General features: G+C 39.0%; 1 protein-coding gene across 1 annotated transcript; it reads left to right on the top strand.

Annotated features, from left to right (window-relative positions):
- Positions 1-4743: 4743 nt before the first annotated feature.
- TET2 (tet methylcytosine dioxygenase 2) lies at positions 4744-120760 on the top strand (the record flags this gene model as incomplete). Its single annotated transcript, XM_081098883.1, has 11 exons — positions 4744-5043; positions 42240-42385; positions 84170-87612; positions 89276-89366; positions 90719-90812; positions 91432-91640; positions 104043-104193; positions 107613-107702; positions 114911-115048; positions 116506-116860; positions 119244-120760. Exons 3-11 carry the CDS (start codon positions 84216-84218, stop codon positions 120758-120760), a joined length of 6042 nt encoding a protein of 2013 aa, XP_080955009.1. The 5' UTR covers positions 4744-5043; positions 42240-42385; positions 84170-84215.
- Between the last annotated feature and the right edge of the window lie 23419 nt (positions 120761-144179).

Below are 144179 nucleotides of genomic sequence, written 5' to 3' on the forward strand. Positions count from 1 at the left end.
AGATTAGCTTAGGAGTACTAAGTACTAAAAATAAGGAAATCTAAAAAAATAAAAACAAATGAAAATAAGGAAATCTAAGTGCTGAGTTGCTGGATTTTTGTTTTGTTGTTTTTGTAACAAAGAATAATGGAAAATTATTCTGAGTGTTGAAGGGAAGATTTCTGTATCAGTCAGAACTAACAGTAGGGAGAAAACCTTAGAGGAAGATGAGCAGGAAAAGGTATGAGGTTTGTTTTGTTAGAGTGAAAAAGGTCTGATCTTGAACTTACAAAACGTGGGTTTGAGAGGTGTGTCTCTATTTATAGGTTGTATGACCTTGAGAAAGTCACTTAACTTCACTTTTCATTTGCATAAGATAGGAATTAAAACAAATGCCATCTTGAATATGTATATGATTTTGAATATTAAACATAATGCTGTACATTTTACCATAAAAACAATAATGTACAAAAATGTTACAGAAACTATAAAACCCTAAATAAATGTAAAATGGTACTGAGGTAACTGCTAACAGTTAAAACTTATTCTTTACTGAAGTTCATTATTAAAGTTGAAAAATTATTCTCTCAAAAGAAAGTGGATATTAAGTGAGTTACCAAATTTGGATGAGAATAAGAAAAGTAGTTACTGGATTGTGAAGTCAGGATTTATGAGAGGAAAAGAAATTGATATTGGCAACATGTTTCCAACACATCATTTATTTCCATGATGTTTTTCCCACAAATGATCCTAATATTCTTCTTATAATGGACTTTGCCACTATTTTGACAGCATTAGACATTTGGGTTTCATCGGACATTTCATTTTGTCCCTATTAAACCAGCACACACGTTAAGTAACTCTTGATTTGAATAACTTAGAATTATGTCATTTATACCTGTTTCTTTAAAATTTCCAAATTACAGAACGAAAAATTAACAATTTGAAAAAAGGTCTGAGAAAAAGTAAGTAAAAATCATATTAATAAAAGAGAAGCTATCAAAACCTTCCTAATATTATGACCCCTGGCTCTAGATTAAAAAGTTTTTTTTTAAAAAAAAATTAATTAATAATAATTTGTAACAATAAGTTAAAATGTTACATCTAAATATTCCATCTATTAGAGGTTTTTAAAATTAGCCTTCTGCCTACATTAAACATGTCCCTCTGCGTGGTGTGCAGTAATGTCACCGGACAAAGGAAACAGGAAAACTCCTCACGGCAATGACTGCTGTGCTTTTGAAGGTCAATTGTCCCTTCGGCATGCAGGGGTCTGTGTCATGTCATACTTCAGAAATACGTTTTCAGAGCTGGGACACAACAGGCCAGGATTTAATGCTTTTGTTAAGGCACTAGAATCCTTTCAAAGCAGTAGGTATCACCACCAGTTCTCCTGGTTAAAGAGAACATCCACTCCTCAAAGAAAACTTCCTCTTCTGCTTGTGGGGAGGAAATGAAGACTCACCTATTGTTTTTGTTGTTTTTGTTGTTGTTAGTACAATATAAGAAATCTGCATTGTAAAGCAAGCTGCTGCTGGTCAGTTCTTTAGTGGACAGTTCTTTAGAGACGGGAAGCTGCCTCTCCCCTAAGAGGCTTAGAGACTGAGCAACTGAGTTAGGCAAGCAGGTGCCCGGGCCAGTCAAGTCCATTTTCTAACACAGACTAGCATGTCCTGGAACCAGTCCTGTTCATTTTTTTCCTCTGTGAAAGAAGCAATGATTTCTCTAGGTGGGAGCAGGGATGCTATTTCTATTCTGAGGGGAAAATGTGAAGGAATTTCATAACAATTGACTGTTGTTAAAACAGCAAATTATCTTTTTAAAATAGATGATCTACACTTAAAGGGGGGAATCTCAAGAAGCACACAATGAAGAAAAGCTGGCTCTGAATTACCCATACATGTGTGCATTAATGTCCAGCAAATAACTGATTATATGCACAATGTCTTTTCTTTCCCAGAAATAGCAACTAAGAAACAGGTGATTTTTAAAAATCAACAATACAAAAATCTCACTAAAATATTTTACACTTGGAGACCTTCAGAATTTTACTTCCTTTTTGCTGTTAAAAGTCACAATAGCCTAGAGAAGTAATGTATTTTCTTTTAAATTAAAAAAAAAGTGCCATGTGTTTTAAGGTGGGGTGGGGGTGCAGAGAAAGAGGTTGGGAAGAAAATGTTTAGGGCCTCTTGCAAAACCAACTGCAAGCCAAGTATGATTCCAGATAGGCCAGAACCACCTGTTACAATGCAGAGAGAGAGATTCAAAAGATGAAATGAGAAGGAGGTGACCTTAAGGATCATTTTCCAATCAGCATATAAGTAACTAAGGGAATGTACAGATGTTTATATGAGACCCATGTGAATACAATACTTGCCACGTTATTCAATGTAAGAAGACATTATACAGGGTGTCCCCCCCAAAAAAAAATGTATGCACAATTTTACAGCTGATTGCTCAATTTTGAAAATGAAATGTATTTTAATAAACATTGCCTTCATAATTATTCAAAGTGTGTGTGTAAATTTTTTTGGAAAACCCTATATATTTTTAGTCAATCAAGAAAAACTCCGAGAAGTAGATGGCTTATGATTGCTAATAGGAATAACTACCTAGGCACTTAAGATTTAAGTTTATTTTTTAATCTTTATTGTTGAAAGTATTACAGATGTACCCCTTTTTCCCCTATTGACCCCTTCTAGCCCACACCCGCCCCAGGCCTTCACCATGCTATTGTCTGTGTCCATGGGTTATGCAAATATGCATACAAATTCTTTGGTTAATCTCTTCCCACCCTAGTGTTTTATTTAATCCTCACAACAACCTTGTTGTTTTAGAGGGTGTGTAGCAGGTGAGAAAACTGATACACAGAGAGTTATGGAAAGTACCATGCTCAAGGTCACACATTTAGTAAGCGATAGAGGCAAGATTCACTAGATCTACTGAGCTCCCAAACCCACACTTTTTTTTTTTTTTTTTTAACAATTCTGTACTGTATACGGCATACATGTATATCATAATCTTTGGGAAATTCTACTCTTTGGACTTGAAAAACAAATCCAAGAAATCTCCCAAACAGCTTACAGCCCATTAGCAATTGCCAAGACTTCGATGGCACATTAGTGTACAGTTAGAAAAGACGGAAATTCATTTTCACAGAATGAAATGCTTCGGAGAATATGAACGATTTTGCTGCGTCTATGCAAAATCAGAAATCTAAGTCAACTTTTGTCTCAAAATGGAATAAACAATGTTTCACTACAACACACTTTACACATTCTTCTTAGTAACAACGTGACACATAGAAAAGAGTTCCCTTTTTAAACTTTTTTTTCCATAAGATATTCCGATTTCATAAAATTAGCAAAAGACTACTACCTGTAAAGAAATTTCACACACACACACACACACACACACACACACACACACACACGGGATACGCGAAATAACCTGTGCTGATTTAAGAGGGTCACAATGTAACCATCCTATAAATGATGTGCCCAAAATATGTATTGAAAACTTGAATGTCAGAAACGCGAGAATTTCTGTAAGACAGAGGGCAAATCTCAAAAACTCTTCGATATCCTTCATATGGGCTTTGTTCTTTATCTCCTTTTTAAGTAAAAATTATGATTAGAAAAAGGAACATGAAAAAGAGAAGTAAAACTACTTGGCAACGGAAAAGAAAAACTTTCAATGGACCGGCGCAGTTATCCAGTCCGGAGCGTCAGGGAAAATCGAGCGCCCGTCATTCGGAAGTTTGTCCTTTATGGGTCGATTTCTTGTTACTTAACTATACGGATGGAAATTTTGTTGTTGTTTTTTTACAATAGAGGCTTTTATGGGAGAAAACGTAAGCATTCGAAGGTACAGTCTTATTTCTTACGACTGAATCTAGCGAGAAGTAGAGTCACTGAGAAATTCCTCTTGGATCTGGGAGAATCCCGGTCCTTCCCAGCCCACGTGGCAAAGTAAACAGAAGGTGGGCCGGGCGGGGAGTAGCGGGGCTCCGCCAGTTTCCCAGTTTGTCGAGTCTTTAGACCTGCAGGCCCCGAGTGCGAGAAGGGCATGGCCTCGGCGACACTGGGGAGGGGTTCTGCTGGGCGAGATTCAAGTGACAGCGGAGAGAGGATGCCCAAACCAGGGAGAGGCGGTGGCCCCAGCACCCACCAGGGGACGGGGGTGCGGGCCTTGGCGGGATGAGGTGGGCGAGCGCGGAGCGTGTGCTCTGATGCCCGCAAGGAGGTGAGCGCCGGGGACGGAGCGGGGGTGCGAGGCGGAGGTGGGCGCGCGTGGGGCCGTGGGGGGCACAGACGCCTCTCAGGGGGTGGTGGAGCGAGGTAACAACCAAAAGTTTAAAAGGTTAACCTGAGGTCTCGCATCCTCGGGCCAGGCACCCACGCCGCCTCCCCCTGCGCGCCGGCCCCGCGCCTGCACTCGGGGTGGAGACGCGTCCCCGGGTCCCTGGGTGCCCCGGGTCTGGCCTCGGCTCCCGGGGGCTGGACCTTCCCCCGCGCCCTGCTCCCCCCGCTCCGCTCCCTGCACCGCGCGAGGGTCACCCGGCCAGGACCGCGCGCCCCAGTGTCCAGCCCCGGGTGCCGCGGCCTCGGTGCGTGCGCCCCGGCTGGCTTGGGGGTGACTGCTTGGGAGCGGGGGCAGCGGGCCCCAGGGCGGCGGCGGAGGCCGGGCCGAGGAGGCGGAATCCGGGCAGGGGGGGAGGGGGAGGAGACGCCGGTGGAGGAGGAGGAGGAGGGGGCCGGCGGCGGTGCTGGAGCGGCGGCGGAGGAGGAGAGCTGGGCGGCCGCCGCCTCCCCGCGAGCGCCGCGCGCCCAGGCCCGGCTGGCATGCGAGTCACGTCCGCCCCCTCGGCGCGGCCGCCCCGAGACGCCAGCCCCGCCGAGTGATGAGAACAGACGTCAAACTGCCTTATGAATATTGATGCGGAGGCTAGGCTGCTTTCGTAGTGGAGCAGAAGGAAGCAAGATGGCTGCCCTTTAGGATTTGTTAGAAAGGAGACCCGACCGCGACTGCTGCCTGGCTCCGGGGCTGCGCGACGAGAACGAGGTCAGAGCGCTTGCCTTTTGCCGCGAACCCCCCCTGCCCTCCCCCCTTCGCTTTCCCTCGGGCTCCCGGGGCCGGGGGCGCCAGCCCCGCAGTGTCACCCGCAAATACCAAGAGGGAAGAGGGAAGCTTCACAAATTACTGGAGCCTCTTCAACATGGCTGACAAATATAGTTTTAATTCCCCTCCAGCCCCTTTAAACCTATAGTTCTGTGTCCTCGCCTCTCTCCTGCCCTGGCTGGGCCGCTCGGGACCCGGAAAAGTTACCTTTGTGACTCCGAGCAGCCGCTTCCCCGGCCTTTTAGCCCCGGGAAAGTGCTTTTTCTTGGCTTTCCTTTCTCAAAGAGTTCAGCTTTGGGGGCCACTACCTTTCCTTCTAGTCCTCCCACCCCCCTTCCTGCGGGTGAGTCCGAGGAGCCTCCGGTCTATCCCGACCCACCCCGGGAAGAACACGGACCGCGGTTTTCGACCCTTTTATCGGCTGTCGCTCCGGGTCCGGGTCCGGGTCTGGGTTTGCATTCGCCTCTTCCACCCCGTGTCCCCTTTTGGGTGGGGGGGCGTACGGGCGAATGTCACAGGGAGTGAAACTGGAGTGCGCTAAGCGGGGTGTTGTTTTCCCCCCTGAAGTCCGCGCGATCTGTGAGTGGCGCCGAGTGAGAGAGGAGAGAATAGTTTCTGTGGTCCCCCCAGCAAGACCAGGACCCACTTTCTCCGGGCACACCAGCCCCGCGAGGGGCTGTGCCCTGCAGCCCGGGGCATGTGTGTAAGAGAATTCGTGTGCGGCTCTGTGCCCTGGCTTTGTGCTCCTCCCGACTCCGCTGCGCCGGGCTCCCCGGTAAGTGACAGGCAGACACAAAGGCAGGCGCAGGCCCGGGGAGGGGGCGGCCGGGAGGGGGAGCGCAGAGCTGGAGGACGGCAAGGTCAGGGGCGCCTAAAGAAACGAAACCCAATCCCAGCAAAGAAACGGAGAAGTAGAGAGCAGATTTTTTTTTAACAGTCCCGTCCAAATTTCTCTTTTTCTCTGGGCTGCTCTCTGTTCTTGGGTCTTTTATCTCTCTGCCTTTCTATATGGGCTTTTCTCTTCCTCTCCTCCTCCTCCTCCTACACACACACACACACACACACACACACACACACACACACACGAGTCGGATCTTGAATCTTTTCACTGGGGCCGCTTGTCTGGTGTGATGAAGCTAACAGAGTTTCTATGGAGAGTTTTCTACCTATGGCAACATAAAAGGGTGGCCTGGCTAGACTCCCGGCAAGGTTCGTTATTAGCAGGCAGTTGCCGTCATGACAGACTTTTAATTGCATGGAGCTGATTCCCACCCTCTTCATCTAGTGTGCAGGAGCTGAAAGGAGAGTTATTGTTTTGCAGTTGTTGGCTTAAAATTTAGTGACATATTTTTACATTGGTTTGTCTAGGGAGTTGGATACATATATGAATGTAAAATCTCAAATCACATAGTGTAATTTTCCCTCTTCAATCAGGGTTAATGATGCCAGGTCCAAATCCAAAAATAATCATCCACAAATGAGCTATGGTAAGAGTCAGGTTGTACCTTAGGGGAAGTTGAGATGTGTAAGGAAGAAGATATGGATTTTGTTTGGTTTAAGGTTGTGAATATTGTTGCCTGACTAATGAAAACATTATTTGCATTGTAATGGACACTTTGAAATACTGGTGGGGAGTTATAGTCTTTTATTACATGTTTGTATGTGTGTTTCGTAATAGGTTTGAAATAGAATATAAATCTCAACATAGTAAATATTGATCATCTTAGTGTCATTAAGCAGAGAGGTGTTGGTGAAGGATTGGAAAGTCAAGCTTAAGTTTATAAGACATGTATATGATTAAAAGATGGACAGAAGAAAAAGCACAATAGTAATAGACATTACTCCATAAATAAGATTTCTAAAACCATTTGTCCTCAGTAGTTCACTTTATAACTCTTTATATTTTGATCTCTGAAAAAGCAGTTAAGTGTACTTTCATCACTGATACTAGAGGTTATTTCACATGAACAGGGGAGAAGTATTACTCATCTCTGTGGAACAGAAATAGCTCATTCGGCTAGGTATTTCTCATAAGACATTAAAGAAAAAGCACAGGAACTTAGCATAAATGCTTACTGTTTGCTGAGTAAACTATGGTTAATTATTTCAGCAATTCAGAATTAAAAATAAATACAGTGGGGCCTTGACTTACGAGTTTAATTCGTTCCAAGACTGAGCTTGTTAAGGAGCTCGTTAACTCAAATTACTCTATCAATTCAATGCAAAAAAATCGGCCAAGAGACAGCTGGGACACTCGTAAGTCAAGGCCCCACTGTAATTTCCTCTGCTAACAGACTAGCATCTAACTACTTTTGGGGGACTTTTCTTCAAATGTTGTGGTTTATACTGTTTTCAAGCTATTCAAATAATAACAGATATAGTATTTTCCACTCACACTGATAAAAGCACTACCTAATTTTGGTTAATAATTTTGATTATGACCATGAAGGCTTTTTTGTTCTATTATCAAATTTAGACTTTTTTTTTTGTTATTTTATGAATCTTATTTGCATGCTGAAAATAGCTGCTAATTAATGTTTTATTAGAGCTTCAATGATTATAAGGAGATGTGCATATAATTCACAATCTGAACACAAGAACCACCTTTTCATTTATTAAAAAAGACAAATTACTTGAATCAGTATGAAAAATACATAATAAAAAGCATAATCTCAGTTTTTCATTTATCTTGTTTGTGAGAGTTAGTACCACCTGGATCAAACATTTCATAGCTAAAACTGTCTTGGGTAATTGAATTTTAGGGAAGTGATAGCAGACAAGCACAAGATAGATAGTTTTTCTTAAACTACAATATTGCAATAATCCTTTTTACTGAACTCATGGTTAATGATAAAAATTACCTCAGAATGAGGGATGTTCCTTGCTTTGTTTAAATTCACACATTTACCAAACTCAGCGCTTTCATTAGATCTGGCATTGTGCTGATCTGTGCCAGGAGCCAGAGGGATTGCTCTGATTCTGATGCAGTGGCACAAGGGCCGAGCCCTAGACATCGGCAGGTCAACATCACTTCCTGAACAAGTGAAATGCACCTGCCGAGGACTTGTTGTGACAGACTTCCAAAGTCCTGTCTGGGCTCTGGACTTGTATTAGGTAATAAAAACTGGAGTTAATGTTTTGGTTTCACTTGCTGAAGTTAGAATTTCTCTATCAATCTTTCCAAGGCTCCACCCATACACAATGTTGTGAGCCAAATGTCACCATTGAAATGTATTTCCTAACTTGCTGACCTCATTACAAAGCCCTTCTTATGATTCATTCACAGACACACCTTAGGCAGGAACTCTATTTTGCTTCCTGCCCCAAATCCAAATTGGTCAATTCTTATGAGTTCTTATGAAATTACCTTGAAATGAAATGTCTTCAAAAGCTATAGATGTTTGACATTCTAGAATGTCCAATACTTAGAAATATTAGTTCTGCTTTTTTATGCTCTAATTGTTTCTACTACAAGTTCAACTGTTGCTGATTAATAGAATTTAATCGTCTTACCTAGCATCTCAAATTACTAGAGGGAGTTTTCTTTGTTTTATAAACAACCATATAGATGGTTGTACTGTAATTGTTTCCTATCAGGAGGACAGGCTAAACCTCTGGGCAGCAGACAGGGTGGGTTGGTTGGTTGGTTGGCTCATCAAAAAAACATTTTTCTCAACTATTATGCCACCATTGCACATTAGTTCTTAAGAGTAGTAATTGCACCAAAGCCAGTAGCAGGAAACTATCTCACACGCCAACTTTATAATGGGAGTCTTAACTGTGGGAGACTCAGGTTGCCAAGTAGAGCTGGTAGTTATCTTGGAAACTTTCTTGAAGAACACAACCACACATGCTTTTGCCAAATATACAGTATTTCCTTGGTCTATATCTCCCATTTCTATTTTGACTCACTGCAGAAGCTCAGTGAATACTGTGACATAGTTTCAGGAGGTTATCCAGAACCTTTGTTGGTTTGGTGTATTGTAGGAGAGAAGACTTCCAGAAGGGGAGAGGATGAAGTGAGCACTTGAATCATTGTAGCTGCAAGCCAAAAATAATTGTATCTATGTACTTATGTCTAGCATTATTCTGATCCTGCATTGTACATTGCTGAAAATCACTGACTTAAAATAGATATATAATCTTTTCTCATAAACTGAATTTTGGTTGCCTATTCCAAAATAGAAAATTTTATCAGCTTTGATGTATGCTTTTTCATTTTCATGAAATTCAGTTAAATGTGCCAGGCTTTAAGAAGTAGAAATAGATAGTAGAAGGGTTTTCAATATTTTGTTTAAAAATAAATTCAGTGATATCAACTTATCTGCAGTCCTAAGAATTTAGAACTCAGTATTTTGTACTTACTAAGGGTTGTTACTCAAACTGACTTGAAATTAAGCTCAAAATAATCTGAAAATTCAATTAAGAGATGAATAAATTGGGATGAAGTGTTTTTGAAGGACAGGTTAGGAAATGCAGTGAACTGTCTGCTTCACTAAAAATACTATAAGTGTTGCTTTTAAATTAGATTTGTATCTATTGAGATTAAGAGTATTAGATCTGACTTCTGTGTCTTTTTATTTCCTAATAGAACCTAGTGGTATCCTACTCAGTCAAGATTTAATGAATGGGAGGGGAGTGGTATAAAGGTGGTCAAAGAGTACAAACTTCCATTTGTAAGATGAATAGGTTCTGGGATGTAATGTATAGCATGGTCACTATAGTTAACAATACAGTATTGTATATTTAAAACTTGTCAAGAGAGTAGATCTTAAAAAGTTCTCACCATACACATGCACACAAATTGTAACTGTGAGGTGGTGGATACAGTGGGGCCTTGACTTAAGAGTGTCCCGACTAACGAGTTTTTTGAGATACCAGCTGTCTCTCTGCCAATTTTTTGCATTGAGTTGACAGAGTAATTTGAGTTAACGAGCTCCTTAAGGAGCTCGGTCTCAGAATGAATTAAACTCGTAAGTCAAGGCCCCACTGTATATTAACTAACTTTATTGTGGTAATCATTTTCATATATATGTCCTATATAATAAAGAGATAATATGCTAATTAGACCGGTTGGTGGAATGACCTTCTGGAAGGACCTTCTGGAATGACTAGTGGGTGGGGACGCAGGGCCACAGGGCCAAGGGGGTGCTCGGCAGCTGGGCTGCGAGGGCTGAGCCCCTTGCATGAATTTCATGCATCCGGCCTCTAATATATATATCAAATCATTATAGTGTACACCTTAAACTTACACAATGTTATATATCTATTGCATCTCAATAAATACTGGGGGGAAAATTTAATGAATGACATAGAACCAGCAAAAAATAATATTATTTAATTAGAAAATGTGTAATGGTGATAATGGTAGTAATGATGGTGCTTTTTCCCTAACTATAACTTCTAAAGGTTATGGCGATTGTCTCATAAAATTCATCCACTGTCTGCATAGAGTTTAATGACTTTTAGTAAATTAATATTGGGATTACATATTCTTACTTATATTTTTTATTGAAATATTTGTAGACTCATATGGAATTGTATGAAATAATACTAATTGGGCATGTGCTTTCCACTTTAATTTCTCCCAGTGATAACATTTTGCAAAACTGTACTATAATATCACTGCCAGGATACTGACACTGATATAGTCTCCCAGTCTTATTCAGATTTCCCCAGCTTTAACTTGTACATGTGTGTATGTGTATATTATTTCTATACCATTTTACCACATGGTCAGATGTTTTTAAACTTTTTTTCCTGAAACAGGAAAAGTTTAACACAGGTCTGTTCCATCAGTTATGTGATTGTGCTACCATGCCTTATCAAAATGTGCTCAGAATATGTTTGTTTGCTGAAATGATTTTTTTTTGCATAAAATGTCTTTGTGTTCAAAATATTTTAAGTTGTGTTAATGATTTATGATATTATAAGTTATATTATTTGAGTCTCATCACAAATCTAGAGATAGGTGTTAGTATTATCCCCATCCCAGGTGAGAAAACTGAAGCACAATTAGGTTAAATAACTTGCCCAAGTTCTTACAGCCAGTAGATGGCTTAGCTAAGATTTTATTTTAGGCAGCCTGTCTCTAGAACTCAGTTTTTTATTCACTGTGCAATACTACCTCATTATTATTAGTAATAAAAGTGTAGCTATAATGTAGGCTACATAGGGGAAGTCATAAAAGAAGACTTAAAATGCATACAGTTGTCTATGCAAAAACTTCTATTTGAATATTCATAACAGCAATATTAATAATTATCAAAAATTATTGCCCATCAACTCATAAATACTTAAACTCCGGTATATTCACACAATGGGATATTGTTGAGCAATAAAAAGGAATGAACTACTGATATATGCCATAACATAGGTGAACCTTGAAAGAAGTAAGTAAAGGCCACATATAGTATGATTCCATTGATATGAAATATCCAAAATAGACAAATTCAAAGAGAGCAAAGGTAGATTAGTCATTGCTAGGGGCTTGGAATAGGGGAAAGGAGGACTGACTGCTAATTAATAAGGGGTTTCTTTTAGGGGTGATGAAGTGTCTATAACTAGATAGTATTGATTGCACAACTCTAAAAACTGTATTGTCCATTTTAAAAGTGAACTTTATTTTAATGATATCAATAAAGTTATATAAATGCATACCATTGACAAGGTATGTGGCTTTCAGAAAGTATCTCATGTCTCATGCAAAGAAATGTAGGTAGTTTGAATGTAACTCTATGAGGCTAAGCATATTATTCTAGAAATAGGATGCTGGTCAGCTCTAAGTAGTTGCCTTTCTCTGATGAATGAGAAGGATACCTAATTACACAATAGTTTACCATTGTGTTTAGTGGCAAATAGGAGCCTTTAGGATTTCTCTGAGATGATTCATTTGACAGGTGATAGGTTAGGTGACTAGGGGAACAGGGCTTAATATATAATTGCAAGAACCTTTCTCAAATATATTCAATTACTTAGGAATTTTCCAATTAACTCAGGGGATATAATCCAAATGTTGAAAGCAATGTCTATAAAAGTTGCCATTCTTTAAAAAATAAATTTTATATATATATATATATATATATATATATATATTGATTTCTGAGAGGAAGTGAGAGAGAGTGAGAGTTAGAGAAACATCAGTGATGATAGAGAATCATTGATCAGCTGCCTCCTATATGCCCCACACTGGGGATTGAGCCCACAACTTGGGCATGTGCCCTGACCAGGAATCAAACCCGGGACCCTTCAGTCCATAGGCCAACACTCTATCCACTGAGCCAAACCAGCTAGAGCAAAATTGCCATTCTTTATACTGCTGCCAAGTGTGTAGTGTAATCTAGAAATAAGGACAAATCCTAGTTGATTTTTTTGGTTTGTTTTTTAAAAAATATATTTTATTGATTTTTTTACAGAGAGGAAGAGAGAGGGATAGAGAGTCAGAAACATCGATGAGAGAGAAACATCGATCAGCCGCCTCCTGCACACCCCCACTGGGGATGTGCCCGCAACCAAGGTACATGCCCTTGACCAGAACCAAACCTGGGACCTCTCAGTCCACAGGCCGATGCTCTATCCACCGAGCCAAACCAGTTAGGGCGATTGTGGGGCGCGGTTACAGTGTTTTGGCCAGGTTTAAGCCTCGGACTTATGAAAGGACAGGGTCCTCTCATTGCCATGTGCAAGTCCCAGCTGGAGGGCAGGGCCCTCCCAGCACAATGATAGCCAACGGCAGTGGTTGTAAGCTTGAACCTATGGTCCAAACACGTAGCCCCACATGCCTTGTGATAGAGTTTAGGTGCATGTAGTTGAGTAGGGTTGAGACTCACGAGAATGCTGTAAACAACGTGATCACGCCCCTACCTTGCCTCCTGGCATGTGCTATAAAAGAAAGACACGGCTTGTGGGCGCTGTCCATCAGAGGGGCAGCGTCCCACCGAGACCCAGCTTTCGTTCTCATGTCTAACTTTTCTAAGCCTTTCACCACCCCCAACCAGGCTGAGCTGGCATGGCACAGAAGGCGCCTGGGGCTGAGTATGCCATGGCTGTGCTGGCTCCCCACAGGTGGTGATTTTTTTTTTTTTTTTGCATTAACATTTCTTGTCTATGCGAAAACAGAAGGGCACTGGAAGATACATAGAGCTGACTTCTAAATTTTGATCTTAACTGTTTATATCTCCACTTACTATCTCTATCCACTTTTTAAATTAAAATGACAAAATATTTTATTTGGTTTAAGCAAAGAATTTTGTTTCTGTAGTGATACTGTAGTACATTATAGATGTAAAATAGGGTTGAGAAAGAAATTGCTCTGCATCAGTCTTTGTGATGTAAAGACAAAGTAAGAAAAAGTTAGGGTCAGGCCAGCGTCCTGGCTCAGTGATATTAACCAGGAGGTTAAGGTTTGATTTCTGGCCAGGGCACTTGCCTAGATTGCCTACTCGACCCCCAGTAGGGGGCGTGCAGGAGGCAGCCATTCAATGATTCTCTCATTGGTGTTTCTTTCTTTTTTTCTTATTGTCTAAAGTTTTGCATGTCTCCTTTTTCCCCAGTTGACCCCCTCCCCTTAGCCAATCCCCACCCTAGACAAGTCCCCACTGCCCCAGTGTCTGTGTCTATTGGTTATGCTGATGTTTCTATATCTCATTGTTGCTTCTCTCCCTCTTCCTTCCTCTCTGAAATCAATAAAAATATATTTAAAAAAAAGTTAGGGTCAGAATGTTGATGCTCTCCATGGTTTGCTACATGTGGCCATAGTCTTTATAAACACCAACAATTTTTCAGACTTTTTTTTGCAAATTATTTATTATTATTATTATTATTATTATTACAGATTTATTAATGCTAAAATGAGTGCAGATTTTTAGGACTAGTGCCTATGAAATTAGGACACAGGGTGAATTACTCGGGGTTGGTTTTTTGAATTTCTAACTTTATGTAATTCTAGATACCAGACGTTCTTCTTGTTGAGCAATGCTTATCTCCCTTTTTCTGATGAGAATGTTGGATTGCTACCAATTGGGTCCCATAGCTTGGGGCCATGAGTGATAACTGAGGTGGGGGAGATTCAATGATATGGAAGCATCTCACTTTAATAATGCATGCTTGTTATTCTACTCAAGGAAATGTCTTGGCTTCGTACAATTGCTGTGATCATTACTTTTTCAAGGAAGGGCTGTGGAAATGACCCAGAATTTGACTTTTTTAAGAGTATGATTATGACACTTACTTGTAAGTTTGTTATATATTCGTGACAGGCATAGACACTCATGTTAGAACCTCTAACCCATCAAGAAGTTGACATACTGATTATTATGGAAAGCAGTAGGTAGAATATAGGTCTGGTTCTCCTTCTGGGAGAAATGAACAGCTTACTTGTATTTACCCATTCTTGTTTCTTTTAACATTTTGTGAACAACCTCAGCTGGCAATAGGTGTTTTTTTCAAAAAAAACATATTTTTATTTATTTCAGAGAGGAAAGGAGGAGGAGAGAGAAATAGAAACATCAATGATGAGAGAGAATTGAACTGGTGATCTTTGGTCCTTGGGTCATCGCTCAGCCGTGGAGCCACACATAGCTGGGCTGACAATAAGTTTTTATACAAGTATCTCCACAATATTCAGCAAGGAGTTCACTGGCTTTGGGTGTGGTACTTCATCTTGCTTTTTAAATGCACTTCTAAAATTATAATTTTTTAAAACAAATTAGATATATAGAAAATGGGATATTTTGATTTGTTGTGTATATTTCTGGCTTTATTCTTTATAAATAATTACTACAGAATATACAGTTGTTACCAGTGAGAGGAGGAGAACTCGGTTCTTGTCTTCTTGAAGAAAAGATTTCAATCAAGAGACAAAGTGTAAAAAAGCAAGAATTTATTGACCACAGCAAACAATACACTTAGGCTGGGCTGCTTTGGCGCACAGGGAAGTCAGAGAATAGGGGGCCTTGGAGGTAAGTTCAGAGGGTGAGCCCGAGATAAGCTGCTGCTGCCCATTGCTCCCCTGGTTGCAAGTGTCATGGGGTGCCTTAGAGGTTAGGGGACACGTGACTGTGGGGGAAGATGAGGAGGAAGGGAATGGTACAGGCATGTCCCTGGAGGAAGTGTCTATTTGGACCTTCATTTTGGGTGTTTAGGGGAGGTCTTAGGGGCAGATTAATAGAATATTCATCAGCTTTATGCTGATGTACCACGATGATATTTAGTCTTTTTATTTGTCTGTGTTTGGGTATGGTTGTCAAATGGCACTTAATTGTATTTCTGTTATCTGTCTCTCTGAGTACAGAGATTTAAGCTATTTACCCTCTGGTTGGGAAGCAGTGCAAACCATTTACTTGGTAAGGCAGGTTATAGCAACAGCTAATTAGACATGACAACAGTAATTAAAATTATCATTACTTTGCTGCATCCACGAAACTATGACATTCTCTAAGTAATAAAAGTAGCAAATATATATATTGATTTCAGAGAGAAAGGGGGAGAGAGAGATAGAAACACCAATGATGAGAGAGAATCATTGATTGACTGCCTACCAACCGATCGGGGATTAAGCCCGCAACCCAGGCGTGTGCCGCCGACCAGAATCGAACCCTGTACCCTTTAGTCTGCAGGCCGACGCTCTGTCCACTGAGCCAAACCAGCAAGGGTGCAAACCATTTACTCTAGGATTTACTAGGTGGCTGCAAACTGCTGTTTAGCTGTCTTGTCTTAGTTTCCCGATTCCACTTGTTCTGGCTTCTTACGCTTTTATAACACAATATATTCAAAAGAAAACCACATGGCTGTGAATTTTTGCCGGTGGACTGCTCTCATTGGAAAGCAGAATCGTCTGTGATCAGGCACAGACAGAGAGATCTCCCATTCAGGTATGCCATACATAGTATTGATGTTTTTATTTGCTACTTTTATTACTTAGAGAATGTCATAGTTTCGTGGATGCAGCAAAGTAATGATAATTTTAATTACTGTTGTCATGTCTAATTAGCTGTTGCTATAACCTGCCTTACCAAGTCACTTAATTTCTTGATAGAATATTAAATTTAATTTCTATGTCCAGATTATACTATACTTTATATAGTACTTTAATGGGGACTATTCACTCACCTCTCAAGATGGTTTTTTTTTATTATAGTTTCCTCAAATTGGTATATATTTGTTTTTTGTCTTGCAATACAGAAGGAAATGGGCTTAAATAATGACAGTGAGCAGAGCGTACAACATGACCTATCTGTGAGTTATTTTCCTCGTGTTTTTTCCCCTGTCTGAATGAAGAAACGAGGGCGCCCATTAAAATTGCCTTAATTATTAGTTGTGCTGCTTCCACAGTAAAGCACCAGAACCTGAAAATAATGCAATGATATCACACCCTAATAGATAGTCTTGTTCCTATTAATTTACCTTTTAAATCTGTTTGTTCTTTCAGCACTTCTTCCATTTTTGTTTGAAGTCTCTTACTTTGAAGTTTTAGAATTTTTATATTTGCCACTGGCTATAAAATTCAGCAATTTTATAAACTTTCATGATTTTTTGCATGAGAAGGATTGCTTTTAGACACTCCCTAATTGGTTTGGATAATTATCAGCTTTTTGTTTGTTTTACTGTATACTTCATAACAGAACAAGAAATCATTTCTGCAAATAAAGGGTCTGGTAGTTCATAAAATTAGAGTGAGAAATGAGAGGTTTCTCTTTGGAGCTGGTTGATTTTTTTTCTCGCCTTCTGATTACTTGCGGTCAGATCAGCATTGACACGTGGGTGCGCAGAGCATGGCAGCGCTATTTACAAACACCATCCTAGAATTCCAGAGGCTCTTATGTAACAGCTGAGAGAGTACAGGGCTTTGTGTCTCTGTGGGCAGAGGAGTCAAACAGTTTGATTCATAGTCCGGGAGCCCTTGTCTGGCTCTGACAGGGTCATGAACCAAAGATCAAGGTGTCTCGGTCAGGATTCACCCATCCAATAACCAGTTTTTCTACCAAAGCCTCAAAGGCTGATCTTTTATTTATTTATTTTTTTTTAACCTGCTGCAGCCAGCTATGCCAAACTTTTTTGTGATTTTGGAAAATGTGGGCAAATTGTACCTTAGTTCTGGTTGCAATTATGGTGCCTCTGTGACTGTGTGAACTTGCCTGCTGCCCAGTCTCACAAAGCCTTCTCGAAAAAGTGTACTTTCATGTTTATAAGCATCTTCAGATGCAAGAAAATTCATAATCTGACTTGCTGAGCTAGACACTCTGACCACAGAACACGCAAGGAAAGGATCATTTGATCGCCCTCCACCCACCTTCCCACCTCCCTTCCCCTTTTTCAATTCCTCATCACCACATCTCCTCCAAATCCCCTCCATTTTTAATTTCACATCAAGACTAGGAGTTTAAAAAAGATTGATTTATTTATTATTCATTCATTTATTTATTTTTTAGGTATCCATACGTAGGGAATTGTTTTTCCTTTCCTTAGATTGATTTTAGGAGTTTTTCATTTATGTCTATCAATAAAAAGAAAGTCTTGAGTTAAAAAACACCAAGAATTTAAATGTCTAATCTTGTGTGCCTGGTATATGTTTCCTGGTACTTTTCATTGTACATTATAAGGTGACTGGTTGGAATATTTAAAATATGAGAAAATTTTGAGTTCTATTTATATGGCATATTAGATGGGTGTCATAATTGATTATCCACAAATAGAACTCTTCTTGCCTAACAAAAAATTCAAATTAAATCATTGAAAAATAAACTGTAGTTGAGGAAAGAGTTGGCTTAGTTGAACTCTTCTTTCATGACCCTGTCAGAGCCAAGTTTGGCATAGCTGGCTGTAGGAGTTCAAAAAAAAAAAAATCAACTCTATATTAAGGGGCTTTGGTAGAAAAACTGGTTATTGGATGGGCGATTCCCGACCTAGACACCTTTGGTTCATGACCCTGTCAGAATATATACATTTTTAAAATTATACTGCCTTTCTCAAAAGAGGAAAGATCAGAATCTTTGAAAAGTGATACTATAAAGGAAGTGAATTCAACTTTTAAAAATGAAAGTTCTTTTTTTCCAAGAGATAAACCAAGCAACACATTTATTTTGTTTTTTAAGTAGTGTTTGGTATAAGAGAAATTTAGATCTGTAATAATTTAGAGATTATTTGTCCAAATCTATAATTCACATGTGAGGCTTAGAAATCAACTTTAAATATTACATTTCTTTAAATAAATTTAACTATTTAACATCAGAGTGTGTTCTCATTTGAAAGAAATTTCCAAAAGAACCATTTAACTACACAATGAAATCTGAGGACGGACATTTTTTATTTCTGTTGCTGAGTAAAGATTACTTATAGATTTGAAAAAAATATGACTTATTTAGTGTTTATCAGTTATAAGATACTGTATACTTCTGATACATTGAATTAAGATATGTTGGAAATAGATTATAGACTTAAAAAGATTCTTTTCATTGGCTTGTTTTATTTGCTTGCTTTTCATTATTTTGCTTGGAAGATGACATTTATCTTAATCACCGAGGCCCAAATAGTCCAAGTTTGTGTGAGATTTCTTATGAGTAAACTTTTCTACCCTAAGCGAGGCTATGTCTGAACCCTCTTGCTTTCACAAAAATCATCTATCCTATATTGGAACATTAATATTTTTTCTTCTTCTTATACCTTTGTTGGGTAATAAGTTAAATGTGGTTATAAGCCAAAAGTAGTCAGAATTTGACAAAGACGATTAAGTTAACACATTTCTAAGAAATGGTTTTAAATATCACTTTCATTTGACTATAGTTTCACTTGAAGTGGCAAACATGCAGTAAAAATTGATTTATTCAATGGATGGACTATCCTTATAAAGATGAGACTTAGTGGGAATTGTTTCTGTATTATAAAATATCGAGTGTAGAATGAATGCGAAATATACATACAAGATGCAACGTGGATGGTTTAGGTCAGTGGTTCTCAACCTGGGGGTCGCGACCCCTTTGGCGGTCAAACGACCCTTTCACAGAGGTCGCCTAAGACCATCCTGCATATCAGATATTTACATTACAATTCATAACAGTAGCAACAGTATAGTTATGAAATAGCAACGAAAATAATTTTATGGTTGGGTCACAACATGAGGAACTGTATTTAAAGGGCCAGAAGGTTGAGAACCACTGCTTTAGGCTGTTTATCCTTTTTCAATTACTGCTGATTGTGTTTGTATTCTGGACTTTTTTGATACATGAGTTCTTAGTAGAAATAGTTAATTAAATAAGCTGTAGTCAAAGTCTCTGCTAGTGACTATAAAATGAAAAGATACTGATGTCATGCATTTTTTCAAATATCATGAAGTTGTACCAAATCCTTAGGGTTCTTTGTATTGACTGCTTTTATACAGTTCTTTTAGAAGATAGCTGAGGAATTGAATAGGAGCTCAGACATGAAAATAAACAGCTGTCTTGGTGATGTTAAGATTGGCGCCAGGGTGCTCCCTCCCTCTTGCATAGGAGTCCCAGGTCATCCTGACGCCTTCCAATGTGGTCAAGCACATGGCTCTGATGTCCATACACACTGTTCCAGAATTCTGAACAGCAGTGATGTAACAATGGAGGGAGGTGGGGAAGGAGTGGTCTGCAGCTCATAAACTGTTCAAAGGCCTGAATCATGAATACTGATACAGAATAAGGCAGCACCGATTGTAGTGAAACTTGACTGGGGATGGAAGGGAGAAGCATGGGACGTGCTTAAAGGAGGCTTTCCCCCAACATCCCACATTGTTTATTTTAAGCTATCATTACCACCCGAAAGAAGCTTTCTAATTTGAACTTAAAATAGTAGCATTGAACTGGGATGAGTGAGTAAGTGCTTTAGTATCCAAGGGCTGGAGGTGATGAAGCTCTTAAGAGTCTCACCCTCTTTCATAACCGTGCTGACTCAGACTCTTTTAGAAGTTATGGCAGCTTAACCGTCTCTCATAAAGTTACCACATACCTGCATGGAAACACAATTGGGAGTTAAAGCTGCCATTTTCTCTTGTTTTAAAATTGTTTCTCACCCATTAGTTGTTTTGTTTTTGAAAGTGTGGCATTCCTATAGAAATGATTTCCAAAATTACTTAATATTGGTATAGAACTACTTTGCGTATCATTACAATCTGTTTAAGATCTATATCTGCAACAGTATAGGGGGGAACCCCTTATTATCTGGAAGAATCATGATAAAGGGAGAGAAGAGGTAAAAGGAAACTATGTAATAATAAAGTGGTGTTATTCATTTGACTAAATATTAGCAAGTATGTTTAATGGGGAAAAGTTCCTAAGACAGTAACGGGAAAACATGCAAAAAATAAGGAGACTGTAAAGAGTTTTCAGTGAATTCATGTTCCAGTTCTCTTTCCTCTTTGTAACAAATTATCAGAAACTTTTCATTCACCTTCCTTTGAATTTTAACAGCTTAAAAAAAAAACAAAACACAACAACTGTGTGTTTAATTCTGTGTGCCTATATATTTGTGTTTGAATGTATTTTTGAACGTTTTGCTATGTAAAGTAGAGCTGTTTCCAACTACTTATAAGATATTGCTATCTGGATTCCCACTACCTTTACTTCAACATTTCAGTAAATCATTCATCAGAATTGCAAAAATGTAGTACATTTTCAAACATAAAATCATATGTTATCAGATGGAAAGGACTTTAGAGATTCTAACTTATCTGTTTCATTTACAAATGCAAAAGTGGAGGTTTGGGAAGGGAAAGACAATTGCTTCAAATTGCATACTAGGATATTTATCACACTAATAATGGCCAATATTGAATACGTTTTTACATTGTGTTAAGCACCATGGTAGGCACTTTCCAGAAATTATCTTATTTAATTCTCACATCATCTCTATTTTTGTTGGTAGTATTATTATCCCCATATTACTGACAAAGAAATTAGGACATAGGGTTAAATAATTTCCCTATTCATTTTGAATTATCTTTGCCCTCTATTTGCAATATTTTTACTAAATCCTATAAAATATTTTACTGTGTTCATTTGCCTTGCCCCCTTTCATTTCTGCTTCCTTCACCCATTTTTTTTTTTTGCTTCATTTTGTTGTGACTAGTTTCTTCCTCCTCTATGTTCTTACCTGTATGACCTTCCTTTCCCATCCTCTTTTAGGTTATTTCTGCTTTTTGCCATATCCTCCTCCCCGCCAAAGGAATCCATATTGCCTCCTCATTTCTAAAGGCTCAAAATCTACTTCGAGGGAGATCTAGTTTTGAATCCTAACTTTTCTTTGTATAAGTTGTGCATGTTCTTACTCAACATAGTAGCTTTCACCTCTCTGAATCTGCTTCTTCATCTTTAAAATTGGAACAGCTAATAAAACTTATCTCGTGTGCCAGAGCTGGTTTGGCTCAGTGGATAGAGCATCAGCCTGTGGACTGAAGGGTCCTGGGTTTGATTCCAATCAAGGGCACATGCCTGGGGTTGGGAGTTCGATCCCCAGTAGGGGATGTGCAGGAGGCAGCAATGATTCTCTCTCATCATTGATGTTTCTATATCTCTTTCCCTCTCCCTTCCTCTCTGAAATCAATAAAATATACATATATTTTTTAAAAAAACTTATCTCATGTGTTGCTGAGACAGTCACATGAGTTAGCATAAGTCCAATATCCAGTGTATTGGTTGTTAAAGGTGCAGTGATTGGATAAATATTTGTTCATTCCTCCAGCATATGTTGAGCATCAATGTATTAGGAAAGAGGAGAGCCATCATCCTGATCCTTGTGGAGTTTACCATGTTATAGACTCATAGGAAAGAATCACTGCTATGATTTTTCAAAAATCAAATGTGATGGAAGTTGTAGGGCTCACACACTGGTCCAGTGAGGAATTTCCCTGGATGCTTGGCTCAAAGATGTGACTCCTCACATACCTAAATGGCCCTCGGTACTTCAGTTGACATAGTTTTCTCAGCATTGGGGCCGGACAGAGATTACAGAAGTCTAACAGCCTAGTCTCTGAAGAATGCCTCTGAAGAAGAGATGAAAGATTATTTCCATCCCTTGTATTATTTCAATCAGGATAGAAATTATGAGCCCCATAGTTTCATCTGTTCAGTCATCTTTTACTGTCTTCATTAGTTAAACTAAATGACAAGATACACGCTTGTTCATAGAAATCTTGCTTGAAGGCAGAGATAGTCTTGTTGTTTTCCTCCCAGGAGCTTCCTCTGGGAATGAAAATTTCTTACGTGGTGGTGTCATGGGATTTGGGACCCATGTGAAAAATGAAGAATGTTTTGAAGTGTCTTCAAATTAGTTAACAGGTTAAAATATATCAGCTATTTATATGTCAGCCACTGCCTTCTTTCATCAAGACTGAGTTTTGTTGAGAGCCAAGATCACATCTTGTGTGTTTGTTTAATCCCTCACAATAATTAGTATGTAACCAAGTACATAGCAGACCCTCAACCCAAATGCATATATACATGCATTTATACATACTAGTACATACATACATACATACAGATACATTGGTCATCATGTGTAGGTTGGAAATATTCTTAAGTACCATTCTAAGTCTGAACTATCATTTCTGGGAAATAAGGAATACAGAAGGGTACGTGTGTGACTGATTGGTTATTTTCTACATTGACTTTTCAAAAATTATAAGTACATGGTAACAACAAAACCAAACAATTTTAAATAGTACAATCAGAAGTATGTCTTTATTCTCTCCTAGAGTAATACATGTAATTTTCAAAATTACCAATATCAGACCATAACTTTCTGAGTTCCTACCATGTAAGTTAGGAAAAATGGCATTCCTCCTTCCTTTTCCCCTTCCTTCCTTCCTTCCTTCCTTCCTTCCTTCCTTCCTTCCTTCCTTCTTTTCTTTTCTTTTCTTTTCTTTTCTTTTCTTTTCTTTTCTTTCTTTCTTTTTTTTTTTGTTAATCCTTACCCGAGTATATTTTTCCATTGCTTTTTTAAAAAGTATTTTTATTGATTTCAGAGAGGAAGGGAGAGGAAGGGAGAGAGACAGAAACAACAACAATGAGAGAGAATCATTGATTGGCTGCCTCCTGCATGATACTTGAGCTGGCATGTGCCCTGATCAGAATAGAACCCTGATCTCCTGGTTCATAGATCAATGTTCAATCACTGAGCCATGCCAGTTGGGCTCCACTGATAATTTTTTTAGAGTATGCAAGGGAGAAAGAGAGGAAGAAACACACACAGAGAGAGAAACATTGATTGGTTGCCTCCCACATGCACCCTGAACAGGGCTGGGGATTGCATCTGCAACTAAGGTACATGCCCTTGACCAGAATCAAACCCAATACCCTGCTGTTCTTGGGCTGATGCTCTACCCACTGGGAACACTGCCCAGGGCTACAACTGCTCCTTGATAAAGAATGCTGGTCCTTGTTGCCAGTGGTAGTTATGTCTGCCCGTTTACATTGGAAACTACAACGTGGCACCTGGGATCTTGAAAAAGTTAAGGCGGCACTCGGACCTCAGAATAGGCCTATAGCAGTAGACTCCGCTCTTTCCTCCAGGTGGCATTATTCTCATATGCTGTCTGTACCTGTTTTAATATGTTTTCTAATCTTCTTCCAAGGCTTATCATCTCCTTCACATGTCCATAGCATGCACCTCTCAGACAGGCCAAACAGGGTTAGTACGTACTAGGTATTGCAAAAAGGAATTGTTGACTTTAAATGAAATCTTTGACTTTTGATGTGAAGCTAGGCAGGATGCTTACTGCATACTTCCTCATCTAGGAAATGAAGGACTTAGACAAAGTAACATTTCTGAAATTTCTCTGAACTTCAAATCCAGCATAGTTAGGTATATATTATACATGACTACTTGCAGCATATTACAAATGTTAAATAAATATCTGTTTCATTGCATTTTGTAAGTGACCTTTCTATTTCCTTCCAAGGGGGGAAAATAGTATTACATTCAAATGCCTTTATAAACATTTCAGAACTGTGAAGGTTTGATTCAGGCTTTCTTATAGATTATCTTGATACTTTCTGCAGTATTTCTCATAATGTGAGAATATTAGTGTCCTTAAAGGTGAAACTTATTAATTCTTGACCCAACTTAAAAAGAGAATCTTTTGGTGAGGGAAAAGTATCATTAGAAGTGTGGTATTAAATGGTATATTTTGGGTAATGAAACCGATAGGGATAATTAATTCTCTTTCTAGGTTGTCTATGTTACTGTTACCTTGTTATGCAATAATATTGCTTTCATGACAGCACAAAGAGCAAAGTTACTTTGGTCTTATTTCCATAAATCAAACTTTAAATTTTTTTTAAAATTTATTAACAATTGACATACAATATGTTAGTTTCAGCTGTACAACATAGTAATTAGAAATTTATATAATGTTCAAAGTGACCCTCAATAAGTCTACATAGTTATTACAATAATATTGACTACGTTCCCTATGCTCTACTTTATATCCTCATGACTGTTTTACAACTACCGGTCTGTACTTTTTAATCCCTGCCCCTTTTTCACCGCCTCCCAAATCCCCCTCTCATCGGGCAATCATCAGTTTGCTGTATCTATGAGTCTGTTTCTGGGTTGTTTGTTCATTTATTGTGTTTTTTAGATTTCACAAATAAGGTAAAATCATATGGTGTTTGTCTTTCTCTGTCTGATGTATTTCACTTAGCATGATACTCTCTAGGTCCATGTATGGTGTGGCAAAATGGCAAGATTTCTTTTTTTTTTTTTTAATGGATGAGCAATACTCTATTGTACATATGCACCACATCTTCTTTATCCATCCTAACTCATATACTGATGGACACTTAGGTTGCTTCCATTTCTTGGCTATTGTAAATGATGCTGCAGTGAACATAGGGATGCATACATCTTTTCGAAATTAATGTTTTGTATTTCTTTGGATAAATACCCAGAAGTGAAATACCTGGGTCATATGGTAGTTCTATTTTTAATTTTTTGAGGAACCTCCATAGAGTTTTCCATGGTGGCTGCACCAATTTATATTCTACCAACAGTGCATAAGTGTTCCTTTTCTTTATATCCTCACCAATACTTGTTTCTTCAGCCAAACATTTTAAGTTCCTCTTCAGAGAACAGATGATGTGAAAAAGAGCCCTGCTTCTTAGATCCTCCTGAGAGGAAGCTCACTCTTGCATGCCAATGTAAAGGCTAAAAAGTTTACCTGTTTTTAATCCATAAAGGGAAATGTGCATAACATTGCTATTTGCTGTGTACAATTTGCTAAAGTGATAAATTCATGTATTAATCTTTTAAGAAAAATTCAGTCTGTTGAAAAACTTGAAATAACAATGAGTCATTTTGGTAAGTAAAGGAAATAAAGGCTAGTTTTAAAAATGACATATTTGCTTAAAGAATGCAGTTGATGAGACTAGGAAATTCAAAGAAATTTCCTGATGCATTTTCTGTACTACTCAGTTAATGCAAAAGTGCATTTATCCAGATATTAATTACATGGTAAATTAAAATGTTTTTGAACTCAGACTAATAACCTTAGGAGAACTCCTCTTAACACACTGATAGGTACAAACAGGTTTATAATTGAACAGAGATTAATACCGGTTGGGAATAATCTTGAGGATTCTTCAGGACTTCATTTAACAAAATATTGACTGAGGGTAGATGCATACATAGAAATATAAACATATTACTCATGCCTATAAAGGTAGTGTATGTAATTTCATAATAGTAGGTAGCAGTGACTTGAAAAGGCCTTAGATAAAGCATGTCAAACTTACGGCTCACAATGAATATTTTTGCATCCAGCCATATAATGGTATGTAAGAAACGTTTTAATAAAAATTTTGTAACTTAATTTTTACAATATCCTGTTATACATAATTATTAATAACGAATACAACACTCACTAATGACTGATTACTATAATCATGTTGCATTCATTTCCCTTACCCGCCTTTCACACAGGCGCACCATTTCTCTCCACTAATACTAGCAGAGACTATTTTAGCAGCCGATTGCCACGTCATTAGTATTGGACTGACTTGTTTGGTGTGCGCAACAGGAAATATTTTGCTACTGGAGAACAAGAAAAATAGGTTTATTTGCATTATGCTTATTAATTTGTATGATTATTCAGTGTCTGGTAAGTTAATGTTCAAGAAAAAATATTTTTTATTAAAATGTTCTATATTTTATGTTAATGATTACTCATTTATTTCAGCCCTTTATATTCAGCATGTCTCTATCGAAATAAATGTACATTTCTATGAAAATTGAAGCTTTTGTGTGTTTTTTTTGTTTTGTTTTTATATATATATTTTATTGAGTTTTTACAGAGAGGAAGGGAGAGAGATAGAGAGTTAGAAACATCGATGAGAGAGAAACATTGATCAGCTGCCTCCTGCACATCTCCCACTGGGGATGTGCCCGCAACCCAGGTACATGCCCTTGACCGGCATCGAACCTGGGACCTTTCAGTCCGCAGGCCGAAGCTCTATCCACTGAGCCAAACCGGTTTCGGCAGCTTTTGTGTTTTTGTGGTCCACATAAGCTTAAGCCTTGTTTATTTGGCCCAGGTTAGCCTTTGAGTTTGACATGCTTGCCTTAGTTCTTTGTCATAGTTTTTGACTTACAAGACTGTCCAGTTTATAATTATTCTTGATATTTCTCTGCCTATATCATATAAATTGTTTATCAGTAAAACATTTTTATTAAAATGGTGCTGCAGAACTGTTAGGCGATAGTATAAAGGTTTATGTTTGGGTTGGATTTTTTTTTCCTCAAGAGAAAGCTAAACAATTTCAAGTATAATGAATATTATGTTAATAAAGATTGAGATTAAAAACTGTTATTATTATCAATAAATGACAAGTGCTGGCGAGGATGTGGAGGAAAATGAACCTTCATGTGCTGCTGGTAGGAATGCAGACTGGTGCAGACACTGTGGAAAACAGTATGAAGTTGCCTCAAAAAGGTAAAAATGGAACTCCCATTTGACCCAGTAATCCCACTTCTAAGAATATATCCCAAGAAACCAGAAACACCAGTCAGAAAGGATATATGCACCCATATGTTCATAGCAGCACCATTTACCATAGCTAAGATTTGGAAATAGCCTAAGTGCCCATCAGCAGATGAATGGATTGGAAAACTGTGGTACATCTACACAATGGAATACTATGCTGCTGTTAAAAAGAAGGAATTCTTACCATTTGCAACAGCATGGATGGACCTGGAGAGCATTATGCTAAGTGAAATAAGCCAGTCAGAGAAAGATAAATATCACATGATCTCACTCATTTGTGAAATATAATGATCAAAATAAACTGATGAACAAAAGATTCAGAGACAAGGTAGCACTGAACAGACCATCCAACCTTATAGAGAAGGCAGGGATGAGGGGGTTAGAGATCAACCAAAGGACTTGTTATGCATGCATATTAGCATAACCAATGGACACAGACACTGGGGCGGTGGGGGCCTGTCCTTGGGGGTGGGAGTTGCCTGGGGGGGGGAGTGTCAATCAGGGAAAAAGGAGACATATGTAATACTTTAAACAAATAAAAAAAAAACCTGTCATCGTTTAATGCTTCAATTGCTAAAGAATAAATAAATCTGACCAAATGGATGGATGGATATATTTAAAATTTATTATGGAAGAAAATGAATATGATCTTTTAAGATAAAACTAAAGTCTAAAGATTACCAAAAAAAAAGACCACAGATCTTTGTCAACATATAAGTGAGAAAATTATTATAAACATGTACTTAATGTGCTCATTTGAAACAATCCCTTTCAGAGAATAGAAGCAGAGGGAATACTTCCTAACTTATTCTATGAGGTCATTACCTTAATACCAAAACTAGACAAAGACCATATAAGAAAACAGAACTGTAGATTAATATCTCTCATGAACATAGATGTAAAAATCCTCAACAAAATAAGCATGATTTATGTCAGGTATTCAAAGCTGGTTCAACATTCAAAAATCAGTTAATTGATTGATCACATTAATAGGCTAAAGAAAAAAATCGTTATATCAATAGATGCAGAAAAAGCATTTGACAAAATTTAACACTGTGATCAAAACTCTCAGCAAAGTAGGAATAGAGGGGAACTTACGCAGCTTGATAAGGAACAGCTATAAAAAAACTTGCAGTTGCCATCACACTTAATAAGAAACTCAAAAGTTTTTCCACTAAGATTAGGATCAAGACAAGGCTGACCCCTCCCACTATTACTTTTCAGCATATTACTGGAACTCCAAGCTAATGCAATAGAGGAAATATGAGATTGGGAAGACAGAAATAAAATTGTCTTTATTCCCAGATGGCATGATCTATGTAGAAAATCTAAAGTAATCAACAAAAATACTCCAGCAACTAATAAGCAGTTATAGCAAGTTGCAGGGTATAAGGTTAATATATAAAAATCAATTACTTTTCTATGTACCAGCAATGAACAAATAGAATTTGAAATTGAAAACACATTACAATTTACATTAGTATCTCCCAAAATGAGATACGTAGGCATATATCCAAAAAAAAAAAAATAAAGGATAAACTCTATATGAGGGAAATGAAAAACTCTAATGAAAGATATCAAAAAAGAACTAAAGTGGAGTGACAGTCCATGTTCATGGATAGGTGGACTTAGCTTTGTCTCAAGATGTTAGTTCTTCACAACTTCATTTATAGATCCAAACAATTTCAGTCAAAATCCCAGAAAGTTATTTTGTGATGTCAATAAATGAATTCTGAATTTTAAGTGTAGAAGCAGAAAACACAAATATTCAAATACAGTATTGAAAGAGAAGAAGGTGGAGGGCTGGCACAACCTGATTTCAAGTCTTACTATAAAGCTACAACAGTCAATACAGTATGACATTAGTAAAAGGATAGGCAAATCAATGGGAGAGAATAGAGAACCCGGAAGCAGACCCACATAATTTGGTTGACTGAACTTTGTTTGACTAAGGCAGACTAGGAACAAAGACAATCATTTCAACAACTGGTGCTGAAACAATTGGTCATCCACATGCAGTAATATTGAAAATATACAAAGAACTCTTCAAACTCTTAAAACAATAAGATAAATGAATAACCTGATTTTAAACATGAGCAAAAGACTTGAACAGACATCCCACCAAAGGAAATGTACAGATGACAACCAGGCCTATCAAAAGATGCTCAACATCATATGTCATTTGGAAACTGCAAATTAGAACAACAATAAGATTCCATTACACAACAATTAGAATGGTCAAAATCCAAACACTGGGAACACCAAATGATAGTGAGGATTTGGAACAACAAACTCTTCATTGCTTTTCGGGATGGGAAAGTCATACAGCCTCTTTGGAAGAAAGTTTGGCATTTTCTTACAAAATTAAACTTACTCTAACTATGCAATCTAGCCATTATGCTCCTTAGTAGTTACACAAGGGAACTGAAAAGTGATGTCTAGACAAAAACCTGCACATGGATGTGTATGGCAGCTTTCTTTAAAATTGATAAAACTTGGTAACAATCAAGATGCCCTTCAGTTGGTGAATGAGTAAATAAACTGGTATTCAGATAATGGACTATTATTCAGCATTAAAACAAAATAAGCTCCCAAGCCATGAAAATACATGGAGGAACCTTACATGCATATTGCTAAGTGAAATAAGCCATTCTTTAAAAGCCACATACAGCTTGATTCCAATTGCATGACATTCTGGAAAAGGTGAAACTACAGAGACAGCAAAAAGGTTAATGGTTTCCAGGAATTTAAGGGTAGGAAGGGGTGAATAGGAGTACAGGATATTTAGGGCAGTGAAACTCTTTGATAATATACATGCCATTTTACATCTGTCAGAACTCATGTATAGCACCTAAAGCGACCCCTAATGTAGACTTTGGGAGATAATGATGTGTCAGGGTAGGTTCATCAGCTGTAACAAATGCACCACTGTGATCAGGAATGTTGATAGTAGGGGAGGCTGTGCATGTGTGTGGACGGAAGTATATGACTACTCTCTATACTTTGCTAAATTGTACGGTGAACCTAAATTTGTTCTCAAAAACAAAGTTTATTAATTTAAAAAAGTAAAACAACCTGAAAAACCTTAAACTTATTAAAAGAAAATAAGGCTATAAAAGTATGTCTTCTCTTTCTTATGGGTAGCTATAATGTTTCAATTCAAGTTCTCTTTTTACTCTCAGTTTTCCAATCTGAGGTTAAGGAAAATAACCTAATCTCCTTAATTGGTCCATAACTTTATTTGCAATGAACTATCATTCATAGAAAGGCAAGTGGAGGAGGGGATAGGGTATACTCGGAAGAGAGTCAGTGTTAACGAGCACAATTCAGTTGGCTTTATTCAGTGCCTATGGTACTTCAAAGGCTGTAAACCTTTCATCTACCCACAGACACCATGCCTTTTCCCAGAGTGTTGAAGATGAAAGTCTTGTTTGGTTTTATGTGAGGATTTCCCCCTTCATTACTGCTCAAAAAATGGGGACTATATATTCTCTTTATTTAATAAATGACTGCTTTCAGTAGGAACTTATTTTTAACTAGTCATTGCACTTTGATGATTTACATCACCTCTGATATGCTCTCTGATAAAGCAGACGTCATTTGTGGCTCGAGATGACCTGGAGACACTGACCTGGCAGGTACTTGGAGGGGAGATTGGCATCGCACGAGAAGGCTGCCTACAGTGAGGTTCTCTAAAGCAGCTGCATTCCTAGCGGGACCTGATGAAGTTTATCTCACTATTAGGTTCTTTCATTTACTCTTTTTTTTTTTTCTCAGAAGGAAAGAGGTTGTTCTGGCATGCAAAGTACCTGGCTTTTCACGGCTACTGAGCTGAAATAACGTGCATCTATTGATGGTTGATCGTTTGTTTCTGTTCTCTGCTTTTTCTGGTTCAGTGTTGGAGGTTAGAGCAGGTATTCCTTTCTGGTCAGCTGACAATTGATCTTTCTTAGAAATGACACTTTTACATTCTCAAATATAAGGAGTTAGATGTTCCAGTTTCATTTAGCTTCTTACCTATTCCGAGTCCATGAAGGATCAAGATGTTTAACATTGATTTCCGAGGCCTGTGAACCCAAGTGAACCTGGCATAAAGGGCTTTTCCTAGACATCGTTTTCTAAAGGCAGAGCCAGTGGCTCCTTTATTCCCAAACTCCACATTGCTCATTGATGACTTTAAAATTGTGATTTTATTATTTCACTATCTTAAAAACACTGCCCACGTTTCAAAACCCCAGTCATTAGTGCATAGAGGAAAATACCAATTCTCACATGCCTGCTCTTTTCTGCTGTCATATTTGCATACGTATAAGATGTATGCACACATGTTCCATAATGATTGAGCTCTTTTGTATTAAAATATATTGTGTTTTACTAGGGAGCAAAGTTATCGTTATCTCAGAGCTTATTTTTTGCACTCTGAAATATGACACAAAGGAAATTTTCTGAAATACCAATATTCCTTATGTACCACTATCAGAAACTATATTTCGCATTCTGATTGGTATTGTCCTGTTATAATTCTTTATAACTCAAATTTTTATACCCTTGTTTGCCTTGATAAAAGTAAGCTTAAAAATAGAGTCACTGGTTCTATAAATTACTATTATTACTATTATAATGCTCTTTTATATTTTTGTTTAGAATATTTTGAAGACCTTTAAAATGCTTCTATTATCAACCCTCCTCTATATATTCTTTGGTCAAGTCTTTTGTTATTTTCTTTTTTGGAGTGTGTATGTTTCTGTCTGAGTGATTTGTAAACTCTCAATGTGGTTACAATTAATATGCTTATAGAGGCTTTCTTTTTCCTGGGAATTTCTTGATAATTTTTACTTTGTCATGTCATGAAAAATGTGTGTCAAAACACCGTTGCAATAATTGTTTTTTCTACTTGCTTGTACACCTCTATATTAGAGGAACTGGTGGTAGACAACCAACTCTTATTTTGGTTTCTACAACACAGAGGTTGCTAGGTAACTTTAATTCCTTTCAACAAGAGGACAACAACAACAAATTCCTGTCCGCTTTAGATCTGTATATTTCATCTAGAAGATCTAGTAAATAAAAAATGATTTAAAACATTTTTCAAAAATGTGCAGTTCTATATAGACAACCTCTAATGTGGCATCAAGCATTTTTTAATTATGCTGCCATTTCTTCATCCTTATGATATGCTTGTTCATAAGAAATCATTTTTAAGTAGCAATAGTTATAAGCATCTCCAGGAAATTTAATATATGAAAATCCAGTTTAAATGAAAATGATACTTTTATGAAAAATATGCCAACATTTTGCTATTAAAATATTTACATGGATTTCTCATTTATAAGTGTGATTGAATTTACAATTTTTTATACTAAATGTCTTCTTTATTTAGGGAAAAATATATTTCAGTTCTGCCATCCTGGTCATCACTTAAAGGTCTAATCTCATATTTATATTTTTAAATAGTTGTAAAATTGCCATAAAATATTCTATATAATTTTCACAGTTAATTTTGAAAAATTAAAAAAAACTTTCATTTTTAATTTTTCATTCCTTCCATCAAATTTCCCTATGATGTTACTTTCTAGCTATTGCCAACGTTAATAGTTACATTTTCTCCAATAACAAGTGGTAGATTTGCAAAGACTTTTAACATTTGCTTAATGCCTTTTTCTATCCCTTATAAGAATCATATGAACAGCCAGCACTGCTATGCAGCAGGTGTACATGAATGTGGCTGTGCTGAGGGTTACTGAAACATGGCCAAGGTAGCCGGAGAATTTTGCTGTCTAAGCCCCTGTGGCTCTCTCCTCATGACTCCCTGAACCTCCCCACAACTATAATAATCTCGGCTTGTAGGTGGCCTCGAGGACCCTCCTGCAGCACTATCACCCATGTTTTTTACATGCCCAGCTGTTAATATTTTGATTGTCATTCATGTGTATGGAAAGAGAATCAGTATTTGTCTTAACTTGATGTTTAATAAACTTTTTTTTTAATCCTCACTTGAGGACTTGGCTTCATTGATTTTTAGAGAAAGAGGAAGGGGAGGAGAGAGACAGAACATCAATGTGGTAGAGAAACATCAATCGATTGCCTCCCATACATGCCCTGACTGGGGATCGAACCCGTAACCTTTTGGTGTAAGGAATGACACGCCAACCAACTGAGCCACCCAGCCAGGGATAAACTGTTTTTAAGAATATCTTATGATACAAGTAGTTTGTCATTTTAATTTCTTGATTTTGCCAATTGCATAATTTATTTTAACAATCCAGATAATCAACACTGGAGTTTCTTTATGTGTTCTGAAATCTTTTGAATATAATACTCCATTTTAAGGAGCAAGATAAAATTAGAATCTTTGGGGAAATTTGTGGAGTTTTCCTCTCTCCTTTGCCTTTTTATTGGAAATAAGATTTGATGACTTTTCCTTGTTTAAATTTTTAGAGTACAAAATGTTTAGAGTACAGTATTATAACTGAAGTAATGTTGCTTTTTTAAAATAAATATTTTTATTGATTTTCGAGAGGGGGGAAGAGGGAGAGAGAGATAGAAACATCAATGATGAGAGAGAATCATTGATCAGCTGCCTCCTGCACGTCCCACACTGGGGATCAAGCCCTGGGCACAACCTGGGCATGTGCCTTGACCGGGAATTGAACCATGACCTCCTGGTTCAGAGGTTGACACTCAATTACTGAGCCACACCAGTTGGGCAGTAATTTTACTTTTTAAAAATCATCATAAATCAAATGCTGGAAGTTTTATATATAGTCTAAAATGTTCTGTTCTATAATGTTTGCCATCTCATCAAGCTTTAGAATTTTTCTCATTGATCCTTTGATGTTTATATTGATGTTATTAATGTAATGGCTTTATACCTTCACTGATGTAGCTCATGTGACTTTACAGCATCTTTGCATAAAGATAGTCTCTGGGCTAGTGAATAATTTAAAAATGTATCCTTTACTTCCCATCTCTCTTAAAGAAATGAGAAGACAGAATTCAAGAGTAGGGAAAATGAACTAATTTTTAAATATCTCAGTTAATGTTATAGGTTTGAAGCGTTTTTGTTTTTTTTAAAGCAGTTACAGTCTGCCAGGTTATCGACCCCTCAATCTATTACTGTTATAAATGGATGCAATTAGCAATTCAGTCTAAATGAACCATGGTAGTGACCTCATTACTCTGAAAAATCCCATTACATCACTGATAAAATCACTGTATCTAAAAGAGTAGAATATACATTATAAAAATTCTTTGGAATAAATAATGGGCATTGTGACTATCGTTGCAGTTACATACTACAATTTAAGGATAATTCATTATAAAGTTTTAATATTATTTAAGTGTATTTAAATAGGTGTAATTCTACCAATATAATTTTGCTCATGTTTCTATCTTATTCATTTGTGCAATACCTCCTCTTTTACATATGTATTTTTTTCATTTGCATTTAATGAGCTATCTAAGTCATAGAATGATAAAGCCCTAAGTCTGGTTTGGAACAGAGATACTATAATTCAACTCTTTATAGGCATCTGCAGTCTTTAGTTTCCTTAAGTGATTGGCTCAGGTCATGAAGTTATGGAGTATCAGTGTCAGAATTAGAACCTGAGATGGATTTACACTTTTCCTCTTTTGCCTGCCTCCTTCCTTAGTTTGCTTATGAAAGTTATGGGAGAAGTTTCTTCTGAGATTCAGCTAAAAGCTTAGCTCCCAGTAGAATTTGTGTCCTGCAGTCAGCCATATAAATACAATCACCAATACCTAATATTCCTTGTATTGGAGAAATAGGAAATGACAGACAAACCATTAAAATGAATACACACTTTTCCTTATCCCTTTCTTCCTTTATTACATCTAATTTCTAGAGGAGATCCCCAAAATACTTGGGTGTTGGGAATGGCAATTCTGTTTTAGAGGATTGTTTCCTGTTTTAGTTAATGAAAATTAAATCATACCCTGTATTGGCTTTTCAGGTTTAAGATACTGGGCACATCTCCATCTATAATAATAATACTCTAATTAGACCGTATGTCCTTCCGGACAACCTTCCGGATGAAACCGGGGCTGCGAGGGAAGCCCAGGTTCCAGGTGCCAGAGGGAAGCCAGTGCCGGCAGCTGGGGAAAGGAAGGCCTACTCTTGCACGAATTTTGTGCATTGGGCCTCTAGTTGGTTTATAATAGCCAGGTCTCTGACCAAAGAGGTCAAGTATTAGCAAGTGTAAGAGTGTCATAGAAATTTGTGTTCCAGATGCAAGAATTTATATATGCTTTTTCTGCTTGTTTTTTACTCCATGTTTTCATCTAATGTGGGTTTTCCATCTTGGTTTTTTAAAAAATATATGTTTTCTTTTCCCCCCCATCCCCTTTTTTTATTTGTTTCTGGAAGATAGAGAAGTTGATCTGATCATCTATAAACAATGCCAAGTGAATTCATACCTGTACCTCTCCATTTCTGTTTGGTTCTTAAATAATTTCTTTGTGCAATGGAAATACTATATGAAACAGCTTATAACTGCTGCCTAATATTTCAGCTTTGATTGACGATTTTAATTCTATAAAGCAGTGGTTCTCAACCTTCCTAATGCCGCAACCCTTTAATACAGTTCCTCATGTTGTAGTGACCCCCAACCATAAAATTATTTTTGTTGCTACTTCATCACTGTAATTTTGCTACTGTTATGAATCGTAATGTAAATATCTGATATGCAGGATGTATTTAGGCGACCCCTGTGAAAAGGGTCATTCAACCCCCCAAAGGGGTCGCAACCCACAGGTTGAGAACCGCTGCTATAAAGGCTGTTGGTTAGAAACAATCTTGTTTGGTGTATATCTGTTTTTATCTTAGTGCAGTGGTCAGCAAACTCATTAGTCAACAGAGCCAAATATGAACAGTACAGCGATTGAAATTTCTTTTGAGAGCCAAAATTTGTAAACTTAAACTATATAGGTAGGCACATTGTTATTAACTTAATTAGGGTACCCCTAAGGCTTAGGAAGAGCCACACTCAAGGGGCCAAAGAGCCGCATGTGGCTGGCGAGCCGCAGTTTGCTGACCACTGTCTTGGTGGAACTTGTTCTGCAAATGCTTACTGGTGACTCTGAGGAAAAATGTGTTAGCAAGTGTAGGGAGTAAATGTCCAAGAGGGCCTCCTATAGTTTCTTAGAGCTTTGACTACGGGAGGGATTGTTTTCAGAAAGCACTAATAGAACAGCCATTGCTGCCAAGTAACGGACATTCTGAAATAGCACTTCCTATTGGGCACCATACAGGTGGGACCATTTATTTACAGAAAGAGAGTGTGGGTCTGTATGTGTGTGGGTGTGTATAAGAGAGAGTGAGGAGAGAGGGAGAAAGGGGAAGAAAACCATTTTGTGGGCGTATTCCGCTGAGGTCAGTAACCTGCTATTCAGTGAACTCCAGTCTGACCCCACTTGGACCTGGAGGAGGGTCACATTGAACTGGGAAGCAGCCAAGGCAGCATTACAACAGAAAGAAACATCTATTACTTAGAAGTTCTGAAGAGACTGGGGAGCCCTGGCTGGTGCTGCACAGTGGTTAGAGCGTCAGCCTGCGCATCAAAGGGTCTTGGGTTCGATTCCCAGTCGAGGACATGTACCTGGGTTGTGTGTGGGAGGAAACCAATCTACATCTCTCCCTCACATCGATGTTTCTCTCTCCCTCCCTCCCTCCCTGCCTCCCACTCTCTCTTCCTTCCACTTTCTCTAAAAATCAATGGAAAAAATATCCTCTATCCTCGGGTGAGGACTAACAACAGCAAAAGACAGGAAAGGAAGGACTTGATCCCACAGGATAACAGTCCCCTGTTTGTCAGGAAGTTAATGACTTCTGATCATGGATGGATCCAGCTGTTGAAAGGACAATGTATTGAAAGCCCAAAGAAAGATTTCTACACGTGGTGCATAGCTCACATTGATACACACATGCTCACAGGTGGAGCAGCTGGTTTGTAGAGAAAAGTTGTGTTTGCTTTTTGAGAGAAAGTATCCATTTCCAGGGTTTGAAATGTAGGATAACTACCTTTAGCCAAAATGAGATGTTTTCTTCATTGACTCTCAGCGGGTGGCGGCTGTGAGGCATGGTGTGGAGCACAGGCACCAGGGCCTGCCACCTGCAGAGTGTGTGCTGAGGGCCATGACTGATAGAATTTTGAGGATTAAGTGACTAAGACATTCAATAAATCTTAGCTGTTTTTGTTATTGTTCGCCTACATTCTGAAAAATGTTGTAGAAAGTACCTATTACCCTTTTAAAACACAGTGAACAATCGATGAAGATAAAATATACCAGAATAGGTTTCAATGTAGGGGAAACAAAGAAAAATCGGTCTTGGAACCACATACCCTTAGTAAGAGTGCAACTTTGACAATGAGGTTTATTTTGTTTAATTAAAAATGCAGACGTGTGTGGGAGTAAGAACATTTAAATGAACTCATAGGCTTCCATTCTTAGATGTCTCTCAACCTCTCTCGTTCTCTCTCGGGCTCTTGTCTGAACCTGTCTTAGCAACAGTTACCCTCATATTTATTCTGCTTTGCATTCTCAGTGTGTTTGTTTGTTTCTTCTATAATCTCAGTATATTGGGTCCGAGGGAAAACTCAGTGTATAAGCTGACTGCCAGTATTTTGCATCTTTTTTGAGATTATTGACCATAGCCTCATAAATAGTATCACTAAACTTCTCTTTCAAAACAGGTGCCCAAACACACAAGTCATCACTGTATTAATTTCTGAATGTTATCGTATTGGAGCCATTCCACACTTGAACAAAGCCAGATTGTTGACCACTGAGGAACTGTGTTCTCACAAGAGGCCTGTGATCTCTTACAGGTGTACATTCTATTTGTTGAGATGGCCTCTGATTATAAGGGGGTTGTTGGAGGCATAGAAAACTGGAACGTCCCTCCTTGAGAGTTTGCCAGTTTGGTTCCCAGCCAACCCAATAACTGCTTGTAGTGACACTCATTCCTCTAGGACTTCCGATCCGATGCCAGCCCTGAGGACAGTGCCAATCAGCCTACTCACACTGTCCTGACCCAAGGGCACCCCTGTCCTGAATGCCCCAAAGTATCGGTAAAAATCGAATACCAATTCAAGGGACTTATAGCTAAAGTTCCAATAAAACTCTGAGCGTAAAGCATGCTATTGTTACTATTTAAATTTTGTTTTACCATTTTAAACAAAAAAAACCAGGAAGGCAAATGTGTAGTTTTGTTACTCTGCCTTCCTCAATGTTTGGTCCATAAGTTGCTAAACCCAGCCTTAGGATCTCAGCATATACAAGGACCCTTTTCTAGTGTTACCAAGGCTTCTTTGATCCTTCCAAAAAGCAAGACATATTTCCTTGTCTCCAACCCTGACCTTCTGAGCTTCACCTGCCTGATAACTACTTATTTGGATTATATAGCTTCCTCAAATATAGCATGTCAACATGTATTTTGTCATTTCAGATTCCTATCTAGAATTATCTGTTTCTCTGATTAATGCCACCATTCTTTCAAGCTACCAACTCAAAGCTTTATTACTATAATTGAGTCTGTTTTTTCTTCCTACATCTAGAATGTTACTAAAGTCCACTTCTCAACCAGTAATATTTTCCTGCTTGATCATTTTGTTTCATTTCCTCTGGAACCCTCTTGTTCTCTTGCCATTTTACATTTGAACTACTGCAATATGCCAGTAAGTATCATGCTTGTAGTAACTTATAACACCATAATCTTCTGTTACTTCGCTCCCACTATAATAAAGACAATAACAAGTGTTGGTGAGGATGTGGGAAAATTGGAACATTCATACTTGGCTGATGGAATGTAAAATAATACAGCCACTTTTCAAAAACAGTTTGACAGTTCCTCAAAAGGTTAAACATGGAGTTACCATATGACCCAGCAATTCCACTCCTCGAAATTCCACTCCCAAGAGAATTGAAAACATATGTTCACACAAAAACTTATAATAAATAATGAATTCTCATGTTCAAAACAGCATTATTCGCTGTGACTGGTTTGGCTCAGTGGATAGAGCATCAGCCTGCGGACTGAGGGGTCCCAGGTTCGATTCCGGTCAAGGGCATGTACCTTGGTTGCGGGCACATCCCCAGTAGGAGGTTTGCAGGAGGCAGCTGATTGATGTTTCTTTCTCATCAATGTTTCTAGCTCTCTATCCCTCTCCCTTCCTCTCTGTAAAAAATTAATAAAATATATATTTTTAAAAACAGCATTATTCACAATAACTTAAAGGTGGAAGTAACCTAAGTGTCTATCGACAAATGAGTGTTTTAAAAAAATGTAATCTATACCTATAATGGAGTACTATTCAGCCTTTAAAAAGGAAAGAGCTGCCCAGACAGTGTAGCTCAGTGGTTGAGCAGTGACCTATGAACCAAGAGGTCATGGTTCTATTCCTGGCCAGGGCACATGCAGGAAGAGGCCGATCAGTGATCCTCTCATCATCATTGATGTTTCTATTTCTCTCTCCCTCTCCTCCCCTCTCTGAAATCAATAAAAAAATATTTTTTAAAAAGGAAGGAGCTCTTTCCATAAGCAGCCAGAGGTAACTTCTGAAAATGGTTTGCTATTTACTTGACCCAGAAAATCCCACAGAGTCATACAAGTCAAAAGGTTAAAATCTTCATGAACACTTGTGAAACGGCCCAGGCCGTCAAGGGTATGCATATCCGAACAGCCACCAAGTTTCCGAAGGATGTCAGTTTACAGAAGTGAGGTACGCCATCCCGTCGACCAAACAGTGGGGTGGACATTAGGGGCACCGTCGGTGGCCCAAAAAGTGCTCAATTTTTGCTGCACATGCTTAAAAATGCAGAGAGTCATGCTGGACTTAAGGGTTTAGATGTAGACTTTCTGGCCATTGAGCACATCCATGTGAACAAAACGCCTAAGATGTAGCTCAGAGTTTACAGAGCTCACAGGTGGTTTAACCCACACATGAGCTCTCCCTGCCACACTGAGGATCCTTCCTGAAAAAGAGCAGATTGTTCCTATGCCAGAATAGAAGATTACACAGACAAAAACGATATGCTAGACGAAACTGAAGAAACAAAAATGTATGGCCCAGGAGTAATTTAGCATAAAATAAATGGTAAGAAGAAAAAAAAAAGGAAGGAAATTATGACACCTGCTACAACATGAATATTGAAGACATTATGCTAAATAAAATAACCCGTCACATAACGGACAAATATTGTAAGATTCTGCTTATATGATGTGTACATAGTAGAATCATGTTTGTCAGGGGCTTGGGAAAGGGGAAAATGGAAAGTTAGTGTTCAATGGGTACAGAGTTTCAGTTTGAGAAGATGAAAAAGTTCTAGAGATGGATGGTGAATATACTTAATACCATATAACTGTACACTTAAAATGTGGTTAAGATGGTAAATTTTATATTACATACATTTTACCACAATAAAAAATACTTGTAAATGTTCAAAGCAGCATTATTTATAATAGCCAAAAAGTGGAAATAAACATTCATCATGAATAAAGTGTGATATATCTGTACAGTGGAATGTTACCCATAAAAAGAAGTGCAGTAGTAATACACACTAAAATGTAGATGAACCTTGCAAACATTATGCTAAGTACAAGAAACCAAATACAAAGAGCTAACTTTCACATGATTGCATTTATTAGAAATATCCAAAATAGGTAAAGCCATAGAGACCAAAATTCAATTAGCTGGAGGAGGATAGAATGGTTCCTAATGGGTACTGATTTATTTGGGGAAATGATGGAATTGTTTTGGAATTAGTGGCAATAATGGCACAACTCTTTGAATATACTAAAAATACTGCATTGTATATTCTAAAAGGATGCATTTATGGTATGTGAACTAGATCTCAATTTTTAAAAACCTACATGATGCCATATTTGTTAGGAAACAGCATGCCCCAGTCTCTGCGCACCGTTTCCAGCTCCGTGTGAGAAAATCAAGCGACCTCTCTTCTTACTCTGTACGATAGGGGCGATTACTGCTTCACCGGCTGTTTGCGTTAAGTGAGGTAGCATATGTAAGGCATCCAGCACTGGCTGGCACGTACTAAGAACCCAGTAAATTTATTAAGACCTATTGGGACATCAGCCTTCAACAGCTTCTAATACTGTTCCAGATAGTATTTTCAGATATTTGGGAAAATGGCCCAACTCCTTTAACCATTTTAACAATACTCTTCATGTTCTGGCTCAAATCTGCCTCTTCGAATTCTTAGGATGTTCCTTTAAAGAATGGGCTTTTTATTCTCTTTCATTTCGCTGTACAGATTCTCACAGCTCTGAATGCCTGAAAGGTGTTTTCTTCCTGTTCCTCTTTGTCTTTCTCTGAATCCCACCTGCTCTCAGAACTCAAGAAGACTTTCTGAAACCATGCATTCCACTTTCTCCTTTACTTCATGGATGGTAATCTCCGCCTTTTGTAGCACCCAAGATTTTTACTGTATCTTTGACCAGTGCACTTTTGGTTGTATTTTTAAAGAATGTATTTTATTGGGTTATATTTTTAAGGCATGTGTGCTGTTTTGCTTTACCTGCTCCGTAGCACTTAGCACATTGCTTTGATAGTGTTCGGAATAAACATTGGCTACTTATGGGTTAAATTAGTGCTACCTCTCAACAAGTACAAGGGCTTAAAGGAATGAGTCTCAATCCTGGCTGCACCTTAAGATCCCCGGGGGCATAAGGCTTCATTTTAGCCCAACAAATCAGAATCTCTGAGCAGAGGCCTCTGCTTCACACACAGGTGATACTGTTACAACCCAGGCTGAGAGCTATTGGTAAACAGATGAAGGACTAGAAGCCAGTGGGCCCGCAGCCTAATTGATTTTCACAATCAAGATGTGAGGAGCACTAAAGCAGGTGGAGATGCTCTGGGCATTGCAAAGTGCGCTACAAATATTAGACAATGTTATTATGGTGCATTTGGGAGCGTCACTGCTTCGAGAAATATCCCCCAACCTTAATTTTCTTTTTTTTTTAACAGCCAACGGTGTAGTGGAAATATCCAATTATGGGCATCTTAAACCATTTAAACTCTGCGTAATAGCTTTCATACCAGATGTGCATGCCTTGTTCCTTTTTGCTAACTTAAAAATACTCGCTCTGTGTCTTTCCCAGGCTGGCCCACATTCAGCAGCAGACCCTCTCAAGATTGTTTACTTGCCCTTGTTCCTGTTGAGTTACCGCACTTGGAAGCAGGAGATGGGCTCAACAGCAGCCAACAGGCCATGATCCAGGAGGAGCAGTGAGGGACAGAGCTGCTGGTAAGACAGTGGGGACCGTTGGTACTTGGTTTGCCAGAAGCTTATTTCCAATGTAATGGTCAATGTCTCTTCCAACCTCAACCCTCAGTTACTGAGTACTCTCTCAACTACCTTTATTATCTGTGCTTTGGACACATAGCTTAGATTTTTAAGACCTATGAATTCCCTAAAATTATGTGCTGAGTTTTGTGTATATACATTTTGGGGGTTTGTTTCTAGAGAAAAGATTTTTCATCAGATTCTTAATATCTGTGAATTTAAAAAGAGAGGTAAGAACATTCACATACCACGATAAGCATGGAGAAATGTCACACCCAGAACCACTTGTCACAGCATCTCTCCTGTCCATCATTACCTCACTGTGGCCACTTGGTCCCAGGCTTGTTCAGGACCAAAAGAATTCCATCAGTTGTTATTTGCTGGGCTGAAAAGTGAGCACCCACTGAGCCTAGGCAGCTGGGTTTCATGACAATTTGGCTCCACAGAACTAGAGGAGAACTAAAGTATAGAATGATAGAACTCAGGAAAACCTATGTGATACTTCACATGATTTTTATTTTCCACATGATTTTTCTAAAAACCTCAAATAGAGGTGCTGACAGAGAGGAAAACACCAAACACTTTTTATATCATGCTCTTATAGTTGATCCTAATGAAGTTCAATTTGTTCTGAATGCCACTGACTCGCTAATGGATGTCCTGGCCTAAGGGTTATTTATCAGATCATTATCACTTATATGGATGAACAGAAGTAGGGAATTGGTGTATTTCCCCCCTCTCCCCCCCCAAAAAAAAATATTTAAGGTGAAGACTACCATGAATTCTACCATATATAATTTTGTCTTTACTATAAGCCAGTTAAAATCATAGGGGCCTTGAAGGAAAGAACATAGAAGTTAGAGAAAAGGAAGATTGAGGCTTTTCTTTTTCCTTCTGCAACTCCTTTAGGGGGTAGTTCAGCGTGGGTGTCCCTAAGTTTTGTTTATGCATTCACATAACACATCTTCTAAAAAGCCTGTGTGGCTGTAATCTCTGCTCTCACTCCAGACGCGAAGTACGCACTCTGCCACTTGATCCTTCTGAGAGACTGACCTGGTGCTGAAATCCTTTCCAGGGTGTCCTCAGTTGAACTCCCATGATTCCTGGATGTTGCCATTTTCGAGACATGGGGCAAGTGCCTCTGCCTAGATTACCTCTCTGCCCTGGGAATTGAAGTCACTCTGCAAAGGAAAGAGAACTCAGCACCGTAATAACTCTCAGAATGAAAATTTCCCCCTTGCATGTTAATGTTTTTAGAGTCATCATTGTCGCTGAAAATAGACTTCCTCTTTCCCCTCTCATGCTGGAAAATCTTAGGCAATTATGAATACAGTGTTCTGAGCGTTTCCCCTCCTCCCCTACTGGGTGCTTTGCCTCTCTCACTGTGAGGACTGTGACTTCTCACTCTGTACTTGACCTTACATGAGAACTGAAAGAGTTTTTTAAAATGGAATTTCTATCTCTTTAGTGAAGTCATAAGATTGCCACTTCTTGGAGGTGAAGGGTGGGTAAGAAAGTGCAGAAGCTTTGGAAAAAGTGTAAGACAAATTGCTAACAAGATATGAGGTCAGGAAATTAACGATTGGATGTGCGTAAAAAACAAAAAGATTTTATAAGTAAACTCTGAGAGGAGTTCTTCCCTCATGTCCAAAAAACATCTTATTTTGCCTTTATTCTCTTATAGTTGAATAAGCTCAGTCTAGGACCTATTTTTACTGACAAAAAGCCTAGGGCTTATCTTTTAGTAACATTTATTAGCTGTATGTCCTTTGGAAAATTATTTAACCTCTTTAGATCTTGTTTTGCTGGACAAATATGTCATAGTTAATACTAATGGGATCATATAATATTATATGGACAATATGTGGATGGCCTGGCACATAATGAGTTCTTAATTTTATATTATTAACTACTATTATTAATGCTGCTTTCAGTTCTTTAATAGGGAATTTATTTAAAAAGTATTTTTTGAGTATCTATCAAATACCAGGCACTCTTTAGGAACTAAAATGCATTAATAAGCCAAATAGATCAAAGTTTTTCTCCTTGTTTAGCTTAGAATCTAGAGTGCGACTCAGACATAAACAAGATAAATAAATAAAAGTATACAGTATGTTAAACATCAAGAAATGCTAAGCATAAAAATTTATAGTAGAAAAAGAAAATTGGGGTCTTGTTGAGGTAGTAGTTGAAGGTGGAGTCATCAAGAAAGACTGCAGGAGAAGACTATTTTTTTAGTGAAAGTGTGTATAAGGAATACAAACGCAATCATGAAGTTACACGGGAAAAGCACATTGAAGGTAGAAGAGCAAAGCCACCCTGGAACAGTGAGAGATTTTCCAGAGGGAGTCAAACAGAGTCGGGGCAGCTTATGCCACATAATCGTATCCCACCAATAAGAGTCACCCACGTGGTACACATAAGAACTTTGGAAGTTCAAGGAATGGTACGACAGTTTGTCTAGACCAGTGGTCAGCAAACTGCGGCTAGGCAAACCGCAGCTCGCGAGCCACATGCAGCTCTTTGGCCCCTTGAGTGTGGCTCTTCCACAAAATACCGGCTTCTGCTCATGGGCTACGAAGTTTCAATCCCACTGTATGTGCGCGCCCGCACGTGGTATTTTGTGGAAGAGCAACACTCAAGGGGCCAAAGAGCTGCATGTGGCTTGTGAGCCACGGTCTGCAGACCATGGGTCTAGAGCAGCCGTGGGCAAACTATAGCCCATGGGCCGGATCCGGCCCGTTTGAAATGAATAAAACTAAAAAAAAAAAAAGACCATACCCTTTTATGTAATGATGTTTACTTTGAATTTTTATTAGTTCACACAAACACTCCATCCATGCTTTTGTTCCGGCCCTCCGGTCCAGTTTAAGAACCCATTGTGGCCCTCGAGTCAAAAAGTTTGCCCACCCCTGGTCTAGAGACTAAAATGGAGGAGACTTCACACACAAAACATGGCAGGTCATGGCCTTGATCTTGGACAGAAAGAATGTGGATACTTGGCAAAAGGGTAGAAACTTTTAGTTATAAGATGAATAAAGTCTGAGGAGTTAATATATAACCTGGTGACTATAATGACAGTGTCATATAATTGAAATTTGCTAAGAGAGTAGAACTTAAATGTTCTCACCCCAAATAAGAAGAGTTTAAACGTGGGAGGTGATGAGTATTTTTCTTAATAACTTCATGGAGGGATTCTTTCACAATGTACATGTATATCAAATTATTATATTGTACATTATGTATATGTATCTTACAGCTCTGTCATTTTTACCTCAGTATTGCTGAAAAAAGAAACTGCCAAGGAAAAAGTTCTAATTAAAGTTACTTTTTGTAGACATCACAGTCGCATAGCTCTCACACTCTCTGCCATGAAACAACCAGCACACACACACACACACACACACACACACACACACACACACACACAGATGATATGCCAGTAGAGACAGGTGGAGGAGAAACTACATGAGGTGAAGTGAAATTAGGATGTTGGCTTTGAGGGCAGGGGTCTACTAAGCATAGAGAAAGGGGAGGGGCCGAGGCAGGCAATCTTGTGTAGAGTTGGCAAGTAGTGAAAGAAAAGATGGAAGAGCAGGTAAGGCCAAATTTTTTTAAAACCCCAAGGCCAGGCTTAAGATTATTACATACTATGCTACAAATGTTGAGGAATAATTGAAGCAGTAAGTAACAAGGTGGTCCAGGTCTTTAACAATATTATTTTGACAAGTGTGGAAGAGCAGGGGGATGGAGGAAGTGGTTAGAGTGATTTAGGGGGTTGAGAACATGGATTATGATAATAATACTGAAAAAGGAAAATGGTTTTGATATCCTTTAAGGAAAAATCATGAGGATTTAATCACTGATTGTACATGGGAGATATAGGAGAACAGTCAAAGTTTCTCTTCAAGTATTAAAATGACCAATTAAGTGTCAGTGCTAAAAGAAATAGGGAAGTTAGTGTACCCAGAGATGAACCATGACTCCCCTAAGATCGTGCCATTAGCTGTTGGCAACACCTGGGCTGGCCTCGGGTCTCCATGTTGCGAGCCTCTCTCCCACCACTCTCCATGCTGGCTGTAAAAAGGGTTAGTGATTTTTAAAAAAATACATTTTTATTGATTTCAGAGAGAAAGAGAGAGATGGGAGAGAGAGAAACATCAATGATAGGAGAGAATCATTGATCGGCTGCCTCCTGCACGTCCCCCACTGGGGATCAAGCCCATGACCCGGGCATGTGCCCTGACCGGGAATTGAACTGTGACCTCCTGGTTCATAGGTTGATACTCAACCACTGGGCCACACCTGCAGGGAAAAGGGTTAGTGATTTGTATTTCACCAACTTGCTTATGGAGAAGAGAACTGGGAGGTTTGGATGTGCCCATTAGCACTGTGTTTAGCTGTTCTTCTAAAAATGTGGACATTTTTACCCTCTCTCACAAAACAGATCTAACTTGTTTAGAAAGGGTCAAGGAAGTATTGGTAGGACTGGAAGAGGGTCATTACCTGCATACACTTAGATTCTCCTTCCTAGTCATTGTTGAAGTTTCCTGATTCAAAATGTCATCTTTCTATCCCTCCAATAGTTTGGAGATGGATTAGTATTTCTATTATTGTACTTTTTTCTGTTTATCTTTCAGAAGAAAAATGGTTTCTGTTTTCTCAAATTTAAATCACTACCTAGATTTTAAAATTAAGACATCAAATGTTGCTGTCTTTTATTTATTGAATTTATTGGGGTGACATCCTATATAATAAAGAGGTAATATGCAAATTGACCGCCATGCCCTCACAAGATGGCTGCCTATGACCAGGCTGGCAGGGGGGTTAGTGAGGGACAACCAAACGACTGAACAAGCAGGCTGCATGGGGTAACCAGGCTGGCAGGGGGGCCGTGAGGGCTGACCAAGCCAGCAGGGGGGGCAGTTGGGGGCAAGCAGGCTGACAGGAGGGCAGTTAGGGGCAACCAGGCTGGTAGAGGGGGGCAGTTGGGGGTGACCAGGCCAGCAGGTGGGTCAGTAAGAGGTGACCAGGCCAGTGGGTGGGGGGCAGTTAGGGGCGACCGGGCTGGTGTGGAGGTGTAGTCGGGGGTGATTAGGCTGGCAGGGGGGGCAATGAGGGGCAATTAGGCCAGAAAGACGAGGGCAGTTAGGGGAGACCAGGCTAGCAGAGGGGGGCAGTTGGGGGTGACCACACCGGCAGGGGGGCAGGAAAGGGTGACCAGGCCGGCAGGGAGTGGGCAGTTGGGGGTGACCTGGCCAGCAGCAGAGGGCAGTTAGAGGTGACCAGGTTGGCAGGGGGGGGCAGTTAGGGGCGATCAGGCCAGCATGCAGAGGCTATGAGGGGCAATCAGGCCAGCAGGGGAGGGGCAGTTAGGGGCAACCAGGCAGGCACGCAGGTGAGCAATTAGGAGCCAGTGGTCCAGGATTGTGAGAGAGATGTCCCACTGCCGGTTTAGGCCCGATCCCTGGACATCTGTTGAGGGGTCCCATATTGGAGAGGGTGCAGGCTGTGCTGAGGGGACCTCTGCATGAATTTTGTGCACTTGGCCTCTAGTTGGTTAATAAAATTATATAGGTTTTAGGGGTACAATTCTATAATACATCTGTATATTGTATTGTGTGTCCACCACCTGTTGGGGTCCAGCCCCAACAGGTCCAGGGGTTCCCCAAGGTGTGGACGGAGTCAGCGAAGAAGGAATGATATGGAGGCAGCGTTCAGGTGATCATCATAGCCAGGTTCCTCTAGCCAGGATCTCCAGCTAGGAGATCTCTCGATAGGTTCTCCAGTCAGGTTCTGTGTTTTATTGTCTTGTTACATCTGTATTTATACCAGTTAATTTTAATCCTATCAATTTCTATTTCAAAGGTTAGGGCATTTCTTATCCATTCCAGGGAGTAAAGATTATGTAGCTTAATCGTGATTGTTCATAGTTAAAGTGATTAACTACCCTCCTGGCACTTAGTTAAGGGGTTTTATTCCCTCCCTAACTTCAAGGGAAAATCCCTACATGGGGAAACAACCTTTCTCAGAGAGGTGACCTTGGTTAAAACACATAGCGCCAAGAAGGGGAGCAAACATATTAAGAACAGTATGCCATATATGCCAGGTCCCTTGAAACATATGCTGTGCAGATGTTTCTTCCCTGCAGTGACTGTGTTAAGCAGCAAGGATGGACCAGCTTCCGGCAATCACCCAAGTCAAATCTCCTTCCATTGCCATTTATCACCATTATACCTCCTCCCCGCCCACCCCCCCTTCTCCTCTGGTAATCACCATGCTGCTGTCTTCTATTGTCTGTGTCCATGAGGGTTTTTTTTATTTGTTTTTTATTGCTTAATCCCTTCACCTTTTCACCCCTACCCATAAACCCCTCTTCCTCTGACAATTGTCAGTCTGTTCTCTATCTATGAGTCTGTTTTTATTTTGTTTATTAGTTTATTTTGTTTATTAGATTTCACATATGAGCGAAACCATATGGTACTCGCCTTTCTCTGACTGGCTTATTTCACTTGGAATAATGCTCTCCAGGTCCACTCATGCTGTCACAAGGGTTAACGTTTCCTTCCCTTTTACAGCTGAGTAGTATTCCATTGTGTAAATGTATCATAGCTCAACATTAATAATCAGCAGAGAAATGCATATTAAAACGACAATGACATATCACCTCACACTTGTCAGAATTGCTACCATTAATAAATCCACAAACAAAATGTGCTGGTGGGAATGCAGGCTGTGCAATCACTGTGTAAATAGTATGGCGTTTCCTCAAAAAATTAAAAATGAAACTGCCTATGTCCCAGCAATTCCACTTCTGGGAATATATCTGAGGAAAGCTAAAACATTGATTTGAAAGAATATATGTATCCCCATGTTCATGGCAGCATTATTTACAATAGCCAAGAATTGGAAACAGCCCAAGTGTCCATCAGTAGATGAGTGGACAGATGTTGCTTTTTTAAAGATCAATCTTGAAATCAATGGTCATTATTCTAACAAGTCTAATCAATTTTGAGTCATAGGACTTTAAACAAAAATCATCTAATGCAATGCTCTTCAATCTGCACTCTCAAACTGTTCAGCTACCCATCTGCTTGTTAAAAAATGTCTTCTTTTTTTAATAAAATATAATTATCTAGCAAGTGAGGATAAGTGTATTTAAGAGAGAGAAATGTTTGTTTTTCTATTTATAATGCTTTATACATTTCCTTACTTTCTCCATTACATATACCACATTATGATGTAAATCATGACTCAACTGTGTAAAAACAAAACTTTTGTTATATGTGCTGGTGTCCTGTGTATATTTTAAGTCCTAAGTTTTTCTCATAGTCTCTATGTCTCAAGAGGTTGAATTATGGAAAACTGTTGACGCTCTCATAGGATTCTCCTGATAACTCTGGCAGTTCCTAAATTCACTATATAAATAGCACTAGAGCATTTTTGGTATTAATGTCTATCTGCATTTGACGTGTACTCTGAGTTTGGAACAGGTAAGCCGTGCTGAAATAGCACACACCCTGTGAAAGTTATTTTCACATTCTGTGTGTCAGTTTCCCCACTGAAAGGTGAAGTGTCAGTTGCCTCCACTGATCTCATAGGGTATTTCAAACAGAAATGAGAGTCTTGGTGAATACACCTTGTATTCTGAAAGAGAGTTTTCTTTCTTTTTTATTATACTTGTATAAGTTTATTTTTTAGTGTTCTATAATATCTTTGTCATTTTATTTTTTATTGGATATATTTGGATGACAAGGTTTCAGGTGCACAATTCTACAACACATCATCTGCACACTGTATTGTGTGTTCACCACCCAAAGTCAAGTCTCCTTCCATCACCATTTACACCCCCACCCCCATATTCCCTCCTCTAACTCCCCCCCCCCATCCCACCTTCCCCCAGCAGTCACCACGGTATTGTCCATGCCCATGAGTTCTTTGTCTTTCTTTCTTTATTTTTCACAATCCTTCCAACCCCTCCAGTCCCCCAACAGCTCTCGGCCTGCTCTCTATCTATGCGCCTGTCTCTGTTCAGCTTGTTAGTTTATTTTGTTTATTAGATATGAGTGAAATCATATGGTACCTGTCTTTCTTTGACTGGCTTATTTCATTTAGCATAATGTTCTCCAAGTTTCAATGTAAATAAAGGCATAGAAATGTTTACCCTTCTTTACAGATGTTACTCTGACCTATACTTTTCCTAAAAATGTCAAATTAGTGTGCTATCTTGGCTTTTTTATGTTGAGAAGATTAGAAGAACAAGTAATGGATTTCTGGGAGAGTGATCATATAGGTGATATTGCATATGCGTAAAACACTTGTAATTCTCAAACCAAGCCCTTGAATCTTAGTGGGGTCTTGGAGGGAAACTTAAAAAAGACAAAAAAACCTTGGCCATCTTTCCAAGATCTTGACTCTCCCTCCACACTTAACATTCACACATGTGCACACATGCACACACAGCATCTTCCCTTAAACCCTCCCAGCCAGCTGGGTTCCTACTTTGTTGAGAATGTTGAAATTATTGGGCAAGAGCTTTTACCTTTCTTTCTCACCCAAACTTTCATCAGATCCAGCTTATCCGCACTATCCCCCTTTTGGAATTTCCTTTTTCCATGAATTAATCATGTTCTTATTGTTCTACTTCTGTTCTTCCTTTGTTTTTTCCCTGATGATCAATTTAATGTGCCCCAGTGTGCTCATTCTTAATGCAGATCTAACCATGCACACCCCTTCTTAAAGACCCTTGGATAGATTCCCATTGTCAAACTTTGTCAAAGCAGTAGAGGCACCTCCTCCCCACCCTACAGAGTTTTGACAGTGAAAATGGAGTTTATCTGGTCAATGCAAAGATGGTGGGTGCAATTTGGGGGTGTTACCTCCCCCTCTTCAGCCAGTGTGGCCCTGAACAAGTCTGAACCTTTGGTATGTAAAGAACTCAGGTTGAAAAACCACCGGTCCACAGGAAGTAGACCAAACTCTGTGCTTGATATTCCTGTCTGCTTCTAATTACTCTTCATTCTCTTTGTCATTCTGTTGTCCCTCAAATTCTGGGATGTAATAATTCCTACCATAGCTCTTGAACAGAATTTATTTCACTCATCTAAGCCTTTGTATTTGCTGTTCCTCTCCTGGTTAGCTGCTCTTTTTCCTTAAACACCCAGCTCAGGTTTCTCATCAGCGAAGCCTCATATTTGTGGCTCTGTTGTCTCAGCATCACATTTATTGTAGTCATCTGTGTTCGTCTTTTCTAAAAGTCCTGGGACAAGGCTGTGTCTTACCTTCTTGCACCTGACATTGTGCACAGTGTCTGGTTACAGAGTAGGCACTAAGTCACACTCTTCAAAATGATGAAGTCACTTTGTGATCTTTTCTATATCTTTTATTTTTCTGTGTTCCCTCTTGTCCCCTCTTAAAATTGATACAGCACATTGTGTATGTGTGTGTGTGTGTGTGTGTGTGTGTGTGTGTGTGTGTGTGTGTGTGGTGGGGGTGGGGGGATGGACTCTGGAGGGTGGACAGTTGGAACTTTCAGAGCTTGAAACTCAGAGATGCTCGATTGTAACACTTGTGTAAGTAACATTTGTTACTAAGTTGTTTTCCCTAAAGTATCTTACCCAAATTAACTCTCCCACAGTTGGCTGTGTCGGAGACGGTAGGGATGCATCCCATGTTCCAATTCCAGTAGTACTGATGAACATAAACGTTTCACTATAGGAAATGTGAAAGCTGTTGTGGACAGTTGATGTCTATTGGGTAAAAATTTTGATGAAATTCCTCCTACTTACACATCCTTAAAAGGAAGCCCAACATACCTGCTACCATAAAAGTGTGCGGGAATCTTCTTAGATTGTTCAAAACATTCTTTTAGGAGACCATTTGGAACATTATTACTGCAAACATTTTCTATTTGTTGAAAATATTGCTTAAGAGATCAGATCCTGGCATCATCTTCTGCCCCCCAACCCCCTACCACCCACCTGCCACCATATCTCTTCTACTTATCATAGCCTCTAGTCCAGGTGCGAACTTCGGTTTTCTCTGACTTTTTGTGTGCTTCAGCCCACTTAGTTGGGGAGGAGCTCAATCCCATTTGAGGCCCCCCTCCAGCAGTGGACCCGCCCAGCTGAGGAAATGGAACCCTCTCTGAATGACAAGCCAGGTTAGAGAAGGACCCCCACCCTCCAGGTGTTCAGTTTGGAGAAATCATGCAGGTTTTATTTCTCCAGCAGTGCCTCCTTTGGCCGCTTCTGGTTACATAAGAAATATCTGTTTCTCCGAAGGCTTCCTCACCTCTAGCTTTTGCTGTTCTGCATGAGGAGGGCACCTTTTGGTTAGGAAGACAGTTTCCCTTTGTCAGGGTAAGCTGGCCAAAAGAGTAGGTCGCTCAGAGAAGATGCCACAGCACTGTTGGGTTTCTGGTTTCCTCTCAGCTATGGGACAGGGGATGGGGGGCTTCAATTATAAAGTCCCCCTCTCTCCCGTCTGCACTGTCCCCCGCAAGCCATACCTAAAATAAGGGGCATTGGGCAATCACATTGGCATTTCTTATTTTCTGCAGCATTCCACAACTGACTTAGGAATAGGGGCTGTGACTGGACGTTTAGAGATGTCCTTCAATATGGATTCATCTACTTTCTGTCTCTTGGCTGGCACTATTCCCTGGTATGTTTTTCCAATTTTTTAAAATAATCATTATTTCAGTAATTTCTGGATGTCCACTCTTTTTTTAAAAAATTTTGTTTTATTGCTTAAAGCATTACAAAGAGTATTACATATGTCTCCCCCCCCCCCCCCCCCCGCGCCTTGACCTTCCCCTGGCCTCCCCTACCCCCCAGTGTCTTGTGTCCATTGGTTATTCTTATATGCATGCATACAAGTCCTTCGGTTGATCTCTTACCCCCTCCCTCCTGCCCCCCAACTCTCCCCAGGCTTCCCACTGTAGTTTGTGGATGTCCACTCTTATATATTACCACTTCTCTATAAGTCCTCCGGTCTAATTTTGTTCCTGAACATAATGAAAATTAGCTCCTTAAATGGATTTAATAATGGATGACATTTTGAAGGCAATTCAAAATAGAAAGTTAGCTTTCAAGAAAAAAGAATAAACTGTCAGCCAGTCTCACAAAGACAAAAATAAGCCAAACCTTAAAAAACAGGTTTTGGTGTAAACTTCTTTTACAGTTTCAATTCAGGTTGAACTCTTCAAATGAAGTCGAAGAGCTAGAGTCTTTAGCTGACAAGGATTCTAAGCATTAATTTATGGGACTCTATAAGCCCACTGAAAATTTTACACAAATTTTGCTAGGAAGAGGGGACCAGGTAATATCATAAGCTTCTCAATAGGATCTCAAAACTCAGGAACTAACGCTGTGAATGTATAAGAAAATTACAGCAGGAAATTCACCATGAGTTTCTAGGTAGGATAATACACTTAATTCCACAAGTGATTGCTTTTAACACAAACACGAAAACTTCAGGCACGGAAACGCTCATTAAAAGGAGAGTCAAGCCTGAAGCTGGAGGGCAGAAAATGGGATTGAAGAGGATTTGAAGTGTATCCAGAATAACCAACAGATTTTAAGCAAGGTCTTGCTTTGCATAGTCCCTCTGGTATGCTGCCAGAGGAGGAGGAGTTCGTTTTAAAAGACAAGAGGTGAGCACGTTGGGTTGGCTTTGACCATGGCTTTAGTTTTAGTGTCTTGATTAAGGGAACAAGAGAAAACTTAAATGGTTGGTCATGATGGCAGCTCTGTCCTTGTGTGTTCTCAGAAGGGGGAGCCAGCTTTTCCCACCTACCACAACCTTTTCAGCTGTGGGAATCACTGTAAACGCCTTTGTTCCACAGGTAGGCATTAGCAGAATAAATAAAGCTCACTCTTCAGATGGATCGGAACATTTTCATATGTTCTTTTAGTTTGCTGGTAATGGGTTGGGCCATGCTCTACAAAAAATTGAACAGTTTGTGAACAATCCAACTGCCTAGCACTGAGCAGGACTCTCCAACATATTCCTCCTGGTGACATTTTGAGTCCTCTGTAGAATCAGTTTTCCAAATTGGTCAACTCTGGTTTTCTCATTTATTTTTTATCATCTAATTATTTTTTCTTGCCATTAATTGAAGTATAAGGGACACAGACCATTTATTTTTATTTGCAACACGTTTAAAAACCTAATTAGGGCATCTTTATTTTGCCACTTAACCCTTTTACATTTCCTCAAGTTTTTCCAATCATAGAAAAGTTGCTGAGCATGCCCAGCTTTGTTTACTGGCTTATAGGATAAAGAAGAATAAAATAGGAGTGCATAAAGGCACAGTGGTGAGAAGATAGTGTTTCCAATTAATCTCAAAGTTTGGGGTTAATTTAGTATTAATTCTATTCTTTGATGTCTTCCTGTTTTTTTGACATGGTGACCTGCCATAACAAAGAGGAAAACAGCAGGAAACTTGGTACCAATTAAAACCAGTCTTCTTCCACCAAAGAATTAAACTGTCAGCAAATGTAATCTCAAATTCAAATAGTGATAAGTGTTTTAGAAATAAACAGGAATAAAGGGACAAAGCTATTAAATTTCAACATCTGCTGCAAAATGATTAAAATTCATGCCAGTCTCATTAAGCTTGGAATTTGATAAGTGTAACCAGCACGGCAGAAATACAAATAGAGGCCTCATGCCTGCTGTATATGTTTGAGTGGGGGCTGCATCCAACAAAACCAGATACACTGGAATGAATGTGTACGTGAACATCCCTTATACATTCTCCATTGGTGTTCATATTCCAGGTATGAGTTTATTCAACCAGGGCGATTAAGTTCATAACAGTGTGATTCCAGGTTTGCATCTGATTAGCAGTATTTGAAGTTTGAATTGTTCTAGGATGAGCCAAGTGTAATAACAGATTGGTAGATGAAGATGAGTCTTCAACTTCGGTAGGAAATCTCTATTCTTACCCTGAGTGAGATGCTCTGGATGATCCTGCACTCGGAACCCACTGACTTTGGATCAGCTGAATTGACTTCCAGGGTTCGAAGTCTCAATACTCTGTGCCCATTGATTGAAGTCTGTGGCTGAGCTGATGCGCTTCTAACCACTTTCTTTTAACTAAGACTGTACATATATCAGGTTGGTTTGTCACAGTGGGAACAGAACAGAAATCACAATTTTATACAAAAACAGAAAACTTGGAGTTTATTTCTGGTCTTCTGGGAACACCGATGCTAAAAGTTTCCCCCGTGGTTGGCATAAAATACTTAGTTATAGGTATTTTACTGATATTTCAGATTTCTTTGTTTGTTTACAGTGGAGCCTATCAAGAATAATCATCCCTATTCTATTTTATTCCGCCAACAGAAGAATTTTGAGTGCTTGCTGCATACCTGTGCTAGGCATTAAGTTGGAGGGGAAAGGTAGATAAGACATGGAATTTGCCTGTAGGTAGTTCAGAAATAACTGAGCCGAAGGACAAAGGTGATAACAAGGGAATCACTTAGGGAATTTAGGGCTCCAAATTCCTATGTAAGGTCTTTTTTACTTTTATCCAATTTGCTTTAAAAAATAACTGAGTCATTTATATTGTATTCAAAGTAGTTTTTTGAGGATTTATTTTTTGTGTATTGGGACCTAGGTTGAAAATAAACATGTTTGGGAAGAAACTTTAAATTTGTTTTTCTTTAATTGCTAATTCAATTAATTATTTTTGAAGTAATTTTTTTCTGTGTAAACCTTTTTACTCTTTATAAAAATTTTTTTTTTAAATTTTATTTTATTGTTTAAAGTATTACAAATAGTAGTATATATGTCTCCCTTTTTTCCCCCATTGACCTTCCCCCAGACTCCTACCCCCTGGCACATGCCCTCACCCATGTGCCGCCCCCCCACCCCCCCAGTGTCTTGCTTCCATTGGTTATGCTTATATGTACGCATACAAGTCCTTCGGTTGATCTCTTACCTCCCCCCTCCTCCTGCCCCCCAACCCTCCCCAGCCAGTTACTCCCTGTAACTGTGGCTTTCTCTCCAACTGGCTCTGGTCTGCTGACTCCAGACTCTGCCACAGCCAGCAGCCCTGCTGCCTTTCTAGGCTGGATGTTATGTGGGCAGTGGGTCTTGGCTCTGGTGCTCTGGGTTGTGGTGTCCAGCCCGGGTTCTGGGACTCTGTCTTTTGAGGGAACAGACCTGCCATAGCCCAGCGATCCCTCCTCTCTCTGCCTGCCGCCCCTGGGAGCTGGGTCAGCTCCTCTCACAATCTTACCCTTCCTACTGGTCTCTAGTAGGTTATAAGTCTCCTCATCTAGACCTCAGTTGGTAATTCCAGGTGAATGTTATCCAATTTTGTTGTATTTCCTGTCTTGCCCAGTGATGAGGTGCATGCCAGGTCTGCCTATTCAGCTGCTACTTTCCCCTCCCTGTCAATTCTCTCTTCATTAGATTTCTTGTTGGTTTATTTTTTATTTTTAGATTCAACTATTGATAGATATGTATTTATTGCCATTTTATTGTTCATATTTTTTTAATTAAATCTTTATTGTTCAGATTATTACATTTGTTCCTCTTTTTTCCCCCCATAACTCCCCTCCTCCCAGTTCCCGCCCCACCCTCCGCCCTCACTCCCCACCCACTGTCCTCATCCATAGGTGCACAATATTTGTCCAGTCTCTTCCTGCATCTCCCACACCCCTTTCCCCCCCAAGAATAGTCAGTCCATTCCCTTTCTATGTCCCTGAATCTATTATGATCACCAGATTATTTATTCACTTGATTCTTAGATTCACTTGTTGATAGATGCATGTTTGTTGTTCATAATTTGTATCTTTACCTTTTTCTTCTTCTTCCTCTTCTTAAAGGATACCTTTCAGCATTTCATATAATACTGGTTTGGTGGTGATGAACTCCTTTAGCTTTTCCTTATCTGTGAAGCTCTTTATCTGACCTTCAATTCTGAATGATAGCTTTGCTGGATAAAGTAATCTTGGTTGTAGGTTCTTGGTATTCATCACTTTGAATATTTCTTGCCACTCCCTTCTGGCCTGCAAAGTTTCTGTTGAGAAATCAGCTGACAGTCGTATGGGTATTCCCTTGTGGGTAACTGAGTTTCTTTCTCTTGCTGCTTTTAAGATTCTCTCTTTGTCTTTTGCTCTTGGCATTTTAATTATGATGTGTCTTGGTGTGGTCCTCTTTGGATTCCTTTTGTTTGGGGTTCTCTGCGCTTCTTGGACCTGTAAGTCCATTTCTTTCACCAGGAGGGGGAAGTTTCCTGTCATTATTTCTTCAAATAGGTTTTCAATATCTTGCTCTCTCTCATCTTCTGGCACCCCTATAATTCTGATGTTGGTACGCTTGAAGCTGTCCCAGAGGCTCCTTACACTATCTTCATATTTTCGGATTCTTTTTTCATTTTGCTTTTCTGGTTGGGTGTTTTTTGCTTCTTCGCATTTCAAATCTTTGCCTTGATTCTTGCGCTCCTCTGGTCTGCTGTTGGGAGTATAGTTGTATATACAACTATATATATATATATACATATATATATATATAGTTGTATAGTATTCGTTATTTCAGTCCGTGTATGCTTAATTTCTAGTTGGTTCTTTATCATAACATCGAGGGTCTCATTAGATTTCTTGAGGATCTGACTACATTTATCCACAGCTTCTAGACAATTCTTAAGAGACCTTAAAAGTGTGGTTCTGAACTCAATATCCTCCATTGACAGTTTTGTCCTGTTTCTTTGTCTCCGCATTTTTTATGCTTTCTTGGTGCACCCCCTAGTGGTCTTCGTTCGCAGTCTTGTTGTAGTTAAGCCTTGATTGTTGTCGGCAATACCGGGGGTGATTTGACCTCCAGGCTAACTGGCTATGAGAGTCCGCTGTGTCTGCAGTGGGAGAGCTTCTGTGCTGGATCTCTAGGGCGGTGCTAATCTAGCCTTTGCCTGAGGCTATCCGGCAAATGGCTCTGTGCAGGGCTTGGGCGGGGCGGGTCCCCGGGGATCTACAGGGCGGGCTGGAGCGAGCAGTTATGGCTGCTCTCAGTTCCGTCCCTAGGGGCTCTGCCTCACAGAGTCCCAGCAACCGCTGCAAACCTCGGAGAGAAAGCTGCCTTCGAGTTCCGACCGAAGCCAGACAGTCCCGCTTCTCCCGTTTGAGTCTGGGTCCCTAGAGACTCGCCCGGATCTGGAGCTCAGAATCTGAGACTCCCTCCCGATTGAAAACAACAACCGCGCCCTCCGCCTCCAGGCCACTCTGCGTGCACTCCGCACCTTAGTATTTCACTTCAGCACTGTGCCTCCTCTGAGTCTGGGTATGATATTCTCTTTCCTCCTAGTTGTAGAATTTCCACTCAGCCAGCCTTCCTGTGGTTCTGGATGATGTCTGTTCCGTCTTTCAGTTGTTTTTTGAAGTGGTTGTTCGAGACAGCAATCTCCGGCGTTAACCTATGCCGCCATCTTGGTTTCTCTGTTCATATTTTTGATATTTTTTTTCTTCCTCCTCTTCTTGAAGAATTCCCTTCAACATTTCATATAATACTAGTTTGGTGGTGATGAACTCCTTTAGCTTTTTCTTGTCTGTGAAGCTCTTTATCTGACCATCAATTCTAAATGATAGCTTTGCTGGGTAGAGTTATCTTGGTTTTAGGTTCTTGCTGTTCATCACTTTGAGTATTTCTTGCCACTCCCTTCTGACCTACAAAGTTTCTGTTCAGAAATCAGCTGACAGTTGTATGGGCACTCCCTTGTAGGTAACTAACTGCTTTTCTCTTGATGCTTTTAAGATTCTCTATTTGTCTTTAACCCTTTGCATTTTAATTATGATGTGTCTTCGTGTGGGCTTCTTTGGGTTCCTCTTATTTAGAGACTCTCTGTGCTTCTTGGACTGATAAGTCTATTTCTTGAGTCCAGGTAGGAGAAGTTTTCTGTCATTATTTCCTTATTTATTTGTTAATCCTCTTCCAAGGATATTTTTTCATTGATTCTTAGAGACAGTGGAAGGGTGGGGGGGGGGGGGGGGGAGAGAGACATTGATTGATTGCTTCAAGCCTGAAACCAAGGTATGTGCCCTTGACCAAATCAAACCTGGGACCCTTCAGTCCCCAGGCTAATGCTCTATCCACTGAGTCAAACCGGCTAAGGCTGTCATTTCTTCAAATAGGTTTTCAATATCTTTCTCTCTCTCTTCTCCTTCTGACACCCCAATAATGTGAAGGTTGAAACACCTGAAGTTATCCCAGAGACTTCTTACACTTTCTTCATAATTTTGGATTTTGTTGTTGTTGTTGTTGTTCTTCTGATTGGGTGTTTTTTGCTTCATCAATTCCAAATTGTTGATTTGATTCTTAGAATCCTCTATGTTGAATCTCTGAATTATTCTTTATTTCAGTTAGTGTATGCTTAATTCCTGACTGGTCTTTTTTCATGTCTTTGAAATTCTCACTAAGATCCTTAAAAGTCTCACCAAGTTCCCTGAAGCTCTCAGTAAGATCCTTGAGTGACCTTACAACCATTGTTTTGAATTCTATATCCAGTAGTTTGCTTGCTTCCATTTCTTAAATTTGTAACATGTTTCTTTGTCTCCACATTTTGGTTGCTTCTGTATTTGTTTCTATGTATTAGGAAGAGATGCTATGTCTCCTGGAATTGGTAGAGTGAGTGGCCTTGTCAGTGGGGCTTTGGTGCTGACTGAGTCTGCCCCTTGAGTGAGTTGCTTGTGGATGTGTAGAGTTGTAATCTGGTGTGGTCTGCACTGTCCGCTAGGTGCACTGGTTCTGGGACCTCCTGGGAGGTGCAAAGTTAGCCACTGACTGGGACCACCCAGCAGGAGCTACAAAGAGATCTTTAGATGGCTCTTACTTGTATTGGGCTTGGAAGTGCCAGGTGAAGCTCAGCTGTGAAGCAAGGCAGACTGGCGCTAGTGCTAAATCTTGGGCCTTTTATTGATGGGTTTGGGGCATGCTTACACCAGCTGCTGCTTGTTTGAGAGAATTTAGCAAAGTCTGAACCTTGAGTCAGGACAGGCTATTCATATGGAAAAGCTGCTGCATACAGCTTTGTTGGGGCTGCAAACTGGATGGGGCAGGGTCTCAGGGAATCACCAGGGTAGAGCAAACAGTGTGCGCCATGCGGATGGAGACTCAGATATGACTGCCAGTCAGCTCTGCAAGGGGGGAGGTCCCAGCACAGGAACAGTGACCCCTGTGAGTACCTCGGTCTGGGAGAAAGCTGCTCCTGAGTTATTGCCCTGCGATGCCAGACAATCCAGTTCCTCCTTGTATGTCCCTGATTCTCCCAATGCTGCCGCCGAGTGCTCAGAGGGAGTGGGACCGTGTAAGTTCATGCATTTCCCCTTTAAGAGGGACTGCCTGAGCCTCCAGCAGCCTCTGTCACTCTTCCAGAATCCCCACAATCCCTGCAGGTTTTTTCAGTCCAAAGTCACGGGGACTTTTCTTTCCAGCTCTAGAACTCTGGGCTGGGTGTCTGTTGTGGGGCTGGGATCCCTTGTTTCTTATGGAGGCCTCTGTATTGGAGACATTCCTCCCGATTAAAAAAAATGCCACATGTGGGTTTTGGACCAGCCCATTCTGCACTTCAGCCCCTCCTACCAGTCTTGGTGTACTTTCTTCTTTACTTTTCCAGTTGTCAGACTTCCATTCATACAGCTTTCAGGTGGTTCTGAGTGATTATTTTTCTGTATCTTAGTTGTAATTTTGATGTGGTTGTGGGAGGTGGCAGGTACTGGTGTTTACTTAAGCCACCATCTTCTGTATTTTCAAGATTTTCTTGAAGAATTATTATGTATACTAAGTCCTTAATAGAATAAGTAAGAGATAATTTATCCAGAGTGGGAAGGGTAAAGAGGAGAGAAATAGGTAAAATTTAGTACAGTGAGTGGGACCACATGTGTAAAGGCATAGAGCCATGGTCAGCAATCTGCAGCTCGCGAACCACATGCAGCTCTTTGGCCCCTTGAGTGTGGCTCTTCCTAAGCCTTAGGGGTACCCTAATTAAGTTAATAACAATGTACCTACCTATATAGTTTAAGTTTAAAAAATTTGGCTCTCAAAAGAAATTTCAATCATTGTACTGTTGATATTTGGCTCTGTTGACTAATGAGTTTGCCAACCACTGATAGGGGCAAGAGAGAAAGTGGTGTGTTAAAGGAACTATGTATTATAAATAATATCAGTATGAGGCTGGGGAAGATGGACATGAGATTAAAGGTTAGTGAGAAGGTCATAGGGATATGGAAAGCTAAAAGGATCGACTGAAGGTTGCAAAGTAAGTAGAGAAGTTACGGTTTTCAGCACTGGACTTTAGTACAGAGAAGGAGTTAGAAGATGAATAAGACTAGGGATAAGAAGTCTCTTTAGTGGACTGTTGTAGTAATCCAGGAGCAAGATGGTGCCAGCAATTGCTAAAGGGCACTAGGGGCATGGATGTCGATAATTTATAGGTTCCAGAGACCATGAGAAGGTAGAATCAATAACACTGGTATTGGATGGTATTAGTAAGAGAGAAGAAATAATGAAAGATCCAAGGTTTTTTCTTAAGTAACTGGGTAGATTATATTACCATTCACTCTGATAGAAAATAGGCAACAGAGGACAAATCTGGAAAGAAAGATAATGAATTCAGTATGGATGTACAGATGACTGGGAGACAATTATAAATTTAAATGGGAAATTCTGCAGAGGACTAGAAATAGGTATCTATTCTTTTTTAAAATATATTTTTTATTGATTTCAGAGAGGAAGGGAGAGGAAGAGATAGAAACATCAATGATCAGAATTATTGATCAGCTGCCTCCTATATGACCCCTACTGGGGATCGAGCCCAAAACCCGAGCATGTGCCCTGACCAGGAATCTAACTATGATCTCCAGGTTCATAGATCGACACTCAACCACTGAGCCAAGCTGGCTGTGCTAGATATCTATTCTTAGTTCTTTTGAATGATGTAAGATGTGTGTCTACTTCCTCTCTCTGTCTCTCTCTGTCTCTCTCTCTCTCTCTCTCTCTCTCTCTCTCTCTCTCTCTTTTTGCATGTGAATATCTAATTTTCCCAGTACTATTTTGAAGAAAATGTCTTTTCTCCATTGAGTATTCTTGTTTCCCTTGTCAAATATTAGTTCACTGTGTATTGATCACTTTATTTCTGGGTACTTGATTCTGTTCTGTTGGTCTATGCACCAGTCTTGTGCCAGTACAATACTGTTTTGATTAACATAGCTTTATAATATTCTTGAAATCTAGAAGTGTGATGCTTCCCACTTTGTTCTTTTTTTTTCACAGGATTTCCTTTGCTATTCAGGGTCTTTTGTGTTTCTGTATACATTTTAGGGTGTTTTTTTTTATTCTGTAAAAAATGACATTGGAGTCTGGTCAGTGTGGCTCAGTGGTTGAGCATCCACCCATGAACCAGGAGGTCAGGGTTCAAGTCCCAGTCAGGGCACATACCCAGTTGGGACATGTAGGGGCAATCATAGATAGTCAAAATAACACCCTAAGTACTATCACATCAGTACCCTTCTCACTCTAAGGTTTTACTAGTATATATACCTATGCTTGACCAAATGAATTTCTTGTTACTTTAAAATCTGTGTTTTAAGTCTTCTTTCTGTAAGTTTTCTAAAGCATTTCCCTTCATCTAGTTTTCTTGCTTTCCACTGCAACTCAAGAAATCCTAAAATTCTGAAGTCCCTCTACAAAGTCATCTACATTTTGATGGATGTCTTAAAATTCCATACGTGTATGAGCTCGATGGCACTTACCCTCTTATAACTCCATGATCTACCTCTAAATTTTAGTACTAAGCTCCCTTAAAGCACTATGGCCAATCATCATTGTGTTTTTCATGGCACCTAGCACCGTACTCAACTCAAAGGCTCAATAAACAATGAGCTGAACTACAGATTTGAAAATATGTGCCAAATAGTATATCATAAATGTTTGCCATGTATAGTAGTAACGATCATAATGCTTATTCCTACAAAAAATGCCATGAAGCCTTTCAATAAAATCTAATTATCTTTAACTAAATAGCATGAAAACTGAAAAGAAAGGGTGATTTCAGTTTTTCTCTATAGTAACATCTTAGGATCAATTGCCAGAGCATGAAATATATGTTTAAGAAATGAAAGGACTTTTAAAACCTTGTAATTTTTGAGTTATATTTATTACAAAAAGCCTGAATTCTTATTCAACACATTATAATTTTAACTAGAGGCCCAGTGCACAAAATTCGTGCACTGGTAGGGTCCCTAGTGGCTGCCGGCTGCCAGCTGGGTATTCCCTCCCTTCCCTTGGCCGGCCCCACCCTGGTCAAACTCCTGGACAACTCCCAGTCAAGGGGACAATTTGCATACTCTGCTTTTATTATACAGGATTATTTAAAACTTAAAGTAGCTGGGAGTGGTAGTACTTTAAATCTTTAAAAGATTGGTGGGTCTGTAGCAGTCTTCCAATGTTGGAAATGCTTGTGTGGGTTCTGAGGAAAGACTTAGAATTTTTAAAGTATTGTCAACAGAAAGAAATACATTTTCCCAGCATTGCTTCAATAATGCAATTTTAAACATCCTCTCAAAGCATTAGCTGCAGTTAAGATGAGGCAGTTGTGTGTGTGTGTGCATGTGTGTGTATATCTGTGTAAGTGCACAAGCATTTGGCTCCAGTGATTTCACCATCTTTTTTATGCTGCATGTTGCCACACACACACAGAGCGAGAAAGAGAGAGAGAGAGAGAGAGAACACATTGAAACATGGAAACGAGAGAGAGAGAGAGAGAGAGAGAGAACACATTGAAACATGGAAACAAGTTTGCCTTGAATTGTAGGAAACTGAAAGGGGGTCAGAATGCCTACTCGGTTCTGGGATTCTAACCCATAAGCTCTTCCAGCAGAGCAGTGCTGAGTTTTGATGAAATGCCATAAATGAGTGGCCTGGGTAATATTGGAACTGTAAGTCAGGACATTCGAATAGAAACATCTGACAGTTCAGAGTTCTGCTTTCTTCAGATGTGATTAAAGCAATTTTCCCATTAGGACATTAACCACCATTTTCTTCTACCCTTTGTTCTCTTCTCACATGAAATTAATTTAGCTTCAGCGTACTTTATGATCTTAATTGCTAACCGTGGGCTTAGAAGGCAGTGTAAAACATTTCCACACTGTGACTATTCGAGTTAGTGGAGTTGGAATTTGGCTAGAGGCCCTGGGGAAGATGGAAGAGGACAAGCAGAGTAAAAAGGAAGGTTTTTAAAGCCAAAGACTAAAACAAATGAATGTTCAAGTGTGTTTATTTCACTGTAGTTCTTTGAAACAGGTGAGCGGGAGGAAGTTCAAAGGAAATATGGTTTTGAATTTTAACAAAGCCCTTTCAAGGAAATGTTGGTACTTCTGGTTACTACAGCCCTGTAACCTTTAAGAGTTAATCTGAGAGGTTCTTTTTCTTCATCCTAATTCAGTGCTTCCTTTAACTGGTGGATTTATCTTATGGTGCCATACTTATAAGATGGAAATTAAAACCAGAGTTCTTATACCTATGGAAACATGGAAAAGAGAAGGAAAGAAGGGAAAGCTACTTTTAGGGGGTTGGTGACATTTTGAATGCACATTGCTTCAGATTTATAGTGGATATACCATATTCAAATATAATTGAAGTGTAAAAGTGAAGTATTTTGGGATTTTTTGTTTTGTGTTGTTGTTAATCCTCACCCAAGGATATTTTTTCCATCGATTTTTTTTCTTTTTAGAGAGAGTGGAAGGGAAAGGGAGAGGCAGAGAGAAACATTGAAATGAGAATGACACATTGATTGGTTGCCTCCTGCACACACTCCAACCAGGGCCAGGGAATCTGCAACCGAGGTCCATGCCCTTGACCAGAATCAAACCGGGACCCTGCAGTCCATGGGCCGATGCTCTATCCACTGAGTCAAACTGACTATGGCTAAAAGTAATGTTTTGACACAACAAAATTTGTATGATAATTTTAAGCAGAAAATTTATGACATTTTTTATTAGATTTTTTCTCTAGAAAATGATATTGTTCTATGAAAAATGCCATAAACTTGGATCATTCCGTAATCTATTAACTTGAAGCTATTCCAAACAAAAAGCTAATTCATCTTTTAACAGATATAGTTAAAGTCATGATAACAGATGTGTATAGCTATGTGTATTGGGCAAACCATTGGCCAAATTAATTTTAAATGCACCATTTGATTTGACATGTAAATTTGGAACATGTACATTTGTGAGATCTAAATAATGCAGTGGTTATGTGGAAATTATTTTGCAAGTAATTAGGTTTTACTTTGAATTCAAATCGTATTTTTAATGCAGACATATGTGGAAGTATATTTTTAGTTTTTCTCAATGCTTAGATTTAGTGAGTTTACAATCTTTTAAAAATATTATTTTTTCTCTCTCCTTACTGTTCCTGGCAAGTCCTATGAAGATAAACATCAGTGCAATGCTATCTTAAAGGAACAATCACCAGATTACACCCTGAGAGCACACTTTTCTCTTAACTTTAACTCATAACTTAGCCTATTAAAAAATTAATGCTTGCCCTAGCCGGCTTGGCTCAGTGGATGGAGCGTCAGCCTGTGGACAGAAGGGTCCCAGGTTTGATTCTGGCCAAGGGCACATGCCTGGGTTGCGGGCTCGATCCCCAGTAGGGGGTGTGCAGGAGGCAGCTGATCAATGATTCTCTCTCATCATTGATGTTTCTATCTATCTCTTCTTCTTCCTTCCTACCTGAAATCAATAAAGAAATATATATAAAAAATTAATGCTTTTCTATGTATTTTGGGAAAGTAAAGGTTACACAGGATGGTTTAATGTAAATAAAACTTTTGCTGGGAAATTGTTCTAATCAAACTCATAAGAGGTTGATGTTTAAACAGATTTATGCCTTTATCAATTCATAATCAGAAACTCACAATTCCAGGGATCAAACTATGATTTCTGTTCATTGTCCAAAGTACTTGCATTAAGGATACCCAATGTTTCTTGGAGGCAAAGAGTCTTAAATAATATTTTATTATCTAGACCGCAATGAAGAAAGCTCCTTAGTCATCTATTTCACACAGAAGAATTTGCTTGCCTAATAACTGTACTCATATCAGCCAATCCAGAGCTTCCCTTCCCAGGACAGTATGGATAAGGAGTGTCAAATCTACATCTCTGCCCTGAGCGGCCTGACCCCTTCTATTCACACTGTGGCTCAGCAGTGGGACAGCCCTGCATTTCATATCTACCTCTGGCTTGGATCAGCTTGCCAAGCCACTTTACTCCTTTAGCTTCTGCTTACTTATATGTAAATGAGGTGAAAATTATACCTCCCAGACCAAAAGTAGTCTTTATGATGGCATTTCAATGACACCCGGTATATATTTATTCCTGCCAGTGTTAGAGAATTACAGCATTGTAGGACTCATAAAGACCTTTGATGTATTCTTGTTCATTTCCCTCTATGACATTAGAGATTTTTTTTTAAGTTATGATTTGTGGAGGTTGTGACTTGCTCAGAAATTCATATCCAGATCTAGAAATCAGCCTTCTTGTTCTGAATAGCTGTTCTCATAATATATGTATCTTATCTTCTGCGTTAAATAATTAAAAATCCTTGAAGATAGAGACCATATTTACTTCTGGAGCCCATAAATTGTGTTCCCAGAAGAAAAATCTTTCCTGTGCAAAAAAAAAAAAAAAAAAAAAGTATCGTTTTTCTATTTTTCTTTCAATACCATTTAAAATGTGCACTACAGTTTGGGGTGATCTAAGACATTTATCGGATGTTTTAACAGAACACAGAAGATGAAGATGAGAGCAATCTTCATAATGTATGGGAGAACATGTTTCTGATGAATATGTGCTCATATGTAGTTGATGTTTCTTATTTTCCTAATGCTTTAAACACTAGAGAAATTATTTTAGTTTTTTTCCTTCTGGATTGACTAAAGCTATTTCACTTATATTATGAAATAATGGTGGCAGTTTTCTTTCGGACTGGCACATATCTTAAACTGATAGCCCATTGAGGTTTAACAGCATTTTCATCTTTAAGTTGAATATTTATTTTACCCTCAAGACTAACTTTGTAACACCCTACAAAAATTACTGAAACACAGTAATCACTAATTGTTCCAAAATAGGAGGAAGAAAATGACTACATTGTCATGGTAACTAGCAGATAAGGTCTAGATCAGTATGAAGATGGAGCTGTTCAAGGTTGCACTAAACATTTCAGAAACACAGGGGCATGCCTTTTGAGACCATCATAGGAAACAACCACTTTGATAAGGACCAGATTCCATGAATATATTAAGTGCATAATTGCCAAAATGCCTGTGTTGCAAGGATTCCTGGTATAGAATTTCTCAGTAAAATGTCAGATGTGTTATTAGTTTCTTTCATGTTAATACTTTAGATGCCCTTAGATATAAAATAACACACAATGGAATACTACTCGGCCATAAAAAAAATCTTACCTGTTGGACAGTATGATTGTACCTAGAGAATATTAGGCTAAGTGAGATAAGTCTGTCAGAGAAAGACAAATACCATATGATTTCACTTATATGTGGAATCTAATGAGCAAAATGAACTAGCAAACAAAACAGAAATAGACTCATAGGAACAGAGAACAGACTGACAGTTGTCAGAGGTGAGAGGGTAAGGCAGCTGGGTGAAAAAGGTGAAGAGGTTAAAAAAAAATCTCACAGACACAGGTAACAGTATGGTGATTACCAGAAGGTAAAGCAGACTGTGAGAGATAGAAAGGGTAGAAGAGGGGTAAATGGTGATGGGGTGATGAACACACAATACTATATGAAGATGATGTATTATAGAATTGTACCCCTGAAACCTATGTAATTTTATTAACCAATGTCACTCCAATACATTCAGTACAAAAATAAAAATTTAAAACTTAGCTGACACACTACTATAGTTATCTTCTATATTTTGATAGTTTTGTTTCTTTTTCCATTCTTATTTTATGGCTGAAGACATGGGACCATGTATCCAATAACATAAAATTAACATATTGATTAATTAAGATCGTCTTGGTGAACTGGATGTTTATTATATAATTTGGCTCCAAAACTTTGTTCATATCATACTATATCAGTGAGACGTACTCTGATTATAGTACTTAATTCTGCAACCTACAACCCTTCCCTGGTACTCTTGATCCCCCATTACCTGCCCTGTTATTCATTTTCCCCTTAGCACTCAATGTCTTCATACTATACCATACAATTTATTCCTTATTACGTTTATCATTTCTCTCCCCACTAAAATGTCAGGTCCAAGAGGCAGGATTGTTTGTCTCTTTTCTTCAGTGGTATAATGCTGTTGGCTATAATAGTGGCTAGCACATAGCATATATCCAATAATATTTGTTGAATAAAAGAATAAGTACATTGATAGGTTATTTTTATAATTACCACTGTCATTATTTACATGAAGTTCTTATATATTATTTGAAATCATTCTATTGGATTTATTGGGGAAAAAAATACCTCAGCATATAAAAATAAAAGCATCAAATATATTAAGGTAGTCTCCCCCCACCCCATTCTCCCTGTGGTGTCTTCTTGACTAGATTCCATAATTTCTATAGCATCATCTGGTTGTTGGAATGATTTTATTCCAGTCTTTGAAACTCAGTCCTGTTTATCTTAAAACTTACAAGTCAAGCCCGATTCAGTACTCTCTTCCCCCAAACAGGCTTAACCTCTGGCTCCAGTACTTTACTTGGAGAGCAAGAGAGTCTCACTCTAAACATGTGCCCCACCTCACCCTTTCTGTTAAGCACCAGGCACTAGGAGGTCAGGCAGGTCTAAGGAAGAATGAAAAAAGCTTAGGGCCCCGTATTCACCCAAGCAAGGCTGCAGGACATTGGGTGTTTCTGTTTTGTAGCTGACATTGACTAGCATCAGAGGCCCTCTGTGGAGCAGGCCAACAAATACTAGCTCTCCCTTGGCACACATGGGCTCTTCAGAGGGGCCTGCAGCGCTCGCATGCATAGCTCCCTGATATGGGAAGTCTGTTTCCCATTCATCTCTGCTGTCACCACACACACTTCAGCTTTGCCTGCAGGGAGTCCACCTTTCTGCTGGGGTCTGCTTGCCCACTGGACAGATTCTCAGGTAGGGTATCAGTGAGATAAACCCAAACTACTACAGTTTCTGCAGTGCTTTTTTCTTTTTAATTGAAAAATGTTAAACTTTTTATTTTATTTTATTTTATTTTATTTTATTTTATTTTATTTTATTTTATTATTGTTTAAAGTATTGCATATGTTTCCTCTTTCCCCCTTCCCCGGCCACTCCCACCCCCCAGCATATGCCCCCACCTCCTCAGTGTCTGTGTCCATTGATAGAGTGTATGCTGTGCCCTAGAGGGTGTCCGAGTAAGGCCAGCCAGCTCACAATTAGCCATTATAATGATGGCGCCGATTGAAACTGAAAAATTATTCAGATGATTGTTATAATTCTTGAGAAACAAATAATGCCTGTATCAAATCCCATGTCTAATTATGTTTGATGATCTTTTTCCTTGGCACATATTAGTTTGATGAAAGAGACCAAGACTAAACTCAAATTAGAAAAATAATCCCAATAATCCCAGGATTAACAGATATGTTGAGAACTGACAAAAAATCATGCCCATCTTATCGGCTGGGACACTGGCTGACTAGCGCTGCAAACTGTAAGCGGATTTATTTCTAAACTGTCAGTAGTCTCCACATCTTAAACTCAGACTTCTATCTGTAAGCCTCTTCTCTAATCTCCAGGGACATTCCTCCTGACTCCCCTTCCTCAAATAATCTACACATTATTAAATTTTGTCTATACTGTTATTTTAAGATAAGAAACAAATTTTAAAACTTCACACATTGGAACTAAACAGTATCTACTGAGGACTATGAAAAACCTGGCAAGGCCTCCCCGGTAAGCATGTAACACACCGAGGCACTCGCAATGCACACATTTGTCATGTGTGTGTGGCTACTTGTTTAATTAATGCACCTCTGGAAATGCAAGAACGTTGAGATTTTTTTTTTTTTTTTTTTTAGGTTGTAAATGGTTTTTTTTGTTGTTTTTTTTTTATGTTTTTATTTTTATTTTTTTATTTTATTTTATTTTATTATTTTTTTATTATTATTAGTTAAGGAATTACAAATGTGTCCTCATCCCCCCCTTTAACCCCCAACCTCCCCCCCACACACAAACTCATGTTCCCATCCCCCCGTTGTCCATGTCCATTGGTTTGGCTTATATACATGTATACAAGTCCTTCTGTTGATCTCTTCCCCTTACCCCCGCCCTCCCCTACTTTCCTTCTGGGGATTGATAGCCTGATCGCTGTTTCTCAGTCTTTGGGTCTGTCCTTTTTCATCAGTCTATGTTGTTCTCTATAATCCACAAATGAGTGAGATCATGTGGTATTTATCTTTCTCTGACTGGCTTATTTCACTTAGCATAATGCTCTCCAGTTCCATCCATGCTGTTGCAAAAGGCAAGAGTTCCTTTTTTTTTACCGCAGCATAGTATTCCATTGTGTATATGTACCACAGTTTTCTAATCCACTCATCTGCTGATGGGAACTTAGGCTGTTTCCAAATCTTAGCTATGGTGAATTGAGCTGCTATGAACATAGGGGTGCATATATCCTTTCTGATTGGCGTTTCTGGTTTCTTGGGATATATTCCTAGGAGTGGGATCACAGGGTCAAATGGGAGTTCCATTTTTAGTCTTCTGAGGTAGCTCCATACTGTTCTCCACAGTGGCTGCACCAGTCTGCATTCCCACCAGCAGTGCAGAAGGAGAACGTTGAGATTTTGACATGCTTGTATATTCATTGGTTCTTTTTAAAGAGATGTGAAATACATCTTCACAGATTTTTTAATATTGAGGTTGAAATTTCTTATCAGATGAGAAATATGAATGTCAGTCTTGCCAAAAAAAGGTTAATTCATCTCATATGCCCCATACTGAATGCATATATGAAGCATTATATTCCAGACTTAACATGTAGCTTTGATACACTAATTAAGCTGTTGAAAATATATGTTTTGGATCGATGGTTATTTTCCTTTAAAACGTTAGCTTTAACATTAAATTTTAAAAGTTTTTATTTCATAAGTAATGCCCTATAAAAAACCACTTTGCTTACCATCAGAGTGGGACTTCACCACCATACTAACTTGATGTATTAATTAAAAAACAAAGTCAAACTAAATAAAGGGAATTTGATAGATACAGAAGACAGGGATTGAAACCAACATTTTAGAGCAGCCCTGTCTATAGGGACATTTAACAGACAATGCTGAGGCACATCATCCTGCACATACCTTGAAATAAATGTAAAATTGACAAATTATGTCCCATTTTGGTAGGAAGAATCTAAAACAATTTTGGAGAATAGTGCCATCTATTCAGTAGGCATTGTCAAATATATCATCTTTATTTAACATTTCTCACATCAAGAACAAATTAATTCCTAACAGCCGAATTACTGATTGGGGCAATGCCTGTCAGGGGGCATGCCAGAGACAGATACAATAGTTTCCTAAAGAGGCTGCTGGAACACCTGGCCTTTAGGAGGTGCAGTCCCTGCAAATAATGAGTCTTAAGAATTCACCTCCGCCAATAATTTGCATATATCAATAAACAAAACTCATTTGATGATGGCAGAGTATTTTATGTATTTTTAATATTAGAACATGAAGTCAGGTTTATACAGAAAAAAATATACTGCCTTATAGTATGGCCACTATACAGATCTATAAATTGACTCTTTTATCTCCTTGAAAAAAAGCTGACATGAGATTTAAAGGATGTGTGTGTTGTTTCTCTCTTAGAGCAGTAAGAGACACACCACCAATGAAATCAATAAACCAAAAAATAAAAGAAAAAAACAAAAGCTCTCTTCACAAATTTTGAGCATCATCTACAGCTTTATGTGGGGAGAGATACAGCCTCCATTCTTGAGTGATTCAGAGAGAGTCAAATGGTCCTGAGCTAAATTACAACCCTGAATGCATATTGGTGAAATGAGATGCTGATCCATTTGCACACTAATGTGCTATTTTTAAGTCATGCATCATAGCATCTTCAAAGAGGCCTGTCATAATTATGATGGATTAGACTGCAGAGTCAGTCCTAGATGCAGTAATTGTTTCACAGATGCTGCCGATGTGACTCGACTTCATAATAAATTACTTTCAGAGAGGTAGAAGGAGCAAAATCAAATACCAAAGGAAAACTGCTGTGGCTAAAACCTGTTTTAGTCTTAGGAAACTTAAATGTTACCTACTAGTCAAAAGGCCAGTATTTTCCACTTAGATAAACATGCTTCATAAATGTATTCCTCTGACATAGAGGATGAAGGTTGATATACTTGGCATTTTTAAAGTCCTCAATTCCTTTCTCAGTTTCTCTCATACATTATGAAAAATTATTCTGAAGCATTAGCTGAAATCATTGATTGGTCATACTATACTATTGCATAAATGCTATTTAGATTGTACTAGAGACCCGATGCACAAAATTCGTGCAAGGGGCTCTGCCCTCACAGCCCCAGCTTCATCCGGAAGGTCAGCCGGAGGATGTCCAGAAGGTTGTTCAGCTGGCTGGTCTAATTAGCATATTACGCTTTTATTATTATAGCTTTCCTGGTTATAATTTGACCTTTGGAACTTCCAAAATTATTGGTGGTATTTATAACTAATAGAACTACTACTCTTTTTGTTTCCTTAGAAGGCCATACTTTAAGGGGAATATTAGACTTAGAATAAAAGGATAAACATACATGATATGACTAGTAGGCTCTAAATTATAACATTTGAAATTGTGACTTAATTAACATCTGTCATTGTGATAAGTAATTTCTAAAACTGCTTAGTTAGGCTTTAAAAAAAATGCCAAAGCTGGTTTTAGAATTTAAGTGTTACATTTTTTTCACTCTTAAAGTCTCTTTCCTTTTTGGCAAATCTATGAAGAAACCTCATGCTGTACCATGTAATCAAAACCCCTGAGTGTGTGTGTGTGTGTGAGTGTGTGTGTGAGTGTGTGTGTGTGAGTGTGTGTGTGAGTGTGTGTGTGTATGTGTGTGTGCACCATTTATATAATAAGCTACTTACTACATTTTAATTAGCAAAGATAACTGTTAGAGTAAAGCAGGCAAACACATGCCATAATTTTTCCTAGGTTAAGAGTTCCGTAAGTAGCCTTGGCCAGTGTGGTTCAGTTGACTGAGTGTCATTCTGTGCATGGAAAGGTTTTGTTTTCACATCAATGTTTCTCTCTCCTTGTCCTTTCCACCCCTTTCTCAAAATCAGTAAAAATACTGGGGATCAAGCCTACACTCCAGGCATGTGCCCTGGCTGAGAATCAAACCGGGATCTCCTGGTTCAAAGATTGACGCTCAACCACTGAGCCACACCAACAGATTCAACTATTTCTTGACTAATGAACTGTGACTGTGTACTTCACACAAATGAACTGATGTGAGCTCCAATTCTCTCAATGACATTATCAATAGAGACTTATAAATTGTCCTCAAATATTTCATTAATTTAAAATTAATTTTTAAAAAATCTTTACTGTTGAAGGTATTACATGTGTCCCCTTTTTTTCTCCCACTGAACCCTTATTATCCGCCCCTGCCCTTCGCCCAAAGCCTTCACCACCCTATTGTCTGTTTCCCTGGCCTATGCATATATGCATAAAAGTTCTTCGGTGATCTCTTTCTACCCACCCACCCACCCTGCCTTCCCTCTGAATTCTACAGTCTATTCCATGCTTCCATGTCTCTGGATCTGTTTGGTTCAACAGTTTATTTTGATCATTAGATTCCACATATGAATGAGATCATGTCTTTCTCTGACTGGCTTATTTTGCTTCGCATAATACTCTCCAGATCCCTCCATGCTGTCTCAAAGGGTAAGAGATCCTTCTTTTTTTACTGCTGCAGAGTATTCCATGGTATAAATATACCATAGCTTTATTATCCACTCATCTAATGAAGAGCACTTGTGCTGTTTCCAGATCTTAGTTATTGTACATTGTGCTACTGTGAACATAAGGATGGATATTTTATTTATTTATTTATTTATTTCATTTTTTATTAAATTTATTGGGGTGACATTGGTTAATAAGATCATGCATATTATTTCTGATTGGTGTTTTGGGTTTCTCAGGATATATCCCTAGGAGTGGGAGCACTGAGTCAAAGGCAGTTCCATATTTAATATTTTGAGGAAACTCCATACTGTTTTCCGCAGTGGCTGCACCAGTCTGCAGTCCCACCAGCAGTGCACTAGGCTTCCCTTTTCTCCACAGCTTCTCCAGTATTTGTCATTTGTTGATTTGTTGATGGTAGCCATTCTGACAGGTGTAAGGTGATACCTCATTATCGTTTTAATTTGGTGATCAGTGACTTTGAGCATTTTTTCATATACATCTTGGCCTTTGTATGTCCATTTTCAAGAAGTGCCTATTTAGGTCCTTTACCAATTTTTAATTGGATGGTTTGTCTTCCTTTTGTAAAGTTGTATGAGTACCCTACATATTTGGAGATTAACCCCTTATCAGATGTATCATTGCCAAATATGTTCTCCCATAAAGTGGGCTCTCTTTTCATTTTGTTGATGATTTCTTTTGCTGTGCAGAAGCTTTCTATTTTGATGTAGTCCCAATTTTTTATTTTGCCCTTAGTTTCCTTTGCCATTGGAGATGTATCTGCAAACATATTGCTACAAGAGATGTCTAAGATTTTGCTGCCTATGGTTTCATCTAGGATTTTTATGGTTTCATGTTTTACATTTAAGTCTTTTATCCATTTTGACTTTATTCTTATGTTTGATGTAAGCTGGTGGTCTAGTCTCATTTTTTTGCATGTGACCTGTCCGATATTCCCAAAACCATTTATTGAAAAGACTGTCTTGGCTCCATTGTATATTCTTGCCTCCTATGTAAAATATTAATTGAGCATAATGGCTTGGGTTGATTTCTGGGGTCTCTGTTCCATTGATCTATATGTCTATCCTTGTGCCAGTACCAAGCAATTTTGAGAATAGTGGCTTTGTAGTATAAGTTGATACCTGGTATTGTGATCCCTTCAACTTTGTTCTTCTTTGTCAAGATTGCTGCAGCTATTTGAGATCTTTTTTGGTTCCATATAAATTTTTGGAGTATTTGTTCCAGATCAAATATGCCATTGGTAATTTAATAGGGATTGCATTGAATCTATAGATTGCTTTGGGTAGTGTGGACATTTTAGTGATATTAATTCTACCAATCCATGGACATGGTATATTCTTCCACTTGTTTATATCTTCCTCTATCTCTTTTTCAACATCCTATAGTTTTCCAAGTACAAGTCTTTTACCTCCTTGCTTAAGTTTATTCCTAAGTATCTTAAATTTTTTGTTGTAATGGTTAATGGGATTGTTTCTTTAGTTCGTCTTTCTGAGAATTCATTATTGGTGTATAAAAATGCCATCAATTTCTGAGTGTTAATTTTGTATCCTGCTACATTGCTGAATTCGTTTATTAAATCTAGTAGTTTTTTTGGTGGGGTCTTTAGGGTTTTATATGGACAGTATCATGTCATCTGTGAATAATGAGAGTTTTACTTCCTCCTTTCTAATGCAAATGCCTTTTATGTTTTCTTCTTGTCTAATTGCTGTGGCTAGTACTTCCAGTACTATTTTGAATAAGTGTGGTGAAAGTGGACTTCCCTGTCTTGTTCCTGTTCTTAGGGGAAATGGTTTTAGTTTTGCCCATGAGTATGATGTTGGCTGTAGTTTGTCATATATGGCTTTTATTATGTTGAGGTATGATCCCTCTATTCCCACTTTGTTGAGAGATTTTATCAAAAATGGGTGTTGATTTTTCGAATGCTTTTTCTAGGTCTGTTGATATGCTCATGTGATTTTTGTCTTTCAGTTTCTTTATGTGATGTATCATGTTTATTGATTTATGAATATTGTACCAGCCTTGCATTCCTGGAAGAAATCCCACTTGGTCATGTTGTGTGAACTTTTTAATATATTGCTGGACCTGATTTGCTAATATTTTGTTGAGGAGTTTAGCATCTGTGTTCATCAGGGATATTGGCCTATAATTCTCTTTGTAGTGTCGTTATCTGACTTTGGAATTAGGATAACGCCAGCCTTATAAAAAAAAAAAAATCCTTGTAAGTGTTCCTTCCTCTTAAATTTTTTGGAACAGTTTGGAATAGTTAATTCTTCTTTGAATGTTTGGTAAAACTCCCCATGAAGTCGTCCAGATCCGGGCTTTTATTTACTGGGAGTTTTTTTTATTACTGCTTCAATATCCTCAATTATTATTGGCCTATTCAGGTTTTCTGATTCTTCCTGATTCAGTTTTGGAAGATTGTAATTTTCTAAGAATTTGACCATTTCATCCACATTGTCCAGCTTATTGGCATATAGTTGCTCAAAATATTTTCTTACAAACCTTTGTATTATTGTGATGTCAGTTGTTACTTCACCGCATTTGTTTTCTGATTTTAATTACTTGGTTCCTCTCTCTTTGTTTCTTGATGAGTCTGGCTAAAGGTTTGTCAATCTTGTTTATCTTTTCAAAGAACCAGCTCTTGGTTTCAATAATCTTTTGCATTGTTTTTTAGTCTATATGTCATTTATTTCTGACTTAATCTTCATTATTTCCTTCCTTCTACTTACTCTGGTCTTTTCTTATTGTTCTCTTTCTAATTCTTTAAGTTGTAGGATTAAATAGTTTATTATTAATTTTTTTTGTTTTTTGAGGTAGGCCTGTAGTGCTATGAACTTCCCTCTCAGGACTGCTTTTGCTGTGTCCAATATATTTTGGGTTGTTGTGTGTTCATTTTCATTTTTTTCCTGGATTTTTTTTTGTGTGTTTTTTTCTTGATCTCATTATTGATAACCCATTCATTGTTTAATAATGTGCTATTTAGCCTCCATGTGTTTGAATGTTTGAGTATTTTTATTGTAGTTGATTTCTAATTTTATTCCATTGTGATCTGAAAAGTTGCTTGATATGATTTCAAGTCTCTTGAACTTGTAGAGACTTGTTTTGTGTCCTATCATATGATCTATCTTTGAGAATGGTCCATGTGCACTTGAGAAGAATGTATACTCTGCAGCTTTGGGGTGAAATGTTCTATAAATGTCAATTAAATCCATATGATCCAGTGTGACATTTAGAGTCACTGTTCCCTTGTTAATTTTGTCTGGAAGATCTAATCAGTTAGCAGGCTGTTAAAGTCCCCTACTATGACTGTATTGCTATCTATCTCTCCCTTAAAATCCTCCAGAAGTTACATATATATATATATATATATATATATATATATATATATATATTTAGGTACTCCTATATTGGTTGTGTATATGTTTACCAGAGTTATAGTCTCTTGTTGGATCATTCCTTCTAATATTATGTAGTGACCTTTATTGTCTCTTGTGATGGACTTCATTTTGATGTCTATTTTGTCAGATATGAGTATTACTATCCCAGCTTTCTTTTTATTTCCATTTGCATAGAAATGTTTTTCTATCCCTTCACTCTCATCCTATGTGAAGGTGGGTCTCTTGTAATATAGAATATATTTGGGTCATGTTTTCATATCCATTCAGCTACCCTGTCTTTTGATTGGAGCATTTAATCCATTTGTATTTAAGGTTATTATTGATAGGTAATTATTTAGTGCCATTTTCATTCTTTGTACCTATGTTTCTCTCACTACATTTCTTCTTCTCATTACAACAGTTCCTTTAGAATTTCTTGCAGTGATAGTTTGGTGGTGATAAACTTCTTTAGTCATTTTTTTTTTTTTGTCTTGGTCTCTGAGAAGCAAAAGCAATGTCACACAAAAATACGTATCTCTATATCAAAAAGTTACATTCATTAGGAAAACACTTGTTTAACTTTAGAAAAAGTTTTCTTTTCTCCCCCCTAAATTTGTAAAAATAACCTATCAACTCTATTTTCACTTATTAGCAGGTAGATATCTACAATAATTGGAATTTTTTGTCTTATACATAAATTATTCAATATATAAGTTTGAAAAATACTTTGTATAAATAACTAATAATTACAGCATGAAAGCTTTTCTAATATTTCTGCAATGAGCTAAATGAACGGGTATGATTTCTCTTTTTTATTAAAAATAATGCTTGTCAATGTCAGCATGAAAACAATAGGTCATTTAAAGAGTGCTGTGCAAGTGGGTTAGTGGATCATACAATATCCCGGGATATGTATACATACAAAGTGTGGTTTGGGACACATTGAAGTCAAAGAAAATAATTCTCTTTCTCCCTCTAAAAAGGCACTTGATTGGTTTAGAATTCCTGAATCAGATTCATAGGTTAATAACAAATAAGCTTCAAATAAAAAATTATCCTCATCCTAAAATGGAAAGGTTCATAATTTTTCTGCCCTCCCTGAGAAAGCTAAACATTTAACTTTCCATATCTAATAGTTGTGCACACTAAAAGAATTGCTGTCACAGAATAGTTATGATAATTACTTTAAAGTAGTATTTTTAAATGGCTATTGAGTTTAAAACTCCATATTAAAATACATCCCATTGCCCAGCTGCTATGGCTCAGTTGATTGAGCATCATTCCATGCACCAACAGGTTGCCAGGTGGATTTCTGATCAGGGTACATGCCCGGGTTGCAGGCTCCATCACAATAGGGGCTGTGCAGAAGGCAGCTGACTCATCGATTCTTCTATCTCCCTCTTCCTCTCTCTCTCTTAAAAAAAAATAATTTCATTGCAAATCACCTTCATTTCTTCTTAGGAGCTAGTATGCTCATAAAAGATTTGCGAACTCCACCTGTTGTAATTCTGCCTTTGACATTTTAAAGAATGTCCAAATTATGTGGAATGGATCATAATAGAGAATAAAAATGCTTAAAATATTTTATATCTAGAAAAATAGGACAATCTACATCGTTTACAGAGCATGCAAATACCATATAGATCATAACATAAATGTGGGGCGGGCTGGGGGAAGCGGGGAGGCCCCGGCTGGCAGCTGGTGAATTGATTTTGCAGTTGTCAAAAGAAGACGTATTTTATTGTACTATTTGGAAAGCTAATTGATCTGATCTGGGCTTATTTCTATGCCCCTTAATTTTTGAAAGATGGCAGTACCTTGACTTTGGAGAATCCTCTCACATTTAATTTAAAAAATCAATTTTTATGATTCTAGAACAGCCATGGGCAAACTACGGCCCACGGGTTTGAAATGAATAAAACTAAAAAAAAAAAAAGACCGTACCCTTTTATGTAATGATGTTTACTTTGAATTTATATTAGTTCACACAAACATTCCATCCATGCTTTTGTTCCGGCCCTCCGGTCCAGTTTAAGAACCCATTGTGGCCCTCGAGTCAAAAAGTTTGCCCACCCCTGTTCTAGAACCTAGAATATTTTGCTAAGGTTATTGATGATTAAGAGTATTAGTCTAGCTTTGAGCTGTCCAATAAATTGCAGCATAAATCACATGTGGAATTTTAAAATTTTCAGTATGCACACTAAAATAAGTAAAAAGAAACTACTGAAATTAATGATATTTTACTTAATATATCCAAAATAATATACTGTATTTCAACATGTAATGAATAGTTTTTATTTTTATTAAATTTATTGGGGTGACATTGCTTTATAGGATCATATAGGTTTCAGGAGTAGATTCTTTGTTACAAGATCTATATATTTTACCACCCAAAGTCAAATGATAGTTTTAAAAATTGAGTTGTTGTTGTTTGTTTGTTTGTTTTGTTTGGGTTTTTTTTTTTCCACACTAAGGTCTTTAAAATGCAGTGTGCATTTACACTATAGTGCATCTCAGTTTGGACTAACCACATTTCATTTCCTCAATAGTAATATGTGACTAGTGGCTATGCATTTATAGGCCATCTCTTAATTATTTAAAAGCAAGGAGATCTCTTAGAAATGAAGACATCCCTTGGCTCTGTTTTTTCTTTTCTTTTGTCCCGTAGGAATTATGTAATTTTATTTATTAATTAACTAGAGGCCCAGTGCACGAAATTTGTGCACTAGTTGGGTCCCTAGCAGCTGCTGGCTGCCAGCTGCCAGCCGGGGCCTCCCTCCCTTCCCCCAGCCTGCCCCACCCCCCGGTTGAACTCCTGGACGACCTCCCGGTCAAGGGGATAATTTACATACTACGCGTTTATTATATAGGATACACATGAGTAAAAGTTACAGAAACAGCAAACAGTTCAAAGCAATCTTCCTCCCAGTGCTATTCTTCTAGCCTCCCCAGTCCTTTTCCTGGAGGCAAAATATTATTACCAGTTTGTTGTATATTCTCCCAGAGCTGACTTTATTTTTTATTTTTTTTTAATGTACATGTGTGGCATTCTTATACATAATGTTCTGAGCTTGCTTCATTTCATTTAATTAGTTGGAAATATTTCAATCTGAAAATATAGATTGTTTCCTTTTGCTACTGAAAAAGATTGTGCATACATCAGTTAACATATATATGAGCATACTTGCTAGGTAAGTTCTTGAAACTAAAGGGTCAAGAAAAGTTCCTGTGATATTCGGTAGATGTTGCTAAATTGTCTTCCATTGTATTAGTATTAATTTTGACTCCCAAGAACCGTACAAGAGAGTGTCTGTTTCACTACATGCCAGTCAACATAGTGTATTATCAAACTTTTTTATCTTTTCCAATTTTAAAAAAAAAGGAATCTTGTTAGTTTTAATTCGTACTTATTTTTATTAGTGATGCTGCATATCTTCTAAATATTTAAGAGCCATTTCATTTCATTTTCTGTGAACTGTCCACGTCCTTTGTTCATTTTTCTTTTGGATGGTTGGGGCTCTTGTCATTTTCTATGAGTTCTATATATTAAGAAAAGTTTTATGTGACTTTTAACTTTGCTTATGGGCTTATTTTTGCATGCATACATTTTACTGAACTTTCTAGTATGTTATGCCTTTGATATTTTGGGTCACAAATAACTTAGTCATTAGATAATTTTTAGACATTTTTCTTAGTCTGCTTTTAATTTAGGGGGTTCATATTCATATTTTAAATTCATCTAAAATTCATTTTCATATAGGGTATCAGGGATAGATTAAACTTTATCATTTTTTTCAGACGGCTACCCAATTGTTTCAATATATTTATTTGAAATGTCATCATTACCTCAAACCATATTTCTTTTTTATCTATTTCTGGACATTTTATTTCATTGGCCTTAATAGCACTCTATCACCTATCAATGTATAAGTACAAGCTGTTTTAAGTATGATAGCTTTACTTGCTTTTAAATATCTCTTAAAGTGGCTACTGCCCTGTTCAGGCTCTATTATGGCTCTTTTTCAGGTTATTCCTGGTCATTTGATTTGTTTATTCCCCCTCCCCCACTAACTTTAGAATCAGCTTCTTTAATACCTCAAAACCTTCTGCTATCATTTTTATTTAGAGTACATTAAATGAATACTTTAATTTGACAATATAAAAGACCATATACCTTTCTACTTGTTTTAAACTTTTATTCCAATAGATTTTCCATGTTTCTTGTGAAGTATACTTTTGGTGAGATATATATATATATATATATATATATATATATATATATATATACACATATATATATTCTATTACTGTATATTATTCCACTAACATTTCTGACTGGTTGTTGCTTTTATATGTCAAGGCTATTGATTTTTTTTCTTCAGCTACTTTACTGAATTCTGATCAATTCTAATAGTTTTTCAGTTGATTCTCTTGGTAGACCAGTGTACAATCTTATCATCTGCAAATAATGATAACTTTAGTGTTGCTTTCCAGTGTTAATATCTTATTTCTTCTTCTGTTTCATTTGTCTTGGTTAGTAAGCAACATAAGCAATGGGTTTTTTAATAGCCCAGAGGCAAAGTAATTTTGATTTTTTTAAAAAACTTACATTCTTTTTTTTTAAATTTCTTTATTGGTTAAGGTATTACAAATGTGTCCTCATTTCTCATTAACCACCAACCCCCCCCCCACACACACACACACACACACACTCATGCTCTCATCAACATGCTTAAAATATATGTAATGAGAAAAACTGTGGGAAAATAAGGCATAACTATATCATGAACAGGGCAGCATTTACTTTATCTAATGGATTATTTATATATTTTAGTGCCCATTTCTTCCTGTTCTTTCTATTATTTGGACTTTGAAATCTCCATCAGTATTGGTCTAAAAAATGTTTGAATGAATGAATGAATGAATGAATGAATGAAGAAATAATCATAAGATGAGCACATTTGAAACTGATTGAATGCTTACTTTATACTAAGCACAAACATGAACAGAGTAGAGTATTCTTAAGGAGTTTACAGTCCAGTAAGAGAGTAGAATACAATTGAGTATGATATGTTTACTGTAGACCTTATGAAACATAATAGAAACAGTATAGAATTGGGAATGTTTAATCCTCTTGGAAAACCGAAAGAGGATTCCTAGGGAATGTGATATCTGAGATAGTTTTAGAGGAATGTAGAAGAGTCTCTGGGCAAATTGGGGGACTAAGAAGGTATTCTGGGCAGACAACAGTATCATAATATTTATAAGTTGTTGTTATAGTTGGACTATAAATTGTGAGAGGAAGTAGAAGGAGAGGAAAATAGAAACCTGCATATGAACATATATTTATATTAGGCAGGAATTCTCAATAGAAGTGGGCAGCCAGGACTGTAGAAGAAAACATAGATTCACCTAGAAAGGGCATTTTATAAACTACACTTTTCATCCCTGACTTATCTGCTGGGATGTAAACACTAAAGGCAGTGTGCCTTATCTTTCAGGTGTGTTTGAGTAAACGAGTTTGAGAACTACTAATGCAAGTAGTATAAAGCCAGTAAACTATGTTAAGGAGGCTATGACATCAGATTTGCATTTTAGAACCTTCTCTCTGAGAACTATTTGAAGGAGCATTGGGGACTGGTGAGGACAGACTGGGCTAGGAGAGAAACCCTTTAAAAAGCTACTGCAATGGGTAATGAACCAAGATAATGTAAAGCTGGCTACCAAATATCAGTGAAGAAAATTCAAGGAATATATAGAAAATAGAATTGATAGCTTAGCTAGTGATTTGCTATGTAAGGCGCTAGAGAAGACAGAATGGAGGTAGTCTTTCTCCACTGTTCTTAGCATTTTGATACGAAGAATTATTGGGAAAGGAGTGGTTAATGTTTACTAATACAGTATGACCTTCCCACATGAGCTGGTGATTTTGATCATCTTCATTCTCTGTGACCATAACTATGGCAATGGCAATTGCTGGGACGACAAGAGTAATCATTTTATTTTTAAATATATTTTATGATTTCAGAGAAGGAGGGAGAGGGAGAGAGAGAGAGAGATAGAAACATCAATGATGAGAGAGAATCATTGATTGGCTGCCTCATGCATGCCCTCTACCAAGTATCAAGACTGCAACCTGGGCAACCCAGGCATGTGCTCTGACCAGTAATCAAACCCTGACCTTCTGGTTTATAGGTCGATGCTCAATCACTGAGCCATGCTGGCCGGGCAAGAGTAATCAGCTACTGGCCTTCCATGAAAGTGAATATTACAATTTACTATGTCTAAGAATTCCAATACTATTAACGACATGCTAATTCTCTAAGATGCATTACTCAAGTGAGACATGTATTAATGCACCTTCATTTTTGTCTCTGTGCTCTTTAGAATTCACTCTGAGGGCAGCCTTGTGGATGGCCCCGAAGCAAGCCTGATGGAACAGGATAGAACCAACCATGTGGAGGGCAACAGACTAAGTCCATTCTTGACACCATCTCCTTCTCCCATCTGCCAGACAGAACCTCTGGCTATAAAGCTCCAGAATGGAAGCCCATTACCAGAGAGACCTTATCCAGAAGTGAATGGAGACACCAAGTGGCAATCTTTCAAAGGTCATTATGGAACACCCCATATGAAGGGCAGCCAGAATAGTCGTGTCAGCCCAGACTTTATACAAGAAGGCAGAGGGTATTCCCAGTGTTTGCAGAATGGAGGGATAAAACGCACAGTTAGTGAACCTTCTCTCTCTGGGCTCCATCAGAACAAGAAGTTGAAACAAGACCAAAAGGCCAATGGAGAAGGAAAGAACTTCGGGGAAAGACAAGAAAGAAATCCAGGCAAAGGCAGCAGTCAACCAAATGTCTCCGATATGAATGACAAGAGAGAATCTGTGAGCTCTGTGGCCCCAGAAAATGCAGTTAAAGATACCACCAGTTTTTCAACACACAACTCGAGTGGGTCTGAAAATGCAGAGCATCAGATTCTGAATGAGCAGGAGGGCAAAGATGTGAACTACCATGACAAGAACGTTGTATTACTTCTTAAAAACAAGTCAGTGCTAATGCCTAATGGTGCTACAGTTTCTGCCTCTTCCATGGAAAACACACATGGTGAACTCCTGGAAAAAACACTGTCTCAATATTACCCAGATTGTGTTTCCATTGCGGTGCAGAAAACCACATCTCACATACATGCCATTAACAGTCCGGCTATTAATGAGTTGTCCTGTGAGATCACTCACCCGTTGTATACCTCAGGGCAGACCAATTTCCCACAGACCTCGAACTCTGAGCTGCCTCCAGAGCCAGCTGCAGTCATGATTGAGGCCTGTGACGCTGATAATGTCAGTAAACCAGCTGCAATGCTAGGTACCTGTTCCTTTCAGAAACCAGAACAACAAAAACCAGTCTTTGAGATATGCCCATCTCCTGCAGAAAACGGTAACGTCCAAGGAACCACAAAGCTAGTGGCTGGTGAAGAATTCTGTTCAGGTTCCAGCAGCATTTTGCAGGCTCCTGGTGGCAGCTCTGAACGGTATTTCACGCAAAATGAAATGAATGGTGCTTACTTCAAGCAAACCTCAGTGTCCTCTAAGGATTCCTTTTCCGCCACTGTCACACCACCGCCATCACAGTTGCTTTTGTCTCCTCCTCTTCCAGAGGTTCCTCAGCTTCCTTCAGAAGGAAAAAGCACTCTGAGTGATGGTGGTGTGGAAGAACACCATCACTACCCCAACCAAAGTAACACAGCTCTTTTAAGGGAAGTGAAGATAGAGGGTGAACCGGAGGCACCACCGTCCCAGAGTCCTAACCCACCTACACATGTACCCATCCCCTCTCTGGCACTTCCAGAAAGGCTTCAGAATAATTGTGTTAACAAGAATGACACACGGACTCCAGGGACAATGACTCTTCCATTGTGTCCTGAGAAAGCAAGACCAACACCAGAACATCCCAAGCATAACCCACCAACTCTCGGTAGCAGTGGAGGGCCACAGGACCACTGCCAGCAGCTGATGGGGCACAAAGAACAGGAGGTTCTGAAGGGTCAAGATAAGCCACAAACACTCGATCTTGTGCTCCCAACACAGCCCCATCTGAAACCAGGATGGATTGAATTGAAGGCCCCTCAATTTCCTCAAGCAGAATCCCATCTAAAATATAAAGCACCTCTGCGGTCAGTCCTTCAGTATCAGCCCAACTCCTCCAATCAAATGACCTCCAAACAATACACTGGAAATTCCAACATGCCTGGGGGGCTCCCAGGGCAAGCTTGCACCCAGAAAATGATGCAGCCAGAGCAGAGGCCACAAAGGTACCAACTTGAGTTGAATCATGGGCAGTCTCAAGTTACAGGGGACCAGCATCTCCAGCTCCAAAACCCCTCACTCCAGGTGCACTTCTCCAAGACAGACCCTTCCCCTGAAGCTCACACACAGTCACTCTGCACCCCAAGGTTTCATTTTCAACAGAGACCAGACTCCGAGCATAAGAAACTCATGCCCTCGCCATTAAAGCAGCACTTGAATCAACAGGCTTCAGAGACGGAGCCCTTCTCAAACTCACATCTTTTGCAACACAAGTCTCATAATCAGGCAGCACAAACACAGACATCCCAGAATTCACATCTCCCTCAAAACCAGCAGCAACAGCAAAAATTACACATGGAGAATAAAGAACAAATGCCCCATACTTTTTCTCATCCCCAAGGCAACTGTGGTCAGCAAAGGGAAGGATCGTTCTTTAGCCAGATTAAAGTGGAAGAACGCTTTCATGGTGAAAATCAATATTCAAAATCAAGTGAGTTTCAGACTCATAATACCCAAATGGGATTGGAGCACATACAGAATATGAACAGTAGAAATTCCCCTTATGGTCATATCTTGAAGTCAAATGCAAGCAAAGTACAGATTTCTTGTTCAAACAACATTCACCCAGCTTCAAAGAATACAGAACAGACTTTACATCCTGAACATTTTTCTGGAAACAAGACCCCAAACTTGCATCACATGCAATATTTTCCAAATAATGTGACCACAAAACAAGATGGTCTTCACAGGTGCTTTCAAGAACAAGGACAGAAGCCTCCACAGGCTTCCGTTCTCCAGGGATATAAAAGTAAAAACCAAGATTTGTCTGGCCAACAAGCTGCACAACTCACTCAGCAAAGGTACCTGATGCACAACCAAGCAAACGCTTTCACTGTGCCTGAACAAGGAGGAAGTCACATTCAGACCCCTCCCCAGAAGGACATTCAAAAGCACGCTGCTCTGAGATGGCACCTCTTACAGAAGCAAGAGCAGCAGCAAAACCAACAACCCCAAACTGAGTCTTGCCACAATCAGGCACACAGGCCAATTAAGGTTGAACCTGGATCCAAGCCCCATGCCTGTATGCACCCCAAGTCAGCACAGCCAGAAAACAAAATGTGGAAAAAGATAACTAAGCAAGAGATTCCACCCCTGAGCTGTGATAATGTGCAGCAGAGGAGCATTCTCGAGACCATGGAGCAACACCTGAAGCAGTTCCAGGTCAAGTCACTATTTGACCATAAGGCTCTCACTCTCAAATCACAGAAGCAAGTCAAAGTTGAAATGTCAGGGCCAGTCACAGTTTTATCTAGACATACCAGTGCTGCAGAACTCGATAGCCACACCCCAGCTTTAGAGCAGCAGGCAACTCCTTCAGAAAAGACACCAACCAAAAGAACAGCTGGTTCTGTTCTCAATAATTTTTTAGAGTCACCTTCCAAATTACTAGATACGCCTATAAAAAATTTATTGGATACACCTGTCAAGACTCAATATGATTTCCCATCATGCAGATGTGTAGGTAAGTGCCAAAAATGTTCTGAGACATATGGTGTTTATCCAGAATTAGCAAATTCATCTTTAGATATGGGACTTTCTTTCTTTTTCCTTCCTTTTTTTTTTTTTTTTTTTTTTTTTAGTCTGGCAGCAATTTTTAAAGGCTCATAAAAATCTGAAGCTTACATTTCTTGTCTTTGAATTACAAATGCTTGTGCTGTGCAAGAAAGAACTTCACTTACATTCAGTTTTTTTCAAAATATTAAAACAATTGTGCATGCTCATTTTTCTCTGTATTCAAACCCTTTAAAATATAAAGCTATCTGCTATAGAGTAATTAATCTATTTGTCTTTATAAATATTTTTTTTGGAGAGACAGCTAGGCAGTAAAAACATCTATTAAAATGAGAAAAATAACTGTCATATGCAAACTAGTGTAGAAGCTTTTAATATTTTTTAATTTGGGGTTGAAGGTATTAGTTTTACAAGGCTAATTTCTATAAGGGAGAAATTATCTTCAGTCTTGTTGAGTTGGGGGAAATTGTAATGCTTGAAGTTCTGAATATTCATGAAGTTGCCCTTTCTCCATTTATATACTTGAAATATTGTGTGATTTATATTCATTTTGATTCTATTTTCTCTTTAAAGTTTTATCTTTTTTATAAATATATGTAATTTCCTATTTTTGAAACAAACACCTTTTTGTTAAAATTCAAGATACGTGACAGGTCTGTTGGAATAAGGAAACATTTTGCTGATGGATACAGATTTTATACATATATGTGGATATCTTAATAATAGCTATACAGCTTGGGTACAGTAGAAGACATTTGAAAAAACATGTCAAACTAATGTGGCTAGTGGTCCACCCACCCCATGTTATTCCTCTTATGATGGGACACCCTGCATCTTATAGGTGATGAGGGAGGATGCCTACTGTCCCTTTGTGTGTGGTCAGGTTTAGGTTGCCTCACTGGGCTAAGTGCCACACATGTCATAGGTAATATTAGGTAAGTTATAACCACCTTCACTCCCTTCTCCCATCACCCTAACCCTTTTCTCCCCCACATCCCATCTTTGACAGGAGCCTCTTCCTTTTACCTGACCCACTCCAGTATTTTTTCACTTCAAAAATTGTTCTAAAGTATGTACAAATATGGGTCTGGAGTCAATGTTTTTAATTTCAAAACAGAGTGATAAAATGTTGTGGGGAGACAAGAGGAGAAAAAGGTATCTTGACAATAAACTGAGAAATCACCTAGGGGTGAGATAAGATAGGAAATTATATTCTAATCTTTTAACATCCAAGTAGCAGGCAGAATTCCAGTTAGCTATAAAAACTTTTTTTAGTGTACAAAACCAATTGTATTTGATATTACATATAATATATTATAATCCCCACACTTTTTCTTGTTTGGTTCCATGCATTTGGTATAAAATAATTTCTTAGTCCATATCTGAAATATAATTTAATACATTTTTATCCAACAGCCAACATATGCATATACTTAATTATTTCACACATTTTCTAATAAATGACTCCCTTAATTTACTCATTTGGGGGAAAAAAATGTGTAAAGTCACATTTAGGGCCCTTAATGTGCAGTTGGGGGATAAGCTTTGTGGATGTAGCCTTTATATTTAGTATAATTGAGGTCTAAAATAATAATCTTCTATTATCTCAACAGAGCAAATTATTGAAAAAGATGAAGGTCCTTTTTATACCCATCTAGGAGCAGGTCCTAATGTGGCAGCTATTAGAGAAATCATGGAAGAAAGGTAATTAACGCAAAGGCACAGGGCAGAGTAACGTTTATCCTTTTGTATATGTCAGACTTTTCCAGCTTACACACACACAAAGCAGTAAACAATCGTAAATTGAGTAATTACTAATAGGCTTAGCTATTCGAGGGTTGCCAATCCTGCACACTGAGCTATTCACCAGGGAGTCACAATATTTGACAGGACCAAGAGTCTGCGAGCCGGCACAGGCTGCCCACTTTGACATGGGTGCCAGAAAACCCAGGCATGAGCAAGAATCATCCTGCTTGCCAGGCATAAGGGTGCTGGCACAAGCTGCAGTGAGAGGCCCCACTGTGGCTCTCCCACTGGGCGATAAAGTGTCAAAGAGGAAGAGGGGGGACGTGTGGTTTAAGAAAGGAACCCGTTGAGTTAAATTCACCTAGAATTGAAAAGGCGTAGTCCTCTCTAAGGAAGCTGTCCCCAGCCTGAGCAAAGGGCAAGTGTGATATACTGAATAGAAATAGAGACATTCTATTTATAGTTGCATTTTCTTTTTTTACTGTCAGTCACAGGTATGCAAGTACTTACCTGAATCTACAGTTACTCCTGCATGTAGAAGACTCTTAAGAGCGAGATACTCAATGCAGAGAGACATTCATATAGGGATCCACAGCTCTTGAGCTGTCACTATGCTAGGATGCCTTTTCTCTAAGAGGTAGGCAGTGTTATCATTGAAATACATTAGGAGACATGCTGGGCAGCAAGGACATACTTTGCATCATTCTTGCCCCATTTCCAAATTAGCATGTAGAACTTTACTAATCATTTCACGGCCCCCTTTTTATTTATTAACAAGTAGTAAGTAGTACCTTGGTCAGAAGGGAAGATATAATCAATTTCTAGAACTATCCTATATTCTCAGTATTGCTGGATACTAGTTATTTGCCAGCTTCCTTTTTAAAAATGTGAGATTCTTTGAGGAACAGTTATAACTAAAATCTATTATGATTCCCTATGTTTAAAATAGCTAAATTTAATGACAAAAATCAAATAGTATATATCTTAGAAGACTGAATTTAGCAAACTTAAAAAAGTCTTGTGCTTTGTGAAATTATGTATAAAACTAAGTTTTCCCATTATTTTCACCTAACATATAATTTTGAAATAGTTCATTACAATTATCAGTATATTCTTATACTGAGGAAAAACGAGGCTTAAAGTCTATTATCTAGTTTGCTTGGCATAAACTTTAAAAAAATAAATAAACCATTTATTTCTCAGGATGTGGTAATAGAGTAAAATTACACTCAGATGTTCAATATTTTGGGTATCTTTTAGGCCCATTTGCTAATTTTATGTGTGTGTGTGTTTCTGTGGATTTCTTTAAGGTTTGGACAGAAGGGTAAAGCTATTAGGATTGAAAGAGTCATCTATACTGGTAAAGAAGGCAAAAGTTCTCAGGGATGTCCTATTGCCAAATGGGTAAGTGTGACTTGACAGGGCTTTTGGTCTTCAGTTCTGGGCATTTTCATTCATTAAATTTAACCCTGAAAAAATTATGTTAACCCAGATCAAAGAGTTATTTATACCAGCTAAAAGGAATATTGCTTATATTTATTTTATCATGTGTGATCTCTTAAGGAAAAGACAGATTAGTTTTATAATCATATGCTAACCATATTTAATTGAAAGAATTGAATGGTGAGAAGGAGGTCCCTTCAAGCACCTGCTACAAGTATAATTCTTCCTTTAAATACCTTCACGTCATTTATGAAAACCTTGATCTTTATGAAAAAGACCTGCATGTCTTCCCTCTAGCTCTGGCTTTAATTCAGGGAGCGTTGCCCCAACTCTGCTGGGTATACAGTAGTCAGCTAAACATTGAGCAGTTTTTCACCTCTCCCAGTTCTGACCCCAGGGTAAACCCCCACTTTGTACATGGGCTACAAAAGGCAAGTTGTAGGGGGTGGTAAATGTTGCCCTGTGACCCAGACGTGAGAAAATATGCATACATAAATCAATGCTGACATCTGCTGCAAGTGACCCTTGTCTTGTTTTGGTTGGGGTGGGGGGTGTTGGGGTGGAATGGTGACCCGCACAGGTGGTGCGCAGAAGCAGCAGCGAGGAGAAGCTACTGTGTTTGGTGCGGGAGCGAGCTGGCCATACCTGTGAGGCTGCAGTGATTGTGATTCTGATCCTGGTGTGGGAAGGCATCCCCCTGACTCTGGCTGACAAACTCTACTCGGAGCTCACCGAGACGCTGAGGAAGTACGGCACGCTCACCAACCGGCGGTGTGCCCTGAACGAAGAGTAAGTGAAGCCAGGACCTCTTCTCTCTTCCCTCGGATAGCAAAGCCTGATCGTTGGTTGGAGGGAAGAGAGTTGAACCTGCATTTTCACATTTTTAAAATGGGGGTCAAAATGCCCGCTTCACAGTCATGCAATAGGAGGTTGTGTTTGCTAACATGGACAGTGTGAGACAATTTCGTTCATATTGTGTACCTTCAGATAACATAGCCATTAGTTAGGACCAGCTTGCTAAGTGTCTGTACCCGCATGAACCCAATCGCACCATAAACTTGAAAATACTTGTCTATCTACTTGCTGCAAATGACAAGTCGCTTGTGTGCCTGGCCATCACATGAGTAAGTATTGACATCACTTTTAAGTGGCAGTACTTGGAACAAAAGACGTTTGCTGAGAAACTTTGGGCTTCCCAGGTGAAGGACCGTCATTGTATACGTAGCAAACAAAACACAAGGCCTGTAGTAGAAGTTATAGAGAACCAATCCAGTTTTGCTTCCATTTAATCTAGTTCATTATTTCCACAATAGTAATCAAAATTGCTTCCACTTCTACTATGTCTAAATCTTCAAGAATTTTAGTGTTCATAGGATATGCATTTTTTCCAGGAATATATAAATACTTGGAACAGAAGAACAGGGTTTGCACTTAAATATATTTAGCGCATCCAAGTGTTAGTATGGTTTTTTGTTTACATTCCTGTTTGTTTTCAACTCCCTCCACTTGCAGGAGAAATCTTTATTTTTTTAATTATTCCTCTACTATGCCATTCCTGTATAACATTCAAAGACTATAGGATAATTCACTATGCTACACTAACATCCTAGCATACTTAGTTTACTTACAATTGATTCTAAGGTAATTTTGATTTTTCATTTCTTCCTTTAGTCTCCTTTCCTCTGTATCCACCAAACTGCAAAATAGTTTACTGAGCTTATGCAAATACTATATTGCTCATTGCAACAACCCATTGCTAACCAAATTTTTTTTGCTATTAGTCTAACTGGTATGGTTTTACTAATTTTATCTTAAAATAGGTTCTCTCTCTGGGTCATGAGGGAGTGCAAATCAACTATAAATAATCTGCTTAAGAAAGTTATTTTTTTTTGTACATGAAATTGTTGCTTGACTTTCTATGGTAGTTGTAATCCAAAAATGTCATGGTATGCACCTCACTGCCATAAATCTACATGTGGTGGAAGGTCAAAGTTGCTGATTTCAGAACACATGACTCAAACTTACAATGGACTGCTTTAGGTGTAACATACTATTCAGCTTACCCCAACTTCCCTGTTCCTCGTTTAAAAATGTACTTTAGGTGCCTGGAATCAAAAAGGAAATGAAAGTTAAGACACCTTGAGCTAATTGTTGGTGATAGCATTTTTCTCAGAAATTCATTATCATTGCCTTGTATTTTTAAAGCAGACTTCCTCCTAGACTTGATGGCTTGAACTTCTAAACCAGTGAAGAATTTGTTTAAATTTATTGAAGTATCATGCAACTATATTTGTAATTGATTTAAGTTTCATTAATATTATATGTCTCTGGTATTTTTATATATTTAGTGCATCTAAGTGCTGTATATTTTGTTAAGGTTTTTCTTTAATTTCTATAAATTCCATTGCCTGAAGTGGAGTCAGAAATTCTATATGAAGAACTCTCCTAAAATGTATTATTTTGCATTTGGAAACCAGAACAATAATTGGGCGAGGGTCTAAGAAAAGTTATAATTGGTCTTAATAGGAGGTAATTACAAAATTATTAAAACATGTACTTCAAATAGTAAGACATTTTAAAGGCCAATCTGTAAACTTTTGCTTTTCTTTGTTTAGTATTTCAAGGTGAAGATGAGTAACTATTTAGATGAAATTTTCACTTTGGGCTATTCTCCAAATAGTAATTCTCCAAAAAACTGTACTTGAGAAACATGATTAAAATAGACTCTTCACAACAGAGACTTCACTCAGATACACTTTATAAGTTTCTTCTACCCCATAAAATAAATTTTATGTTTGGCAGAAGTTAAAGTTATGATTCTTTGCCGAGAACATAGGATAATATCACATTGGAGCTGCTGACCCAGCTTAATGTTCAAAGCTGTGTGAGCCTCGTTGCTGAGTTCTTACAAATCCCAGTGCCCACAAGCACCGTCACCACCCACCGTGAGTCCAGGAAGGGACTCGGCGCGCTTTCAGTGGGACAGTCAGAAACGGATTTTACATCCTCGGAGCCAAAGCAGCTATTCCTCCTTTAAAGATTCCCCTTTGAGATTTCCATTTTATGACTAAGCCTAACCAATATGCTTTTGGCAAGTTAGTGTTGTGGGAGTGTACCTGTCATCATAAGAAAGTCAAAGCCAGAAATGCTTTCTGCCAGGCCGGGTGATGTTAAACTTGTAAAGAAATTTGCTGTTACAGACTGGCAGCTGTCAGAGGGGCGGGAGTAAGGGGGATGGGTGAAAAAGGCGAAGGGATTCAGAAAACAAAACAAACCTCATAGACAGACAACAGCATGGCAATTATCAGAGGGAAATGGGGGTGGGAGGAGGGAGAAGAGGGTATGGGGGGATAAATGGTGGTGGAAGGAGAGTTGATTTGGGGTGGTGAACACACAATATACGGATGATGAATTATAGAATTATACACCTGAAACCTATATAATTTTATTAACCAGTGTCACCCCAATAAATTCAATTGAAAAAAAAGTAACTGCAATTACAGAAATGTACATTAAATGGAGGCGGCGTGTAGTGTAACAAATCCCTATGGGCCCATCACACAGCTTCAACATTTATCACCATTTTATCAACACCATTTCATATATTTTCACCACACAGCCTACTCCCATCCCCACCCCCCACTAGTGTTTTAATGCAGAACACAGTTACCATATTCTCTCACCTATGTACATTGCAGTATTGCAGTGTGTATATCTAACAGATAACTTATTTTACAAAGCCTAGTCACAGTGTCATATCAATCACCTTAAAATTTATGGTTTAATGTTCAGACCATGTTCAAATTCCTGAATTGGATCCTGTTTCCCCCCAAAAAAAATATTAAAAGTAAAAAGATACTGAGAAAAGATAAGTCCCCACCTTGCATTTGATTGATGCTTTTGAGTAGAGTAGTCCCAGTTCGTGTCTGTTATCTAGCGTAAGTGTTAATAGAACTTTCATTCTCAGAAGTGTCCCATTTTGGAAGATAAGTTGTATGATTCACAAGCCTCTTTTTATTTATAATAGTCTCCCTCTCTTTTTTTTTTATGAACTTATTTGTAATAGAAACTATGTGATTTGCTCTGTAAAATCTCCCATATTCTGGATTTGGCTCATTCGACAGTTGTGTCATTGACTGTGTTCTCTGTCCCTATATCTTCTGTACACTGGTAATTTGACATACATATATGTGTATATTGGAAAAAATGCTTTATAAATGGTAATGAAATAATCTTAGTTTTTCTTATCTACCAGGTGGGACGTACATCTGCTTCGATTCGTTTATAGTATTGTTAGGAGTGTTCAGTTAGTTCAGGATTGTCAGCTTGATTCATCCACCCTGAAGTTTCCCTGAAAACTTTCACCAAATGATTTAATGCATCCATTATCATTTCCTCTTTCCAATTCGAGTTTGAAAATTGATATTTGTCTTATTCTCTGATGTATAAATGTCAGTGTTATATGCATCTAATTTATCTTTGCTAGTTTTTCCATACTTGCATAAGTTTAAATATCCAGATGGTAAATCAAAAGGTTGAGAATGTTTTTAAAAATCCGTTATATAGATGAATTATTTTTATTAGAGTTGCTCTACTGATTTATAATTTAACCATGAGCCAAACACTGTGCAATATTAAAGGGAAGACAGTATGTGTTAATTCTAACAATATTTGAAAGATCCCTATAGAAATAAAAATTCCTTTTAGTAGCCACTTCAAGTAGGAAATCACCTTGAAGCCATTCCAACTCGTTATATAGGGATGTTTTTTGTTTGTTTCTTTGTTTGTTTTTTTATATTGACTTTCTTCTTTTATTCTTTTTGTCAGTTTTTTTTAAGAAAAACAATTTTAAATATAGTAATGGTACATGCAATAAACCTTAATATTTCAAGAAAATCTTAAATATAATAATGTCACATGCAGTAAGCATTAATATCTCAAGAAAAATGATTTTAAATATGATAATGTTACATGCAATAAACACCAACTATTCAATAAAAAGTTCTCACATATAATATTACATGCAATATACATTAATATTTCAAGAATAAAAATATTTTAAGTATAATATTACCAAAACTGTACAAACATAGTATGATATCACAAAAGTTGTAGGAAATACTAAAAATCTGCAAATAACAAGATTACTTCTATTATAGTCTAGAATATTTTTCCCCCTCTGGCTCTATTTTTGTTTATCAGCTTATGTTGCGCATTATATTCCAAAAGTGAGTGAGATCATATGATATTTATCTTTCTCCGACTTGATTATTTCACTTAGCATGATGCTTTTAAAATCTATTTTGTTGGATATGAGTATTGCTACTCCAGCTCTTTTTTTTTTCTTTTTTTTTTTATTATTAGTTAAGGTATTACAAATGTGTCCTCATCCCCCCCAATAACCCCCAACCTCCCCCCGTCCCCTGCCCCGCACACTCATGCTCCCATCCCCCTGTTGTCCATGTCCATTGGTTTGGCTTATATACATGTATACAAGTCCTTGGAAAAAATTTTTCCATCCCTTCACTTTCATTCTGTGTGTGTCTTTTGTTTTGAGGTGGGTCACTTGTAGACAGCATGTAGTTGGGTCATGTTTTTTTATCCATTCAGCTACCCTACCTTTTCATTGGAGCATTTAATCCATTTACATTTAGGGTTATTAATGAGAGGTACTTAATTTTAGCCATTTTAATTCTGAATGGCTAGGTTTCTCTCTCTGTTTCTTCTTTTCAACAATCCCTTATAGCAATTCCTTTAGCTTTTTCTGTAATGCTGGCTTGGTGGTGATGAACTCTTTTAGCCTTTTTTTTGTCTGGGAAGCTCTTTATTTGACCATCTATTTTTAATGATAGCCTTGCTGGATATAGTAATCTTGGTCTCAGATCCTTGCTTTCCATTACCTTGAGTACTTCATGCCATTCCCTTCTGGCCTGTAGAGTTTCTGATGAGAAATCAGGTGTCAGCCTGATGGGAGCTCCTTTGTAGGTAACAGTTTTCTTTTTCTCTTGTTGCTTTTAAGATTCTCTCTTTGTGTTTAATTTTTGGAATTTTAATTATGATGTGTCTGGGTGTGGGTCTGCTTGGGTTCTTCTTATTTGGGATCTCTGTGCCTCCTGAACTTGTGTGACTTTTTCCTTTATCAGGTTAGGGAAGTTTTCTACCATTATTTCTTCAAACACCTTCTCTATTCCTTTCTCCCTTTCTGCCTCTTCTGGCACACCTACTATTCTAATATTGTTACATTTCACATTGTCCCACAGCTCCCTTAAGCTGTCATCCTGTTTTTTAATTGTTTTTTCTTTTTGGTTCTCTAATTGAGTGATACTTTTAACTCTGTCTTCTGATTCACTGATTCAATTCTCAGCTTCCCCTAATCTGCTGTGTATTCCTTCCGATGTGTTCTTTATTTGTGTTATGTCATTCTTAATGTCAGGCTGTTCTTTTTTCATAGTTTCTATATCTTTTTTCATACTGTTGAGCATTTTTTAACATCATTACTCTGAACTCTGTTTCAGATAAATTTCTTATCTCTGCTTCATTTATCTCTTCTAGAGAATTCGCTAGTTCTTTCATTCGGGGTTGTTTCTTTGTTTCCTCATTTTGGTTGTGTTTGGGTTTGTGACTATGTTTTAGGTAGATCCTCTATACCTCTCAATCTCTAGTGCAGGACAGTGTTAAAGGCTGTTTCTGACTTAGATCAGGCAAAGACTCAAAGCCTCCAGAGATCACCTCTGTCTACAGACTAATAGGATTCCAACTTGAATTGCTGCCAGGCAATTGTCCTCAGGTGTGGGGAGAGTTTTTTCAACAGGGTGGGGCAGTTGCTTCTGCCTGGAGGCTAATTGTTACTTTTAATCTCTTACGTTGCCTCAGGGCAAGGTATTTTCCAATAGGGTGTGTCAACTGTCTCCCCCCCCCCCCCCCCCCAACCAAGGCAGATGTCTATGTGGGAAAGATGTCCTCCACTGTGTGAGGGAATGACTCAGCCCAGGAAACTTGGGGTGTCTGCCTTCTGAGCTCTATCCCCCAAGTCCCCAGTCCTGGGTTCTTCTCTCACAGCTCCAGTCCACTTCACCCTCCCTCTGCCAGAGCACAAGGTGGGTGGCTCCCCAGGGAATTTTTGTGCATTGGCCCTTTAAGAGGGTGTTTGAACTTTCAGCTGCCACTCCCTAGCAGACAACACCCCACTGCTTTTCACAGCTAGATGTTATGTGGGTGCCCTTCTCAGTTTGGTGCTCTCTGCTGGGGAGCCCATTTTTTTTTTTTTTGATAAGTTATCAGCTGTTGGTACATCGGCTTATTGAAACTCTCTGTACCTGATGAGTTAACTTTTCTTTCTTACTGCTTTCAAGATTCTTTCTCAATTTGGCTTTTAACAGTTTTATTTCACTTTTAGGTGTGGAGCACTTTGAGTTTGCAATTTGGAGTTGGTTGAGCTTCTTTAATGTGTAGCTTAATGCTGTTCATCAAATTAAGGGATTTTTTTGGCCACTTTTATTCAAACAGTATCTGTGCTAGATACTGTCTTACTCTCCCTTCCACAGGTCTCTTTCATTCTTTTTCTCAGATTGGATCATCTCAATTAACATATCTTTAACTTCTCTCCCCACTACTTTTTCTTCCTGCTGCTCAAGTCTGTTGAACGGCTCTAATGGCTTTCTTATTTGTTATTGTACTTTTCAGTTCCAGAGTCGCCGCTTTTCTCCTTATTGTAGTTTCTCTCTCTTTTATCTCATTTATTTAATAAAGCATTGTTTTTCTACTTTTAGTTTTTTAAGCATGGTTTCCTTCAGATCTTTAAACAGACTTGAATAGTAATTCAAAGTCTGTCCAGTAGTCTTACATCTAGACTTCATCAGTGACAGCTTCTGTTGACTGCTTTTATTCCTCTATATTGATCATACTTTCTTGTTTTTTTGTATGTTTCATAATAGTTTGTTAGAAAAAGACCTTTTTAAGTAATATAACGTAGTAACTTTGGAAATTAGGTTCTCTTCCCACCTGAGGATTTGTTATTGTTATTGGTGCTGTTCTTGTTTATTTGTTAGTTTAGTGATTTTTCTGAGCTGTTTCTGTAAAATCTGTATTCTCTCTTATAGGCAGCCATGGAAGTATATGGTTGGCTTAATAATCAACTAATGGTTAGACAGAGATGTCCTAAGGTGCCTAAAAGCAGTAAGTCTCCCACTCATTGCCAAGGGGCATGCCTTCATCATTCAGCCAGGCAGTTTATAGCTCTAAGCACGTACTTAACTTTCTGGTTCCCATGAACATTTTGGGACTTTTTAAAGCCTCCCATGTACATCTCATTTCAAAGCTTTTAAGTTAGCCGTTTCCCCCCTTCAACTGTTACCCGCCACCTCAGGTAGCCACAATATTTAACAATTGCCTCTGACTGTTTTTAGCAAACACCTGTGGGAGGAAAGTCTGTGCACACTAGGTGAATTCAAAGTCAGATCAAATGAAGAAGACATGCTTATGAGTGGAGTCTTCTAGAGAATTACCAAATAGATAAAATGATGACACTTATCTGGGAATGGGGCCGTGGGTGATATGCAACCTAATTCTGCTGCCTCTAGTTGTTGCCAGGGTGATTTTCACCATAAATGAGGGTTTTCAAGGCTGCTGTGGAGGTCAGGGTAGAATGGGAATAGAGAAAGTTAAAATACCACAAAACTTATTCTTCCCACCAAAATGTCATTGCTTTTCTTGAAAACTGCTCCTGGAAAGCTACAAGCCTTTTGTTAATTTCCAGATTTCTCAAAAGTTGATTCTGGCAATGTTTATGAGTATTCTCATTGCTTTTATGGTGGAGAGGATTTTCAGAGATTCTTATTCTACCACCTTTGCTGATATCTGTAAAGTTATCATTTATATTTATAACAGTTTTTCTGCATTTATTAGCTGGAATTCTTTAAAGAATGTTTCCTTATCAACTCTTTGGTTACCATTAAATATAGTTTGTAAGCAAATGACAGAATAAATTCATGGTAAGCTGTGAAATTTCTGAATAGTGATTTAGTGCTTTAGTATTAATCCAAAAATCATCAATTAGTTTGTTCTTTTTTTTTAGTGTCACTATTAACTCATGGATTTTAACCTATGTTCAATAACAAGTTCTCTTCATGTCACAATATAGAGAAGTAAGTTCAAAATAATATCATTACTACTAATACACTATTGATATTCAATAAGGGCAGAAGAGCAATGCATGAACAAAATGAGAATTTCAATAAAGAGATGGAAAATATTTAAAAGTCCCATACATAAACCACAAAACTGAGGAATACATAATTCAACTGAAAATTTCACTAAAGGGATTCAACAATAGACTACACCACTGAAATAAAAAACAGGGCAAAGAGCAGCGGAATTCATCCAATCAGAGGAGAAAAAAGAAAAACAAAAATCAAACAGGAGTGAAGACAACTTAATAGTTTATAGATGTGAGGACCAGTATATACATTATAGAGAACCTAGAAGAAGAGAGAAAATGGCAGAAAGCTCATTTAAGAAATAATAGCTGAAAAATATCTAGAGTAAACACGCCAAAACTTCTGAGATGCAGCCAGAGCAGTCCTAAGAGGAAGCTTTATAAAAATGAATACCTACATTTGGGGGGAATATCTCAACCTAACTTTATACTTTAAGGAACATGATAAAGAGAAAAAAAACTAAGCCCAGAATTAGCAAAAGAGGAAATGGCAATGATTAGAGTGGAAATAAATGCAACAGGGACCAAAAGACAATAGAAAAGATAAATGCAATAGAGATTTTTAAAACTGAATTTATTGGGGTGACATTGGTTCACAAAACCATACAGCTTTCAAGCATACAACTCAACACAACATTTGCACACTGCATCATGCACCCATCACCCAAAGCAGTCTCTTTCCATCCACATTTATCCCCCATTTGTCCACCTCAATAGAAACAAATAGTCAAACCCTTAGCTACACTTACCAAGAAAAAAAGAGGGAGAACTCAAAGATATACAATTATAAATGTAAAAGAAGACTTTACTACTGATACCACATAAATACAAAGGATCATAGAGAATATTATGAACAATTATATACCAACAAATTAGACAACCTAGAAGAAATAGATAATTTCCTAGAAACATAAAGCTTAATAAGACTGAGTCATGAAGAAAAGGAAATTTTAACAGAACAATTAATAGTAAATATATTAAATCAGTAATCAATATCCCCATATGAAGAGAAATCTGAGACACCCAGAGAGCATTATGTTAAGTAAAATAAACCAATCAGAGAAATCAAGTATGATACGGTTTCATTCATATGTGGAATCTAATGAACAAAATGAACTGACAAATAGAAACAGACTCACAGTTGTCAGAGTGGGGAGGGGGTTGGGGGTGGGTGGGTGAAAAAGGTGAAGGGATTAAGCAAAAAACAAACCAAAAACACACAACAGTATGATGATTACTAGAGGGAAAGGGGGGTGGGAGGAGGGAGATGAGGTTATAAGGGGGGATGAATGGTGATGGAAGGAGACTTGGGGTAGTAATTACCTAATACAATATACAGATGATGTATTATGGAATTGTTCACCTAAAACCTATATAATTTTATTAACCAATGCCACCCCCAATAAATTCAATAAAAAATAATAATTAAAAAAAAAAAAGAAAAAAGAAAAATCCTGGACCAGATGGCTTTAATGGTGAATTCTACCAAACATTTAAAGTTGAATTAATAGCAAATCTCCTTAAACTCTTCCAAAAAACTTGAAGAGAAGAGACCACTTTCAAATTTATTTTATGAGCCCACTATTAATCTGGTACCAAAACAATGGGCACTATGAAAAAAGAAAACTACCAGCCAGTATCCCTGATGAATACCGATGTAAAAATCCTCAACAAAATATTAGCAAACCAAGTTCTATAGTGCATTCAAAGGATCATACACCATGATCAAGGGGGATATATTCCAGGGATGTACATATGGTTCACCATACCAAATCAGTCACTAATCATCAGGAAAATGCCAATCAAAACCACAATGAGATATCACTTCACTCTTGTTAGGATGTCTATTATCTAAAAACAAGAGGTAACAAATGCTGGGAAGAAAAGGGAACCCTGTATACTATTGTTGGGAATGTAATCTGTAACAGCGACTATGGAAAATAGTATAGAGATTCCCTAAAAAAATTAAAAATAGAACTACCATATGATCTAGGAATCCCACTTCTGGGTATATAGCCAAGAAATTTTTATCTCAAAAAGATATCTGCACTCCAATGTTCATTACAGCATTATTAATAACCAAAGTGTGGGTACAATCTAAGTGTCATCAAAAGGTAATGGGGTAAAAAAGATGTGGTATGTGCATACACACACAGGAATACTATTCAACTTTCAAAAAGGAAATCCTGACATTTTTGACAACATGGATTAACCTGGAAGTCATCCTAAATGAAATAAGCCAGACAAATACTGCATGCTATCACTTACATGTGGAATCAAAAACAAAAGACAATCAGACTCTTAGAAGCAGAGTAGAAAAGTGGTTGTGAGGGGCTTGAGACTAGGGGAAATAGGAAGAGACTTACAAAAGGATACAGTATTTCAATTATAAAATTAAGACCGCGGGATCTAATGTACAACATGGTGACTATAATAGATAACACTGTATGAGATATTTGAAATTTGCTAAGAAAGTAGAACTTAAAATTTTCTTTCCACATCAAAAAATAAAAAGAAAGAAAGAAAAAAGATAAATACGTGAGCTGATGGATGTCTGAATTAACTCGATGGAGGAAGCCTTTCACAATGTATACGTTATGCCAAACCATCATGCTGTACACTTTACATATCTTACAGTTTTGTCAATTATACCTCAGTAAAGCTGAACAAATACCTACTTAATATAGTTTGGTTGGTAGGTTGTTTTATCATGTTTTTTTTGTTGGCTTCTTAACTTTATTTGTTTATTGCTTTCAGGATATATTGACTTTGGCTGTGAGGTCACAATAGTGTATTTTATCCAAGAACTACGGAGCACTCACATACCCATCAGTAATAGAATGGTTAATTTGTGGCATATGATGAAAAACTAAACGCCATGAATAAATACATAAATAAAGCATGATACATGCAACAACATGGATGGGTATTATAAACATAATGTTGAACAAGGCAAGGCATAAACAGTTTATACTATATAGTTCCACTAGAGGCCCAGTGCATGAAATTCGTGCACTGAGGGGAGGGGGAACAGTCTCTCAGCTCGGCCTGTACCCTCTTATAGTCCAGGACCCCTTGCTCCTTACCGCCCGCCTGCTTGCTGCTCCTTATAGCTCTGCTTGCTGCTCCTTAGTGCTGCTGCAGAGGTGAGAGAGGCTCCTGCCACCACCGCTGCACTCACCCGCTGTGAGCCCAGCTTCTGGCTGAGCAGCGCTCCCCCTGTGGGAGTACACTGACCACCAGGGGGCAGCTCCTGCGTTGAGCATCTGCCCCCTGGTGGTCAGTGCACGTCATAGCATCAGTTGTTCTGGTCATTTCACCGTAATGGTTGCTTAGGCTTTTATTATATAGATATGCATATTTATGTATTTATGCATAGATATAGTTTTGCCGATTTTATACTGTATATACAATATGTTTAACACTAGTATTTTAATATAGTATTTTTATGTTAACAGGCAAAATTACATACACATATGTATATATATATATATATACATACACACTATATACAGTAGGTATATAGTATCCTATATATAGTATAAAATAGGCAAAACTGTGTTTGTGTGTATATATATAATTGCTAAAAATAAGCAATACTAATCTCTTCTAAGATAAGTTGCTTTTTGGGGGCAATGCCTGGAAGGAAGAATTAAAAGGAGATTCTGGGGTGCAAGTGTATGTTTTGTTTCTTCATTTGGATGCTACTGTTTGGGCATTTCACTTGTAAGCATTTGTAAGTTATGAAATTATGTTTACTTTCCTGTGTGTGTATTATACTACAATAAAAAGTTTTTTAAAATTGTGTTTTAAAGTCAATTAAAATAGTTCTTTTCTGATGTGATTATGTCAGAGCTTAATATAGAGTTAGATTAGATGTTATTAAAAACTACTTTGCATGCAGACACTCAGAATATGAGCTTGGTAGCATAGCCATTGCTATCCTCAGCCATGAACTTGATCCTTTGATTTCTCAGGAGAACCTGTGCCTGTCAAGGGCTGGATCCAGAGACCTGTGGTGCCTCCTTTTCTTTCGGTTGTTCATGGAGCATGTACTACAATGGATGTAAGTTTGCCAGAAGCAAGATACCAAGAAAATTTAAGCTGCTTGGGGATGACCCAAAAGAGGTTTGTTTACTTCCTGATGTATAATCTCTTAATCTTTCATGGAGAATTGATGAGCACAAAAAGACAATATGTCAGGGGTCCTCAAACTACGGCCTGCAGGCCACATGCGGCCCGCCGAAAACATTTATCCTGCCCACTGGGTGTTTTTGCTGCCGCTGTGTGCATAGGAATTTGTTCGTAGTTTTTTTTTAAACTATAGTCCGGCTCTCCAACGGTTTGAGGGACAGTGACCTGGCCCCCTGTTTAAAAAGTTTGAGGACCCCTGGAATATGGCATACTCCATTCATCTCTAACAAAGAGTTTCATCTCAGAGATGAATCAACAAAATCTTTGCTAAACTGTAATCACATTGTAATAATTTAAGTTAGCATAATAACCATGTTACATCAAAGTTATAGATAAAACAACATAAACTCTTCATGCCTATTGCCTTTTATATTTATTTATATTTTATATTAATTCCAGAGTTTTAAACAGATGTCATTTCAATATTAGAACTAAATGTTAACACTTCAATGTTAAAACTTTCGTCCATTGCACCCGAATAATAGAAGTCATGTTCGTGACTGCCACGTTCAGAAAAGGCCATTTCTAGTCACATTTTCACACCAGGAGATTTGGTAATTTAGTTTCTGTAATTAATACATTCAAGTACCTAAAACATACTTAGATTTTAATACAAAAGTATAATTTAAATCAGTGAACACTGATTTCTTATTTAAGTCACTGATTTTTGTTTTCCTCAATAATATATATTTGTCAAAATATAACTTGTAGGTTTGTATCAAATTTTAAACTTTTGTGTAGCATGCATTCTAGAGTATGCTAATTGAATAATCGGGAAACCTCAGTATATTTAGCATTTAGATATGACCAAGTTTTTAATTATTCTGTGCACCTTATAATTATCTTTCAAATTATAAATGCAATTGAAGTAAACAATTATGCTATGGATATTAGAATATTGATATGTCCTTTTAAATGAAAAATTTGTTACTTTATTATGACTATAACAGCAAGTGAAAGTTTAATAAAGTACAAAAACTTTTGAAATTGATATAATTCTTTTTCATAGTATCATTTTTTAAAATATTTTTATTGATTTCAGAGAGGAAGGGAGAGGGATAGCAACATCAATGATGAGAGAGAATCGTTGATCAGCTGCCTCTTGCATACCCCCTACTGGGGATCGAGCCCGCAACCTGGGTTTGTGCTCTTGGCCAGAATCAAACCTGGGACCCTTCAGTCCACAAGTCGACACTCTAGCTCAGGGGTGGGCAAACTTTTTGACTGGAGGGCCACAATGGGTTCTTAAACTGGACCGGAGGGCCGGAACAAAAGCATGGATGGAGTGTTTGTGTGAACTAATATAAATTGAAAGTAAACATCATTACATAAAAGGGTACGGTCTTTTGTTTTTTTAGTTTTAATTCATTTCAAACGGGCCGGGTCCGGCCCGCGGGCCGTAGTTTGCCCACGGCTGCTCTAGCTACTGAGCCAAATTGGCTAGGGCAGTGGTCGGCAAACTGCGGCTCACAAGCCACATGTGGCTCTTTGGCCCCTTGAGTGTGGCTCTTCCACAAAATACCACATGCGGGCGCACACATACAGTACGTTTGAAACTTCGTGGCCCATGCGCAGAAGTCGGTATTTTGTGGTAGAGCCACACTCAAGGGGTCAAAGAGCCGCATGTGGCTCACAAGCCGCAGTTTGCCGACCACTGGGCTAGGGCAATAGGATCATATTTTTAATAAACTATATTATCTAAATGTGTTAGATGTCCTGTTTTCAAAAGAAAAAATGAACCTACACTAATAAAACAGAAAGATGCAAATTGACCATACCTTTGTGACGCCCACCAGCCAATCAGGAGCGAGTATGCAAATTAACCCAACAAAGCTGGTGAGTTAATTTGCATATGCAGGCACCAAGTGGCCAGGGGTGAAGTGGGATGCAGGCGTTCCACACCGCCCCAGCCACTCTGGGCCTCTGGGCAGTGTGAGAAGGCAGAAAGATGGCTCTGGCCAGAGCAAAGGCAGAAGGAAGGCCCATTCTTGCACGAATCTTCGTGCATCGGGCCTCTAGTACTAAATAAGCCCAATTTAAAGCAGCAATTTTGCATGCTGTCAGCAATTTTAATTTTCCACACTAGAGAACTTTTTCACCACTTTTTCATAAGTGCTTATCACTCAAGCCAGATTTCACGTAAACCAAACTGAGTATTCTCACCTACAGTTTTCAAAAGCATATTACTTTAAAAATCTATTATTTGGGTGGGTGGGTAGGTGGGTGGGTGGGGTTACTGATCATTTCTCCTTTCAAATAAACTTTGCCAAGTTCTTCATATACATTCTAGTTGTGACGATTTTATTCATATTTGAAGCATTAAGTAATTATTAGTTATTATGTGAAGAGATCCTTTTAAATTTTGAAATGCTATTTTAATAGACATTTAAAAGTATGGAGGTTAGAAATAGACAACTTAAACCAAACAAATCCTTTTAATAGCCATCTTGCTTGGCAGCAAAATGGAGAGGGAGTAGAGAATGTGACCTCTTTAAGACTGTATATTTTTCTTTAAATGTGTCTTAGCCAGACCTACTATACATTACAAAGAGCATCTAAGTTCCCCATGAGCCACAGACTACTATCATGCGAATCAGATCCTTAAACCCTCGGTGCTGGGCATCATAGGAGGCACTAGACCTACTGCCCCAAATGAGGTTGCCCTGTGTTCATTCTGGAAGGCCTACTACAAGAAGTCCATGAGGACTTGCAGATTTTATCAATGAGCATCACAGAGGACGTGGGTGGCTAGTATGAGAGGGGTGGAGCGGTTTATCGCAGAGGAAATAAAGTCACTTTCGTAGAATGAAAATGGGGAGAGAAAAAAAATCCATGCAATTTATTTTAAATCCAGTCTCAGAAGGGAATTAAAATGACTTTAGCAGGAGCATGCTGTCTCCACAAATGAAGTTTCCTCAGTGACTCAGGGGAGGACAGACCAGCTTAAGAAACAGGCTGTAGTCTTTCAGTCAGAACCCTCGCTGTGGGAAAGGAAAAGGAAAACAAAAATAAATAATTTTTTTTTTTTTAAAAAAAGCCAGATAGTATAGTTTCATTCTCCTAACCCTTCTATCAGCACAGGCTTCTATTTATAAAATGCCAAATATCTGCATGCAAAGTAGAAAGTTGATTAATCTTATCAGAAGAGCTAGATATTAATAGCACATATGAAACTGGGTAATATATGGCCTATACTTTCACTTAGAATTAGTCATGTTAAGATGCTTTATTTCGTAAGATGAATAGTATATAGTGATTTGTATCTAAGATATGGGGGGGGATCTAATTGATAGTCTCATATACAGAGAGAATGGATTTAGAATTTAATATGTAGAATTATTCATTTTATACAGGAAGAAAAACTGGAGTCTCATTTACAAAACCTGTCTACTCTTATGGCACCAACATACAAGAAACTTGCACCTGATGCATATAATAATCAGGTAAGTTTAAATAACTGACAACAATTGGGACCATTTACTTAGTATTAATGACCTATCTACCTACTTCCAAACATATTTTTGAAATGATTTTTGTAAAAAACTTTCTAACCTTTTTCTGTCTAATTGTTGAAATCACTGCTGTGTTCTATTTCTGGTAAATATAAAGTATACCATTTTGCTCTTTTAATCTGTAAATATGAGCTTTTGAGGCTCACAATATCTACTAATTGTGTTTTCATCAAATAATTTTGTCCCTGTAAGCAGACTTTGGTGATTAATTAAAATTATGTGGCCCAAACTATAGGTTCAACCATTTAACAACTGTTTTCTCAGAATGTCTATACATATAAAGCTATTAGAGGCCCAATGCATAAAATTCATGCAAGGGGGTTGGCCCTCGCAGCCGCGTCACTTGCCTTGGCCCTCGCAGCCCCGGCTTCGTCCAAAGGTCATCTGGAAGGCTGTCCGGTCTAATTAGCATATTACTCTTTTATTATTATAGATTGGTGCACTACTTTGCAAGTGTCCAGATATGCCAGATTTTGCCAGGTCCTTTTTATTTTGGCCTTGGCTCTGTGAACCAAGCAAAAACATTTTTTTCTTATTGTATAAGTATGTTCTACACTGTACATATTTAGAAGGCTATATTTTTCTCTTTTTTAATTGAATTTATTTGGGTCACGTTGGTTAATAAAATTATATATGTTTCAGGTATATAATCCTACAGTACATCATCTGTATATTGTATTGTGACCCCAGGTCAAGTCTCCTTCCATCATCATTTATTCCCCCTTTATCCTCTTCTACTTCTTCCCACTCACCCCCCTTCCCTCCAGCAATCACCGTACTGTTGTCTGTGTCCATGAATCTTTCTTGTTTTCTTTGCTTAATCCCATTACCTTTCTCACCCAGGCCCAACACCCCCTCCTTTGATAGCAGTCAGTCTGTTTTCTGTATCTATGAGTCTGTCTCCACTTTGTTAGTTTATTTTGTTCATTTGATTCCATAGGTAAGTGAAATCATATGATAACTTGTCTTTCTCTGACTGGCTTATTTCACTAGCATAATGCTCTCCAGGGCTACGTTTTCTAAAGTATTCGTTCAGAAATTCTCATGAAGGAAGCAGAAGACTATCCTGTTTCAATAATATCAACAACAAAAAGTATTAAATAAAAACCTGATACAAACCAGACACTGTTTAGTCACTGTGGATCTACATATGAGCAATGTAGGTTTTCTGTCTTTAAGGAATTTCTTTTCTAAGTGAGATAGAGATATGTACAATAGCAATTACAGAATAATACAATAACAGTTGGGCTAGAAGATGTGCATGTTTCTGAAGAAACAAAAAGGTTCTCCCTGAGAGTAGAGATGTAAGGTCACAAAATCCTTGGAGGCCACCTAAAGGATTGTTGAACTTTATCATGTAGGTAAGAAAGCAACCATTTCGGTGTGCTAAGTGTGTGTTGGGGGGTGGGCAGAGGGCGAAGTGATTTAATTTTAAAAAGGTTGCTCAGCTACCCAAATATGAATTTTTCATAGGTGCTATTAATCAAATTATTTTAGCTGGGGAAAGGGACAGGATAACAAAACATTGATATGCTTTTTTACTCCTTTGATTCTCATTATAGACTGTCTCATTCACACCTGATTTTCTAAGCATTTATATTTAACCTATTACACTTTCTTTCGAGTATTTTATGCATCACCTGAACCTAGAGTGCTCAAAATATGGAAGTAGTCAAAATTTTTAAGTTATAGCAAAGTAACTATATATGACTCCTGAGATGTGTTTCACTATCTTTGTAGGAATAACTGTATAGGTGTACTAATCAATGGGCATCAAGTTTTGGTTAGGCAAGATGAATAAGCTGTAGAATCTGCTGTATAACATTTATACCTATAGTCAAAAAAATGTATTGTAACTTAAAATGTGTTACAAGGGTAGATCTCATGTTAAATGTTCTTATCACAATAAAATAAAATTTAACTGCATACATTTGTACATACAAATAGATTTAATTAATAAATTAATTAATTCGATTAATGGCTGTGAATGGATAGGTGTTTTTTTATATATGCATGATAGGTACCATTAGTAATGTTCATCTATATGTCTTAACATGGTTTAGAGATCAAAAACGACAGTGGATAGAGGATCAGCCTGCGGACTGAGAGGTCCCGGGTTCGATTCCGGTCAAGGGCATGTACCTGGGTTGCGGGCACATCCCTGGTGGGGGATGTGCAGGAGGCAGCTGATCGATGTTTCTCTCTCATCGATGTTTCTAACTCTCTCTATCTCTCTCCCTTCCTCTCTGTGAAAAAGCAATAAAAATATATTTAAAAAAAAAAACACACAAAAAAAACGAGCCATGTGACCTTTCTACACAGTAAATGGGAAGATGTTTTGAGGTATGGATGCTGGCAAAACCTACCATTTGATTTTTGCCTGCTTCCCTCAACTGAATATATTAACTTTATTTCTCATATCTGAATGTGCTTCCTTGCTTTAGTCCCTGTTTTCATAGTTAAAGTCTTGTTGCTAAAGTTAAGCTTCATTGGGTCTATAAAGCATTTCTTGATATTTTTTTTAGAGAGAGAGGAAGGAGGAGGGATAGATAGAAACATCGATGAGAGAGAAACTTCATTGACTGGCTGTACACCCCCTACTGTGAACTGAGCCTACAACCTGGGCATGTGCCTTGACCAAGAATCAAACCAGTGATCTCATGGTTTCTGGGTCAGTGCTCAGCCACTGAGCCACACTGGCTAGGCCAGAGTCATGAGTTTCAATACACAAATATACTGTGTGAACCCAGTAGTAAATGATATTCAAGCCATCAAAAACATCATGTTGTGAGTGCAGATTCTAGCCATGATGAATTCCCAGGGACTGGATTTACTCTGTGTGTGTGTGTGTGTGTGTGTGTGTGTGTGTGTGTATAAAACAATTTTTTATATGTAGAAGTTGTAGAAGTAGAAAAAGCACAGGATAGTAATGCCAGAGAAAGGAGAAATTAAAAAGGTGAATTTATCACATGGATCCGGACAACAGTGTGGTGACAGCCAGTGGGAAAGGGGGGTGAGGTAGAGGTGGAGGTGGGCAAAGGGGGTAAATGGGGGCAGGAAGAGACTGCTTGGGGCAATGAGCGCATGATGCAGGGTGCAAATGATGTTTTATTGAGTCATACACTTGAAACCTCTATGGTTTTGCAAACCAATGTCACCCTAATAAATTCAATTTTTTAAAAGAAAGGCAAACCTATGATTACTATAACTTATTTCCTGAAGAGTACATTAGGCTCCAGGGCTGAGAGGAGGTTCCTGAACAGACCCCAGGGTTACCTATGCATTAAGGAGACAAAGCTCAGACTATGGAGAAGTAACGTCATAGAACTTACAACCCAGAGTATCAGGGAGGAGAGGGCATCATTGAGAAGAGCACCCATATCTGTAGAAAGCTCTGCTTGTGTCTTCCCCTGACTACTGAACAGTGAATGCATGTGAAGAGATTACCAAGGCTGTAGAAAAAGACATCCAAAGGACTAGGCAGAACAATCCCTTGGTTTCATAACAGGACTTGGAAAGGTTTTGTTAATAATATTCAGAAGGAAAAGACCTATTAACATACGAAATTACAAAGAGCATATTCAGAATCTTATGGCCTTGGTAGCAGAAGTAGATTAGGCTATTCTGATCCCATCTAAAGGTGGTTAAAATCAATTCTTGAAAACATCAAACTGACTCCATATAATGGCATCCCAGAACAAAGGCTTAAAAAAAAAATCTCTGAAATAAAGTAATATCTTAACCCCATAAAAATTACTAGGTATAGCCTGGCCAGTGTGGCTAGGTGGTCGAACATCGACCCATGAACCAAGAGGTCATGGCCCACTTGCCCAGGTTGCAGGCTCAATCCCTGGAGGGGGCGTGCAGGGGGCTGCCAATCAGTGTTTCTCTCTCATCAGTGTGTTTATCTCTCTATCCCTATCCCTTCCTCTCTCTTTAAAATCAATAAAAACATATTTTTAAAAACTACTAGGTATACAAAGAAGTGAGAAAATATGATCCATAATGAGGATAAGGGGAAAGCAATCAATAGACATTGTTCCAAAAATGACATGGTAATATGTAGACAAGAACATTAAAATATATCAGAGGAAAGTATAAGCATGATGAAAACTAAGAAGATATAAAAAAAAAAGACCCACATTAAAATTCTAGAAATGAAAAATATATGATGCCTGGATAAAAGAATACATTAGATGGAATCAACAGCAGATTAGTGAGCTGGAATATATAGCAATAGAAAAATTTCAATGTGAAATAAAGAGAAAAACCAAAACTGGAAATAAAATTAATATTGATGACCTACTAATGATTAAACTAATAATTACACTAATATATATGTAATTAGAGTACCAGAAGGAGATAGTGTACAGAAAAATATTAAAGAAATAAGAGCTAAATTTTCCCCCAAAAAATTTGTTCAAAACTATAAACCCGTTGATCCTAGAAGCTGAGCAAGCCCCTAATAGAGGTGGAAAAAAGACAGAAGTGGACTAGATGAGAGATACATGGAAATCAATTTGCTTAAAGTCAGTGATAAAGAGAAAAATGTGAAAAGCAGATGGAGAAAAAAAAGACATATTACATTTAGTGAGAAAACTAATAATAAACATAGGAAACTTCATGTCAGGAAAAGCAAGGAAGAATACAGAGGAGAAATAGCTTCAAAGTACTGAAAGAAAAAACAAACTGTCAACTTAGAAACCCAGTGAAAACAACTCTTAAAAGTAAAGACAAAATAAAGATTTTCTTCAGACAAAAGCTGAAATAATTTATCACCAGCAGACTAAGATTTCAAAAATGTTAAAGGAAGTCTTCTGGTAAAAAGTAAATGATGCCAAATAGAAATCTGGATTGATTAAAAAAAAAATCACAAATAATATATATGTGAGTAAAAAGACTTGTTTCTTATTTTAAAGATATTTTGCTAAATAAAAAAATATTAACAGTGTACTCTGACGTTTATAACATGTTGAAGTAGCACAGAGGCTTGGGAATTGGAAGACAGTAGTTTTCCTCCCCTCTTCACCCCACCTCACTCTACAAGCAATACGTTCTAATACCCTCAGAGGATGCCTGAAATTGTGGAAAGTACTGAACCCCACATATACTTTTGTTCCTATACATACATACTGATGCTAAAATTTAATTTATAAGTTAGGCATAGAAAGAGAGTAAAAGCAATAAGAAAATAGAGTAATTATCTCTATATATAAAAGCCTAAGCAACTGGATGACCGGACGGTAGCTATGATGCACACTGACCAACAGGGGGCAGACGCTCAACGCAGGAGTTGACCCTTCATGGTCAGTGTGCTCCCACAGTGGAAGCGCCGCTCAGCTGACAAACGGGCGCCAGATGCCGGGCAGATGGCTGGTGAGCGCAGCTGTGGCAGTGCAAGCCTTTCCTGCCCTGCGCACCTGAATGGCAGTGGTGGCAGGTGCAGCGGGGGGGCCGAGATGAGCCAGAGCCAAGGGCACCCAGCCTGGGCTTGGGCTCCTTCCCGGCCGCCTGCTGCTTGGCGCACTACTTTGTGCTGTGTGGCATCGACACAGACAGCGGGCTGGAGCCCAACGAGCTGGCGGGTAAGACCAGGCTACAGTAGTGTGGAGTGCACTGATCCCTGCAAGCCAAGACTAGGGCCCCCCCCACCAGTGCACAAATTCGTGCATCGGGCCTATAGTAACAATATATTGTAATAAAAGTTAATGTGAATATGGTCTCTCTCTTTCAAAATATCTTATGGACTGTACTCAGCTTTTCACTTAAAGAGAGCAGTTTATGGCTTCTCTTTGGCATATCCGAATTACCAGCATCACTGTGCATGTGTTGTGGGCCATCATTAAGTAAAGTAAGGTGACTTGAACACAAGCACTGAGATACCACACAGTCAATCTGATAGCAAGTTGACTGCCAAGTGACTAATGGGTAGGCTGGCACATATAGCTAGAGATGCTGGACCAAGAGATGACTCACCATTCAGGTGAGACTGAGTAGGTTGGTGTGAGATTTCATCACACCCCTCAGAATGGTGTGCAGTTTAAAACTTATAAATGGTTTATTTTTTGAATTTCCCATTGAATATGTTTGGACCACTGTTGACAACAGGTAACAAAAACTGTGGAAAGTAAAAACAGTGAATAAGGGGAGATTACTGCATACTGTTATAAGGTTCTCATATATGGAGTGGTATAATATTACTTAAATGCAGACTGTGGTAAGTTAAAGAGCACACCATAAACTTTAAAGCAAGCAGCCACCACATTAAAGCCAATTAAATTAAATTCTGTACCAGAAAGATGCCTACAAAATCTCTAAATATATGGAAATGGAGCAATATATTTCTAAATGACATATGAGTCAAAGAAATTATAAGGGAAATTAGAAAGTATTTCAAACTAAATGAAAGTTAAGAGATTACATTAAAATTTGTGGGATACAGCTATAAAGCATTGCTTAGCAGCGGTTCTCAACCTGTGGGCCACGACCCCTTTGGCAGTCGAACTACCCTTTCACAGGGGTCACCCTAGACCATCCTGCATATCAGATATTTATTTACATTACGATTCATAACAGTAGCAATATTACAGTTATGAAGTAGCAACGAAAATAACTTTATGGTTGGGTCACAACATGAGGAACTGTATTTAAAGGGCCAGAAGGTTGAGAACCACTGGATTAGAGAAATATAGCATTGAACACTTATATTAGAAAAAAAACTAATCAGCAGTGATAGAGATCAGTGGGTGCCTGCAAACAAAGAGGAGGCATGAATTATAAAGCGGTATGAGGAAATTTGGGGGAGTGATGGATATGTACATTATTTTGATGGTGGCATGGTTACATGTATTATCATGTCAGACTTACCGAATAGTGCTCTTTAAATACATTCTGTTTAATGTCAGTTATACCTCAACACTGTCAAATAAAAACTTTACTATGTCAAGGTACTGGCTTTATTGTGTACCATCCTCTTGTTTTTGGATCTAAAGTAGGCAACAATTCTAAAAGTTCTAAATATGACAGTGTCTCTTTGACCTATTCAGTGCACAGATCTGGGGCTTTCTTATCAAATGTGTGCCCAGGAATTTAAAAAGCCCGAGTTCCTCCCCACTCACACACGTACTTGTATTTTTCAGATTGAATATGAGCACCGAGCGCCAGAGTGCCGCCTGGGTCTGAAGGAAGGCCGTCCGTTCTCAGGGGTCACTGCGTGCTTGGACTTCTGTGCTCACGCCCACAGAGACTTGCACAACATGCACAATGGCAGCACCTTGGTAAGTGCAGCTGAGGACGGGCAAGCAGCCTGCCCCGTGGAGGAGCAGCGGGCTGGCAGGGAGCAGCATGTGCTTAGAGTAACACGCTCTCTGCAGGTGTCACACAGCACAGCGGCGTTTTCATGAATGAACTGTTGTTGCATAACTGTTTGGCATAACTAGTACTCTCATAACAGGTTGGCACACCAGGGGAAACTGTGTTGACAGGCACATGAAAATCATGGAAATTCTCAGTGCTAATCTAAACCAGTGACTATGGGTTGCCAGCTCCTAGCAGTTGGCTGCCAAAAAATCTTTAAAAATTACGTGTCAGATATCTGGTAGGTTATGATCAGTTAAGCAACAAGCCAAAGTACCAGTCACCTTGCAGAGAAGTACAAATGGAAACACATTGTCACTGTCGTAGTAACTACTACAGAAGATTCAAAGTGAAAAAGAGCCCACGGGAACTATATATTCCAATGTGTGAAATGCATTGGGCCTTATAACTGGAGGCTATGGTACGGAAAGAAAATGAATAGTCTTAGGGTAGGGCAACCTTCCATACTAACGAAGTCCAGGAAAAGGGCTTGCCTGGAGAGAGATGATCCGAGGTGGAGATAAGGAATGAGAAAGCTCAAGTGAAGAAACTGCATTCATCAACCTAACGCAGTGGTTCTCAACCTTCCTAGTGCCGCGACTCTTTAATATAGTTCCTCATGTTGTGGTGACCCCCAACCATAAAATTATTTTCGTTGCTACTTCATAACTGTAATTTTGCTACTGTTATGAATCATAATGTAAATATCTGATATGCAGGATGTATTTTCATGGTTACAAATTGAACATAATTAAAGCCTAGTGATTAATCACAAAAACAATATGTAATTATAAATGTGTTTTCCGATGGTCTTAGGCCACCCCTGTGAAAGGGTCGTTCGACCCCCACATGGGTCGCGACCCACAGGTTGAGAACCGCTGACCTAATGCAATCATCAACATGGATATAGTTATAGTTAAGGAAGGTGACCAGTTAATGAGAAAACAAACGACGGGCACTAAAGTTATATAGTAGGGTAGAAAAGAATTCAGGGAGGTAGTAGCAATAGTGGAAAGAATTTGAGAAAACTGGTGCACATGACGAGAGAAAATCATTGATCCGCTGCCTCCTGCACACACCACGCTTGGGATCGAGCCCACAATCCGGGCATGTGCCCTGACTAGGAATGGAACTGCGACCTCTTGGTTCATAGGTTGATGCTCAGTCATTGAGCCATGCTGCTGGGGGAATTGATCCACTCTTCATTAATAACAGACATAGTTTTAAGGTCACTGGTGTGGTCCAGTAGACCACCACCACAAATCTAAATACTAAGAGCAAGAAACACACACACACACACACACACACACACACACACACACACACACACACTGTTGTTCTGGACTGAAACAGGCTGTTTGTCTTACTTTCCTACCAGGTGTGCACCCTCACAAGAGAAGACAATCGAGAAATCAGAGGCAAGCCTGAGGATGAGCAACTCCACGTGCTGCCGCTCTACAAAGTGTCTGATGTGGATGAGTTTGGGAGTGTAGACGCTCAGGAGGAGAAGAAACGAAATGGTGCTATTCAGGTGCTAAGTTCTTTTCGGCGGAAAGTCAGGATGTTAGCAGAGCCAGTGAAGACGTGCCGACAGAGGAAACTAGAAGCCAAGAAAGCTGCCGCCGAAAAGCTTTTTTCTCTGGAGAACAGCGCACATAAGAATGAAAAGGACAAGTCTGTCCCATCCCGCACAAAGCAGACTGAAGGTGCAGCCCAGGCTAAACACTTGGCAGGTAAATTGAATGTGAAGCCTTGTAGATATATGTGTTATATGATACTTCAAACGAGCATTGTTCATTTTGGAAGGTCACATTTAGTCATGGTCTTAGTTCTGTACCAGAATCTTCCCCTAAAGTCCCAAGGGCCAGGCTTTGTTCTTGGAGATGGTACTGAGCTATTGCACCATCAGCCCCAGCTTGATGGGGGACTTTGGATGTTATTCTCTAATAAGTGGCAAAATCTCCTGATAGATAAGTGATAATCTAGCAGGGGCAGGTAGACCACATTAAAGCTGAAGAAGCTAATAGTTTGGCAACAGAAGCAATAAACCAAGAGTGAGGTAATAAGAGCTTGCATTTTAGTGGTGACAATGAAGATGTAGCAGAAATGATGGGAGTGAATTCTTCCAAAATTAATACCAATATACTGATGGCAAAACATTGGGATAAGGAGGTGACAGATTTAAGGATGACTCCAAAGTTTTAAGCCCAGATAACTTAAGCAGTACAATTTATTGAAATAAGTTTGGGAACAAGCTTAAGGGGGTAGTGGTGGGAGAATAAGATGCCTTTCCTTGGCCATATTTTGTTTGAGGTTTAGGAGATGGGTCCACATGTAGTTCTTATAAAGCTTTCACCCATCCCAATGGATCACATCTACAATAGTAGCAATAGAATGTGACTTATCAATACTTAATTAATATTTTCTGTCCATAGCCCCTTGCTTTATGTCTGCAGTTAATAGTGTAAAGAATCATACAACAATGTAATAATGTCCATATCCAAATTGTAGGCCTGACCATTAACAAGAGAAAAGTGTATACCTTGTAAGTTTAGTGAACCAGTTTGCTTAGAACCAACCATCTTTGTCTTACAAAGTCAAATCTTCCTGGTGATTCATTTTGAAGCCCAAAGAAACTAAGTAATTTAGAATAATGTGCCAAAGATGCTTAATAAATATTTGTTGATTGGTTGACCCACTACGAGAAACTAATCCCATTCAGTCCATGATGTCCCTTTAAGTTAGCTGTAAAGTGTAAGCGTGTAGAACTTGGCCTCTCGTCCCTTATAACCGGCTTCTGCAACGATCGTTTCGGTGGTCAGGGCTGCCAGTACAGTCCATCTGTTCTGATCTCAGGTAACGCTCTCAAGTGAGGTCATGAAACAACAGTATGACTTTTTAAAGTTTTCAACTTGCAAAGCTGAAAGTTTCATTCAAGTTTTATCTACAGCTCTGTAAATTTCCTTTCTCAAGAGCATGCTAATGAAATGGGTTCGTGTGTTATACAAGATGCTTTGGGTGTTTAAATGAATGTCATTTTACTTCTCATTGCATTGCTGAATATTTTCATAACAAATTTTATGCTACTTAATTTTAACTATTTAACCAATTTTATTGCATGCCAGGCAGTGTAGAAATAAAGTAAAATAAGGCATGGTCCCTTCCCACAGGAAATTCCTTCTTAGGAGGGTAAAGAGGGGGCTAAAAATGGATAATTACAATACATTGTGACTGTTGCTTCATGTGCTTTGTGGTGGGTACTGCAAAAGCCCTGGAAGATGAGGTCATAGAAGTGTTGCTCAAGGAAGGGATGCCTGTGCCAAGGGAGGGCAGGGAGCTGGGTCGAGGGCGGAGGGCACTTCATGCAGAGAATTTGCCATGATCAGAAGCAGAGGCTCCAGAGAATGTGATGCTCTCTGTGGAATGTCTTTTGGATGTTTACTACCTTTACCTTCACTTACCAGACTGCCCTTTTATGAGGTCTGTCATTTTATTTCTAACTAGAGGCCCTGTGCACGAAATTAGTGCACTTGGGGGGTATCCCGCAGCACGGATTTCAAGAGGGCACAGGCCAGACTGAGGGACCCCACTGGTGCACTATTGGGGCCGGGGAGAGATGCGGGAGATTGGCCAGCTGGGAAGGGACCATGGGAGGACTCCAGGGCATGTTCGGCCTGTCTCGCTCAGTCTTGATCAGCTGGACCCCAGCAGCAAGCTAACCTACCAGTTGGAGCATCTGCCTCCTGATAGTCAGTGCACATCATAGCGACTGGTCAATTGTCTTCCCCCTGGTGGTCAGTGCATGTCATAGCGAGTTGAGCTGCCTTAGCATATCATTAGCATATTATGCTCTGATTGGTTGAATGACCAACCGGATGACTGGACACTTAGCATATTAGGCTTTTATTATATGGAATGCTTTAGACACAAAAAATAATGCCAGACAGTCATCAGCACCCTGACTCTGCTCTTACCTTGTTTGATGGGTGTTGTCTAATCCCGGTCGTGGTTCTTACATGCATTTAAGCATCCTCACTAGCTTTCATAAAACAATGGTCAAGCATGCTTGTTCCTGCTCTTTTCTTATCTTGTCCACAAAACTTCTGTGACTTTCAGGATCAGTCATGCAGCTGTCCCAGCAGCCCCAGCCCCAGTCACAGCCCCAGCAACTACAGAAGCAGCCTCCACAGCCACAGAAGCAGCCGCCGCAGCCACAACCGCAGCCGCAGCCACAGCCACAGCCACCCCAGCAGCAGCCACCCCAGCAGCAGCCACCACATCACCCCTTGACTAATAACCATCATTCAGAGACTGTCAACTCTTACTATGCTTCTGGACACACCAATCTATATATGAGACGGCCCAATCCAGTCAGTCCTTATCCAAGCTCTTCACACACTTCGGATATTTATGGAGGAGGCGCCAACTGTGTGAACTACTATTCCACCTCATCCCAAACTGCGGCTTCATATTTGAATTCTTCTAATCTCATGAGCCCCTACCCTGGGCTTCTAAATCAGAACAACCAATATCCATCATATCAGTGCAACGGAAACGTATCCATGGACAGCTGCTCCTCCTATCTGGGTTCTTACTCTCCCCAGTCCCAGCCCATGGATCTCTACAGGTATCCAAACCAAGACCCTCTCTCTAAGCTCAATCTGCCGCCCATCCACACGCTTTACCAGCCGAGGTTCGGAAACAGCCCGAGTTTTACTTCCAAACCCTTGGGTTACGGAAACCAAAATATGCAGGGGGACACCTTCAGCAGCTGTACTCCCAGGCCAACCGTGCGCCACGTGGGGGCGCTGCCTCCTTATTCCACTCACGAGATGGATGGTCATTTCCTGGGGGCCGCCTCTAGATTCCCACCCAATTTGAGCAACCCCAGCGTAGACTATAAAAACGGGGAGCATCCCCCATCTTCTCGTATGCTCCATAACTACGGCGCCGCCCCGGGCATGTTCAACAGCTCTCTCCACGCCCTGCACCTCCAGAACAAGGAGAACGACATGCTTTCCCACACAGCTAACGGGCTCCCCACGATGCTTCCCGGCCTGAGCCACGATCGAGCTGCCGCTGCCCAGCAAGGCTTGCACAGGTTGCTAGACGCGAGCAGCCAGGACAAGCAGCCTCCTGCCGCGGAGGAGAACGACGAGGTCTGGTCCGACAGCGAGCAGAGCTTCCTGGACCCTGACATCGGGGGCGTGGCGGTGGCGCCGGCTCATGGGTCCATTCTCATCGAGTGTGCCAAGCGGGAGCTGCACGCCACGACCCCCTTAAAGAATCCCAACCGGAATCACCCCACCAGGATCTCGCTCGTCTTCTACCAACACAAGAGCATGAACGAGCCCAAACACGGCTTGGCGCTCTGGGAGGCCAAGATGGCCGAGAAAGCCCGGGAGAAGGAGGAAGAGTGCGAGAAGTATGGCCCGGACTACGTGCCTCAGAAAACGCACGGCAAGAAAGTGAAGCGGGAGCCCACCGAGCCGCACGAGCCCTCCGAGCCCACCTACCTGCGCTTCATCAAGTCCCTGGCCGAGAGGACCATGTCGGTGACCACAGACTCCACGGTCACCACATCTCCGTATGCCTTCACGCGGGTCACAGGGCCTTACCACACATACGTGTGACGTCGCCCCCGGTGTTGGTTACCTCATTCGAAAAGACCACAGCCAGCCAGCCCACAGCGTAGTTCTCATGACATGGGCCCTGGGGAAAGGGACACAGTATTCATGACAGAGGTGGTAGGAAGAGCCTCAGCTCACCAGCAAACGCAAAAGAGGTCACCTTACCATAGCACTTAATTCCCGCTGACTCCTAAGTGGTCACAGATGGCATCCATACAAAAGACCAAAGCGTTCTATGCAAAACGAAGGTGGGGAAGAGAGTGTTCCACCATTTACATTTTTAAACACTGGTTCTATGATTGGAGGAGATGATGATGTAAATGTGACTTTTCCCCACCTTACAACTCTACACATCTGTGACCACTTTTTAGTAATACCAAGTTTGCATAGTCCTGGACACAAATCCAGTGAGTAATGTAGTATTACAGAGACAGGATTCTTAAACACCATTTGGTGCTGAACATATAATGTACTGAAATACTGGAATTATGGTTTTTTAACATGCAGTTTTTACTGTAATCTTAATATTAACTTTTATTTATCAAATAGCTACAGGAAGCATAAATGAATAGACAGCAAAACACTGAATTTCTTTGGGTGTTCTAAGAAATGGTGCTAAGAAAATGGTGTCTTTAATAGTTGAAAATTTAATGCCTTTATATCATCAAGATGCTATCAGTGAACTCCAATGCCCTTGAACAATAGGGGTACCTTTTCATTCAAGTTTTTATTATAATTACCTATTCTTACACAAGCTGTTTTTAAAATGTGGACATTTTAAAGGCCTCTGGATTTTGCTCATCCAGTGAAGTCCTTGTAGGACAATAAACGTATATATGTACATATATATATATATATACACACACATGTATATGTGCACACACATGTATATGTATAAATATTTTAAATGGTGTCTTAGAAGCACTTTGCCTACCTAAGCTTTGACAACTTGAACAATGCTAAGGTACTGAGACGTTTAAAAAAAAAAAGTTTACTTTCATTTTAGAATGCAAAGTTGATTTTTTTAAGAAAGCTTTTAAAATATTTTTGCTTTTAGCCATGCGTCTGCTGATGAGCAATGTGTCCATTTTTCATACAGCCAGTTCAATCCAAAAGGGGGCTTACTGGATTCAAGGGAATACGTTAGTCCATAAAACATGTTTTCTGGTGCTCATCTCTCATGCTATACTGTAACAGTTTTATACGAAATTGTCTGACAAGTTCATTGGTCAAACATGTAGTTTTCAGAATTTTCTATCCACTTCAGTAATGATTAACTTCATGCCACAGAGCCAACCATGCCGTTCACTTACGCAAAGTGGTTTTACGGCTCTGTATGCTCTTCAGCAATCGAATGTCAGTCTGCCTTCGTGTTGATAATTGTACGTTGTGATGTTGTCACTTCTTGGCTTAAGTGTCCTCTTTACCAGGAAGACCGACCGAGCAGACTGGCCTGCATCAGTTGAATAAACAGGGTTAGTTCCATGTGAATCTGTTAATTAAAGGAAAAGAAAAGAAACAGGCAGCTGGCTTGCTGTGGCGGTTTTAAATCATTAATTTGTATAAAGAAGTGAAAGAGATGTATAGTAAGTAAATTAATTGTAAACAAAACTTTTTTAACGCAATGCTTTAGTATTTTAGTACTGTAAAAAAGTAAATATATATATATATACATATATATATGGATTTGAAGCAGAATTCACATCATGATGGTGCTACTCAACCTGCTACAAATATATCATAATGTGAGCTAAGAATTCAGTAAAGGTTTGAGTGGTGTTCCTACTGTCATATACCTCAACACTAGTTTGGCAATAGGATATTGAACTGAGAGTGAAAGCTTAGAGCATCATGTACCATCATTTTTTTTCCAAGTCTTTCTTTTTTATAATTAAAACGCATACCTTTTTGTTCAATACTTGATTTCTTAGCAAGTATAACTTGAACGTCAACCTTTTTGTTCTAAAAATCAGGGATATTTCAGCTCATGTTCTCCTTATGCCAACATGTCACCTGTGTTTATGTAAAATTGTAGGTTAATAAACATATTCTTTGTCAGGGATTTAAACCTTTTACTTTGAATCCCTCCTATTTTGCTTGTATATGTCCTCATGTAACTAAAACTAATTTTGTATATCTGTTGACCCCTTTTATTGTAAAGAAAAGCATTTTAAAAGTTTGGGGAGTATTTTGATTGTTTTGAGCAGGAAAAAAATTACATGAAAATAGAATGCACTGAGTTGATAAAGGGAAACTTGTAAGGCAGGAGTTTGGCAAGTGGCTGCTGGCTAGAGTCTTTGAACTCTTTAAATAAAGATGTTTTATCCTGTAATCAATAGAGGTACAGATCCATAAGGATGTCCCCAAACAGGCAAAACATTTAGGGGTATGGTGTGCAATCGACTGTACAATTACATTTTGGTCTAAGTACACTTTTGCTTACTAAAATTTCAAATAAATTCTTAATCAAGGGAGCCTTTGAGATTTATTGGTCAAATCTTTCTTTATAACATGGCTTTTGTCTTTTTAAAAACTTTCCTTTCTGGCTGTGATCAATTTACAAATATTTCAAAAACACTTGTTTTGCCAATGTCTAACCACATGATTTTAAATATTTTACATATAGCATATATCTAATGCCAACTATTTGGTTACTACATGCATATTTGTTGATTTTGAGTCATCCATCCCTTTATGAATATTTGGTTTCTATATCATTCACTGTCACTTGTCAAACTGCTAGCCAGCAAGAGCAGGAAGTACAGTTTGGGGGGTTCAGGAGAGGTTAGGTAGGGAGAAGAAGAGAAAATTGAATGGCATATTGTAAATATCAGATCTATAATTGTAAATATAAAACCTGCCTCGGAATGAATGGCAAGCAAATCTCCAGTTTGCTTATATAGGAATATCAGGTTGACTATATAGCCATACTTGAAAAATGCTTCTGAGTGGTGTCAACTTTACTTGAATGAATTTTTCATCTTGATTGACGCACAGTGGTGTACAGTTCACTTCTCAAGCTAGTGGTCAACTTGTGTAGGAAACTTTTGCAGTTTGACACTAAGATAATGAGCTCTGTGTGCATTTTTTCTATGCTTTTTTAAAAACTTAGTTTCATTTCATTTTCATGAAATGTTTGGTTTGTCTATAAAATCTGAGGATGGTTATAAATACTGTAAGTATTGTAATGTTATGAATGCAAGTTATTTGAAAGCGTTTATTATTATATCATTCCTGATAATGCTATTAGAGTGTTTTTAATAAAATTTATATTTATTTAATGCACTCTAAGTATTGTCTTGTTAAAGTTTCTGTTTACTGCTTAAGTTATTGTCATCTCAATGAGGCTAAAGGGAATAAAAAGAATTCGTTTTTAAAGATAATTTTAGTCATTCTTAATGTTAAACTATATCTAGAGTAATATCCACATAATTAAGGCCAAAATATTTCTCTGGTTAAATAGTTTAGGTATTAACCTTTTTTCCAGTTTACTTTTTAGCCTATTCACCTTACTTGAGTAGCCAGTGTAAGTCAGGAATAAAGTAATAGCATCTGCTGACCTTCATTAGCCTGACCACCCCTTCCTGTGTATAGTTTGTAAGGGCCACCAGCAACAGCAGGTACACTGGGGTTGAGTTCACATTTCTGTGGTCTAAGGCCACCCTAATTTTTAGATTCACATTTCCCTCTTTATGTCCACTCTTCTCAAGGAAGAGTCCACTTCCTGCCCATCCAAAAGGCAGATTGTGTTGGACAGGAAGAGAGGTGAGGGGTGGGCTGGGCAGCACCACATAGACATGCATGTCCTCATCCATTCCATGTGGCTTCAGGGAGCTGGAGGCTAGCGTGTCCTCATCTCTGCCCCTTCTTTGACGCAGCACCACTGCACTCCTGCTGAAGCACTTCCTAGAAACACAAGCTATCCAACACGGTAACAAGTTATAGTTACGTGCTTTCAACCCTTCCCATCCCGCATCCCTCCTCCCACCCCCGCCCAACCTCTATCCCTTTCTTTCCCAAACTGGCAGAGAAATCATTGTCATCATGCAGTAAGTAAGGAAACTCCCTTCCCCATATTTCCCTCTCTGTTCAGCCTGGGCCAAATCTGATTTAAATAGTCCTTTCTGAGCCCACATATGAGCTTGACTGAGTGATTCCTCCAGCACTCTACTCAAAGCCAGCATAGTAAAAGCAGCAGCAATATCACTTAAAAGCAGTGATCCAATGATTTCTTTAAAAAAATTTCAGCCCTTTAGGGACATTGTCAACCCTCATTTCACATCCTTCCTCTGACTGAGCCTTGGGAACCTCCCACTCCTCATTTGCTAGTCTGCCATGCCCAGGGCAAAGGGAGCTCAAAGCTTTTCCTGTCAGGCCCTATGCAGATCCCACTGGCTGAGACAGGTGATGCCAGTGCCCTGTGAAGGAAGGTGCGGGCAGGCCTGCTGCTGTGAGTCTGCAGGTGGACCTAGACAGGGAGGCAGCTGGGAATGACAGATGAGCCATCATTCACGACGTTCTGTGGGTCCCTTGCCTCCTCTGGAAATACTTGCCAAGAGTGAACCTTTGCAGGCAGACAGGCACACAGCTGCCCTGGCACACACAGTACCACTGCTCCTTTCTTCAGTCTCATATGATAACCGAGTCAATTTATCATAAAAATCCTCCTGCTTAGGGTAATTCTAGCTTAGCTCTGACTCCTGCCTCACTCATCTGCATCGTACTTGGATCAAGTGTGAGAACCTGATTCAGGGAGAAAAGACCTTGGTTTTGTTGGTTTAAAGGCCACCTGGAGGTGAGTATACGGCATAAATGGAAGGCTGGGAGAGTGCATCAATGTGAGGGGAGAGTGCTTACTGCACAAAGACAAGTGATCATTAACTTCAGTCACATGGCTCACTAGTAAGGGGGTAGGGTCTTTTCTCAATGCCCTCTTCCCCTGAGAAACACACGCTCCAGTTGCTGGAGTGGTGAGAAAACTTTCATAAAAGATGTGGAGATGACAATTAGCTGCAATTATAGATCATTTCAGTTTTACCAGCACACTTCAGTTTCAAGAAACAAAGATACTTTTGTTCCCATATATTCGAGGCCACCTGCCTACATTTCCCTCTCTTACCAGGCAAATTCTCACAAATCTCTTTGCTTGTCTAGCCAGCGTTCACTCTTGAAAGGAGCCACACTTTTCCTTGCATGTGCACTTGAGGACTATGCTTTCTTTGGGGACTTCCTTTTGTGCTGCTTCAAAAGGAATTTCTCTACTCAGTATGACATTTTATTCTCTAATCAGTAATTATATATATATATATATATATATATATATATATATATATATATAATTTTGTATCCTGCTACATTACCATATTCATTTATTAAGTCTAATAGCTTTTTGATATATATATACATATATATATCGCCATGAAATAGTTTATTTTTTATTTTTTTAAATTGTTTTATTGCTTAAAGTATTAGAAAGAATATTACATATGTCTCCTTTTTTTCCCCGCCCTTGACAATCCCCTGGCCTCCCCTACCCCCCAGTGTCTTATGTCCACTGGTTATGCTTATATGCATGCATACAAGTCCTTCGGTTGATCTCTTACTTGCCCCCTCCTGCACGCTCCTGCCCCCCAACCCTCCCCGGCCTTCCCACTGTAGTTTGACAGTCTGTTCGTTGCTGCTCTGCCTCTGTATCTATTTTTGTTCATAAGTTTATAATGGTCTTTATTATCCATAAATGAGTGAGATCATGTGGTATTTTTCTTTCATTGACTGGCTTATTTCACTTAGCATAATGCTCTCCAGTTCCATCCATGCTGTGGCAAATGGTAAGAATTCCTTCTTTTTTACAGCAGCATAGTATTCCATTGTGTAGATGTACCACAGTTTTCTAATCCACCCATCTACTGATGGGCACTTAGGCTGTTTCCAGATCTTAGCTATGGTGAATTGTGCTGCTATGAACATAGGGGTGCACATATCCTTTCTGATTGGTGTTTCTGTTTTCTTGGGATATATTCCTAGAAGTGGGATCACGGGGTCAAATGGGAGTTCCAATTTTAGTTTTTTGAGGAAACTCCATACTGTCTTCCATAGTGGCTGCACCAGTCTGCATTCCCACCAGCAGTGCACAAGGGTTCCTTTTTCTCTGCATCCTCCCCAGCACTTGTGGTTTGTTGATTTGTTGATGATAGCCATTCTGACAGGTGTGAGATGGTACCTCATTGTTGTTTTGATTTGCATCTCTCGGATGATTAGTGACTTTGATCATGTTTTCAAATGTCTCTTGGCTTTCTGAATGTCCTCTTTTGAGAAGTGTCTATTTAGGTCCTTTGCCCATTTTTTGATTGGATTGTTTATCTTCCTTTTGTTAAGTTGTAAGAGTTCCCTATAAAAGTTGGAGATTAAAATCTTATCAGTGATAACATTGGCAAATATGTTCTCCCATGCAGTGGGCTTTCTTGTTGTTTTGTTGATGGTTTCTTTTGCTGTGCAGAAGCTTTTTATTTTGATGTAGTCCCATTTGTTTATTTTCTCTTTAGTTTCCAATGCTCTAGAAGCTGTATCGGTGAAGAAATTGCTTTGGCATATGTCTGAGATTCTGTTGCCTTTTGATTCCTCTAGTATTTTTTATGGTTTCCCGTCGTACATTTAAGTCCTTTATCCATTTTGAGTTTATTTTTCTGTATGGTGTAAGTTGGTGGTCTAGTTTCATTTTTTTGCACGTATCTGTCCAATTTTCCCAACACCATTTATTGAAGAGACTATCTGGACTCCATTATATGTTCTTGCCTCCTTTGTCAAATATTAATTGAGCATATTGGTTCTGGTCGATTTCTGGGCTCTCTATTCTATTCCATTGATCTATATGTCTGTTCTTGTGCCAGTACCAGGCAGTTTTGAGAACTGTGGCTTTGTAATACAGCTTGATATCTGGTATTGAGATCTCAACTACTTTGTTCTTTCTCAGGATTGCTGCAGCTATTCGAGGTCTTTTTTTATTCCAGGTGAATTTTTGGAGAGTTCGTTATAGGTCTGTGAAATATGCCTTTGGTATTTTAATTGGAAGTGCATTGAATTTATAGATTGCTTTGGGTAGTATGGACATTTTAATGCTGTTGATTCTACCAATCCAAGAACATGGTATGTTCTTCCATCTGTTTATGTCTTCCTTTATTTCTTTTTTCAACGTCATGTAGTTTTCTGAGTAGAGGTCTTTTACCTCTTAAGTTTATTCCTAGGTATCTTAATTTTTTTGGTGCAATGGTAAATGGGATTGTTTTTATAATCTCTCTTTATGAAAGTTCACTATTGGTGTATAGAAATGCCATAGATTTCTTGGAGTTAATTTTGTATCCTGCTACATTACCATATTCATTTATTAAGTCTAATAGCTTTTTGATGGAGTCTTTAGGGTTTTTTATGTATAATATCATGTCATCTGCAAATAAGGACAGTTTTACTTCTTCTTTTCCAATTTGGATGCCTTTTATTTCTTCTTCTTGCTGAATTCCGATGGCTAACACTTCCAGTACTATGTCGAACAGGAGTGGTGAGAGTGGGCATCCTTGTCTTGTTCCTGTTCTAAGGGGAAATGGTGTTAGTTTTTGTCCATTGAGTATGATGTTGGCTGTGGGCTTGTCATATATGGCTTTTATTATGTTGATGTATGATCCTTCTATTCCCACCTTGTTGAGAGTTTTTATCAAAAATGGGTGTTGGATTTTGTCAAATGCTTTTTCTGCATCAATTGATAGACCATGTGGATTTTTTCTTTCAATTTGTTTATGTGCTGTATCATGTTTATTGATTTGCAGATATTGTACCATCCTTGCATCCCTGGGATAAATCCTATTTGGTCATGGTGTATGATCTTTCTGATGTTCTGCTGGATCCGAATTGCTAAGATTTTGTTGAGGATTTTGGCATCTATGTTCATGAAGGATAGTGGCCTGTAATTCTCTTTCATTGTGTTGTCTTTACCTGGTTTTGGTATTAGGGTGATGCTGGCTTCATAGAATGAGTTTGGAAGTGTTCCTTTCTCTTGAATTTTTTGTAGTAGTCTGAGGAGGATAAGTTTTAGTTCTTCCTTGAATGTTTGGTAAAACTCCCCTGTGACGCCGTCTGGTCCTGGGCTTTTGTTTGCTGGAAGCTTTTTGATGACTGCTTCAATTTCTTCCATAGTTATTGGCCAATTGAGATTTTTAGATTCTTCCTGATTGAGTTTTGGAATGTTGTATTTTTCTAGGAATATGTCCATTTCCTCCAGGTTGAATAGTTTGTTAGAGTAGAGTTGTCCATTGTATTTTTTAACAATCATCTGTATTTCTGGAGGGTCTGTTGTTATTTCACCTCTATCATTTCTGATTTTGTTTATTTGGGTCCTCTCTCTTTGCTTCTTGGTGAGCCTGGCTAGAGGTTCATTGGTCTTGTTTATCCTTTGAAAGAACCAGCTCTTGGTTTCATTGATTTTCTGTATTGTTTTTTTGGTCTCTATGTCACTTATTTCTGCTCTAATCTTTATTATCTCCTTCCTTCTGCTCACTCTGGGCTTTTCTTGTTACTCTCTTTCTAATTCTTTGAGTTGTAGAGTTAGATGATTTACTACCATTTTTCTTGTTTGTTGAGATAGGCCTGTAGAGCTATAAACTTCTCTCTCAGGACTGCTTTCATTGTGTACCAGAGGTTTTGGATTGTTGTGTTTTCATTGTCATTAGTTTCCAGGATGTTTTTAATTTCTTCTTTGATCTCATTGGTAACCCAATCAATATTTAATAACATGCTAATCAGCTTCCAAGTGTTTGAGTATTTTGGGTTGTTTTTATTGTAGTTTATTTCTAATATTATGCCATTGTGGTCTGAGAAAATGCGTGGTGTGATTTCAATCTTCTTGAATTTGGGGAGACTTTGTTTGTGACCCAATATGTGGTCTATTTTTGAAAATGTCCCATGAGCACTTGAGAAGAACGTATATTCAGTGGCTTTGGGGTGAAATGTTCTGAAGATGTCAATTAAGTCCATCTGATCTAGTGAGTCATTTAGGATTGCTGTTTCTTTGCCGATTGTTTCTCTAGAGGATTTATCCAGTGATGTCAGTGGTGTATTAAAGTCCCCTACTATGATTGTATTGTTGTCAATCTCTCCCTTGATATCTTCCAGGAGTTTGTTTATGTATTTGGGTGCTCCTGCATTGGGTGCATATATGTTTATCAGGGTTATATCGTCTTGTTGTATTGATCCCTTTAGTATTATGAAGTGGCCTTCCTTATCTCTTGTTATGGCCTTCACTTTCAGGTCTATTTTGTCTGATATAAGTATTGCTACCCCAGCTTTTTTTTCATTTCCGTTTGCCTGAAAGATATTTTTCCATCCCTTCACTTTCGGTCTGTGTGAGTCCCTTATTCTGAGGTGGGTCTCTTGTAGACAGCAAATATATGGGTCATGTATTTTTTTTATCCATTCAGCCACTCGATATCTTTTGATTGGAGCATTTAATCCATTTACATTTAAAGTTATTATTGAAAGGTACTTGTTTGTAGCCATTTCTGTTTTTATGTGGCTGTTTTCTTTCTGAGCTTTTTATTTCTTCTTTTTACACCAGTCCCTTTAGCATTTCTAGCATTGCTGGCTTGGTGGTGATAAAGTCCCTTAGCCTTTTTGTGTCCGTGAAGCTTCTTATTTCCCCTTCAATTTTGAATGATAGCCTTGCTGGATAGAGTATTCTTGTATTCAGTCCTTTGCTTTGCATCACTTTGTAAATTTCCGTCCATTCTTTTCTGGCCTGATGTGTTTCTGATGAGAAATCATTTGATAATCGAATGGGAGTTACATATAAGTTACCTTGTATGTAACTTTCCGTCTCTCTCTTGCAGCCTGTAAGATTCTCTCTTTGTCCTGAACATTTGCCATGGTAATTATGATGTGTCTTGGTGTGGGTCTTTTTGGGTTCACCTTGTTTGGGACTCTCTGTGCTTGTGAGACTTTTTTCTTCCCCACCTCAGGGAAGTTTTCTGATATTATTTCTTCAAATAGGTTTTCTAACCCTTGTTCCTCTTTCTGTTGTTCTGGAACCCCTATTATTCATATGTTGTTTCGTTTCATGTTGTCCCATAGCTCCCTTAGGCTCTCCTCCTGTCTTTTAACTTTTTTCTCCAATTGCAGTTCAGTTTGGGTGTGTTTTGCTTCCCTGTCTTCTAATTCACTAGAAGATCCTCCACTTCTCCTAGTCTACTATTAAAACTTTCAATGGTGTTTTTTATTGCGACTATACAACTCTTCATTTCTTCTTGGTTCTTACAAAGTTATTGATTTTTTTCATCCATTTCTTTTTGATTCTTACATAAGTTGTTGATTTTTTTCATCCGTGTCTTCTTGATTCTTGCATAAGTTGTTGATTTTTTCCTCCATCCGGTTTATGCATTCTCGGACCCTTAATCTGAACTCTTTTTCTGTCACGCTGCATGCCTCTGTTGCACTTAGCTGCTTTTCTGGCGAGGCCTCCTTTTCTTTCCTTTGGGGGTTTCTTTGTCTACCCATGTTTGATCTCACCAACATATTTAGATGTTGAGTCGTTCAGAGGCTGCTCCTTGGGTGGCAGTGGCTCCTCGGGCTGTGGTTGCTCCTCGGGCGGTTGTGGTAGCAGCTGCTCCTCAGTTGGCAGCACCTCCTCTGGTGAGTGCTGTTCACAGCTGTGGTGGCTCCTCTGGCTGGTGTGGGTGAGGCTTCACACACAGGTGCTGTTCCTCAGACAGAGGGTGTGCTGATCAGGAGGCTGCTGTTCCTTGGATGGGTGCGGGCTACACACACAGCTGCTACTCCTTGAACTGGGGCGGATTGCTCATGTGGCTGCTGATCCTTGAATGGGGGCTGGATGCACGCTGCTGTTGTTCCTCTGATGTGGTGGGCTGCTTGTGGGGCTACTGCTCCTTGGATTTGGACAGGTTGATTGCAAGTCTTCTGCTCCTCGGATGGGGATGGGTTGCTTGCGCGGCTGCTGCTGTTTGGACGGGAGTGAGCTGCACGCGTGGCTGCTCTTCCTCGGACGGGGATGTGCCACTCACCCGCTGCTGCTCATCGGGCAGGTGCAGGCTGTTGTGACTCTGCTCTTCGGACCGGTGCGTGCTGCGCAGGGCTGCCGCTCCTCGGACGTGGGTGGTCTACTCATGTGGCTGCTGCTCCTCGGACTGGGGTGGGCTGCTGCTGCTCCTTGAATGGGGACGGGCCACTGGCAGAACTGCTGCTCCTCAGATGGGGGCGGGCTGCTCATGCAGCTGCTGTTTCTAGGATTGGGCAGGCTGCTTGTGCGGCTGCTACTCCTTGGATGAGGGCAAGATGCTTGTGCAGCTGCTGCTCCTCAGACTAGTGCAGGGTGGGGGCTGTGCGCAGCTGCTGCTCCTAGGATGGGGGCGGGCTGTGCAGGGCTGCCGCTCCTCAGACGTAGGTAGACTGCTTGTGCGGCTGCTGCTCCTCCGACAGGTCGGACTGCTTGTGTGGTTGCTGCTCCTTGGATGGGGAAGCGGGCCACTCACACAGCTGCTGCTCCTTGGACAGGGGCAAGCCACATGAGGCTGCTGCTCTTAGGCCAGAGGCAGGCTAGGCTGCTCACGGGGCTGATGCTCCCTGGACATTAGTGCGCCACTCACGTGTCTGCTGCTCACGTGGTTGAAAAAATAATGTGAAAAGAAGTAGGAAATAAAGGAACAAACAAAAAAGAGGAAACAAAAAAGCAAAAAAAAAGCTAACAAAATAATAATAAAAAAGTAAAAATGAAAAATTGAAATGTCATTCCTTTGGCTGGCTTAAGATCCCAGTTTTCTGGAATGTCTGTGATTTTTTGTTGTTGTTGTTGTTGCTGGGACTGAATGCCCCTCTATAGGCCAGACCCTGTTAACTCCCAGGGACTAATCAGATTATTTTAATCCTTCATCTCATTCAGGGTGGAATCTGGGTGTGTCTGTGCTCCTTGTCTGGGGCCTGGAGGGAGGAGTTATATCCTCAGGAGAAAATGGCTGCCCAAGTCCTGGGCTCAGGGGTGACTCAGCACTCAATTTGCTGCCACCTCTCCTGGACCCCCTTCTCTCCCCAGCCTCTCCCCAGATTCCACTCATCCGCACCTTCTCCCACTCTTCTACATAGGTGAGTGTCTGTATCCGAAATGTCCTATGAACGGGGTTCAGTGAAAACAAACAAACGCCAGCCGCAGAAACGGGGAAGGCTGAGTCTCTGTAAGCTCCTCTCTTACCGGCACTGCATGGACTGGTTAGCGCTTCAGGCTGCCCCCTTTAGGCTCAGTCCTCCGTAATTACGGAACCCAGATCTCAAATGCCCCAGCGCCAACAGTCCTGCGGATCTTTTTTCCACAGTCAGGGGCTGTGCCTGTCCCAAGAGACGTGGCTGTGTGCCTCACGGTCTCCCTCTGACCCTCTGGGTTCAGAGGTCTGGCAAACTTTCCTGCCCAGATCCTTTGTTTTTTCCTTTCCAGGGGAGCTCTGCCCTTCCCGGCTGCAAACTGTCTCACCAGCTGAGTATACTTTGTCAATTCGGGGTGGGTGTTATTAGTTTCAGCTGCTCACTCCATTTGCTCTGGGACAAGCCCTGGGACGCATCTGCCTATTCCGCTGCCATCTTGTCTCTCCTCCCTCTCTAATCAGTTCTTAATTCAAACTGAAATGAGATTTTTACTTAGGTGTTGAGTAAAATAGTAGTTACATAAAAATACTCCACTTCTTCCCTCTCTCCCCCCCCACCCCCCCCCGCCCAAGAATGAATTCAGATCATTTAAATTCACGGAATTAAAGATGTATAGGCATGTTCACTGACCACTGCTTTTTTTCTGTGTACAGAATAGTCATGTGAATAGAAATGTGGGTGTTGTTTCTTGAAACCTGAGATGTCTTCAGTCCTTCTCTCGGGCAGCTCTTGATTTAGCTCTAAGTAATATGATGACTTACAAGTAACGGTGCAGCACAAAATACCTGGCTCTTGATTCGGCCCTGCAATTTACTAGTTATGTGCCATTAAACCTCATTTGTAAAACAGTAAAACAGTGCATTCCTCTCAGGGATGTGCTAAAGATTAATGAGAATGCAAAGCTTTAAGCACAAACTAGAATAATCTATTATTCTTTTTCTTAAGTTTTTTTATTAATTGATTTTAGAGAGGAAGGGAGAGGGAGAGGGAGACAGAATCATCAATGATGAGAGAGAATCATTGATTGGCTGCCTCCTGCACACCCCCTACTGGGGATTGACCTCGTAACCCAAGCAATATGGCCTGACCAGGAATCGAATTGTGACCTCCTGGTTCATAGGTCGACACTCAACCACTGAGCCACACCGGCCAGGCCTAAACCGTTATTCTTGCAAAGGTTTTCATCGCTCCATACTTCAAGCCACTGACCATACCTTAGTGCTTGTCTAGCTGACTCCTGCATCCCCAGCCCTCTCCCTATGGGCAGGACCCCTGATTTCCTCACCTGACAAGATACGTTCCTGGAAGAGCAACTCTTGATCATGAAGTATCACAAGGACCTCAAGGCTAAAGAGAAGAAAGTGACAGAAAAGGGAATGATCCCCTGACCCATCATGTCAGAAAGTCTCAGGATGATTTTCAGATGAGTTTATAGTCCCCTTGGTGATTGTGTGAAAATTCCAGTAATTGGAATAATGTCATAGTTTGTAACAGACAGAATCCACAAAGACTAATGAAAAGCTCAAATAAATGAAGAGGTAAAAGCAGAAGAAAAAAATAAACCAAAGAGAAAAAAAATAAATCATTGAGAAAATTATAACAGTCCTATTTCTATTACTTATAATGTCACCTATTAATTGGTATAGTTCATGAAATAAATGTTTATAGTATCCATATTTCAGGTATGTGTATTGAAATAAAATATTTTAAGGAGAGTATTAGGTATTCCATAGGAGAAGATATATAATGAATAACTATAGCCTGGGTTCAAGGCCTGGCTCTGCCAACTACTAGCTCTGTAACCTTAGGCTAGATGCTAATATTTTCTTTTCTTCAATCTCTGCATTGAGAGAATAAAAATAATAATACTGATCTCACAGGGTTGTTGTAAGGAATAAATGAGGTCATTTAAAGCATATAGACAGAATTTCTAAAACACTATTATAATTATGTTAATTAATTTAGCTGAGGTTGTTCTTTCTTACCATAGTGGGTTTGTATACATTTTCAAGTCATTAGTACAAAATCACGGATAAGCAAATTTGAGTGAGACCTCAGAGGTCACATTCCATAACACCCTGGTTTTAGATAATCATTTCTTCAGTCCTTTACTCCCAAATATGTTGAAGCATCCACTCTGAAAAATGGCGTCAGGTACATTTCCAGTTGTTAGACATTCAGCAATAAACTAAACCAGTAAGTCCCTATCCTCTTGGGGCTTATATTCTTGTTGGAAGCGATAGACACAGAACAAAGTAAAAGTGGAGATACGTGCCTTGGGGGAAAGTAAGTCAAGTTAAGGAGAAAAGAAGTGCTGGCTGTTGGGAGGGATGGAGGATTTTCAAAATATAGGTTGGTCAAGGAAGTCCTATTGATAAGCTATCATTGAAAACATATAAGTGAAGATACAAGCCATGTGGATAGCTGAGAAAGACTATATTAAGCAGCGAGAACTGCAAGTGAAAGGCACTAAAATGGGCTCATGAACACTGGAAGGTTGAGGATGGAGCAGAATGAGTGATGAAAAGTGGTGGGGCATAAGGTCAGATGGTTGAGGGTTCTGTTACAGAGCATTTGAAGTCCTTTGGCCTTCACTATAAGTAAGATGATGATCCTAAAGGGTTTTCAGAAAAAGGAGAAACATGAGCTGATTTGTGTTTTAAAGAATAACTATGTTAAGAATGGGTCTTAAAAGGCAAAGATGGATCCAAGTTCATGAATCTAATAGGTCACTTCAAAATTTTAATTCAACACGTTCTTTTCTAAGACATAATAATAAAACTTTCTGAAATCAAAGAAAAGAACTTAAGAAGAAAAAAGCAAGAGAAAAACAATTCTTTGTACAAAGGAACCACTATAAGGCTTTTAGTGGATTTCTCAGCAGTGAGCTTACAGGTCAGGAGACAATGGGATAATAAATTCAAAGTGCTAAAGGAAAGAAACTGTCAACCAAAAATACTTTACCCAGCAAAGTTGTTTTCAGAACTGAAACTAAAATAAAGACTTTTTCTAATAAACAAAAGCTAAAGAAATTTACCACCACTAAACCAACTTTAAAAAAATGCTGAATGCCCAGCCAGTGTGGCTCAATGGTTGAGTGTTGGCCCATGCACCAAGAGGTCACTGGTTTGATTCCCAGACAGGGCACATGCCTGGGTTATGCGCTGGATCCCCGGTAGGAGGTGTGCAAGAGGCAGCCAGTTGATGATTCTCTCTCATCACTGTTGTCACTATCTCTCTCTCCCTCTCCCTTTCTTTCTCTGGAATCAATAAAAACATATTTTAAAAAATAAATGCTGAAATTAGTTCTTAAAGTTGAAACATGGCACTAATTGGTGACATGAAACATATAACACATTAGTAGAGGTAAGCATATAGTCAGATTCAGAATACACTAATATTGTAATACTAGAGGCCTGATGCACAAAATTCGTGCAAGGGGCTCAGCCCTAGCAGCTGTGGCTGCTGCCTCTGACCCACGGTGGCTGCCTTGGCCTTCACAGCACCGGCTTCATCTAGAAGGTCATCAGGACAGTCGTTCCACTGTTCAGCCATCCTGTCTAATTAGCATACTATGCTTTTATTATTATAGATAATGATGTGCTAACTACTTAACTCTAGAATAAAAACTACAGCACAAAAGCATAAAAATAGCTTATGCTTTTTTATGTTAATGAACACAATTTAAAATGACCTCAGAAACATAGAAGTAAAAGTATAAAGTTTTTGTATGCAATTAAAGTTAAATTGTTCTCAGCATAGACTGTAACATGTATACATACATATGACATGTGTGTGTGTGTGTGTGTGTACGTTTTATGTAAAATCTCATGGTAACTACAAAGCCAAAACTCACAATAGATATACAAAGATAAAGAGAAGAGAACCAAAGCATTTCACTATGGAAAACAATCAATTTACAAAGGAAAGCAACAAGAAAGGAAGAAAAACAAAACTTTAAAACAGCCAGAAAACAATAAATAAAGATGGCATTAGTAAATTATTACTTATCAGTAATTATTCTAAATATTAATGAATTGAATTCCCAGTGAGTAGCTGAATAGATTTTTTTTTTAAAAGACCAAACTATATGCTGTCGTTTGTTTGTTTGTTTTTTGTTAATCCTCTCCTGAGGATATTTTTCCACTTATTTTTAGGGAGAGTGGAAGAGAGAGGAAAGACAGAGAGAAACATCATGTGAGAGTAACACATCGATTGGTTGCTTCCTGCACAAGCCCCGACCAGGGCCCTGGGCCCAGGAGGAGCCTGCAACCAAGGTACATGCCCTTGACCTGAATCAAACCTGGGACCCTTTGTTCCACAGGCTGATGCTCTATCCACTGAGCAAAACTGGCAAGGGCTATATGCTGTTTTGAAGAGATTCACTTAAGGTTTAAGGAGACACATAGTCTCAAATAATGGGATGGGGTAAAAAATATTCCGTGAAAGTGAAAACCAAAAGAGAGCAGGGGTAGCTTAACAGAGAAAAAGACAAACGTTATGTAGTAATTAAAGGGTCAGTTCACTGAGAAGATAAAACAATCATAAATATATATGCACCCAACATCAGACCATCTAAATATATTAAGCAAATACTCATATATTTGAAGGGAGTAAGAGATAACAATACAAGGAGAGTAGGAGACTTCAATACTCCATTTCACCAATGGATAACTCACTCAAACAGGAAATCAACAAGGAAACATTAGACTTGAACCAAACGTTAGATCAAATAAACCTAACAGTCATATACAGGACATAGGTTCAACAGCAGCAAAATACACAGTCTTCTCAAGTGCACACTGAACTTTCTTCAGGATAAATTACATGACAGGTCACAAAACAAGTCCTAGCAAATTTAAGAAGACTGATATGAAACTAGAAATCAGTAACAAGAGGAAGTCTGGAAAATGCATAAATATGTGCAAAATAAACAAAATGCTCCTGAAAATCTAATGAATTAAATAAAAAATTAAAAGGGAAATCAAGAAATATCTTGAAACATAATAAAATTGGAGGTACTAACATATCAAAACCTATGGGATAAAAAAACAAAACACCAATGGGATACTGCAAGAACAAGGGATCAGGGGACGGAGCCACCCACATCATCCCGCCATTGCCGCCCAGCCTCCCTCTGTGGGAGGCAACTAGACGGGCCGATCAGGGGACCCCCCCCCAGTCACCCCTTCACCACCTCTGGTCACCACCCCCCCAATCGCCGTTCCTTCCCTCTTCCCACTGGCACACTCCTTGGCTGGCCTGGCACCGCCTGCTCGCTGGCCCCGCCCCCTGCCAACTGGTCGATTTGCATATTACACTTTTATTATATAGGATAGTATTCTCATAGCCAGAGAAAATAGGAAAGAAAAAATAAAAGGCATCCAAATTGGAAAGGAAGAAGTAAAATTCAGTCTTTGCAGATGTACAAAACCCTAAACACTAAAAAAAGGTAGGAACTAACTAATAACCTTAGTAAAGTTGAAAGATACAAATCAATCAATATAGAAAAATAAGTTGCATTTCTATACACTTACAAAAGAATTTAGGGAAGAGAAATTATTAAAGCAATCCCATTTACAATTGCATCAAGGAGAATAAAATAGCTAGGAATAAATTTAACCAAGGATATGAAAGACCTATACACTAAAAGCTATAAAACATTGATGAAAGAAATTGAAGGAAACACAAATAAACGAAAAGATGCAGGCTCATAGATTAAAAGCATATTGTTAAAATGTCTGCCCTTCCAAAAGCATTCTACAGATTCAATGCAATCTCTATCAAAATTCCAATGACATTTTTCTCAGAAATGGAAAGAATTTATGAAATTTGTATGAAATCACAAAAGACCCCAGATCATCAAAACAATCTTGAGAAAGAAGAACAAAGGTGGAGGTATCTGAACAGGGACAACATGAGATTTCATCTCCCTACTCAAAATGGCATACAATTTAAAACAATTTTTTTTTATTTTTCACTGAGGTATTTTCAGACTGAGATTACTGAAAATATGTGAAGTGAAACTGCCATGGGAAAGAAGGAAATGCTGCCATTTGCAACAACTTGGATGATACTTGAGGTCTTTCTGCTAAGTGAAACAAGTCAGACAGAGAAAGACAAGTATTTTGTGATTAGCTTCCTTAAGAGGCTGATGATGGGAAGTGGGATGCGCCAAAGGATAAAGAATTAAATGAAAGCATGAATAAGAAGGTGCCAAATACATGATCAAACAGGCCTCCTGGTTACCCAAAGACACAAGAGGGCTTTTCCCAGGGAAAGCCTGAGGAGAAGGTGAGATCTGAGCTGGGCGGGGAAGGAGGGGCCTTTGGTTAGCTGAGTGAACAGAGGGCCCTCCATTTTAGGAGGCTCCTCACACACATTACAGGATGCCATCCTTCTCTTCTGGGCAGCATTCTTTCATAATTACCAACAGTGGAAAAGCTTGGAGGCACTGGAGTAAAATGAACATTTTGGCTTGAATAACCCAAGCTTGAGTCCCAGCTCTATGTGTTTTAGCACATTTCTTCTTCTCTAGTGCGTGGCAGTGGTAGTATCTCTCTCACAAAGGCGTGCTGAGGCTCCATGGGCTAAGCATGGGGCAAAATAAGCTCGGCTCTTCCAGACACTTCTGAGGATACAGAGGGAAGGAATTTGTACCTATCACCCTCTGAGGGTGGTACTTACCTTGTCTCCTTTCTCTGAGAAAAGAGGAAATGGAAAAGAAAAGGGAGAGGAGGAGAAAGGTGCCTTTTAAAGAGAGTGAGATCAGCCGAAGTGATAAGAAAAGGCCACAGTCATAAAAGCACAGACAGTATATACCTTTAAAAGCAAAAGAGAGATAAAGGAAGTATTACACTGACAAAGGAAGCTGATGGCACCAAGATAACTCACCCCAAATAAGAGAATGAGGGAAAGGGACTAAGAGACAGAGGGCTGGGGAAGTGAAAGATCTGCTCTAATAGTTAAATGCTGGCTGAATCTGTAAGCTCAGCAAATAAAGACTTTTTAAAAGTATATATACGTTTTTTAAAAATCAGTTTTAGAGAGGGAGGAAGAGAGAAACATCAATGATGAGAGAGAATCATTGATCAGCTGCCTCCTGTACGCCCCACACTGGGGTTTGGGCCCAGAACCTGGGCATGTGCCCCAATCGGGAATCGAACCATGACCTCCTGGTTCATAGGTCAGCATTCATAGGTGGAGCCAAGCAGGCTGGGCAAAGCCTTTTTTTAAAAAAAAAAAGTTGAAGGTTAAAGAAGATGGAAAATTAGGGTGTGTCCTGCTGCGTCACAAAGGACAGGCCATTGGTAAGACAGTACAACGTGAGGACAGCCTTTGCTGGTGCCAAATGGACACCTGTCCTTGCTCCCTGAGGGCTACAAGAGTCAAGTGAGCCTGCAGTATGTAAGGCCTACAAAAGTGGAAAAGGCAAAAGTCAGCCCAAGAGAAAATCTTGCATCATCCTGAATGTGTCACCTGGGAAGTCAACACGGTGAACCCCAGGCTGGGAGTTCTCCCCCAGAGAAACATTCTGCACATGCTCACCACCTGATAGAGGAATCCAGTTCTCAACTGGGGTTGATTCAACCAAGGGCACCGCCTCCCACCCAGAAATTGGGAACAGCTGGAATGGGAATGACCTCTAGCTGGTCCGTGACCCATAACTGCTGGGGCCTAAAGAAGAGGAACTCCAGGAGACAGTCCTTCCTGACTTGATCCTGAGGCCGAATCTGTGATACACTGGCCGGGTGACCAGAGGGCAAAGGACCAAAAGGGTCAGCAAAGAGGCTCTGGGAAACTGTCCTGTCGGCGGTGCGGATGCTGACACACAGCTGTCTCCCAGTGAGTACAGTCTCACTCTCCCCACTACTTTCACCTAAATGCATATTCATTGAAAACAGTTTCTTAAAGAAGTCCTGTGTGGGAACGGCAAATGGGAGTAGCGGTTAACAAAACCTGAGGCGTGGATGATTGTGAGGCCTGGTTTCAACTGAGAATGTCATTTCTTACAAGCCTGTTATTTACTAGCCAGCTAGGTACCTTCTCTATATTTGAGTTTTTCTATCAAGAAAGTATGGAGAATGATAGCTGAACCCAGGAGACTTTGAGAGAGGGGGAAGTAAGATCATTCATGAATATCACTTCTTAGCATAGAGTGTGCCACCATGTGCTTTAAAAAAGGATGGCTATCGAAGACTATTATTCTACAAATCTGTGGTTTCCCCTGGCATTGATTAACTTCAAGCTAGATGTTTTTTAAGTTTCAAAAAAGTCAAAGCTCAACTATAACTTCACTCAACAACATGGATAAATCTCACAAAATGTTGAGCAATAAAAACAAATAAAGACAAACAGAAAAGAGTACATATTACATTGTTTAATCTATAGAAAGTTCAAAAACAGGCAAAAACAAATCTACAGTTAGGAAGTGAGGGTAGTTTTTTACCCTTCCGAGAGAAGATGGAGCACAGTGTTTGTGTGCCTGGGAGCTGGCTCCATGGATGTGTTCATGTAGAAAATCACTGACCTGGACACTTAGAGCAGGTGCTTTTCTGTATGTATGTTTTATTTCATTATAAAGTTCACTGAGCCAAGTTTTAAAAAGATAAGAAATTCCTCATATTTCTTTCATATACTTTGGGAACTAGCTCCTCCCATGTGGTCATTCATTCCACAAATATTTATTGAACATCTGTTATGTGGCTGGCATCATCCGTATGCATGGGATACACCTGCCAACGAGTCAGAAATCCTGCTTTCAGCGACAGCTGAATTTTCCATATTGAGGGAGGACAGGAAGGGCAGCACAGGAGAGTGGGAAGAAGAATCTTGGCTAAAACTCATGATAATTTTCAGTTTCCTCATGAGGCAAATGGGCATGATAAATGTCTTTTCTACTTTTCAAAGAATATTTATGTATTTTAAACCTTATTAGGTAAAGAGGAAAACTTCTCTCTTGGGATCTCATAAATAACACATATTGGTTGCGTGAGTAATACCTCAACAGTACCCTCAAACCAGGGGTTAGGAGGGCTTTCTCCCAACTTCAAATATGGCTCTCTGCAGCCTCTTTATTTTGCTTTCTAATGAGAGTTTCCGGTTATATTCATGGCTTCAAAATCCAGTAACCAGGGATAGTGCCTAAGAGTACCTTCAGTGGAGAGGGCACTTGAAAAGTATCAATTTCCATCAATAGTCCCCCCAAACCTATTCTAAAAAGAAGTCATAGAATCTAAATTGAAGAGTGATGTCAATGAAATGGCAGACTAGTAATTTCCAAGCTTTCACTTCCCCACAGAAACATTAAACACTTACACACACACACACACACACACACACACACACACACACACACATGCTAAAATAATGTTATTGGAGCAATGAAAAAAGGTCAAAGTTCTACAAGCAACCAAAAGCAGAGCCAGTCAAGAAAAAGCCACATTAAAAATGGTAGGAAATGTTGTGGTGTTTTTTCTTGTCCCTGCCCCACCACCTCCTTGCAGTGTCTTGGTCTTGAGAAGGTAGCATCCTAGTTTCCAATTCCTTCCCATAAACCAGTGGGACCTTATTTGCTACATTCTAATCCATCTGGGGTCCTGGACATCTATCTGTCTGTGCTTCGCCTAACTTAGAGCTGGGGAGGAGTGGAAGCTACTCATAAAAGCTGCGAAGACCAAAACCAGTAGATGCCGCGGGCAAGAGGTTACTGGTGAAGATGTGCAATAGGACAACCAAGGCCCTGGGAAGAAGCTGGTGAAGTAAAATATTCAGAACCAAACTTGTATGTGGGTGGAGAAGACTGAAAAGGCCACTCAAGGCCTAGAAAAAAGCCTCGTGCTCAGAAAAGACCTTACCTTTTCAACTCAGGCAGCCCCTAAGGCCCAGAACACGCTTAGGTAATTGGTGAAGAATGAACCCAGCCCAGAGCCAGTCTACAAAGACTGGAAGAGATTGCTGTTTTTCCAAGTGCCAACTTTCAACAACAAAAAAAAATCATAAAGTAGGCAAAGAAACAGGAAAGCACAGCCCACTACAAGAAGAAAATGAGCTGGCAGGAAGCATCTCTAAAAAAGCACAGTCTTTAGACAAAAAATTTAAAGAACTTGGACAAAGGATTTAAAACCACGATCGTACTCAGCAACACAACAACATACAAACTGATTAAAATATGGGTAAAGGACCTGAATAGATGTTTTTGCCAAGAATGTATACGAATGGCCAGTAAGTACATAAAAAGATGCTCAACCTCACTAATCATTATGGCAATGCAAATCAAATCACAACGAGATATCACTTCATACCCATCAGGATAGCAACAACACGTGCTGGAGAGGATGTGGAGAAATTGGAACTCTTGTGCATTGCTGGTGGGAATGTAAAATGGTGTAATCACGGTGGAAAGCAGTATGGTGGTTCCTCAAAAACCCCCCACAAAGATAGAGTTACCATATGATGCAGCAATTCCACTTCTGGATACATACTCAAAATAATTGAAAGCAGGAACTCAGATAAATATATGTATATCAATGCTCATAGCAACATTATTCACAATAGGTGAAAACAGCCCAGATGTCTATTGACAGATGAGTGGTATTCTAGATAGAATATTTGTGTCCCCTACCCAATTCACATCTTGCAACCTGAATCTCCAAATGTGATGATTTTAGGAGGAGGGGCTATGGGAGATGATTAGGTCAAGAGGTTAGCACCCTCATGAATGAAATTAGTGTCCTAACAGGAAGAGATATGAGAGTTTGCTCCCTCTCTGCACTCCACTAAATGAGGGTAGATGAGAAGATGGCCATTTGCTGGCATCTTGATCTTTGACTCCCCAGACTCAAGAAGTATGAGAAAACTGTTTACCATTTAGTCTCCCAGTCTGTGGTAATTTATTACAGCAATGCAAACTGACTAAGAAAAATGGATAAACAAAATGTGGAATATATATATATATATATATATATATATATATATATATATATATATATATATATAGAGAGAGAGAGAGAGAGAGAGAGAGAGAGAGAGAGAGAGAGAGAGAATAGAATATTATTCAGCTACAAAAAGGGATGAAATTGTGACACATGCTACAACAGAGATGAACCTTGATGACATTGTGCTAAGTGAAATAAGCCAGACACAAAAGAACAAATATTGTATGATTTCACTTATATGAGGTTCCCAAGTAGATTCATAGAGACAGAAAGAACAAAAGTTGTTGTCAGGGTTT

This window comes from Myotis nattereri, assembly GCF_964212035.1.
Source record: "Myotis nattereri genome assembly, chromosome: 1".
Taxonomy (NCBI): Eukaryota; Metazoa; Chordata; class Mammalia; order Chiroptera; family Vespertilionidae; genus Myotis; species Myotis nattereri.